The 121,896-nt window shown below is 46.1% G+C and overlaps 5 protein-coding genes across 7 annotated transcripts; 2 read left to right on the plus strand and 3 right to left on the minus strand.

Annotated features, from left to right (window-relative positions):
- Window positions 1-11,782: 11,782 nt before the first annotated feature.
- LOC119440531 (sulfotransferase ssu-1) lies at window positions 11,783-19,211 on the minus strand. Of its 2 annotated transcripts, XM_037705431.2 has the most exons (3): window positions 18,327-18,631; window positions 13,699-13,974; window positions 11,783-12,507 (listed from the first exon to the last, which is right to left on the minus strand). In XM_037705431.2, the coding sequence occupies exons 1-3, from the start codon at window positions 18,342-18,344 to the stop codon at window positions 11,896-11,898; spliced, it is 906 nt and encodes a 301-aa protein (XP_037561359.1). In that variant the 5' UTR covers window positions 18,345-18,631; the 3' UTR covers window positions 11,783-11,895. The 2 variants fall into 2 exon arrangements, 1 of the variants encoding a protein (XP_037561359.1); XR_007465831.1 differs by lacking the exons at window positions 11,783-12,507; window positions 18,327-18,631 and adding an exon at window positions 18,840-19,211 and having other exon boundaries at window positions 13,850-13,974.
- Window positions 19,212-31,295: 12,084 nt separating this feature from the next.
- Window positions 31,296-89,775, plus strand: LOC119442030 (60S ribosomal protein L27). 2 transcript variants are annotated; one of them, XM_049661815.1, is made up of 5 exons: window positions 31,296-31,553; window positions 80,311-80,394; window positions 80,758-80,927; window positions 89,444-89,554; window positions 89,692-89,775. In XM_049661815.1, exons 1-5 carry the CDS (start codon window positions 31,311-31,313, stop codon window positions 89,738-89,740), a joined length of 657 nt encoding a protein of 218 aa, XP_049517772.1. In that variant the 5' UTR covers window positions 31,296-31,310; the 3' UTR covers window positions 89,741-89,775. The 2 variants fall into 2 exon arrangements, with proteins under 2 accessions (XP_049517772.1, XP_037562673.1); XM_037706745.2 differs by lacking the exon at window positions 31,296-31,553 and adding an exon at window positions 79,861-79,959.
- LOC119442028 (ceramide synthase 6-like) lies at window positions 47,051-79,828 on the minus strand. Its single transcript, XM_037706742.2, has 9 exons — window positions 79,620-79,828; window positions 74,078-74,308; window positions 73,437-73,494; window positions 72,855-72,905; window positions 69,019-69,111; window positions 68,219-68,347; window positions 63,009-63,115; window positions 59,738-59,894; window positions 47,051-50,570 (listed from the first exon to the last, which is right to left on the minus strand). Exons 1-9 carry the CDS (start codon window positions 79,802-79,804, stop codon window positions 50,457-50,459), a joined length of 1,125 nt encoding a protein of 374 aa, XP_037562670.1. The 5' UTR covers window positions 79,805-79,828; the 3' UTR covers window positions 47,051-50,456.
- A 43-nt stretch (window positions 89,776-89,818) lies between the features above and the next one.
- LOC119442027 (dynactin subunit 2) lies at window positions 89,819-110,481 on the minus strand. The gene is made up of 13 exons (XM_037706741.2): window positions 110,326-110,481; window positions 110,080-110,154; window positions 109,695-109,785; window positions 106,667-106,734; window positions 105,469-105,561; window positions 104,063-104,223; window positions 103,451-103,565; window positions 100,693-100,758; window positions 99,896-99,934; window positions 99,402-99,551; window positions 98,762-98,864; window positions 93,199-93,290; window positions 89,819-90,007 (listed from the first exon to the last, which is right to left on the minus strand). Exons 1-13 carry the CDS (start codon window positions 110,359-110,361, stop codon window positions 89,921-89,923), a joined length of 1,176 nt encoding a protein of 391 aa, XP_037562669.1. The 5' UTR covers window positions 110,362-110,481; the 3' UTR covers window positions 89,819-89,920.
- A 224-nt stretch (window positions 110,482-110,705) lies between these two features.
- Window positions 110,706-120,935, plus strand: LOC119442029 (serine/threonine-protein kinase 16-like). Its single transcript, XM_037706744.2, has 7 exons — window positions 110,706-111,087; window positions 111,168-111,402; window positions 111,672-111,814; window positions 115,246-115,366; window positions 116,826-116,921; window positions 117,887-118,011; window positions 120,336-120,935. Exons 1-7 carry the CDS (start codon window positions 110,978-110,980, stop codon window positions 120,460-120,462), a joined length of 957 nt encoding a protein of 318 aa, XP_037562672.1. The 5' UTR covers window positions 110,706-110,977; the 3' UTR covers window positions 120,463-120,935.
- Window positions 120,936-121,896: the final 961 nt, after the last annotated feature.

Consider the following 121,896-nt stretch of genomic DNA (forward strand, 5'->3'; position numbering starts at 1 on the left):
TAAGCCTTCCCAGTCTAAGAGCTTGAATACTTCTTCTAAGCATGCAGTGAATAGCATTGGAGAGATTGTGTCTCCTTGCCTGACCCCTTTCTTGATCGGTAACTTTCTACTTTTCTTGTGGAGAACCAAGGTAGCTGTGCAATATTTGTAGATATTTGCCAATATATTCATGTATGCATTCTGTACTCCTTGATTACGCAATGCCTCTATGACTGCTGGTATATCTACTGAATCAAATGCCTTTTCATAATCTATGAAAGCCATGTAGAGAGGTTGATTGTACTCCGCAGATTTCTCGATTACCTGATTTATGACATGGATATGATCCATCGTAGAATATCCCTTCCTGAAGCCAGCCTGTTCTCTTGGTTGGCTGAAGTCAAGTGTTGCCCTGATTCTATTGGATATTATCTTGGTGAATATTTTATACAATACTGAGAGCAAGCTAATGGGTCTATAATTCTTCAGTTCTTTAACGTCTCCCTTCTTATGGATTAGTGCAATGTTGGCGTTCTTCCAGCTCTCAGGTACACATGAAGTTGTGAGGCATTGCGTATACGTATACGTGAGGCATTGCGGCATAGTATATATACGTATAAAGTCTAGGATTTAGCGTCTCGAAATTGCAAAGTGGGCTACGGGGCACGCAGTATTGGAGGGATTCCGGATTAATTTGGACCACCTGGGATTTCTTTTAACGTTCACCTAAATCTAAGTGCGCGAGCACCTTTGCTTCACGCCCCTACCATCATGCGGCCGCTGCGGCCGGAATTCGAACCGGCGACCTCGAGATTTGCAGCAAACTTCCATAGCCAGTGATCCACCACGGCGATTGACACGCATATATAACACAAGCGACACCTGTATGCGCCATAGTCTTTCCTACAGAAATTACTGAAGGTACACACTAAACATCGTAACAACTCTTACGGGTATGAATCAATTTGTTGCCAGACGGGCATCCTCTTAGGGTGTTAAAATACAGGCACCCTTATCTGATTAACACCCTTAAGGAAGGGTGCTTGGCTAAACTTAGAAGCGAAATAAAAGAAAAATGTCGCCCTCAGCTCGTTATACTTTACACTGTTTACGTGTTATTTATTAGCGTTACTACACAAACGGCATCAAAGGAGAAACAATCCATCCTTAAATAGGTTACGAAAGAAACGCATGGAGGTGGATTCGAACCCAGGGACTTCACGTGAAAAACCAGACATCCTAACCACTGCGCCCACAGACGCAACGTTTTAACTCTTAAAATATTAGTATCCATATGTGTAAATTGTCCAGAAATTCCAGCTGCCTCATTTCATGAGAAACATTGTACTAGGTCACATCTTAATTGTATCGAATAAAATGCGTTCGTTACGCCTGAAACCTAACCTTACTACAACTACAAGGACAGTTTTCAACGTTAGTGAACGTGCGAACACCTTTCGTATAGGGCGTTAATTCTTTCCTTACGGTGTTAATGTTTATTGTGTTTTGATTTTTTCAATCACACCCTTAATCTAAGGTGCTTGGAGTAAAATTAACGCTAAATGGACACAATTAAGGGTGTAAATTGAGAAAACACCCTTTTAACGTTCTTAAGGGTGTTAAATTCTTCAGTGTGCATACCCGTATTTACACGAATATAACGCGAGCTTTTCCCCCCGAAATTTCCAGCTTCAGAACACGCCTCGCGGTATATTCGGGTTCGTACGTGACTTGACTATAGCACGTATTTATTTCATTAAATCGCACGTGACATGACTATAGCACGTATTTATTTCATTAAATTTTTTTAGTTTCCTCTATAGGCTTCAAATTGAAGTGAGCTAAACCACTATATACAGGGTGTCCAACTATCACGCACCAATATTTAAAAATATGCCAATGCCACGTATCTCGACAGAACCATGGTAATGTTGTTTGCTATCGCTTGGAAATACTCAGATTATTTCTTGCGTTCCGCCTAATTTCATAATTAGTCGTAATTAATGAACTTACCGCGCAAAATTACCGCGCGACTCCCCGCTCGAAGCACTTTGCGTCTATATTCGCGGGCTTCAAAAGCTCATGAAATAAAGTTTTTCATTCATTCATTCTTTCACGTTCGGATTAACACTTTTATGTAGCACGTACTCAGCAACAGAAAGCTGTATCAGGAGTTTTTCGTGTTGCTGTACAAGTTACTCAATCACACCTTTCATCTAATTATAATATTTGAGACGTTGATTAATTAATTAAGACTAAGTAATTAAGTGGAATATATATATATATATATATATATATATATATATATATATATATATATATATATATATATATATATATATATATATATATATATATATATCTGAGTATCTCCGAGCGACGGCAATACACATTACCTTGATTCTGTCCAGTTATATGACATTTGCATATTTTTAAATCTTGGTGCATTATATAGTTGGGAAACCCTGCATACATGCCGCATGCATCGCGATGGCTACCGCGTACGGAGCCTTAATTCCTGCGCGTGCCCTCCGCAGCGAGCTGGCAGTTGTGCAATGCGCAGCTGCCTTTCTTCTCCCGATCTAGAACGCTGTTATATATTGACGCATCAGTGTGGTTATACGGCGTACGAATCGCAACCTTGAGCAAGACGACCGGCGCGTCGTCTTCGAAGTCTCGCGGTGCATCACCGCACAGATGCGTGAAAGGATTTCACTTGCTCGAATGATGTCGCGGGTATTTCCGAAGCGCTGCCTGTTCAATAATCTTGGTGACATTGAGGACGCGACGCCGTTCTCGCCAACAGCGACAATGACGTCAGCAGTGCGACAACGAGTGTATGCACTCGACCTTTGACTTTCTTTTGCGACGGCAATTCGCAGTGTGTATAACGATGAATAAATTGTCACGCGAGCATCCACTTTCACGCATCGTTTCCTCTTTCTTTGCAGTATCGCTTCGCGTTACAATCTTAATGTTTTTATTGTTTCCTTCTTCCGAGAGATCTCCACTCCCCTCCTCCCGTTATAGTCGTGGTGCGTTTATTTACGTGCAAATACGCTAAATTTGGCGCGAGTGTACACACGCGAGTGGCAAGTGTACGCATGACTGTTCAGCCTGCTATAGCATTGGAGTAATGGGTATATAATACGTGGATTTCACCTATATAAACTCCGTTTTTCTGGCTTAAAATGACCTCGTGACTTTACAATTTAATTAGTTATTTGTATATACAACAACATATCACGTTATTATGCTGCGTGACCGAAAGGTAACTGTGCAGTGAGAAAATGAACACAAATATAATAATAATTGTGAATGACATCGCAGTTTCGCGTGCGATATGATAGCGCAAGACCTGTAGTTGGTCCGATAATGTCTGCCTGCACTCAAGGCGGGTGTATGCGAGAACAATCTTCACAAACTGGAGAAGCTACAGAAAACCGTTGGCGAGCGCATTGCGCAGATACTCCCATGCAACCTCCACCGAGTGTTTAACATTACGCAGTGCCGTGTGCCGACTGCATGTTTTCAAACCGGCGGTGGACATTTTCGGCATCTCCTGTAGTAATTCACTGCACTTCCATAAGAAAAACTCCGAGCTTTAAGAGCACCATTTCCGACGCGCAGTTATTTTTTCGGTCACACAGTCGTGTGCCTCAAATCGCAACTCGCGGAGATTTATCCGATGGCCTTCATGTGATTAAAAAAGGCTGTGTATGGTTGCTTTGAAATTTAGAAAAATGAAGCGTAAGAAATAAAGCAGCAAGAACGTCTGGAGCTACAAGCACCGAGATTAGACAAATCCATGTACTATATAGCCATTAATTGGTATACCCGAGGAATCGCAGCGCCATATTTCCCTCTAGCGATGCTTGTGGGAAACTATGGTGTGCACCTCTTTCCATTCATAGAATCAGAGTCGGAGACAGAAGCGGCTTGCTACAACTGAGGCGGTGGCACTGCGCCGCGTAGAAAAAACTCAAGGCTGATCTAAAAAAATCTCTATTTGGCAGTTGTAAAAAAGAAAGAAAAAAGAAAGAAAAAGCGCACCCAAAGTTAACTGAAGCTATCGGCATACACTGCGCATATGAACACGTGCGTAGTGCCACACACGTTCCTTCTTGAGTATATGGTTTCCTTATAGGGTATACATTCAAAAGCAGCTAGGGCGTGTTATTTCTCAATCCCTCTAAACGTACCTTTCGAACAGCAGTTGTATCATTTTGTTTTTCATATAGTTAATACAATATATAGTTGTCTTTTTTTAAAGTACACTTTCTAACAAAAGCGTGCACGTTACAGAATGCCAGACTGCCTAAATTATACTGGAGCTTTCCGCTTTATTATGCAAACCTCAAGCTTGGCTGTCAAAACTTTAGAGAAATCAATCAATCAATCAATCAATCAATCAATCAATCAATCCATGTGTTAACACAGTGATGCACAGTCTGTTTTCCAGCAATACCGCATAGCAATGATGGTGACGGTTTTTCTGGTTGCTATTCTCTCAGACAGCCATTGTGCACCAAAAATAAAACGCGTAAATTCAGCCCGGCTTTGAAACTTCCCGATGCGAAAGGGCTCGTGGCGGCGAGAATATGCTCAAGCTAAATTCACATCTTATATACGGCTTTAAAAAAAAGCGCGAAACTACAACAGGCTGTCGACTCTCCCCTTCCCTTTTCTCTTGAAAGAAAACATAAACGCGACAAGCAATAATTGTATACAGGCGACTCAGAGCTGGCCAAAACCCCTTCTCCTCACCTTGGTACACGTAATAAAAAAATTAGGCATCTCAATTTGAGACTGGAAACGTTCCGAATTTTTCCCATGGCACTGTGCTTTGTCCAACTTCCGTGCCCGCCGACAAGCCTAAGTGCGGCTTCGCCAGAAGGACGGATCTGCATGCTGCCACGTAGCATATGAAATGACACTAAATTTCGCGAAATGCAGCGCCGAATTCAGCTCCCATTTGTTGCATCTAAATACATTTAGTTCGACAAGCAGTCAACTCTTTTTAAAGTTTTCTGCTGCAGCAGTCATTAAAAACAAAAACGAAACTATAGGCGCCAAGACCACACCAACGGGTCAATTCGCTTCTTGCTATTTCTGCAGTAAGCTCTAACGCTTCTTCTCTCCTCTTGCCTTCTGGCACTGCTACATGTCACCCCACTACTCCTCTCAAATTCTCCCTCCCCCTCCACCGTTGGGTGACTCAAGCCGCCAAGACCCAAGATCAACGATTGCTTGCTGCCTTGGTCGAATCGACATCTGGTGAACGCAGCATGCTACAGGCTCTATACACTCTCACATAATTTCATAAAGCTGCAATAAAGTTTTCTCTCTATCTCTCCTAGCTCCAATTCCTGGTTCCGGAGTTTTCTAAAATCTGCTCACAAAATTGTCCTCTTTGATTCATTTATCCGCAACACCGAGTCGAGAACGACATGGTCGAGGAACGAAAGCTGGCTGCATACGGTTGTCGCTATAGCGTCGCTAGCGTCGCGTCGCCACGAATGCCGGTCCCGATCACGACTTCAGCAACGGTTCAGCCTTCGTTTCGCTCTCGCGTCGTGACATGCGCAGTCTCTGCAGAGCTGCTGCGGCCCCCTTTTCTTCCTTTCTCCGGTCACCGACTTTTCCCCGACAAGGGGGGGGATAAGGCCGTCGCCAAGGTCGCCGCTTTGTGGACGCGGCGGAAGTCGCTGGAGAAGCTTTCGAGGTCGCCGCCCTTGCGATGCATCGCCGTGCGCATGCTGTCGCCGAGCCGGAAAACGTCGGGCGCATTGCCCGACGACGTTGGCAACGCTCGCTCGAACGATCGAGTGACGGACGCCATACGAATTGTGATACTTTCGTACCAGCCTCAACGCGTGAAAAATAGACTTGTACCGTGTAACGTGGGTATTTTGCTTATAGTCAGTGGATATCGGCTGGTTAGGCCAGCATAACCGTTCTCGGTTACAGCACGTCTCGTTTCCCTTCTGTCGTCCCTGTGTAACGTTACGCCGGCCGATCCTAGTCGTGTGTGCGGTTGCAGATCGGTGCAACGACCGGATGGCTGAGCCGCGGTGCGTGGCAGTTGGCCACAGATGTTTGCGGGACGCGGGATTGGTGGAAAAAGCTGAATTCCAGCGAAGCTATGTCAGCTCAGATTCATTTTCAATCTGTAGTATAGATCTGGCGACCTACACATGTACAGTGACCCATTAAGTTAGAAGCGTCATACACCTTCATCGTCATCAGCCAATTTATGTCCACTGCAGAATGGCTGTACGGGATTCTTTCAGTGTACCCAAGAAGGAGAGACGTAAAAGTTGATTGACCGGAGAAAAGCATTAAAAAAAGAAAGGAGAAAAGAAAAGAAAGAAGAAATAGAGAAGGAAAAAGAAAAGGAAAAGACAGTGATGTGGTTTTCATTGACTAAGGTTAATTAACTAAAACTAACCAAAATTCACAGTTTGATTGCCGATCGCTGTAGCACAATTGGTAGGGCATCGTACATGTAATGCGAAAGCTGCGAGTTTGATTCCCACCGGCGACGAGTTATCTTTTCGTCCACGGTCATTTCTCTTTTCTTAATTATTTTTATTGCGATAGCAATTATATGGACACTCAAAAGCAGATTTCTGCCGTCGCCGTCGCCGTTGCCGTCGCCGTCGCCGTGAGGTTCCGTATGACGTCATTTGGAGATGAAATCGTCGCCGCGCGCCGAACGCTGTATGTGCGAGTGAAAGGGCGCGAGGGGCGCGTCTTTCACGGGGAGTGAACGCACGGCGGAGAACAAACGCGCGTTCTGCGCCGTGCTCGCTTAAGGGCTGCAGAATTAGGCGTCTCGTTTCTCCTTTACAATCACCATATATGTAGAGCAAATGCGCCTTCTTCAGACGCGCGAGAGGCCGTGGGGGAGGGGGAAGGAAGGGACGCGACGTTTAGCTGCGGCACCAAGTGCCTATTTATATGAGAGGCTCCAGCAACAGTCACCAACGCCGCACGCATTTAGAGCTAACGCGGGCAAAACGCCGATGGCGTCGACAACAGTTCTGCGTGTTGTTGCTACCAAAGCCGCTCACCTTACTTCGTATGAGATTGCTGTGTTGCTATCGCATTCATTGCTTCGCCCTTAGGGCGAAACTGTGACATTTTTTATATTTCAATTTTAACCACAGCTGATTACCCCTATGCTTTCCTTAGCTTCATTGCCTGTTTGCTTTCATGGTCGTGATTAACAATTAATCGAACCCCTTTGTTTCTCTTCTTCTCGTTCAAAATCAACAAAATTACTGAAGCCGTGTGTAACAATGACGAAGCCTTGTCATCAATAAACTTCTAGAGATATTTTTTTCCCTCGTTTTTTTTTTCCTCCTGCCACTAAACAGCTTATGCTTCGTCCTCTATACGTAAGCATAATCTTCCGGGTGATTTTTTTTTTTTATTATTATTAAGCACAGCCATGCGGAACACATTCGACCCACTTTGTGGCACAGTCATCGCGAGGCGCGTAAGAGGCGAGCCGACGCGGAGCGGCGCCAACACCTAAAACAAGTCCGCTGCACATTCCATGTGGTCACTCTTTGAGCCCTGAATAAAATTACTTCCATTCTCTTTCCTCACCTGCATCCGGTCAGTTTTATGTAAGTCCTCTCTATTTATTTATTTATTTATTTATTTATTTATTTATTTATTTATTTATTTATTTATTTATTTATTTATTTATTTATTTATTTATTTATTTATTTATTTATTTATTTATTTATTTATTTATTAGACGCATCTGCCATGACCAGATAGCCTTTGCATATATCATAGACCATGCATATATGGTCGACTATGGGACCACCTCGCTCACAGCTATACGGCAGTTAGCATGTGTATGGCACCGGGCCTACAGGTTCTGGCTTTGCCGTCAGAGATACCATAGTGTAGGGGTCACAGGCCACGCTAACAACGATCATCATCTTTCCAAACGTGGTTTTCAACGGGAGCGTTGGCCTTCTCACACAATGTGACAGACAGCAGGATACCTATTTTTCATTCAACTAAAGTTTTACCATTCGACTCTCTTTATAAAACGAAAGTTTGCGACTGTATAAAATAGCATACCAAATTGAACAATCTCCTCCCGGCGCTGCAATCGTTCTGGCGTCGAAAGTTTGATTACGTGACATCGCTTTGACGCGGCGAAACAGCGCGTGACGATTTTGTCCCGCGATTTAGGAGGTTTATCTTATTTTGAATACTCACAATACATTGCCTCTTGTTGTTGAACAGTACTGACTGCCGTATTAGGAGACAAAAAAAAAAGTTGCTTCTGTCATCCTGGATGCTCTGTAATACTCTAATAGCTGGAATATATCCAGCCACGTTCGGGATTTGTTCTTGTATTGGTCGGATTGTTCGTGTAGAGTGCAGCGACAAGACCTGGCCCATGCAAAAGTAAACTGGTCAGATATTTCTTTTGACAGCTTGGTATTTTGTTATCACTAAACTTGTTCTCAATGACTGTCAAAAATTGTTGTCAATGAGTGTTAGCTTTCAAGGCCGGATGGGTTACAACTGGCGATAACGTTTGCCGCAGTGAAGGGGGAGGGAGGGGGGGGGGGGGGTGGAATAGAACACAACATTATCTGACTTTTTTGTTGTTGTTGTTGTTAATCAGCAACTCAAATAAGGACTGATTTGACTAATGCATCATATAAATAGGAAATTACGTAAGTGTTGCACATAAAACAAAAAGAAACAAGAGAAGTAGCAGAGCTTGAGTGCCCAAGCCCTAGAGAATAGATCGAATTACGGTTGAATTGTCGAAATGGATCAACAGACGGCAAAATAAGTGGCATACTAAATTAAGACAGTGTAAAGATTGATCAAGTAGTAAACGGTGACTGAGGCGCGATGTCAGAGAGACGGAGACATGATATAGTCCATACTCCGGGCCCATATACTGTACGTCTATAGTCATTTCCTCAGGCACGGCCATCCTACCGGAGAACGGAACGCTCTCGGTCGCCGTGCCAAAAAGTATTGCTCGTACTTCGCAAAAAGTTGTCGCAGTTTCACCTGAAAGGCGAAGCATCAATTGCGATAGCAAATTTGTAGAGAGCTATACGGAGTAATGATAGTAGCTTTATCAGCTGTATAAACTTGGACATGCAGCAGCACCGGCAACACACAGAACTGTTGTCGACGCCGTCGGCGTTTTGCCCGCGTTCGCAGAAAATGCGTGCGGCGTTGGTGACTGTTGCCGGAGCCTCTGATATAAATAGGCACTTGGTGCCGCAGCTAAACGTCGCCTCCCTTCCCTCCCCATCCACCCCACGGCCTTTCGTGCGTCCGAAGAAGGCGCGTTTGCTCTACATATATGGTGATTGTAAAGGAGGAAAGAGACGCCTACTTCTGCAGCCCTTAACGCACGGCGCAGAACGCGCGTTTGTTCTCCGCCATGGGTTCACTCCCCGTAAAAGCGCGCGTCCCTCGCACCCTTTCACTCGCACATACAGCGTTCGGCGGCGCGCGGCGACGATTTCATCTCCATTGACGTCATACAGAACCTCACGGCGACGGCGACGGCGACGGCGACGGCGACGGCAACGGCGACGGCGACGCCGACGGCAGAAATCTGCTTTGGAGTGTCCATATAATTGCTATCGCAATAAAAGTATGGCATTGAAGTGGAAGCACAACGCGTTTTGGGCATAGGGGCCGCACCGCGGCGGAGTCGCTTTCATACTTCGCGCGCGCAGACGGGCCGCCGCTTTTCCCTCTTTCTTTGCTCCGAGGGCCCCGTGCAGCAGCGGCATAGGTACTGCTGTCCGCCCCCAAACGGACCAGGGGCTCATCCGATTGGCCTGTTTGGCCGGGAACGTACGTTCCTTCTGTCCTGGCGGCTCGAGCCGACCTGGGGCGCGAAGAGAAGCTCTCGGACGGCGAAACAGTTCTCCCGGTCACCCCTTTTTGCTGGCCGGCCTGGTCGAAGGTCATCGACCGGAAGCGGGTTCACACCTGCGCTGCCCCATTCAAGAGCGCAATCATTCGAACGCACGTAGTCCGGCGCGACATGTTGATTTGCATTAAAGCATCGTGTGCCCAATCTCGAGCATGCAGTCTCCAGCGTCCACCGCCATAGCACGCCACGTAGCTCCACACTCCAGTGCCTCATCAGTTTGCTGCAGGGTATACAGGCCACTGAAGGTTTCGCTGAACGACCAACGCGACGTGCATGCAGAAAAGAACACGAGCGCGAACGCTTAGGTCAGACTGGCACCGGCTCCCGGGTCCTTCTCCTTTGCACCCGACAGGGCGTTAGCACGCGTGACGACAGCTGGCTTCTGCGACAACTACTTCACGTGCTGCCAGTTCAAGCCCGTGGACCTACAGCTTCTCTTCCAGGAGCGAACCAAGGGTGCCGAGATTGCCCATCTGTGGAGCGAACACAACGTTTTTCCCCTCTATATGTTATCCATGGCGCTGCGCGCGAAAACGTTCAGCCTTGTCAAAATTTACTGTGCTAAGCTTTCTTTTTCAAAATATCAGGTGTGTAAATGTGTGCCCTCCATTCGCCATATTGTGTCGTCACGAACATATTATTAATGACCTTGATGTGCGTCGAGCGGCCCTGCTAGTTCTAATTGTTATAGGTGAACTGATCATAACGAGTCAGGTTCTCACGAACAACACGACAACGACCTGGTAATGACGTCAGGGACAAGACAGCCTTGATGTGCATCGAGCGGCCCTGCTAGTTGTTATAGGTTATAGGCCTTGCTAGTTTTAATTGTTATAGGTGAACTGATCATAACGAGTCAGGTTCTCACGAACAACACGACAACGACCTGGTAATGACGTCAGGGACAAGACAGCCTTGATGTGCATCGAGTGGCCCTGGTAGTTGTTATAGGTTATAGGCCTTGCTAGTTTTAATTGTTATAGGTGAACTGATCATAACGAGTCAGGTTCTCACGAACAACACGACAAAGACCTGGTAATGACGTCAGGGACAAAACAGTCGCCGCTGTCGGAGTTTAGGTGGGTCCCCAGTCGTGGTGTCACCATTTGTTTCGACTCGTTACGTGTTGTGTGTGTGCCGCCAACTGTGGCCATATTGCCAGGAACAACAGTTGTTCATGTGAAAATGAAAACGGTCGGTGAGGCTTGGTTGTGTAAGCCACGTAAGCCACGTAAGCTTGAAAGTTCAAAGCGTTGTAAAGCAGCGATGCCCAGCATCGCAAATGCAATCTGTTTGTGAAACATACTCGATGCATGCAGTGTTTATAATTTACACTAACTCTGCAACGCAGGTGAATCTGGTCACACAGTAGGGAAAACAGATTTAAAAACAGCGCAACGGCGGTGGCCCGGGAAAAACTATCCGAAGAATTATAACATTTGAGAACCCTCTCAAATTACGGGTGCTGATAATTCAAGGTGGAGCAGACGCCCTTTTACACGTAGAAAGGGTAATTCAAGATTACTAATACATTCTACGAAGCTAGTAAGTAGTGCTACAAGTTAGAATAAGCATTGTGATCGCGAATAAGGTGTCATTAGGCGCTGACAACTTGTCGAGCGGTTTTTCTCAATAACCTCCTCCAGCGTATGCGATTAAAGTAGGTTATAAAAAATATATTCCCAGTATCCTCTATTTTCTAAATCATGTGGACACAGCTAGAATATAGTCTCCACGCTGCCTGGACATGTGGTGTCACCTGCAAACATTTTACGCTCTCCACATGCTGCGCATCGCTCACTACAGAATAATCGTGAACAATTTATTGAAACACTAACTCATGAAACACCTATCTAAACTACAAACTACCAGGCCTAAGGCAAGTTAAGCACCCGCCGCCCCTGCTTAAAAAATAAATAATTTATGCGCATCCACGGCAGTCGCCAAAGAAGCACGCGTGAGAGCAGTCAGTCGAAGACGCCCATGCCTTTCCAGAGCAGGTTCATGGGCGTGTCGACGGTTCTCTGGAAGAACTTGTTGTTCATGCGGCGCGACTGCTCGCCCGTGAAGAAGTTCTTCCACTGGCCAATCACGCCCTCCCGGACGAAGAACTTCCTCTTGGGCATGACCGAGGCGTACTCGCGCGCCTTGAGCTTCATGAAGAGGATGTTGGTCAGGCGCAGCAGGGACTGCAGCTTGTTCTGATCCTGGATGAACTCGTTGGCGACACCGCCCAGGAACTTGGCGATGATCTGCACGTGCTCCTTGGGCTCCTTCTTCATCGTCTCGAAGACGAGGAACAGTATGTTGGGCTCGTTCTTGTAGCTCCACCAGGGCAGCAGGTGGTCGAAGTAGTCGTTGTACTCCATCTCGCCCCGGATGAAGCACTCGAAGACGTCCTCGAACGTCCCGTTCTGGAACTGATAGTCGTCGGGGTACGTCTTCATGATGTGGTAGATGGACACGATACAGTCCTTGACGTTGCGGGCGATGTAGATGTACTTGGCCGAAGGATTGTAGGCTATGCCATTGAACGGCAGGTGCGTCTTGATGATGCGCGGAGCCCGGTAAGAGTCGACCTGCAGATCAAGCGGGACCTATATAATGACAGGCTGTGCGGTACACCCTTTTCAATTAATGCATTTTCCATAGTGCACTGGTCAATCTCAACCGACTGAAAAGGAACACCGAAACGAGTACATTGCTAGGGCAATATACTGACCCGCTAACTCGTTCCTTAGTCTCCTGAATCTGTTTGCGTGGTATATGACCCACCAGTCACAACTATGCTCCTTGCAGACATTTCTTTGTTAGCTTCGAGGATGCGCAAATGCTGTTCCTCGTGGTTAAAGACATAATGAACGATGCGAAACAACATTAGCGTAATTGCTATCAGCTACGCACAAACGTGTCATTTGTTTAGAATTGTTGCCTTATCGGTCCTTGCCAAATCGCCAGTCATCATGGTAATACAGTTCGCAAAGGTTTTAACATGACGATTTTCATTACACCCCAAAAAAATGTCATTCACTATCCTTTTGATGGTGGCGGTAATGTTGATGATGATGATTAGTGGGGTTTAATGGCGCAAGGGCCAGATATGGCCAAAGAGCGCCATACACATGGTAATGAGTTTCCGATGAGTTGTTTATGAAATAGAGGAATGTACTGTGAATGGTGTATGTTAAGTGGCTGTAAATAGGCCTAAAATCAGTCGCTGTAACTTGCGTAAAATATATAACTATTAAAATGATGACAGTGACTAGAGATGTGGGAAATGACCATGGATGGCGGTAATGTTATTGGAAGCGGTACCACCAAAGAATCCGGCAGAGTGCTGCTTTGTGCTATTTCGAGACAAGTGCGCCCTCATATCATCATGGCTTTAAACATTATTTTTGGCTTTGAAGCATACGTTGGGGCTTATTGTCTCAGATGATTCCCTTCATCGCGCTCGACCTCTTATGTATGCGCCTTACTCTCAGTGAGCTGACACACACACACACACACACACACACACACACACACACACACACACACACACACACACACACACACACACACACACACACACACACACACACACACACACACACACACACACACACACACACACACACACACACACACACACACACACACACACACACACACACACTCTCACACACACACACACACACACACACACACACACACACACACACACACACACACACACACACGCACGCGCACACGTTCACGCACACGTTCACGCTCACGTACACGTATACCTGGTTCCCTTCAGCCTCGAGGTAGCAGACCTCCCTGGTGAGCGACTCGGCGATCTTTCCGAGGTGGCCGTTGTTAAGCAGCAGGTGGACGATCTGCACGACCCAGGAGCTGCCGCAGCCGGGATACGAGTCGATCACGATGTCCGTGGTTAGCGGGTCGAAGTTGAGCGAGAAGATGATGCTCTCCTGCGTCAGCGCGGGCGACAGCCGGATGCCCTCCACGTAGAGAAACTTGGGCTTCTTGGTCACTTGCGAGAAGCCCAGTCGGTTGCCGGACTGCGACGTACACAAAGACATTGCCGACTTTCGGCGACCAAGTTTCATAACAACGCGACAATTTGGCACAGTAGTTGAGATTCATGCCATAAAGTAGCGATGCTCGTTTTCATAACCATGCTTCGTCTGCGGACAGAGTATCAAAGTGTTTGTTTCTTTCTTTCGATTTCGCTGAACTATTACAGTGGAAATGAAGAAGCGTCGACAGTTTATCATTATGTTTTTTTTTCTATAGCCACCCAAATCGTACCTGCAATTACAATTACCAGCAGAATCCGTAATCTCTAGCGTTACTGCACAAATGACCGCCAAACTAGCAGCTTAATTCACAACACCTTACTTATGACCTTACTTATTTAGAACAGCATGACAATATGCAGTCGGCGTTCGGTATCCGCAGCCCGCAAATAATCCACAGCGCGCTGAAGACATGCGTTTAGGAAAGGGCAGCGTTTCGCTGCAAAGTTAGTAGTACCAGAGTCCTTCCATATTTTCCACAGTCCGTCCACATAGAAGGACTCTGGTTATACGAAGCGAACATTCATCTGCGTGTAGTCTCGACTCGCAAAACGCGCGCAAGAATTTCTCCACTCGGCGTCCTATTGGCAGAAGACAAGAAACTGCTGTTGTGATGTTAGATCTGTCGGTAATTTATTCCAAAGCTGTGATACAGCATATGAAAAGGGAAATGAGCCATAATTAATACGAACGTTCGGCACAACTAGTATTTTCGGGTTGATTGATCGTAGCGGGTATGCAATATTCAGAGAAGCAATTTTTACAGAAAGGCAAAAAATAATAGTGTGCATAATTTTGCAAAGCAAAGCAAGGACATGGTAATTAATGAATGCAAACTTTTACGGGTAGCTTCTTAAGCATGGGGTACACTGTACAATAATTTACACCCCTAAAAATTAAAAAGGGTGTAAATGTGTCTATAACTCACACCCATCGGGTGTTACTTATATAAATTACACCCTAAGGGTGTGACTTATAGACACATTTACACCCTTTTTCCCTTTTAGGGGTGTAAATTATTTTACAGTGTACGCGAATCTAACCGAGTCTATTCTTTTTAAGTAGAGCATAGCTCGAAGCGCAGTATATCGTGCAACATTACCGGGCAATATAAGGTGGTGGGGTACGTGAGTCCATAAATGGTAACTGCGTATGTAATATGCGAGTGTATGAAGCTGAAATAGAGTACGAAGTGTGTGCAACGGAAAAATTATGGCGTAATTTACAAGGTATATTGGGATTTGCTTGTAGACAGCGAGTGTGGTTTCGTGGATGTGTTTATGCCATTGTAGTTGGCTGTCAAGGTAAACTCCTAAAATTTCGTCTCGTTAACATTTTGCAAGGGCCAGCTGTTAGAATTTAGAGATTTAGTGTTCGTTAATCGGGTATTTTTCGCAGCGAGTACTTTCGGGTATTTTTCGCTGCGTTATATAAGTCCAGCCAGCTCAACAGTTTTTGCAGAACATCATTACCTCTTTTGTAAAGTTCTGTTTCCGTTTCGGCTGCTAAGAAAATATTAGTATCGTCTGCATATAAGATTAAGTCCTCTGAGAGATAGTCGGGTAAATCGTTGATATACGCCAGAAAAAAGAAATGGCATAATATGGATCTCATGGGGTATTCCACCGTTAGTTTTTACTCATGAAAACGTCATGTTATTAACCGCCACATAATGCAGACAAGTTTTCGCGAATGTTTGCTAATGACGCTTAAGGGTGCGCCACGAATACCGTATTGTCACGTTCTGGGAGAATAGCCGACTTGAAGCGTTGAGTCCGAGTCTCTGACCGCCAGCTGGTCAAACGGAAAAGCTCAACCACCCGCGCGTGGACCGCGGGGTCTTCAGGCTCATTCACACCGGCGACTAGAGGAGGTCGCGCGACCATTTGCGACTCGCGAACAAAAAGCGACCGAAGGCGACTGATGTTCACACCGGCAAGCCCGGCTGAGCGCGACCTGCAAGTCGCAATCCCGGACATTCTCGTTCTTCAGCGAGAATTCCAGAGATCTACGCAGTTAGCGCGCACTTCGCTGGCACTGTGTAAATTGGTTTCGCGTTTCGGCAACAGCCATGTATTGTGATTCGAGCGATGGCTGGATTTTGATTCGAGCGAACAGGAAGACGTCGTCCCTGTGCTGATGTGCTCCGCCGTGGTGTCAGCTGTGGCAGCGCGGAAGCCTCCGAAGAAACACGACGCTCGTGGGTGCGCCCGTGCCTCCGCTCGCGTGAAGTGGCCGGCCACGCAATCCGCCTCCTGCCCGAACTTTGTGCTCATGACAACGAGTATTATCGAGAGCAACTTGTAATTTCTAGTTCGCATTGCATGAGATTCGGTGCATAATATTAAAGCAAAGCTATTCACCTTTCGGTGGCGTGCTCATCCACCGAACGGCACCTGGAAAAGGGGGCTTGTGTTTGTTGTGCTTTCTTTTGCTGCTGTTTAGCTTCCAGTGAATGCGACCGCGTACATTCGACACGTTGCGTGCAACTGCTGCGTCCCAGCATCACAAGGCAAGACAATAATTACCGGTCTGCAGTCTATGGTGGCGTGGACATTGCATTTGGCGTGGAGGACGCCGGATAAAAACACATAACATCACTTTCGACATGGCGCTGATTGGTTGAGCAGCTTTCCGACCATGGTCGCGCGACTGAAAAATCGAGCAGCGAGTGACTGGCCCATAATAGTCGCTTTTCGAGAAAAGCGACCATTTGCGACTGGTCGCTTTGTGACCAACTTGGTCGTGAAACCACTGTCATTCGCGGGTGTGAATGAGCCTTAATTATGTGGCACCTGTTGCAAGGTGTGACAATATTTCTCAAGTTTTTTCCAGCAATATATTGTGATTAAGAATATATAAAACCTTAGTTATGTCCATAAAACACCCATAGTTAATAAATTTCTTTCAAAGTTTGCTTTTGTTTATTCAATGGTGTTAATTCACGCAGTTTCTTTCGACTTTCCTCTTATATATCCGCACTTCTCTTTCGCGTAAATTGTGTATTACGAACAACGTTTTTAAACCAGTTAGCAGTACTTTCTCAAAAATTTTGGATATTGGACGGTAATTCGACATTTCCATCTTATCTCGTGTTTATACCCTGGTACAACCTTGGAAATCGTAAGTTGCGCCGGAAACGTGCCACATATGCAAATAGAGCAATGTTTCAGCAAGGACACGGAAATGGAGTCTAGACTAGTTGATGAAGTATTTAAAGGAGATATTACGTTATTGACCTCCTGTGGGTCACTAGGTTGAAGAAAGAACTAGGACTGATAGTTAACAATGCGGTGTCCGAATGTGCATTGCTCGTAGTCAGAGTAGATGTCATTGTTGCAAAGTAACTGTTGATGCTTTCAGCAATTACAGAAGGGTCACCTGCTGTTGTGCCATTTACAGAAATACCGCCGACTGATTCTATTACACGTGCTCATGGCAATATTTATAACTTTCAATGTTTCTTTGCAGTTACCATGCGCTTGCTTAATTTTTTGGGTCTAAATAATTTCGTTTAGAAATTCTGATGAGGTTTTCGAGCTTTTTTTTTTTTTTACATGTCTTACACTTGTTCTCTAAACTGACGTTTTGCAACTTTCGCTTTAGTTTATTAAGCATGCTGTCTTTGCGAACTAATGACCTGAGAATGTCGGTTTTTAGACAAGGTTGGCGCCTCACGTTTCTCTTAGTAACTTTTGGAACACTCTCACCGAATTCCCTACATCTACTAAATATTTTGATGAACTCATATTTATTAGCGGTTGTCAGAGATGAGAGTACGCAGGGTGCCAATTATTTTTAAATGTCATATCGGTATATAACACGAATCTGCGAAGGACTTGTGTTACTACTGGATGGGATTGTTGCGAAAGCAGGAAGGTTTTTCGCGCCCACGAACAGTCCAAAAGCAAGTTTGGATTTGTTGTCTGCTATCTGCGTTTCGCTGTCAGCAAAATTTTTCTTCAACGACTTTTAGAAGCTGCTTATCATCCGCATAATTAAACATCTGGCTGGAGTCACATACACACACACACACACAAAAAAAAGGAGTAGTTATAAAAGCCGCAGGAAACGAGTGTATTATATCCAGCGACACGTCTCGCCTAATTATTCGCTGTCTATTCTGGCTAACCTGGCTCGTAATTATAAAAAGAAGTGAACGCGTGCGAGATTATCAATTGCAGAAACCGCTATGCCAGGAGTCGCCCGTAAGAGCAGTGTCAACGTCCGTGCACATAAGAAGAAATTTGTGCCCAATCGACCATTACATCGCCCGCTCCCTCGCGAAACCACTGAGAGGATTGACCGCAAACCAGAACAGTCCATCTACTCACCATCGGCAAGCAACCCATCGTGGTTTCCTCAGCTGCGCTCAACCGTCCGAACAAGATCCCTGGGAGCGGTAGCTCGCGCTTCGCGAGACCTCAAACTTCTTCTTCTGTCCTCGAGAATAAGACAGACGTGCATAAGCCACTTGCTCATCATTTTCATTCACGACGGTGGCTTCTCAATGTAGCTCTGCGTTCTTGAAAACTGGATTAGAGATAATTTTTTTAATTTTATTGTGAGATAAGCAGATAGGCCGGCCGAAGGAACTTTGTCTCTGGCCTGCTGCTGCACACGTAGAGGAGGGAAAGAAACGAAAAAAAAAATAGAGAGAGAGAGAGAGCCCTTGCAGAAGTAATGCATGGTGTTCAGTTACATCTCAACAGGCATTTCTTGAAATAGAAAGCAATAGAAAGTCAATAGACACGCAACACTAGATATATGCTGATTCTTGTAGGGGTACGGTTGACGTCAAAAGTATACAGTGTACAGTGAACGAAGTACCCGTGCGATGTACATACCTGTCCTGCGCACAGCACAGTTCACAACGCACTGGCGCGGGCGAAGTGATGCTATAGAGGCTGGAGGTGAAATCGCTGTCTGTTAAAAATGTCAGGAGCTATCTTGTCTGCAGTGCACTTCGGGGTTTTGTTCATGTCTCCAAGATTTTTCTCTCCAAATAACGTCTGTCGTCCAGACAAGACGATGTAGCAGTAAGTGTGCGACATTCTGTTCTATAATAAGGGTACACGAACGACGTACACACTTCCAACCGTTTATTTATGGACCGTGAAAAGAACATTACCTCGCTCAATTGCGTTCGAATGCCTGCTCAATTACGACGAACACCTGAACCATATAAAAGTTGAACAGGTGGGCGTGTGTGTCCACACTCGTTTTGCTTGCTGTGCAAAATAACTAAACCACACGGAGTATAGAATGCACACATGCCTGTGCTTCTGTCCGGTGTACTTCAGCGCCTATTTTGTGTGCTTCCATCTCGTTCGCTTACGTCCTATTTGCGCTGCAAGCAACAACCTGCACTATGGGTCTCTTCGAGGAGCTTGCTTTCAAGAAGTCAATTATAGTTTGCGTATGCAGCGTCAAGGACAGTCCGGACTTGGGATTCGCAGAGACGGCAGAAGTGGCAGAATTGGCCGTCGGGGTTTCCGAATGGTCTGCCTTTCAAGTGCTCTTCTCTTTCCCTTATTTTCCCCTCCTCTTCAAGCAAGCGGGTGTGGTTTTCCTTTCAGAAGACGATTGCTAGGCTGTTTCTCTTTATCTCTCTGTGGCGCTTGTATGTTTCCTTGATTAATAATAAGTACTGACTGAAGTACTGAAATGCTACTAGCATCGGTGATATGGTTAGAACTGATGTATTCAGCATGATATCGCCGATGGTCAATAAGTTGGTACGCGCCTCATCTTGCTCAGCAACGTGCAACCAAAACAATTGTTCGGAAAGCAAAATATGGACGAAGATTTATGTAAGCGAAAATTATCTTGAGGTTACAGAGGAAAGCAGCAACAGTTCCTCGGCGTCAGGTGGGTTTCCTTTATAAGTTCTCGCTATAATTTGAAGCAGCTGCTGATTTTCTCTTGCAGCAACATGCTGCGCGAACCACTCATCTGAAACTGATCGCGTTCTTATAAGCTCGGTTATTTTTAGCGAGGGCTGTCTTCCTCTTTGCCTATGCTTGCCACCGAATTAAAGCACACGGAGCTCTTGGAAGTTTTCTAGAGACATGGACAGTGGACTTTGACACTAATTTGATTCCAGCGTTTATTATTTAATGCTAATTGTTGTTTTTCAATTCTTGTCATGCTGCTTTTCATAAGAGTTTGCCTCTGCGCTTAGCATATTTATTGGGTTCTTATTTTGCATCGTTTACGGACCCACTCTCGTACGTTAAAGCGTACAAGTTGTATTGCCGTTCGCCGGGAGCTTGTAATGTTCGCAGCACCGAATACTTTAGCACTCTTTTGTGTAGTCTTCCGGACTTTCATGGCGCGCATTTTGGTTACTCGATATCAATCTTGCTGCGTGTCCTTGAGCGAGTCTTGCACACGGCGATTCAATGCATTTATGAGCACTGATTCTGTTTCTCGATTTTTTTTTTTTCATTCCAAATAATTTCTACTATTACTCGTAGGAGTTCAGTCCTTGGACGCTATAACGTAAAGCTATTCCATACTGTTTCTATTTCACTTCTGCAATCAGTCTTCCAATCAGCCTTCCAATCAGCCTTCCGACCAGCCTTCAGCGCACGTGCTCCTCACCACTTTCAGCCAATTATATAAGAAAAACCACTCGATGTATGCAATGCTATTCGCTTCGAAAGCAAACAAAAGTGACCTCCTGTAAACAAGGAGAGCGTTTGATTCGGCTCTTCAAAACAACTCTGCGAGTTGACGCAATATGCTTGCGCGTCGGTGGTTACGTAAGTTTGACTTCAGAAGATTGAAAAAAAAAAAGAAAAGCACATTGGAATAATTTTACGTTATAGGGCCCATCGACCAATGCCTGAAAGCTGGTACGTACGTTTCATTTGTATCGAATAAATAGCTGCAAGGAAATGTTAGGCTTCAGACTTCCGTTTCCTCATTTACGACAATTATGGCATATGAAGGGAGCGCAATAAGGCAGTATAAAGGTGCCTCTTGCAGCAGTTACGATGGCACAACATAAATGACGGCTTCCTTTCCTGCACTCGCACGAGAATTAAGATACTTTTACTCTCCAGCGAGCTATCTCGTTAAACGTGCAAGGAACTAGGCACAGGAAGCTGGTAGCACACAAAGCACAGAGTACGAGTTTTCATTCCGAACAATAGAATACTATATACGGCAGTCGATAACACAATACGCAAAAGTTGCACGAAGACGCTACTTCCACGTACCTCAAGAGGGTCGATGAAGTCAAGCTAATCAATTCCACAGTTTCCTCTTTGTTTTTATGTTATTGCGCCCCCCCCCCCCCCCTACTCCTCCTAAGTACGCCATGCGGTATAATTAAAATGAAGAGATGGAGGCCTGTTTCTGGATAACATTCAGGAGTGGCCGGTACAAAGGACCATGTGTCCATTGGCGACAGGCCCGTGTGTTGGTCCAAGTTTTATAGGTGGCGGGCACGGGCTGTCTGATTACTAATCCCAGTGAGCTGCAGAAAAAAAAAAAAAAAGAACTGGTTACACAAACACAGTGCGCGCGAATACAAGGGCTCGACTGATACTCGCACGCGCACGTTTTAATGCGAATCATTCTTCGGTCCATTCTCAAATATTCTCATTTAAGCAGGCTTGAGATTGGCCAGGATGTTGTAGGTTCAGTATGGCTACACAGCCCTGGACGTAGCTAAAGAAAACTATTGCCGCAAATCCTTCACAAGGAAATCAGCCGTATCGATAGCGAAGTGGCATTAGATAAAATTATTTCGCAAAAGCTCCGACGATAGAGATGTGGAGCAAAGCATATCGGCCACATATCTGTTCAGTGCGTCCGCGATAACGCAGCTCTCGTACGTTGTACGGGGATTCCCTTATATACACAGATGAAACGGCAAGCAAGAGATGGCGAAGCCTCCACGCAATCTTGATAAGCGGCACATCTCAGAACACGTATGGGACGCCCGTCGTCACGTGCTTTCGCTTTCTGCGCCGGCATTTTTGGGAGCCCTTCTTCGAGGTGGCGATGTCAGAGTGCTTCGATCTTCCCATTTTTCCCGGGTCTTGCTCTTTTTCTTCCTTCCCTTCTTGCGCAGTTCTATTTCGCGGATGACTTCAAAAATCATGAGAGATATACTTAAAAGGTGTAAAAAGGCAGTTATAGAACTTATACCACTTCAACCTCCGTCGAGTTTACTGCCCTGCGCTGACGTAAGGGGGAGGAGGAGATATGAGAAAAGGAAATGTTTCTTCAAACGAGCCGCACAGTGTATGAATATAACCACCCGATTAATGGCCAGTCCCCCACAGTGGTTATGCGCCACAACCACTCAGGTCAACAACAACAACAACAATAATGTGTACCATGGAGGAAGGAAAAAAAAGATAGGAGGGAGCGTACCGCAACGCGATTGAAGCCGAGTGTGGTGGCTCAACACATGGCGAAAACGTCAGAGCACGGAGGATACGTGAGAGCGCGCGGTAGATTTTAGTACTCCCGGTAGATTTTTTTTTTTTCAGCGCCCATTCGAAACCATTTGAAGCTCTTCACATCAACAAAAACAAAACCAAGAAAAAGAAAGGAAAAATACATTTTTTCCTTCCTCCATGTGAGCAGCTGCCGGCCGAGCGCGCACCGAATAAAAACTACCGGTAACCAAACGTCTCGGCAAATATCGATTCTCCGTGATCTCGACGCAAGAGGTCACATGTTGGGCCACCACTGCTGGCTTCACGGAGCGTTCGCTTGCCAGGACTGGCTGCGTGACGTAATGTTCCCTCCTATATTTTTCCTTCCTCCATGATGTGCACCACTTGTGCAGAGGAACAACAACAATGACGACGACGATGATGATGATGACAACGAAGTAGTGCAGAACAGGGCTTCTTTTAAAGAAGTAATTACATGTCAGCAGTAAAAATTATATATGAACGAAAGTACGCTGCGGGCGGGTCATAATAAAACCTCGCAAGTTTGTACCAATGCAGTACTTTATCGGTAATTTAGTGTGATTAAAAAAGTTAGCGTAGCTTGCACTAGTGGCGCAAGGCTAAAGAAACAGCGGAGCTGATCGGCACCTAGCTGGCCCTGGCCTTACGGGTTATGCTTTTCCGGAATTTATTAATTATTGATCTATTATCGATTACATATTGATTGGCTGTCGCAAGGTATTGGCCACGTATTTGGGCTAGGCTAAGCACTACCAAGTCATCCCCAGCATTTTTGACAGCGAAGCTGTTTAAGCCAGCCGTAAAAAGTGCGCGTTTCACGAAAAGCCAGCCGCGCCGTAGCCATGGCAACCAGCGACGCCGCAGCTGCTAGAACACCTGGCAAAACCTCGTGACGTCATGCCAAGCCACGCATGCGCAGTAGCGACAAATGAGAGCAACAAATGACAAATGAGAGCGAGAGAATGCGCGCGTTGCGTGCTATGCTCGGGAGAGAGAAGGAGAAAATGAGAGCGAGAGAGAGAAACAAATTGTAGCAGCACCAATGAGGCAACGCACAGAGGTGCTGCCGACGCCATCCGCGCTTCTCCGTTTCCCCGCATTAGCGCTGAACGCTCGCGGTGTCCGTGACTGCAGAAGGCGCCTTTGGCGGCGGCTTGGCCGAGCTTCCACAAGCTTCGCGCCGTGACGTCATGCCGGAATGTCGTCTTCTGCGCGCCGCGCGTACACTGTGCGTAGCTTTCGCCCCACTTTCCCTACGTGTGCTCAGACAGCAAGTGCTTCGCGAGGCGTCCCCCGATGCCACGGAACTCGAAGAAATGATTATACACTTCGTATAACTTAGCATCACTTCGTATAGCCAGGACCAGCTAGGAACCGATCAGCTCCGCTGTCTTTAGCCTTGTGCCACTAGTGCAAGCTACCCCAATTTTTTCCCGGAATTTATTGATTATTGATAGATTTGCTATTGACTATCTATCGATGACTGACTAAGCTTAAGTAGTCCCAAGCATGCTTAGCTATACTTAGCCAGGCTCAGCTTCGCTAGTTCACATGGGTATGTACCATTGCGCTTGGACCCTTTCTGCACGACCGCCAGGATCGGCACACATTTTCTGTTCGCGGTTGACACATTACGCCCGCCTTAAACAGCTCCGCTGTTAAAAAAAGAAGCCAAAGTAAGAGGGAAACACGCGGCCGCTCCTCACTACATCGAGTATGAAGTGGTAGCGACAAACGCCGCAGGATACGGAAAACGAATCTCTACACGGGGTGTGGTGGTACTGAGGAAAAGCAAACTTCCAGAGCGTGTTCATCGTGCCTGCAGCTCACATGGCCACAAACTCCGCTGCACGTTGCGACGCAATTGAGTCATGGTTCACGTTCTGTTCCCGGCGCATGTATATGAGTTCTTCATTAAAGACATGAGAAAAAATATTATTTTCTGAAAATTATTCATCGGAACTTTCATCCTCTATAGCTCCTCAGTAAGTGAAATGCACGAGTCCCAGCGTTTCTACCCCGCCTGGATAACGGAAGTGAAGCCATCCTTTGACGCCTACTTAAAATCGCCACCAATGCGTTTCACGGCTGATTTCATGTCCTGATCCATGTCAAAGCAGTATCTTTTTTTTTCTTTTTTTTTTACCGTTCCCCGAAGCATCGCAACAATTCCATATACCTGTCTTCGCGGCACTCTTGGACTCGTTTATGTACGTACATCAAGGTAAAAAGAGACATTGCTTTGACCTAAAACAAGGTTTTAATGTTGAAAGATGGCTTTAGTCACGTTATCGAAGCTTGGTAAAAAAATCGGGAAGCGTGCATTTCACTTACTGGGGAGCATATCATCATCATCAGCAGCAGCAGCAGCAGCAGCAGCATCATCATCATCAGCCTATATTTTATGTCCACTGCAGGACGAAGGCCTCTCCCTGCGATCTCCAATTACCCCTGTCTTGCGCTAGCGTATTCCAACTTGCGCCTGCAAATTTCCTAACTTCATCATCCCATCTGGTTTTCTGCCGTCCTCGACTGCGCTTCCCTTCTCTTGGTATCCATCCTGTAACCCCAATGGTCCACCGGTTATCCATCCTACGCATTACATGGCCTGCCCAGCTCCATTTATTCCGCTTAATGCCAACTAGAATATCGTCTATCCCCGTTTGTTCTCTGATCCACACCGCTCTCTTCCTGTCTCTTAACGTTACTCCTAAGATTTTTCGTTCCATCACTCTTTGTGCGGTCCTTAACTTGTTCTCGAGCTTCTTTGTTAACGTCCAAGTTTCTGCCCGTATGTTAGCACCAGTAGAATGCAATGATTGTATACTTTTCTTTTCAATGACAGTGGTAAGCTCCCAGTCAGGATTTGGCAATGCCTGCCGTATGCACTCCAACCCAATTTTCTATATGTGACCATATAGAAAGCGATAAATGTGCCGATAAATAATTTCAACAAAAATATTACAGGGGATCAGTCTCAGTCTTTATCGAACAACTCCACGTATAAACATTGCCTGTGCGATGTGCTCGGTGAAGGTATATGCACCTGGCGTTCAAAGGAGTCGCCGTAATTAATTCAGAGTACGTGCGCGAATTTCGGTCTGTCAGAGTTGGTGAATTCTTGAAGTGTGTGTGATTCTCACCTATTTCCAACCACTTCCAAGCGGAGTAGCACAACTTAATCAACGCCTGTTACCCAATAACCAACTACAACGCAGTGATCCACAAAGCCACAATATCTCGGTCTTCGCCTGGTAGATGCATATATGACTGGATTTACTACGCGCTATCTTGCCGTATTGTTACCCGTCTCAGTGATTCAGTCAATACGTCACATACAAAACGTCACATACAAAACGTCACATACAGCACAAGGTCGCGGGTCCGATTCCAGGCGTTTAGATTAGGGTGCAAAAGCGCTCGTGCATGTCGATCTTCGGGCGCACCTACTCCAGGTGCGTGGTCGAAATTAAACCGAAGCCCTCCGCGACGGCGTCTATTAATAGCATCTGTACGTGCTGCTCTGCGAAGTTATAGTTAGCGCCGTAAATCGAATCGTCGTGGTGCTCCCTTACCGAGAATTAATCGGGCAAGCCATATATACGGTCTAAGTCGCAGATATGCACGCGGTTCCACAGTCTGGCCAACGAAAACCCGTCACGGTCACGTGCAGCGGGCGGTGCCCAACACTCGTTCGCGAGCAGCTGCAGTGCGCGCCTCGCACAGTGCGCGTGCCAAGGCGAGGGGCGAGAGTGCGCCGCATGCAAATGACGGCAGCGGTGTGCGAGCATTGTTCGCCGGCGGCCAAGCGGCGACGGCCTTGGATCGCCCTTCCTCGTTCAGCCGCGGCGACCTGCTTCGCCTGGCGGCTACGACGACGCTGCACGCGTACGATCGTCGTCGGGGACCCACCTTGGACACCGAGAGGGGCGCCCGCGCCTAAATTTGGTCGAGTTCCTATCGCACGCGCCGCGGAAGCCACTGCGATCGCCCCAAGAAACGTTCGCGCCCCGTGCCTCTTGCCAGTAGACTTTGCCGAGAAAGAAGAGTGTGTCCGTAAAAATTAAATTCTGGGGTTCTACGGTCTCGTGGACCGTAGAACCCATGGACTCGTGTGCCTCACCTGCAGAACGCCACCGCGGCGGGTCCTCCTCCGCCGTTAAATGTTTGGGTGACTTTCTCCTCCTATGTTATCGAATAAAAGAAGTAAGCTTCAATTGTTTCAAGCACACGTTACGCATAATTGCTCACGCATTTCACGACAAGATCAATCTATAAACATGTGATTAACTGCATGGGATTAGATGTCACGGTCTTACTCGCCCGCTAAACTTGCACGTCATTTCTGTGGGCCAAACATTGCGGAGAAGTCCAGGATACGGGCCCCAGGATGGTGGCTAGCTCGGGTGATCTAGCTGTCACCAAGATATGTGCCCAGATCCCACACTCAGCGCTGTGTGCAGGTCTGCTGGGTTTGTTGTGCGAAGTGTTCGCACGGCACCGGGAATTCGTGAATCGCAGGGCTTCTACAGTGTCTACACAGCTCAATCGACATCTTCGTACGGAGCACGTCAGTCCGTGGTGGCCTCCTGGGGGCGCTTCGACATCTATCAGGAAAGTCTTACCTCGGCACCGTGGCCATACCGATGACTTGTTCCTCGGGGTTTTATAATTCACTTGTGCGTTTCTTGGCACGTGACTGGACCGAACGGGAGGATTTAAGGAGAATCTCACTGCGCACAGCTTGCAGCATCATTAGCTTCTGCTCCGTTGCCATGATCTTCCTACTCTCCTTCTCTCACCTACCCTTGATGGGAGCGAGAAAGAAACACCCTTTAATGGATGCCGGAACTGTTTGCCTAGCCATACACCCGTAGTGTGCATTTATAATATGATCGACCCTTGTCAAGTACAGCTATAGGCCAGAGTTTATGAAGGTGATGAAGGTTTCTGAAGGTGATGGCCTCCGGTGTGTATATTTACGGCGTGTCTGCGAGGCTCTGGACCGACGTTGTTCATGGTTGACTGATGTTGACCATGGTCTTTTCTCATTTATGATTAGCGCAATGTGATACAGGCTGATCATGGAACGAGTGGCGGGAGGGTTCTCGGGTGGCAGTCACCATATTTGTGTCGCTGCTTCGGTCTACATATATTACAGGAACGCATGCTGACGTGTGGTTGGGAAGCTTGGTGTCAGGACGCCCGGGTATCATCTTTCATAAAGCGTTTCACGCGCGATCTTTCATAATGGCTGCACAGATTAGATAACAAGCAAATACGTGTCACTTGCAGAAGCGTTACAATATGGCAATACCCGGATGCGTGCGCTCGCCCCTTTGCGTTATCGCCTGGCGTCTATTGTATCTATTGTCGTGAGGTCCTCGTCCGCGTTTATCGGCATTTTAACGAGAAAGCGGCTTGTATGACTCTCTAGCTCAGTATCCAACTTCCCACCAAAAACTAATGACGGCACTTCCGCCGCCACTAGCTGAATCACTGAGGGACATTTTATCGGAAGAAAAAAAAGTTTTCCAAAACCAGTTTCCCGATCGCCAGCCAATTTCTCTACCAGATTTCACTATTTACAGCAGCTAAGGGAAATCTGGTCGATTGTTCGCCCCCTTGGTATTTCTTGATTGATGGCTGAGGTATACAGGAACACTATAGAGCAACACTGTGAAGCGTTCTTCTCAGTCTCCTGGGCGTGTTCCGATTCTGGCCAGCATTGGAGACAGTCTACCTAGACTGCTAAGAAGATATCTTGGAGCACAACTAATGGAACGCATTCTGAAGACGTCTCTGCGATTTGACGCCACCTCGCGTCGACCTCGCGTCGACGAAAAAAGCTAAGAAAAGTGCATATTATTACTGCATTTTAACACTTTGTGTTTACGTATACCTATAAGAAGCACAACGTAACTTATACATTAAAGCATGATTACATTTTCGTGTGCATATGCCACCTTCCCATCGAGTTTCCAAGCAGGCTGTTCAGCTGCCATCTTGCATGGACAGCCCCAAAGTAGCCTGCGTTGTTCTTGACTTCGATCGGGTATACGCGAAGCCCTCTCCTTTGCTGGCTTCGTCAGAATCTTGCAAGGTGTCTGCTCTCCGTTACGCTGCCTATCACACAACCAGAATTGGAATGCTTCCGCTATTTGCATTTATTTGGAGGAAAATTGTTAGTTAATCAAAGAGGAGATTTAGTCCGAAGTTTGCATTCTCTGAATTTCGTGCCCAAACTGCAGCACATACACGTCAGTGTGACGTCAGAGATTTTAGAATAGTTTGGTGTTGGGGTCGTCATTTCTTGTTCAGAAAATGTTTTGAAGGGAAAAAAAGGCAACTCGCTTCATTGAGTCTTTTCTTCCTCCATAGAATGCAGTGTATCCTTAGAATCCATCGAATGCAATGTAGTTCTGCGAAGGCACTGTCAAAATTCACGGCGTCACGTGCAACTAGTGCGGAAACTTCATCGTGGCGTCGCCACCCGTCTTCAGTTTTTTTTTTTTTTTTTCCTGGCTTACCAAGCCCCCGCTTGAACGGTAATTTACGAATGAAGCTTAGCTAAGCATTTCTCTTAAGTGTCCCTTTGACGACCCAAAGCTGTGGATTAACTTTTATTCGGAGGATCGAATTTAACCTTCCTGTGGATTAACTTTGACCCTTCAGGGTTCTCTAACAAGTGTCTGAAAATGAGCACTTCTGCATTCCGACCATATCGGAAAGCGGCCGCCGCTGGCGGGAATCACACTCGCGATCTCGACTCGCCAGTCTCGTATTCCTTTCAAATTCTTTCCCCTCGCTCAACGTCTGACGTGTACGGTATATGTCATGGCATTCCGTCATGTCATCCTGTCAAGGTTGTACTTAATTTTCCTTTTGATTTCATTGTGTGGCTAGATCTGTCATTTAGAAACAAAAAACTCCGATTTTGACAACCCCCCCCCCCCCCATCTTCTCTTTCTTTCTTCTTCTTTCTTTCTTTCTTTCTTTCTTTTTTTTCCCCTCGTTTATGCGATTCCCCTCTTTCGGAACAGATGATTTCGGGAGCCTGGAATGGCCGGCACCGCGAGTACACAGCGTGAAACAATGAAGGTTCTGTAACGTTTCCTTTTGGCAGGTATGTTGAGAAACGCTAAATATGGTGTGCTCGCGACACTCTAATATAATCACCGGAACTATGAAGGATACGCTAGAAACGTTTGGTCGTCAGACCATTATCGTCTGCACAATGGATGATACAGAAAGAAGCGTCCGGTGCTGGAGTTTAAACAACAGTCAGTCATAAATGAAACGCTATATCGCCGCGCTGACTTTGGGAGCTCGCAGAGTGAGCGGTCGCTATATACTTTGCAAACGAGACGTCAGCGCGCAAACATTTGAGTCACATGCTGTGATGCTTGCTCATAGCTGCGCGTAACGTCACAACCGGTCACAATGTCGACGTTGGAGTTACACCATCGCGCTTCCCAAATGTCGCCTTTATGCATATACACCAGGTGTTGCAGGGAACGTGCATAGGAAACTTTTCTTTTTATCGTCTCGAGTAGCTTAACCCTTTCAGCCCAGTATATTATAGCTTTGGCGCGAGCAACGAAATTGTTTGGTGAAGTCATAGCGCAAACGAAACAAACGGTAGAGTGGGACGGCGCTGCGGACGCCGTGTGGGCCTTCTCAAAGTTTCTAATGGCCGGTATGTAAATATGTGCAGACTTTTTTTTAACGTGATCTCTGTGAAGACGCCTGCTGCTAGCATCAGGTATGGTTGCCATTAGTTTAGTAACATCATCGACTATGTGACATTTCGTTCGTGTACAATTCGATTCGAAAACGTTCATTACTCGAACTCTTGTGAAGATTCCGGCTGAAAATTTATTTCAAGGTTAACATATAGGGTATCCAGTTTGGAATGTCAAGTTGAATACGGAATACAATTATGTGCTCCTAAGTGAAGAAGTAACAAATATGCGTAAAATGGGTGGCCGAAACAAAAATTTTTAGCACGAGTGTGTTTGATGCCGAGCTCCACCGAAAATCTGTCACGCAATCATCATGACGCAATTCCGTGAGGTGGCGCACTTGGTGTATTTGGCTTATTCAACAGATGCCTGAAGCGGCCGGTGGACCATGGGAACGTGGCTTTTGACCCCCCGGGGTTCTTTAAGGTGTCCCGCCATGTACCCCACACAATAACCGCAACAATGCCCAGATTTCAATGCCCCGGCCACGCTCTACCATGCCACTTGGGCGTGCCAGCTCATGAGCGCCAACCCAATTGATAGTCTCAAACCTAACCACACAACAGTGGGAAGCGTCGCTGTCTAGCGTCAACTCCCGGGACCAGCTCAATCTGGTGAAGACAGCGCGCCGGGCGGCCGCGGCTCATGGGTTCCTTGACTGAGGACTCCACCCACACCCAGGGCCCGTCGAAGGACCCTGCATGCGGTTCCCCTTTCTGTTAATAAACGTTTTCCTCCCCCCCCCCCCCCAAAAAAAAAGCACGATACAAGCACATTCTTGCCTTCCTCCTCATCGGAATGCAACCGCCGCGGTAGAGAATCGAACCCGCAACCTCGTGCTCACTCATCAGAACTTCACAGCCATTCAGCCACCTCAACGGGTGTTTCGCGCTTTGTAGCAAACTCGCACCGATTATCTATAGAATTGCTCTTTTGAGACTTGCAACGAGGTCTGGGTTGGTCAGTCGACCGCGGCTCGTCCATCCAACACGCAAGGCTACTGACCGACCAGGCAGCGCATCCGAAAGCGCCCGTCCGCTGTGACTCCACGGCGTCGGGTCTTCCCTGCATTCCGCGCGAGCCGGTCGGCCAGCGTCGACCGACAAACTAGCCGGCCCGGCTGCCACAGTGCATGCGTGGCGTGCCCACACCACGCGGGTGCAGCGACCGGCCCTGCAAAGGCCTTGGCGGCGGCGGCGGCGGCGTCACTCCCGATTCTGGGCCGGCCGCGCGGATGCCCCCCTTCGGAGGCGCTCGGCCGCAGCGGCGTAAATTTAGCGCGCCAGTCCACGTTCGGCCGTCGCCCCCTCTCCCAGCGCCCAGTCGCCGCTCCTCTCAACGTCAAGCAGCGAGCACACGCACCGCGCCGTTTCAGGTAACCGCGCGGCGGTGCGTCTCGCGCGCAGGCCTATTCTCGCGGTGCGAAGGTTTCTTTTAGGCGATCGAAGTTAGCTACCGCGTTCCACCTCGGACGCGCGTCACCACCGCCTACGAAGGCAGCGTCTGGGCTTTGCTTGTGGCATTCTTTCGATCAACTGCTCAGCTTGGAGCGTCGTCTGGCTCGCCGTAGACCCGCTATGGCGGACCGCGGTCGGTGTTGGCAGTCTACAGTCCGAGTCATCCCGTCTCCGCTTGCTTCGGGAAGCACCACAGCTTGCTGAAACTATACAGGCAGACCCGGTGGCTGCCTTCGGATACGACCTTTACAAGCGCGCTGGCAAGCCGAAGAGATAACCGAGTTTCGGAAGAGCGGTGCGGAAGCCGAAGCTGCAGCCGGCCGCGTCCAGGCTCGGGCTTTGGTGAGCTCATGCCGGCGCAGTGTACGCGCGCCTTCCTCGGCAGTTGGTTGCCCGTATAGCTAGGCGGCCGCCCAGCCCACTGACACGCGGGGCGACACGAGCTGAGGAAGCGTCCCGGGAAGAGGCAGTTCGTCCGGTCGCGCCCGCCGCAGGGCCGAGCCGGCGGCCACCGCCGCCGAGATAGCGAGGCAAGTTTCCGCCACGCGTCGCGGATGCGTTCTCAACCCCTGCGGCGCATCTGTACGTGGCTGTTTGGCTTGGCTGGCACCGAAGCACGCCCGGCCTCGGTGGCGACCCTTCTTCGAGCCGTTGCTCGATCGAGTTCGATAGTTCCGTCAGCGTACACGGCTTGCGCGCGAGGCGCGCCTTCACCGGACGCACGCTAGAAAACAACTCCCGTATATGGCAGTTTACTAATGGCGGTCTTGGCAAAGAGCTTTCAGCAACACGCGTAGTATGAGCTGCAATAGCTCCGTGATCGTTAGCTATAAATCGCAGAAGCGCACGCTCATCACCCGGGATCCACGTCCTTGACAAAGATCACCGACCGTGTCGTCGTTCGCGCTTTTTCTGGCCGCTTATTGTGTGTGTATAAAGATGCTTGCAGGGTGCGTTAGGCATGCACATGTATCGTCGCCCGGACGTCATGTTCTTGAGCCACTACGCCGTCTCTTTGCACCCTGGCTCAGCGCGTCGCAATTCGCCCAAGAACCCTGCTCTGCTTCGTCTTCTTGAGTTGTTGTTGTTGTTGCCTCAAAACATGGCTAGTTAGCGGGTTCGCACCCCCCCCCCCCCCCCCGTTTTTTTTTTTTTTTTTTTCAGTGTAGTATAGACCAGGAACGGGTGCAGAGTTTTCGTTTGTTCAAGCGGAGCTGATCTTTTTAGGGATGACGGTAGTGATGAAAGAAGACGTCTTGTTTGTGCACATGACAAACTCGGTTAAAGGCGAAGTTGAGATTTTCGTTCATTTGTTGAAGGAGGCAATGATAGAAATGTGAGAGCCTTCTATGAAAAGTTGCTAAGCGCGCTGCCCACATGATTCATGCATGTAGTCTAATATTTCACTATTTGACGGGGAAGCTTAGACAGATGACCACTTGACAAATGTTCCCTTGATCCTCGCCTGTAGTCTATATAGATAAGCTGCTCTGCTCAGATCGTGTTCCCTCGTGGGAACCAAAGCCCAGCCAATTATGCCTTGTTTAATCCTATGCAACGTTTGTTGTAATTAACTCATGGTTGTTAAAAAATTATGGGGTTTCACGCGCCAAAACCACGACCTGATTATGAGGCACGCCGTAGTGGAGGACTCCGGAAATTTGGACCACCTGGAGGTTAAAGGCGTTTAACGGGTTTAACGTGCACCTAAATCTAAGTACATGGGTGTTTTCTCATTTCGCACCCATCTAAATGCGGCCTCCGTGGCCGGGATTCGATCCCGCGACCTCGTGCTCAGCAGCCCAACACCATAACCACTGAGCAAGCACGGCGGGTCTCATGGTTGTGACTAACAAAAAATCGAGTCGCTCGGATCCCCTTATTCTTCTCGCTCAATAGACAGGCGAGAACCTATTAAATTCGGAGGGGCAAAGATAAGCTGTCGCTCGAAAAAGGCCTCTACAAGCTGATGCAGCCTGTTGGGAACCGATGCTCATGTATGCGGCAAAATGTACACATAAATAGGTGGGAACAGGCTGCAGAAATATCTCGACTCGACAGATCTCGAGTTCGCATGAATCTGACGGGTCGAGATTAATGCGGCGGCCTGCGTCGAGGCGAGCGACAACGCAGTTAATCACTGGTGGCTGCGAACCTACGGCCCGAACCGTCCGCATCTACAGGGTGTCCTAGCTAAATGTAGCCAATGTTTTAAAAACGACGGAGTGTGCTAGGAGGCTCAAACCATCTCAGTGGTGTTGAGGATCGCGTGTCCTAATATGCGGTATTTTTTTTTCATTTTGCAAAGTCAATTAATTAGCATAAACTAATTGCCTAACTTTTTAAAATATTGGCTTCGCCAAGAAAGTGCCACTACGAAAGTTGTAGATCACATTTAAAAATGGCTGACTGAAGTGTTTGCAATTAAGTACCATTGATGGATCGTCTTGTAATTGCACTTACAGAAAGTGTGAAACAGACTGTCTATTTTATAGAGAACATGGGCGCTTCGAATGAGTCGGGCTTATCATAGCTCTCGACGCTCGCTGAGCCGACCGGCTATAGCGTTTACATAAGCACGACAGGAAACCTCAGCCCGACAAGCGGACACGATCCGCTTTCATCCGGTTCATGTAACCGCCCTGATTGTCACGACCTCGCATACACACATATACGTACCGAAGGAAAAGAAAGACACTCGCTCCGCGTACACGAGCAACTCGTCCAATGAAAGCGTCCAATATAAGAAAGCGACGGCTTAGTTCAGCAGTATATAGGCTGCATAATAACACGAACGCCCGCTGCATGCACGGTGCAATGTTGCAAGAAAACTGACAACCTTCATGTCAGCCGCTCCATTCGAAAGCCACAATGTTGCGCGGGGGCGTTACCGCCTCGCACTAAGGCACTTCCTTCGGCAAGCGGTTTCAAAGGGCACACAATCTTCTTCGGATATCTCCCTTTATTTCTACTTTTTCTTTCCCCGTCGGAAAGGAAACACACCGCTCCGTGAACATCCCTCAAAGAAGCGAAAATTGCGACGTGATTTTGGCCGCCACGCCAATCGATCCAAAAAGCGTGTCGGCAATCAATATGTTGCATAGCGTAAAAAGACTAATCAACCGAGAGGTAATCGAAAAAAACGGAGACAAACACTGCAATCCGGCTAATGTATATGCATATAATATCATCTGTACATCGCGGTTCCGGTCAGTCTTGCGTTGCGCACAGCCACGGATTAATTAAAGCTACGCGAAGTGCTCAGCGAGTCTGTATTGGATATATTGACTCTACTCGCCACCGATTAAAGCAGATCTCTATTCCGACCATGCATTCGCTGTTCCTTGTCGCATTCATCCTAAAACGTTGCACCCTGCGCCAGGACCCGCCGCGGCGTATGCCATGCATGAGCGCCCAGTGTATGGTTATGACGTTGCGCTGCTGAGCTCGAGGGTTCGATCCCTGCCGCGGCGGCCGCATTTAGATGGGGGCGATATATGCAAGAACGCTCATGTGCTTAAATATGGATGCACGTTAAAGAACACAAATAAGGTGGTCAAATTTAATCCATAGTCCCCCGTTACTACGTGCCTGAAAATCAGATTGTGATTCCGGCACGTAAAACTCAAAATTTTCGTTTTAATTTTAATCGCTAAGCAGAAAGAATCAGTGCATCTATTCTCTGAGTCCTATATTGTTGTGATACGAGTAAGCTGCAAGCAAATTATTTAGTAGAGAAAAATTGTTCTTTACATGGAGTGCTATGCAGGGTGTTTTTTTTTTTTTTTTTAGCTGCACCAAATTTTTAATATTAGCAAAATATATATCTTGTGCACGTTATCTTTACCATTCGAGTGCAGCGATTGGCGGCCTCTAGATACAGAGCAATTTCCGCACTTAGGTGCATAATTAGCAAAGTTACGCTGATTAACTTTCCAATTATCAACAATACGTGACTACAGCAAATGAGTACTTTGGGGCCCGTCCTTGACACTACCTATCCCAACGATCAAATTTTCAACAGCGGAGTTCATGTGAGAGCTAAGCGACCAATTAGTTCCCCCTGGCAGGCTCCTTGAAACCGAAACTGGCCGCAAAAAGAGCGTCGTTGTCGTCGATGTCGCCGCCCCCCTGCCTATCGTACTTGAGCCATCTTGAGCCATCTGGACACGGCCCTATAACATGGTTTTGCTGAAGAAGACCGCCGAGTCCTCGTGCGTTATAATGCACGACGTACTCGCACCGAATCATGGACGCCGCGATAAAAATAGGGCGCTTAGCCTGGCAGTTACGTGCAAAGATCTGTAAATTAACACACTAAAGGCATGGACTCCGGAGACCGAGAGCTAGTTCCAAAGCCACCCTTTTCCCTTTCACCGATTCAAACACAACGGCGGAACCATGCACGGCACTAGAGAGTTGCATGCTGTCGGCACGGCCGGGAAGCCTCACAAGAGGAACTCTCTCAGATAAGCAGGTTCCGCATGTCGATTGCCTGTCCAGCACGCAATTTTCGCTATATATGAAGAGCGTACGTCTGAATTGTCTGCAGCGCGTACACTTGGTAACAAAAGTTTACAGGACACGCGTGCTCCGCGACAGGTATGAATTTCGGCTGTTTTAATTAGGCATGGTTCTTGTCATTCATGGAACCACTATCCGGTGTCCCGTAAACTTCGGTGGCTGAGAGTGCATTTCTGTTAGAATCTATCCCCATTCGATATGACTGGCTACCTGCAATGCGGCCGTGGCAGCGACACATGCGAGGACCCAGTGGACGCATTTGCGCGTGGATTTCCGTATCAGCTAAAAATGCAATAAGCCGCCCTTACTTTCCGATTCGGGAAGTTGAGGACCGCGTATACGGCCACGGATATAGTTGTCTGCATACAAGTAGCATGCACGTCACTTTCGACATCGCGCGCGAGCGTCCCGCAGTAATTCAGTCCAGGTGAAACACCTGGCAGCGTATACATTGCGACACGCGGAGGAGGTGTGCACCTGCCAGCTTTGTGCTCACGAGCCATCACCGAGAAGCTCCCTCTAACCATACACCACCGCGTACGTGTGGCCTGATCGAGAAAGGAAGAGGCGCTGGAAGAAAAGTTTCACGCTACTGAGGCAGTTTTGACTAACTTCTCTGCGCAAGGCACAACAGTGACCTTCTTTAGTTCAGCGCCCCTCACCAGGCCGTATCATAAATTGGGGTTACACGCTGGTAGTTGTAGCGAGTCGTTTTAGGGGCGTTCAACCGCAAGAACGTTTCAAGTTGTTTCATTTTAGAGGTAGCAGAAATTGAAATGCCGCGTTGCCAGCTGCCAGGAGGCGAGCTTCATTCCTTCCTTCTCCCACACTGGTGCCGAGGGACCGCGTCACGTTTACGTCACGAGCCCCGCCCCCTTCTTTAACGCTGAAGCGGATTTTTTACAGCGAAGCTGTTATAGGCTAGGTTCCAGGAGATCACGTCCGGCAACGGAAGTAGATAGATAGACCGGAAGTAGATCAATTTTCGGCTCCATGGGCGTGGCGGTTGCCTGCCAGTTGTGCCTTAGCACAGGTGTCAAGACGGATGATGGATGGCCCATTGTTATACCCCTCGCCACCGGCGATGCCTCTTCCCCAAGTGTCGCGATGCTCGGCGGCGGCATGTCCCACCACTCTTTGTCTCCTGACGTAGAGATCGCGCTTGCGCTGTTATCAGCAGTTGCCCTTTGGACTCGCTATGGGACGTACGCGCGTTTAACTACATCATCTAGGACCCTGACGCTGCTGTGCAGTGTGCCGCGGCTATGAACGCTGTGGCTCATACGCTAGTCTATGACGATGGTGCTGACTTGGCGCAGCGAACGCACTACTTGGCCATAACGCCTGGCGAAAACAAAACGCCGGTGTACTTGCTCTTTGACGAACATGCCGAAGACGCTCAATATAACCACTAATGATAATATATAAATTCACTATTGACCCTTTTCGCGGCGATCCAATGGACGCGTCACCGTGATCACGCGGTGACGCGTCCATTGCTTGCCTCAACTGCCTCCGTTGCCTCATTGTTTACAGTGGAAGTCTATGACGCCAGCGCGGCTTAGAAAACCTCTGTTTTCGAAGATATCGTAGACGGTGACTAGGTGGACGACACGAAGATTTGATAACAGCTTCAGAGAACATGCAAAAGCGCTTTAGGAGCTTATTAAGCTATGTCCAAACGGCGCAAGCAGCGTATATGGTGCTTGTTCTAAAAGCGAGGCTAAATATGTATTCCAAGCTATCCCAGCTTTCCGGTTACGAATTCAGTCAGGATTAGTGTGTTTTCCTCTTTGTTCTATAGATTTGGCAAATATTTTGAAGCAGTGGCTCGTCAGTTTCTGACTCAGTGAAGTTCCTCGGTGCGGCTACTATCTGATTATTTTCTGCCTAATCGCTCGCGGGTGTGCTCAGTTCCGATAGATTTGTTCTTGCTGCGCACAATGCTTGAAACGCAGCTGTTTTGTACATTGTAATACCTTGTAGCAAATATATATTACGGCTAGTAACTCGCTTACTCTTGTGGACCGTCACGAAATATTCAGCTTCGACCATTCGTGCGCCATAGGTGTAGTCCGTCATTTATTGTGCGTATACAGTGCGCATATATTCAAGTGTGCGCAGATTCACTTATTCTTGATACGTCGGCGATAGAGTGGGCGTAAGTTTTCCTGCCATTTGGGACAGATGTGTATAGATAACGTGCGCGAAACTTACTATGACAGGAAGCGGCGCTACTCCCTTTGTCATTGTTTAACGAGTGGTACTCACTCTTGCCGACGTTCTGGGAATGAAGCCCTTTCTTTTAAGGCTACCGATACAAGGATGGCGGATGAGCAAATTTCTGTATCCTCGAGGAAAGCCGTAGATCACGAAGTGCCGGCAACACGTTCGGACAGCTGCAGCGGCGGTCCGCGAACTTGGCCACACAGATTCATTCTATTCCTTAACATGCCAGTCACTATTTTTGCAGCCAACTACTGCACACGTCTTCAATCCACATGATTCAATCTAGCATGATTAGAGCACACTCAGCACAGCGTGTTAGCGAAAACTCAGTTGCATTTCCGACAGCTGATCGCACAGAATAAGCAAGGTACGTAGAAGCGGTAGTGGTTTCGTATTCGTGCGGGGTCGCTGAGGAGAGGTGTGGCGCGCCGCCGTGAGCGCCATCTCGTTTCTCTAAAACAAACTGCTCCGAGAAAGGGTCAATAGCAATATTCACTATAGCATACCCACCATAGTCACAAATTCGCTGGCTTCCATCTTCACAATAGTGGAAGGGCTTTGGATTTTTGTCTAGTCTCCCGCTGTCTTCCGTTGCACGGACGCAACGGAAATTGCACGGACGCAACGGACGCTCTTTCCTGTCCTGACTTTTTTCCGTCCTTGGTTGCGTCTAAACACTACGAAATCACGTCATCGCACGACATTGAGGCACCTCACCTGCCAGCTTCATGCCAAAAGGGATAGCCGTTATTCTAACTCCGTTTGTGCCCTTCAGGGGAAGTGAATGGTGTTGTAGACTTTCGCCACGCTTTATCTCACCTCGGCTGCAAAGTACGGGCGTTAACTCGAGGGTTTCTTGAAATTGGAAAATCGACATTTCATTCATTTCCAGGGCTTCAAAGAAACACGAAAAACAAGAGAAGAGAAAAGACGCAGGGACAGGTAGAACGCTGGACCTGTCTTGCATGTCCTTGTGTCTTTCCTCTTCTCTCTTATTTTTTCCTATTTACTTTATAAGTGCTGGAAATGCATGAAATGATGAAGGCCTAGCCTACGGTCACACAGAGGCAGCTGACATTGTCACGGTGGCGCCATCTATCACCTCTGCAGCAAAACGCACCGCGTGGCGACAGATGGCGCCACCATTGCATTGCAGAGAAATTGGCATCTTTTGATATGTGAACTTGGTATTGCCTTAGATTGACAATGCTTAAAACTCCGGCGATTCTTTTACCATGTCAAGGTAATCGAATATTTACGTTCCGGAGAATTTCCGAAATTGTACTCCGCAAGAATGCCGCTGACAGTCCGAAGCACCGACCGGTGCATTTGTTCACATCGACAGGTACAGCGACCGCTCGTCCTTCGCTTGAGATATAATGCTAGCCGTTCATCAGTGACATCAATTAATGTCATAACATAGCAAAACACGCAGATTCTGCGTATGTAAGCACCGTTGCATCACTCTGTGAGTCGCGCTGATATGAGCGACCATACACCTTCGAAAACAGCGAGCGGGAGACCATGGCATACGGGAGCGTTGTTATGCTGTCTACTTATCATTCTTTGTATTATATTCACGCACACAATTCATGTGTTCCGTAAAATAGACATAGATTAGGACATTTCGTGTATGATTGTTCATTTAGAGAACGCGCAGTTTTCTCGCGGAAACGCTGATGGCAGTATTGACACTGTTGGCAGCTGAACGAGGCAGTTGTTTACGCTGCTGTATGGAAGGGCCCTCCGCTTGCTGCCCATTTGGGGTACGAGGTAAACAGTGCACCTCTGAAGCTAAATAATGAGTCCGCATAAGAATAAGTAAAAATACACCCATGTACGTAATGAACGAGAAGAAAGAGAACCGAGGGGCCCAATTTTTATTAATCATAAGAAGCCAACAAACAATGACACCAAGGACAGACAACACAGAGGAAATTACTTGTTCTTACTAACTTAATTAAAGAAAATGATAAATTAATGGAAATGAAAATGGATGAGAGAATAACTGGCCGCAGGTGGGGAACGATCATTAAGCGTGCGATGCTCTTAACCATTGAGCTACCACGGCGTCGTTTTCCCATCCACTTTCTGTGGTATTTATGTTTTACAACTAGAACTTACCCTGGGAGTGTTAGCCAGCTCCACCACTCACAAACCTAGGCGGCGGATGTGGAACATCCTTTTTGCCCGAGAAAACGATCGCCAGAAGGCGCTACTGCGCCTCCTGACAGCGCCCCCAATGTGGAAATGTCAAGCAGCGCGGTCGCGCCGTGGTGCAGTCTCCGCTTTGTTTACATTGTTTCGCCCTTGCTTTCCTTCGCTGCTCGTGCTCACGGCTCTCCGTTTTCGACGGCGGCAGATCGCGTGCTTGCTGAACAGCGATGCAAAGACTGCAATGCGGTATCAAGAAGGTTGCCGACGCCGACAGCTTATTTCGTGGCGGCTACCTCAAGAAAAGGGAGCGTCTGCTTCCATACGTGTATGGCGCTGAAGAAATTGCGGGCTGTGATGTGACAGTGAAAGCCAAGTGAGTGTCGGAGTTGTCCAACAAGATTGTATACGACACCGAGTTAGAGGTACACACCGAGTCCAGTAATTCAGTCACTTTTATTTCTCTATGGTGCAGTCACAAAGCGGTCATGCAGGCTTGCAGAGATGTGCAGAGACGGTGACGATTGCAGTTGGTTTCGTTGGTTGCTGAGCGCGCACACACGGCTGATCTCTCATTTTGGCTCCCGGGGAGTGGTATCAGCACTGTCAACACAGAAAGAACACGACATGCATTAGGCACCAATAAGCCAATAAATTTAATTAAAGATGTGAGTACTACATATGCGCATAATGACTTATATCATGCTGTATAAATATTGAATGTATATGCCTTATTTAATGCAGATGTTAGAGTCATGGCAACTAATTGCATTAGTGAGCAAGGTATCTTTTCACTGCTCATGAGAAATTGCTCGTACAAACTGATCCGCGAAATGAACCCAGATCACGGTAACCAGCGATTACCTTGGGGCCAGCAGCACGAGTGCAAGAATTAGCGGTACATGCCTAATCAAAGCAAATCTACTTTCTCGTCGGGCGAATGCCCCGCCGCAGCTGAAGTAAGCTCACACCGATGGCCGGCTACTACACGAAACCAAGATTCTTGGCAGGAAGAGTGAAGCTAGAAGAATGTGCAAGGTTGCAATTACTTTAAAGGGACGCTAAAGAGAAACCGGAAGTTCAGCTTTAATGGTAGATTATCCTATCACGATCGTAATACCATTCTTACTGCGAACGAGGTTTAATACGCGAGAAAATAGCGAAATACTGAAGGATAGGTGCTGACGCCCGTTCGAATTTCCCGCACTACACGTTCGTGACGTCGGAGATTACAAACGCAGCCCAGCCGCGATTGATCGAGAGCGATTTATCGCTGTTAATAAAACGCAAAATGAAATGCACCTTAAACGTACATAAACCGCATTTGCCAACTTTTTAAGCTGTTTCAAACGAGGACGTACAAGTTTAGCACAAAATTAAATAAGTAATAAGAAAAAATGGCGTGGCGCTACATGCGGTCGTGATAGTTTCGTAGTTTCGTTTTTGCTCCATCCATGATCACGCGCGCCTTTTCCACTCTATGTTGCAGTGTTTGATTGCGTGTTGCGTGGCTCGAAAAACGTTGAGAAACGTTGAAGCCAGAAAATGCCTAGTGTGTGTAGTGTTGAGGGCTGTATCAACGTCGCAAGGCGCTTGCTCAGGGGCAGCGGCAGTGTTGACCTGACACCCGACTGTGTCCTATCATGTGGTGCCGCGCGATGAGCCCCGGCGTTCGCAATGGCTGTGCTCTACGATGATAAAACGGCAAAAGAGCCAGAGAAACCGATGGTGTGCTCTCTGCATTTCTCGCCCTCGGATTATGTGTATAATCCTGCCCTTGGCGTGCCCCAGAGGCCAGTCCTTTCTCGAGCAGTTGTCCCATCAATGTCGCCTTCATCAAATCCCCTACTGATGCCCCTGCAGCAGAAAACTGGCGGCTCGGCGAGTGCTGAATGTCAGTAAAAAAGACACGAAAAAACCATACCAAGTACGCGCGGAACTTTGTACGCTTGTTCTGTCGGGAACATGGCGCCGCCTGACGGACCGGCCGCCTCGCCTTCCGTCGACGAAAACGACGCTTCGCTTTCCGTCGGCGCGACCGGCTGCTCACCGCCATCGTACGCGGAAACACCTACCGCGCGAGCACGGAGTATCATTTCATACTCCGTATAACTGAAGTCTCTCAAATCCAGTCCTGCTTCCCTGGCGAGCTCTTCGTTGCAAGGTTCAGCGTCAGCAACGGTATTCATCGCGGCCACAGGACACCTTAGCAAAAGTCACAGCGAACGCAAACGCAGCGGCCATGCAGCCTATGATGGAGCGAGCGCCGCGGCCGTTTACGCAAACGGTGACTTATTATGGCGCCCTCTGATTCGCTGAGAGCAATGAAATACGTGACGACACTGCTTCAGAGCCGATTCTGGGGTGACAGAAATTGAGGAAGATATATTTGGTCTTTGCTTACGAATTTCTCCACTAATAACTCATATTTTTACACCCAACAAAAACTGCATGCATTCCTGAAGGTCCCTCTTTTATTCCAGCTGAACTTCCTGTTTCTCTTTAGTGTCCCTTTAAAGCATGCCTAGATATTGTGAACCTAGAAAGCATAGCCAAGCAAAAACATGACGCGCACGCCTCGGGCAGCTGGTTTCCGATCTGCCGCTTACCGACGCACGCGATGACCATTTATTGCATTAAATACGGATTGTCACCACACAAAAGACAAGAAGCGCGCGGCCCCTTTTGTTGCCTGCACAACTAGCAATTTAAGTTGCAGCGTTTGGAAAAGGGATATAATTCTCTTGAGCTCGTCCTTGCCGATCGCGAGTGAACGAACAGTATACAACCAATTAAACTCGGGGGTTTTACGTGCCAAAACCACGGTATCATTATGAGGCACGCAGTAATGGAGGGTCTCAGGAATAATTTTGACCACCGGGTGTTCTTTCACGTGCACAAAAATCAAAGTACACGGTAATAATTAAGTGTGTTCATGCGTTTCGCCCCCATCGAGATGCGGCCGCTGTGGCCGGGAATCGAGCTTACCGGCGCAACACGTTTATTTACCGCTAAGCTAACACGGCGGATGTCACTGTACGATTCAACTACGCGACACGTCTAAACAAACGGCCATGCGCTAAATACAGGCATATTACTATTGCGTTTTTATCAAGCGGCCGTGATACTGCACGCGAATGCGAAAGTACGTGACTTACTTGACTCGGCGCACTGCAGTTATCCACGATTGTCAGTCTGCCCTTCTCGTACCACCTCCCGAGAATTCTGTGGGACTTCACGGGCGGCTTTTGGCCTTTCGAGCCTGTTGTGCCAATCAACAACACATCAGTATTGCGTGCCACCTTTCCTGGTTGGTGAGGTCGCGCTTGCCGTCGCGAAAAGAACGCGCACGATCGCTCGCGCCGTAGAGAACACGTGCGTGCGCTGGCCCAGCGACGACCTTCGACACTTCCATCCTTCCGCCAGGGGAGCATTTGGCGCCGGTGCCGCGCGGGCAAACTTTAGGTTACCTCGTCTATAAACCCACATATGCTACCTGAAGGCATCAATGTTGCCGGATTCGAGCCATCGTTATGTAATGAACGAGAAGAAAGGGAACCGAGGGGCCCGATTTTCATTAATCATATCATAAGAAGCCAACAAACAATGACACCAACGACAACATAGGAGAAATTACTTGTACTTACAAATTGAATTAAAGAAATAATAAATTAATGGAAATCAAGATGGCTGAACAAAACAACTTGCCGCAGGTGGGGAACGATCCCGCGTCTTCGCATTACATGAGCGATGCTCTTACCATTGAGTTATCGCGGCGTCGTTTTACCCATGTACGTAGTCACATTTTAAGGAAGTGCCGGCGTGTGCGAGTTGCAGCCTTTGAGAACAGCAACTTACCGATGTTGATCACCCGCCGTGTCGTCACCAGTAGCTTTTTGCGTGTGCACTGTACGAAATGAAGAATGGTTTATTGCAAATCCGTATGGTCAAAACTGAACTACAGAAGCTGTTTTCTTCACCATAATTGCTTAATTAGCTTTAGGTCAGTCGCTCAGATCCGCCAGCAGAGACGCTCGAACTCGGCGACTATCTAGGCTGAACGCGATCGACATTGGCTCAAACTGTGTGTGCGGATGGTGAGGGCTGAAGTTCGTGCAGCCAACAACGCAACACCATTTGTCTCACATCTCTTGCCTGTCCACACAGAATGTAACTTTTCGCGACAACTTCTCACGCCAAACGCTAGCTTACGATCACTAGCTCACTCCTCGGCTATCTGCCATTCATTCCCAGCATGCTCTACGTGTACCTCCTTTTACGTTGTACAACGTGGCCTATAGCTGAGGAACAGGCAAGGCAGGTGGTACGAAGGAATGAACGAAATTCATTTTATAAAAAGTCGCAGTTTCGCCTGAAAGGCGAAGCATCGATTACGATAGCAAATTAGTCGACAGCTATACGAACTAAGGATAGCAATTTTATCGGCCCTGTAAACTTGTAAACATAGGCATACTAACAAGCATGTGTCACGCGCGCACAAGCAAACATGAACACATCTCATTCGATGACCGAGGAAACTATCAAAACGCTGGAGTGAGGAAGCGCGGTATGCATGCAGCGAGCGAATTGACTGTTCCCCGGCGCAGATGGCTTTCAAGTAGTACACTCTACTTTCATAATACGGCGGCCTGGGCGTGTCTTTACAATTGCTAGTCGGTACAGCGGGGGCGTGGCACTGCGGGTCACGTGACTTCCGTTTAACACGTGTTGTCATGGCAATCGTGGAGCTCTTAGGTGCCTAGGGACATAATCGCTTAGCGACTTGTAAGGCATTGGTCTGGCACGGAGACGGTCTTTGGAGGGGCCATAGTTTCTCACTACAACACTATATAGTGAGAAACTCCATGGGAGGGACCGCCATTCGTTTGTCCGCAGGCGCGAGGACAAGCGGGTGCGAGAAAGAAAACTGCGTCCGCCCTTGCGCAAGCGGATACTGCTCGCGTTTGTAGCGCGGTGCCGGGCGCCGACGCGAAGCGGCGGTCGTTGAAAAAAAAAAAAAATACTGTTCCAGTCAGGTAGACTGCTCCCTCCCTGATAGATCATATTTGGATCATCAAAACGGCGATGCGTTTATTTAGGAATACCATCGTCTCTCACACCCGCTTGCCATCGCGCCTGCGAGAAACGATGGTATTTAATAATCACATCGCGGTTCTGGCATCGTAAAACCGAATTTTTTTTTTTAACGGACAGCATAGGGGAAATTATCTGCAGTTAAGATCCTTTCAGCCGCAGGCGTCACATCTACGGGAACATTTACAAGCGAAACTCGTCTAGCCTGAATGTCAGTCTCTCGACGCAATGACTATCAGCAATGGCTCGAGCGTCTTCTGTGCACAGCTGGCGTTGTTGCCGCTCATCATTCCAGCGTTGAATTTCACTTCTGTCGTAATAGGGCCATTGCTTAACGGGCTAAGAGCCATTCATTGTCTTATGTGACGGACATATTTAACTTTGAATCAATTTAAATAAAATTAAAGTAAATAAAAGGTCTGGCTCAGTGCTTCGTTACGGCAAACGAAGCAACAGCGAAGTAGGAACGCCTCTTCCCCCCCCCCCCCCCCCCCCCGCCCTCCCTTTTTGTGTGTGCGCGCGCGGTAGAAGACCGTCAAGCTACGCACACAAGGGACGCCGTACTCACGGGCTTTTATTTCCAGTCAGTTCCGAGGGTTCGTTGGGGTCTGTGCCGAACCTAGGACCTTAGCACAGGGGCGGATCCAAGGTAGCCTCCAATTGGGGTCTTATCACAACATTGAGAGAAAGGAGGGGATCTGTACGCTCAATATTGTCAGCCAGTATTTCGGGACGGCCCGGCAGTGGCTTAAATTCGTTGACAGGCAGATTCTTTGAAAGAACCTACTTGCTGTTCACTCCTACCCCCTCAGGTTCGTAGAGAACATCACTTGACTGAGAATTCAAATATTTCAAGGATGCCGAGGCCAAAATTCGAGCTGCAATTTATTGCAGCTATAGTAAGCAGCTGCCCGGTTGGACACACGCTTCAAGCTCTTCAGGTCGCTCCTCCAAGCCGACTTTCCCCACTGTAATCATGTCAATCGCCGCCTGGCATGATGGTAGTAGGGTTTGATATACTTGTGTTAATGGCCAATAATTGTTTGATTTTTTTTTTGGGGGGGGGGGGGGGAACAAATGCGCGCGTTAGAATCGTATCAATACTGTAATAATTCATTGTGAGCTACCGTTAAATGTTCCTTGGGCAGGCTGAAAATAGCCGTTCAAGTAGCTTTAAGGGCCCCCATGAATCGTTTTCACAAATTCAAGGGTTGTCAAGGTGTACGAACACTGCGAGTCTTTGCACCATTAGCTCAGGATCAGAGCGTTCTTACACCCCCCCCGCACACACTGACTCGCTGTAGCTGACAATCGAACCTGCGACAACAAAATAAATCGACGAGAAGGACGCAACCAGTTTCAGCAAGGAGCGATCGTGTCCAACGCATCTCGTTCCACACGCCGTTCACCGTCGTAGGGGGTTAACGCCTTTATTCCACAGACGCCGTCCACAGGCTGGGGGGGCGTGCAGCAACGGCGAACCCGCGGTACAAAAACAAAACGCGGCACTGGCGCGCCGTATGACGCAGGAATGCTTGTCTGGACCACACACACACACGCCATGCGGGCAGGCCTCTCTCGGACCGTTATTTTGACGCTCACGTCCAGTGCAGTTCCGCCCTCGGCTAACGTCGGCCGCACTTCCAAGCTAGACGGTGGCGTCCACGCCGATCGGGACAGCCAAACACGCTGCTTTAAACGAGGGTGTAAAAGATGGTTTTGACTCTCCACCCTGGCTGCCACTTAGAAGTAGGGCGGAGCTGCGCCGTCCGCCAATCACCAACAAGGTCCAGACAGCGCGTCCAGATGACATCGCGTCTGGTAAACGCGGCCACGCGCGGAGGAACGGCTCGCGCAGGCAGGTGCGCACCTGTTAGGTTGCGGCGGACGAGTGTGACCCGACGATGGTCCATCACCACCAACACAAGTGGCACACACCGCACGCAACCGGTAACAGCCACTCTGCTTCGAAACAGAAGGCGCGAGAAAACCGTGGTCCGCAAACAACTTGACCCACAAAGGGCTCCTTTCGCGCCCCTTCTCTGGTCGCGACCGTGGTACACACAGGCAGTAACAGAAAAGGAACTGCACACACGCACCCCCATGGTGCAAAAAAAAAAAAAAAAGAGAGAGAGAGAGAGAGAGAGAGAAAGAAAACACCTCGGGCGCGCGCGCGTCGCCGCAGCCGTCTGGGTTTCAAGCGCGACGCACGGGACGCAGTCTAGCACACTGCAGCTGCTGCCGCCAAATGGTTACACAGGCCGGCGGCAGCGTACAAATCCATATACACACTAATTGACTCCTCTCATATACAACCAACAAACCGCCGTGGACCGCTCGCCACAAGTACTTGTCTGTGCGTGCGCGTATGAGCGCGCACCGCGACGACTGTGCAAGGTACGCGATGCGCCAAAGAAAACACACAGGCAAAAGCAGGTAAGAATAACATACATGTGTTGCAGCAGCAGAAATACAAAAATACTCTTTGGTTCCAATTTCACTATGCTAGACAATGACAAAAGCATCGTTACTGAATGGTAGACAAAAATAAAAGAGGAGGGAGAAACACAGGCACACAACAAAACTGCACACAAATGGGGCACAATCATTCTTGCGAGCTGCTGCCACGATTAAGAAACGACTCTCGCGACAGAGCCACTACTCCCCCTTCTGCTCCTCAAGGACCCGCTTCGGTGAAGTGCCACAGACCAATGCGGCTCGGAGTGTACAGGCTCAGAGAAGAGGTCACGGCACCTTCGAAGAGAGGTTAAAGTAGCCTGACCAAGCCCTGTAGCTTCTATCCTTCCATCCACCCAGGGCAGTGTGCAACTAGCTAAACACAAAACATCCCAGATCTGAAGTAGTGACAAGCTCTGGGGAGTGCCTTGGCAAAAGCTGCAGAACTATTACTGGGACCTCCTGGGTTTCTGAAGATATGTGCTGTCACAGTAACAGAATCTAGAAAAGTCCTGCTGCACTAGGCACATAGAAGCCCGTCTCGAGCAAACCGACGCACCAACAGCAACAGAAAAGGGGCCCCCCACAATGCAAGCAGCACTGCAAGGCATTCAGCGTTCAGCAGACAACTGTGCGGTACAGTCCTTCCTATCTGCATCACAACCACTATCAGTTGCTGATCTCCTAAACAAAACACACTGTCGAGTCTTGCCAACTCACAGTCCTCACATTAGCAACAAAGCACGGACTCCAAAAGGTCCTGTTGATTCACCGCACACCTGGTAAACACTACTGCAAAACCTTATGCTTGAAGTAATCTAAAATCAACAGTCTGAAAGGCTAAAAAACACGAGCTTGCAGCACTGCTTGCATGACAGAAGCCCATAGGTCCGGCCACCCTTGCTGTTCAAGAAAACCTTCCAACCCACGGTGCAGCAGCACAGAGGACAGAGAACGAGGACAGAAGAATCGGAACGGCCCACCTCTCCTGGCAGCAAGAGGGGCCACCCCGTGGGCGTGCACTCAGCTTGTCACATGCTGCCCTCCTGCTCCAGCCACACCGCACCACCCGCGTTGCCTACTTCTTCAGAAGGGGGCACATCTCACTCTGCGACCACCTCCTTGCCGCAGAGGCCTCCCCCAACTGCTTTGCCTTGGGTATCACTTTCATGCTCAGCAAGGAGCTGGCTTGGCACGTGGCAATGTCTTAATACACACACACATCAGAGTTTATGGCACTGAATGCCACCACAAATGGTGACATTCGCAATCAATGCAAGCTGCCCTTTGCCTCGCAAACTTGAGTGGAACCCAGCTTAGACTTGACACCATAGTCAGCCACTTGGGCAAAGCACTCTGCAAGGAAGTGGACACAGAGTAGGATGCCCAGATTGGCGTCACGCGTGCGGTGGTGGGGAGAACAGACTTGCCTGCTGTGCAGCCCAACACAATAGGGAACCCAGACAGGACATCGTAAAACCACGCTGCAAGAGTAAAAGGCTGGCCTGGCATTTAGTCCGGCCTGGCACCTAAGGCCATATAGCACACCCTGCAGGCTTATTGTTTGCAGGAGCTACTTCGTATGCAATGTCATTCCAAACAACTAAACAACAGTGAAATACTTGTCTACTTGAATATGAGTGGCACATTTCACTACTCTGAAAATGAGCATACAGCTGATCATGTTCAGGCTGCCTTCTGTACTCCAATGGTACTCAGTGTCCATAACTGCTTCAAGTCAAGCAGGGGGGAAATATATTAATAAATAAAAATCATACTCCTTAATAGTTTTATGGCCTGAGGCACGCAGGATTATCTGCATCATTTGCACATGAGCAGACCAATCCTTCCAGGAATAAAATGTACAGAATCCTTACAGATGTAACCACCGGATGTACTAAAGCATGGTAAATTCAGAGCCTCGAGGAAAGCCCTCCCGAGGTCATATGCACTACACATATGCCCTAAGCATAGTGATGTAGCAGACATCAATAACCTTGTTATTTTCAACATGGGCCAGCGCTGGTGTGACCTTAAGCTTTTGCAGCGTGGTTGCAAGCCAGGAAAAGGAAATAGCAGAACCCCCTAAACTTCCTTGCACAGGCAAGAAAGAGACACGTACACGGTTCTTATTCAAACACAATGACCCTGAGCCTGCGTTCTTTTCGAGTATCATCTAGACCTACCCCTCCCTACTCAACTTACTGTAACAAACATCTAAAGATGTTTAAAAAAAACTCCTAGCAAGAGGGGAGAACAGAAAAGAGGGGCTGAAAGGGGGTGCAGAGCCGCAAGTGTCAATGCATGCCGGCAGTTGTCACGGGGGATCGTGCATGGCCCTTTTCTTGATGGTTGGCTCGGCTCTAGTCGGCTTTACGGCTCTTGTGCCGTTTGAAGTCGCCAGACTCATGGCTGTTCCGAGGAGTCTTCTCGTCCTCCTGGCTGCTTGACTCATCATCGCTGCGCAAGTCCTTGACCTGCACATGCCACACCAGTTCTCTATCAGTAATGCATTTCCCTTTCAACACCTCAGGCTTATTAGTGCCAATGCCACATGCAGCTACAAAAATTCAACTGCTTCTGTTGTCAAGTACTCAGCCTCCAAAGGCATAGGAGAGAGCGAAGACAAAATTAAGCTGACACACAAACGCTATCTGCAGTGTTGAGCGTGTAAAAGATGATTAATTATGAGAGAAAGTAAGGATGGGGAACAGAGGCTGCACAGCCTTGAATGCAGGCAAATAGAGGATATTCAAATTGACCTGAAGCAAAGCGCCATATGCCATCTTGCTGAAGGCAAGGCAAGAGAAAACTGCTCATTACACATAGCTACACTCACAGCTGCTGCATTCACCCCTGTTATGTGGTGCCCTCCAACTGCTGTTCGCTGCTTGCAAAGCAAGAGTTCATGGTGACAAGCCAAGCTTGTCTTTTTTTTTCCAATAGGCATAAGGAAATCGACAAATAAAATAATATCCACATGCTAAGCAGTGGCCAATGAAGATGACGTTTTCCCGTCTCATTCCCTAGTGTCTATTCGTCTACTGAAATGCCTACAAACCCCGCACCCATTTTAGAAAAGGAATAATTGGGTTGACTGTACCACGAACGCGGCCGCAGTGGAGTACAGTAAAAGCTAGTTAATTCGCACCTCATTAATTAAACTTTTAGATAATTCGAACTGACTGTCGCTGACCAACCACGCAGCATAGCTGTCTATGGGTAAACCAACTTATTTCGCACGCGCATGAACTCCTCTATCATTAATTTGAACTGCACGCCGCCAAACTGAGTGCCGCCACTCGGCAATAAAGAAACAAAGGAACCCACAAAATGCGGTTATGACGATAGTGCTGACCGAAAATAGAAAGAGAACAAGTGCCGTCCCCTGGAGGTTTTGTCAGCCAAGGAAGGGCAGGCATGGCCTCTGAGACGAGTACACAGCGCGCTCGCTCCCAATCTTAAAGGCCATACATAGAGCAGGCCACTGGAAGCCAAGCCTGGCCAAGCCAGTGGAAAATCCAACATGGTAGCCTCTACAATCTGGTAGCGTGGCGGGTAGGGCTCGAAACGAGTGACTTAGTCCGGAAAATCCATCTTTGGTGCCTAAATTCGTCCGAAAAATTGGTCGCGAAATTGCATTAGCTCTATGGGAACCCTGACAGTGCATTTATGAAGCCCGAAATATCCATCAAGTCTGAAAAATCCGTCGGCGACTGTAATGGGCTCGGTGTCGGGCGCCGTTTTTTTTACTTCAAGGAGGGTGAAGATGAAGCTATGCGTCACGTTTACCCTTTGGAAGACTAACTGATGGCCATCGCTTTCAAAGAAGAGAAGCAAAATGTGATCACAGATTATTTTGGTCAAAAAATATTGCGAGTTACAAGTGCTTTCTAGCAAGCTGGTCTCAATTCAGGCTATGTTTCAATGACTTTCGTTAATTCAAATTCGTTTTAAATTTGAACTCGTTAAGAGTACCTGTGAAATTCAAATTAACGAGCTTTTACTGTACTTGAAATTGTCTGTGCATGCTGCAGACGTGTATGAGTACTATCGTTTAGATATGACATAGCCAAATACATGTTACATTTATTCACGCGTTAGAAAAGTTACATGCTTAACTGATGCTACAGCTGCTGGGGGGTCTTACTGTCTAATTTTACAATTGTGCTCGCTCCCTATTCATACTGGGCCCAATTGTATTGCAGTGCGTGTTTGGGCCCTGGAGTAAAGAAATGACCTACCCTATAGGTGGTGCACGCGACAGCCCCAAGCCGCTCGAGCCCACTGCACTCGTAGATGGTTGAGGCTCCTACACTTGCCTCAATCTCGTGCGCTTGCAATGGAGACTGCACGTTCTATCGTGGTCAAAGGAGTTTGATATCCCTGTCTTGTTGCCAGAGTCTATTCATGCCCTGTTTGTGCCGTACGTGTAGAATGTGGGGGACAGGTCACAGCCGAGTAACCGTGAAATTGTTGAAACATACTGCACATCTGTAGGTCTTACAACTTCTGATGAACACCAGTTTCAGCTTAATATACCTATTATGGCACAGTGAGCTCTCTCAAATGCAACCATTTCCGCTCAGGGGGACAAATGTACTGACGAATTACGCTTCTCTGAACGCCGCGTGTGAGGCTAAATTTAGCTCCATTCGTCATCTGCACAAGCGACACATGCATGATCGAGTCTAATTGTTCGGGAACACAAACTCTGTTTAGCCTATGTGAGTGCAACTATGTTTGTTTAATTTTTATGTGAAGGCACGACTGTTCAATATACAACAAACTTGGAGATTTTGATGCGTTACGCAAGTTAGCGGCTAAAAAATAATTTCGCAAACGGAATGAAAAACACCTCGTAGGTTGTTGCAGTAAGCATCTTGCTTCTAAACATTTTCGATACAAAGTAAAAATTGTGCAGCTTGTGCCACCGATACACGTTGGCACAAGCTGGAAAGTCCCCCCCAGATAGCCCAGCAAAGTCTATCAGACCAGGTTTTTTCCAATTAGAGACAAAATGGAAGAGTGGGTACTACATCGGTGCACATTGCTCTACACATCTTCCTTCCCAACAGCTCACCAACAGCATAGAGATGGAAAACAACCTCAAGCTATCACTGCTTCACCAAGTGGCATGCTGTTGAATTTCATGTTTGTTTCGCGTACTTTCTTTTGGCGTATAAAGGGACACTAAAGAGAAAAATAATTTCTTCTGTATCAGTAATTTATCCTTCTACTATATATCAAAAACACCACTCTTACCACCAAGTCACTTGGTAAGACAGGAAAAGCGCAACAACAAAAGACAGGTGGTGACACCTCCTCGAAGTGCCCGCACCAGCTCGCTGTGACATCAGATTTTGACAGCGTCTCCTGGGACCTAGTTTATTCTTTAGCAGTAAAGATAGACTACATTGCACTATAATGGAGCCGAAGATCGAACATGGCAGGTTTCGGGAACTTTTGCCGCGCCAACGCGGCCAAAATGTGAAAAAATACTTCGAAATCCATGATGTCACAGTGATGTACCCAAGTTGGGGATTCGCCGAGAAATTAAAAAGCTGGAACTCTGACTTTCATTTTCTCTTCTAATAATCAAACTATAATTTCGAAATTAACGGCAACAGTTTTCAAGGAATGCTTTATCCGTCTAAACATATTTAGTGTTTTGCTTTAGTGTCCCTTTAATTACAGCGTTTCTTTGTTCTTGTCTCTGGTGTTGAGACGCCACGCTATATAGTGTGCCTCATGTTAGTGTACTGTACTTGAAGCTGGAGCATCTGTGAACAGCAAAGTCCTCAATACTTACGAACAGCTGAAACACAAAAGCAGTGCAAGAATTAGGCAGTGCACAGAACGCCAGTGAGAGAGAACATGCACAATGCCCTATCGTGCGAGAACTTTAGACTCGCGACAGCTAACGGCAGAAAACAGCGCACGGAACAAGTTTACTGACGCTCAACTTGCCGGTCAGGTTCGTCCTCCATTTTCACAGGACATGCATGTGCAACCTGACTTGCTGAATTTCAGATCACACGCTAAGTGAAAATCCTACACGAACGGAGCAACCACAGTGCTCATTAGCTTTGGGCACTGAACTTTACCTGCTTCGACCCATAGCACTAGTACTGGAGCTTCGATTCACGTGAAACGCATTTTCTTGAGGACCAACAGAATTCGGGGGGGTTGTAGTGCCATGCAAGGTTGTTTCAGTGGCTTCACTCGAAGATTCGAGAGCGTATGATTAACTGTTTAGGGTACGTTACTTAAGTTTGAAATACATGTCGCCATGAAGAAAAGGCTTGGCAAAGGTTTCGGTTTGAAAGCAGTACGGCTCTTGAGAATGCTATCCAGACGGTTATCCAAGGATGAAAAAACCAACAGGCATGTCTTTGTTGATTCGTGGAAGACAATGAAGTTCACTTTTCATGGATCGCTGGACAATGAGGATGACTGCTTCATTTTAAAGACCTGAACAGCCACAATGTGACGATTGCCAAGCCGCACAGGCCACACAACATACAAGCGCTTTGCAACTGTGACTTGGGTAAGATGGCGGATGTGGCTAGTGTTGCCAGATCACAATGCATTTTGAATATCCCCTACAGGAGGGGATATTCAATAGGATATGCCGATTGCAGGTTCCAAAATCACTGCGATCAATAGCAACTGTCATTGCGCTGGCACAAGTAAAAGCAAGAAACCATGAAAAGAACCGGTGCGGCAGATTGCAGTGCACAAATGTTCACGCACTTGTTTCCGTGGGAACAACATGAGCGCCACCATGCAACCCTGCTCTGCCAACAGCGAGGTGTGGATAAGCTCCTCACCTGGCCTTGCTTGCCAGCTCGGGCAACTAGATAAAAGCATGCTGCTACCTTTAGTTTCATTCAGGGGGCTTAGATATTCAATATGTCAAGCGCCACCTACGAACTTGCTGCAAAGCACCATCCGCCATCTTGACAAAGGCACAGCATAACGAATCTGCTTGCCCGCCAGCGTAGCTACACGCACAGCTGTTGCTTTCACCTTTGTTCTATTGTTCACTGCCACATGCGAAGCAAAGAGTTCGTGGCAACAAGCTAGGCTTTTGCTTTTCGGCAATAGGCATAACAAAATCAGCGAATGAAACCAAACCCGCATGCTAAGCAGTAGCCAATGCAGATGACGTTTTGCATCTCGTTTCGTCATGTCTGCTTGTTTACTGCACCATCTATAAACCCCCCTTCCCCTCCTTAAAAAAAAGCAAAAATAGATTTTTTCTCTTCACCACATCAGTTTCGTTTGAAGTAGTGCTAAGGGCAACACTTCCTTTCGCACGAAAAATTGTTTGGGAACCCGAACACCTGTTTGCCTATGTGAGCGCAGCTATTTTTGTTGATTGTTATGTGAACATACTGCTGTTTTATATTGTGGGGATGTGGGAGATCCCGCGGTCAGCAGGGCGCCGTCGTTGCTGTGCCTCCGGCTCCGGGTTCATTCGCTAGTGCGAGGAGACCCCTCCGAATACATGTCCCTCGACCCCGCGCTGTTTTCCCGGGCGCCGCGGCAGTGTCCTGGGGCGTCGTGCTACGCGGCCCTCCGATTGGGTCGTGACGTAGGGAAGGAGCCCTTACTGGCAGCGTTGTCGCAGCGCGCGGGAGTGGAGCAACGGGAAGGACAAGCGCCGGTCACGAGAGGCAGGCGGCAAGGTACGTGAGCGACCATCTATTTGTGTCCCCAACGCCACGGCCTTGGGACATTCACGTGCTTTGCCCACTTGCGTGAGTGTGGCTTGCTGAGCGGCTCTGTGTTCCGCCCTTGCGGTAGTCGCAGGCGCTCGGTGCGTCACATTCTGCGTGTCCGAACCGTCACTGACCAGAGTCGGTGGCGGAAAAGTGCTAGGCAGTGTCTTGCGAACGCATCTCGGCACGCATGTGCGAACCATTGTTCGACGCTGCGCGGAACCTGCCTTCCCCCGCCATCGGGGACCGCGGGTGCTGAGTGTGCTCCGTGCTTTAGAGTGCAATTTTGTATTTACTGGTGAAGTGTTTTAAGCAATAAATGCGCTAATTGTCCTGGAAGTCTGGCATTCCTGGGAGGGGGCTTTATACATACGGCAAGAGCCGGCCAGGCCTTTAGGCTCGGTGCTCGAACCTGCGGTGGGTCTATCGCCGCACGCCGTCGCGCCTCGTCGTGAAGCCCGATTTTGGGGCGATTTACCGACGCCGCGCGAAGAGACGTAGAGCGAGCCCACAATATACACCACACTTTAAAGGAAGATGCTCCTGAAATTTCTTGTTTTTTATTTACAGTGGAATCTCGTTGATACGATCTTCACGGGAACCAGAAAATAAAGCGTATAATCTGAAAATCGTATCACCCAACCAAATCATATAATCGAAAGAAAAATAATAAAAAAACCCTGAAAAACATCATGCAGAATTGTATCAACGAGGTTCCACTCTACTTGTACTAGAGGTTTGAAAATTGAGCCAATTAGAGAGTTGTTGAAACAGATTTCGAATATGTCTGTTTTTGTCTAGCAGCTAGATTTCTTGAGTTCCTACACAACAGCAAAATACAGTGATCTTTGCCGGCACTTTCTTGCGTATTAAATTTTCAGAAAAGCACCGTGCTGTAGCTTATTTAACTCTTTAGACTGCAAAGTACCAATATCTATCTAAAGGGCATGTACAATTAGTGGCACTATGCAAAAAAAAAAGATTAGTACACTAGCTAATTTTTTAAAACAATCCCATGAGAATAACATTATGCACTTATAATTGTCCCACACTAATGAAATTTGGCCTACATACTATTCAAGAGATGTACAGTATAGACCACTTATAACGTAACCGCTTATAGTGCAGGACCGGATATAGTGCGGTCTTTTCAGACTCCCGTTAATTTTCCCATAGCACTCCATGTATACACGTATTGCTTATAGTGCAGTTGCGGGAAACTAAATACCGGTTCCACTGCGGCTGCCAGGGAATACGGAAGTCAGCGGAGACGGCGAACACTCCCCTCAAACGGGCACCTCTAGGAGTGCTCGAGGAAGAGAGAGAGACAAAGTGGAGGAGAAGGGCATGTGGTGCGAACGAACAGCCAGTGAGGCTAAAACCAGAATATTGAGTGCGAGTCGTGAAATATCATGGCGCGCATAGCGAGCGAGGGCCACGAAACTTCTGGGAGAAGGGTGCACGCAGAGACCGTGGAATGTGAGAGGAGGGCGGCAGGGAAGCGGATTTCGCCTCGGCAACTCCGCCGCTTCGGTTGCTCCCCTCGCCCTCCCTCGTAGCTCCCTCACTTTCGACTTTCACCGTGCGCGCCCGGCGCCAGCTCCCCGAAGTTTCGTTTTCTACCGTTATCAGGAAGCGGGCGTTTGCCGGCGTGGGCAGTTTCGTTGGCCGGCCTGGGACAGCGCCGCTGCTTCCCTCTGCGCCGTAGCCACAGCGTGCAAGGTCAACACGCGACTAGAAAGTAGAGGAAGCATAAAGGAGAAAGAAGGGTTCACTGCCATTTTCTAAGTGTGGCTACCATAGCATGGCTGAGACGTCGGTACGTACACGCATGTTCCGGCGCAACGCAGAATCCGCCGGCGACCTTGCCATTTGAGAGAGGGTGAAATTTCCACCACATTTTCTTTTCTTTCTTTTTTTTCGCTCGCGTGCGACATTGAGGGGTCTCTCCTAACCTTTTACTCAATGGTGGTGCCGGAGCAATGCCGGTTGGAGGTGCCGCCGCGTGAATTATTTCGAATTAACGAGATTCGACTGTAAATTGAATGCAAACGTTCCAGCCGCATTCCCCGACTGTCGCATATGCGTGGCGGCTCGGTGCACATGTTTTGCATATGTGCGGTCCTTGAAAATTGGTGCTTTGGTTATAGTGCGGATATTCGCGACTCCGGCGACTTACGTTATAAGCGGTCTACACTGTAGAATGCTGCTGGAAATTTCATTATCTTGAGTTATATTTAATGGGATTGTGAAAAAATTAGCTAATTGTCCCAATTTTTTCGTGTTACAGTGCGGTGGATAATTGCATTTTTTTTTAGATCTAAATATTCATATGCAGGGATGCAACAGCCGAAATAGGATGTGGAGCAATTTTTGGAGCAGGAAAATCGTGGTTTGGAGCACCAAATTCAATATTTGGAGCTGTTTAAAACAGAACGAATTATGCAGAAACTATCGACGATGATTGTCAATGTAAGCAAATAGTCCGAACAAACGAGCAAGCAACAGTCCCAATCGCATGAGCGTTCGTTTTGCACAGCTCTACTTGGCGTTTAATTACCATGTTTTCTTTTTCATTTTTTGGCTTTTGTATTGAGACGTGGCGATATATAGAGTGCGCCTAACTGCATATTCACAGGGTTGCTCATGTTATTGCGCTGTGCTTGAAGTTAAAGCGTCTGTAAACAGCACAGTCATCAAATACTTACCATTCCCTGAAGCAGAAAAGCAGTGCAAGAATTAAGCAGTGCACAGAAAGCAAGCGAGAGAGAACACATGCAATGCGCTATCACATGAAAAGTTTGTACTTGCGGTAGAGAAAGACAGAAAACAGTGCACAGGACAGATAAATTCCTGACCGTCAAGGTGCCAATCAAGTTCAACCTGGTTTCACAGAACATGCATTCGCAAACCTCACTTGCACAATTTCGATTCACACGCTCGAAGCGAGAATTGACAAATGGAGCAACCACTGTGCTCATTAGTTGCGCGCATGATGCTTCATCAACGTCTACGAACAGCAAAGTACCAGAGCTTCGATTCAGGTGAGATGCTTTTTCTTGACGACCAGCAATGAATCTGGGGGGTTGTAATACATGCAGTGCAAGGTTGCTTTAGAGGCTTCAGTCGAAAATTTGAGATCGCACAAGCAATATTTTTGGGTACTTGCTCAGGTCTGAAACGCACAATGCAGCAAAAAGAAGCCTGGCAAAGGTTTTGCCTTCAAAGCAGTACGCCTCATAAGAATACTGTCAGGACTGATATCCAAGGGTGAAATAAACGGGCAAGTGTGGCTTCATTGATTCATGAGGGCTCAGTGAAGTTTGCCCAACAATAATCACTGGACTGTTGCATTTTAGAGCCCTGAACAGTCACACGGTGATGACTGCCGAGCCCCACTAGGCCTGCACAGCATACAGGCACTTTGCAACTGTGCCTCGGGGAAGCTGGCAGACGTGGCTAGTGTTGCCAGATCAGCATGCATTCCCAATATACCCTACTGCGAGTGCCAATCTTGCAATGGCAAGGAAACCATGGAGAATGTAGACTACAAATGTTCTGATCTCCCTGGTTTGTCCTATCTCTGCAGCATTATATGTCGAGTGTTTTTATGTGTTCTTTACAGCATGTACATATACCAGTTTGCTCCCTTTGCAATGCCATTTTGCTCCCTTTGCAATGCAAAATGGCATACATATCTCTTTTGAAGCAAGCAACTATATCTTTCACTTCTCCTGCATGGTGTGCTTCAGTGGCAACTGCTTCCCCACGACACAAAAGAAACCATACAGAAATTTATCGTCCAACACTTATTGCAAAGCAGACAACAAACCACACAGCAGAGGTAGCAAACACACAGCTGCCAACTGTATCGCCTGATTTTAAGAGCAGCTTGTTCATACAGGCATGGGACTCACCCCATTGCTTGTAATGGCCTGCAGCGCCATTCGAGCAATCATCCAAGTCCAGACTATGTGCAGGAATTGTAGGGCGACCAGCAGTGAGTTGAAGATGTAGTAGGCAGCAAACATCTCAATCACCTTCACCGCCTCAAACATAGTGTAGTAGATGACCCTGCAAAAGCCATGCATAGTGCATCACATTCTCTACATATGTTAGCAAGAGGTGGAATACATCTCATACACAAATTCTCAGCTACAACGTGAGCCGGTTTTCTTGTATTTCTCTACTCAAGGTAAAACAAACTTCTCAATGTAACCAACTAAGTGTCGTCACATTGCGACTCCATCGGTCAAAGGATGTTCTACATCCGCTGCCATGGCCATGAGTGGCTTTGGCTAACACTCCCTAGGTTAGATCTTGTACACACACACATAAATACTCTTATGATCAAGTCTGCTCAACGTTCCCGCTTGTCTTATGTTGTAAAACCAGGTACGTTCTTCTTGTGATCGGGTACCCGAGCGCCGTGCGAGAAGGACGGAGCAGCAACGCAATGCGGTGGCAGGCCAACCGCGAGTCAGCTGAGCCCGAATTTGTCGCATCTGCAGATCGCTGTCAAGATACGGGGGGCGCCGCTGCGCAAACTACGCAGTTGCTACCAGAGTACAAGCCCCCCCTCCCTCGTGGGCGATTCGGCTCACCGTCGGACACTTTCACTCGCACATACAGCATACGGCGCGCGGGGACGATGTTATTGCCCTTGGACTTTATATGGAACATTGCAGAAACCACGAAGGTAGAAATGCGCCTGGAGTGGAAACATTCACGGAGTGAAACGTCACTAATTTTTTTTAAATCGCTTATCGAACCAACAGGTGCGTCTTATACACCGGAGCGACTTATATATGTCCCCCCCCCCTCCCCCCCCACCCCCCCGGAAGAACTAACGTTTTGAGGGGGCACGGTGCGTCTTATACAAAAGTGAAAGTTATAGACCGGAAAGTACGGTAAACTCAGGGAAACAAAAGAGTAGTTTGGCATTCGCAGTTCACTCGACAACCTGACAAAGCCAAATGAAGCCAAACGCACTCACGGTCATATAACGCCTGGATTGCTAAAAATGCGCGACCCAGCCTGAGACGAGCCAATCCGGCAAATCCAACATGGCAACGTCCTTCGGTTGCTCGCGTTTAGAGTGTACTAGACTAGTACACTCGACTCGTGTTCGTGGTGGTGCCGGCGGCCACTACCGCGATTCAAGGTGTGTGTTGGTGACTAACTGCTCCCTTGCCGCTTAAATTTCTCGCGTAGTTATATTACAGGGCATAAAAAATGGAAAAAAAAAATGCGGTGCTGTGGCGGCTACTTTTCAGCAGATTTGAGGCCGCGTCCATACAATCGGGATGCGAGAACAATTCGGGAGGCTCCCGGACAATTTGGGAGAGTTGGCAGGTATGCATATGTACATCGCCCACAATGCTGTCTTGGTGAATCCAGTTTTATCGACATCGCCGAAGAAGGGGGGGGCTGGCTGAAGATATGACGTGCATGAGTCGTGCATTCGCAAACGGATACCTTTTACAAGGATTTTAGCGTTGCTGTATGCAGTTATTCTTGTGGGTTATACACATGAATTATTTTTTTTTTCAGGCTGTTGTAACTGTGGGTGCAGTTTATACGCAGAGACATCGGTATGTACAGTTGACTCCCCCTAAAACAAACGCCGCTACAACGAAATTTCCGGCACTACGAAGATTTTTGGATTTCCCGTCAGCTGCCCATAGAAAGTAATAAAAAATAAGTATCTTTGTAATGAAGGCATTTTATTCGGTATTTCCACTTCACTGAACTTTTCGAGAACGAAACTGGGACTGAATCGAAATTGGAACTGCCGAGTAGTCAAATTAGAAGGCCCTTCCAAAGCTGTGATGATCGTATGTCCGCTTGAACAAGGTTCTCGCAAACAAAATCAAATTCAAAGTATCAATTTACGACACTGCAATCTATAGCCACACGTGGTCATCACCCGCCTGAAGAGACTGCACGGGATCACCACAATCGCTGCCGTTTTCTGTGGTGTATGTCTGGTAGAAATGGCTACGCCAGCGAAGAAGTGTAAATTTCTCTCTCTCTCGAGGAGAAGGCACATATGATCGCCAAGGCAGAAAGCAGAAATAAAACATTTCGCAGTTTCGCGCGAAAGGTGGAGCATCGACTGCGATAGCAGATTAGTAGACAGCTATACGAACTAGATAGTTTTATCGGCTGTATGAACTCGTAAACATTTGTTTACTAACTATATTACCAAGCACTGTGTCATGCGTTCACAGGTAAACGTGAACTTATCTTGCTCGATGAGCGCAGAAACTCTGTATCAACACGCTGGAGTGAGAAGGCGCGGCAATAGCAGCGAGCGAATTGACCTCCGTGCCATCTCTCGCTTATTCAACGCGAACTAAACGTCGAAAGGACAGTGCACACGACTCTACCGGCACTAGCTGCACTTTGCCCACATCGCAGATCGCTTTGAAGATGAGGCCTGCACGAGCGTGCACTATGCGTAAGGCGCAGATTGCTTTCAAGATACGGCGGCCGTGCCGCAGCCGCTGTTGTCAACATGATACCAGTGTCTCGTCGTCTGGGGAAAATGACAACCCGCTAGACGCACTGACTCTGGCGACTGCTTTGAAAGTAATGGATTTTGTTTGACCTCATCTTAAATGTTATCAGAGCCCACGGCAATGACATTGCGATGGCTTTTAACGGACTGCGAGACTTGCATAACGCCTTTGCTTGCCGTGAAGCGTAAGAAATCCAGGCTGACCGACTTCTGGAAATAAAACTTCCAGTAAAAACAAGCTTGCCAAGTTTGCTGACTATCATAAATATGCAATGAAATTGAGATAATTCAAACCGCTTCATTGCGACGGTGCATGTGCCGCAAAATGAGTGTTTCGCAGTCGGCCGGGCACGCGTGTTGAGTTAGGCGTCAGCCACAGGGTATGAAAAATGCTGTAACAGCAGCGCGAAATGCATTCTCTCCTGAAGTTGACAATCTATTGACCGTCTACGGTATGTCTCATGCTTTGCCCCCAACGCCATCGCAAAGATTTCCGCGACGATGGTTTCGGTTTCGTTCGCGGCTTTGCCGTTTGGCCAATTTCGCGTCAATGAAGTTCCACCACAACGAAATTTTTCGCATGTCCCGTGAATTTCATTGTAGCGGGACTCAACCGTAGTACCAATTTAGTACAAAGAATAGGGGTGTGCTGCATGCACGCTTACCTGTATGGGTAGAGCCCCAGCCTGGACACCAACCAGCAGATGGTGAACACAGCGAAGGCAGCATCTGCAAGGCGCTGACGTTTTACGTACTTGGCCATTTTAGCTGCCTGCATGAGAGGAAGTGACAGAAGGTGTTCAGCTCTTTTCCTGTGCAGACCGATGGCTTTTACCTGCCACAAACAGGGTGTCGAACTGAAAAGTATTTGGGTTCGGTTTGGGTTCAGACTTCTGCATATTTTCCCTCTCAGTTAAAGGGCAACTCCGGTGATTTTTCGATTTCAACGGATGTCGATGAAATTCGCTGGGTATGTTCCTCTGAACACTTCTGCCATGTTCTAAAAAAATAAGGCTTGAGAGTTGCGCAGATTTTTTACAATCGAATTTAATTAATTGCCTCGAACACCCTACCTTACCTCCTCCTCAGTTACAGGCCACATTGTGTATGTCAGGAGTGTAGCACGCAGAGCATGCCGGGATCATGCAGACGACCGCGACGAGAGCACCACCGTGGACGAGAGCGTGCAGGAGTCGACGATCGTGAGCTAGTGCTTGGCGCGAGATGTTCCTGTTGCAAGAAGTTGCGTTCTCTGTAGACGGGCAAGTAGTGGGGGGTGGCAAGCGGTGTTGCGTTGTTGGCTGCATGGATTTCAGCCCTCGCCATCCGCAAACAAAGTTTGAGCCAATGCCAGTCACGTTCAGCCGATATTAAGCCTATCACAGTGGCCGAGTTCATGCGTCTGCTGCTGGCGGACCTGAGCGACTGATATGAAGCTAATTAAGCCATTAGGATGAAGAAAGCTGCTTCTGTAGTTCAGTTTTTGAGCATACGGATTTGAAATAAACCATTCCTCATTTCGTACAGGGCATCACGCAAAAAGCTAGAAGCGACAACACGACGCGCAATCAACATCCGTGTATACATTGCCCTTCCCGAATGCGGCCAGTCGCACTGGCCGGCGCTTCCCTAAATTAAATGTGACTACGAACATCCATGGGTGTATTTTTACCCATTGTTATGCTGACTAATTATTCAGCTTACAAGGTGCACTGTCTGCCTCGTATCCAAAGTGGGCAGCAAGCGGAGGCCCCTTCGATACAGCATGCGTAAACAACCGTCTCGTTCAGCTGCCAATGATGTCATACGTCACAGCATCGGCGTTTCCGCGAGAAAACTATGCGTTCTCTAAATGAACGATCATATGTGCAATGTCCTATTCTATGTCTACTTTATGGAACACTAATTGTGTGCATAACGAGAATACAAAGAATGATAAGCAGGTTGCACAACAACGCTCCCCTATACTACGGTCTCCCGCTCGGTGTTTTCGAAGGTGTGTGGTCGCTCATATCAGCGCGACCCAGAGTGATGCACACATCTGCTTACATGAACAAAATCTGAGTGTTTTGATATGTTCTGACATTAATTGATGTCACCAATGAGCGGCTATCTCAAGCGAACGACGATTGGTCGCTGTACCTGCCGATGTAAACAAATGCACCGGTCGGTGCTTTGGATTGTCAGCGGCGTTCTTGCAGGATACAAATGCGGAAAGTCGTGCTCCACATTGAGAATACAAAGCGGTTCCCTGAGAAGGGGTAAAACGCATAACACAGCAAGCAGCACGTATAACAATCAGTGGTTAGGGCTACCCTTGGTCTTCATGTTGCAGTGCGATATGTTGCGCATGGGCGCTGGCTCTAGTGGTGGCGGGTCGAATGCGGACGGCGATTCGTGGCTATTGAATTTGTCTGAATCATAACTGTCACTGTTTGACAGATCCGAATGGGTGGTGCAGCTTACAATGTCACCCGAAGGTCTCCGAAGGTCCGGCGCGGTCACGAATAAGCTGAGCGTCCACTCTTCACTGGTATCGTTCGCCCCGCGGGCAAGACAGGCATGCGTTGCGTGCCTTCCCCGCCGGTGGTACACTCGTGACGTCACACGCAGAGGTTCGCTCGGCTGCTTGGTCAAGGTTTCAGTTTCATTTTTGCACTTTTTTGCTTATTTAAAATTATTTTCGAATTTGCGGAACAATTCTCCTATCAGGCGCGTCACAGGAGGGTCTCGGGAACCTAAATATTTTATTAGCTTGACATGGTCAAAAAATCGCCGGAGTCGCCCTTCAAGGTTCCGATGATGATATGTGGAGTTTAATGGCGCAAGGGCCAGGTCTGGCCAAAGAGCGCTATACAAGGGATTGTGACTTGAATAGAACAATGTGGTGCAAAGCATAGATGGAACATGGCTGTATATGTACCTAAAATATAGTCGCTGTAGAGTGCGTAAAATATAAATATATTAACATTATGACAATAACTTGTAAAATGTCCTGTGGTCATAAAACATGAAAGGATGGTATATTAAATCATATATGTGCCAGCAGCACTGCTGCCTCATCAAAAACCTTGGATGCAAGGCTTTCGAGGCACGTGCCACACAAATGCTACTATCGCAGCAGTAGCCTCTGTTGAGAGGTCATGCTACAAATTCATTGGGCTGATTACTTGCAATGAATGAACATCGTGTAAATAGTTAAGAAGTGATTTGCTAGTGAAAAAGAGTCCACATGAAGGAACATTGCCGGATGGAGAGGTATATTCTGTCGGTAAGCTAGAGGATAGTGCTTTTTTTTTCTGCTTGTGTTTCGCGGCACTCCACCAGGACATGTAGGATGGTCAACGTTTCTCCACATTTAACGCAGATGGGAGGCTGGCCACCAGACAGCAAGAATGGGTTTTCTAAGTCGACATATAATTACTTCAGTTCCACGTATTTTTGTTGATGGTCGCCAGTTACCCAATCAAGGCTTAAAATGAAGCTTATTTAAAGTTTCAGTGTCCCACATTCACTGCCAGTATGTTCCCTTCGATGCCTTTGTGGCCAGGCACGCAGCATATCACGACGAGCTGGTTAGATATGTATGCAGTGGAAAGAAGTGAATAAAGTTCTTTGACTATGAGATGTTTACGGAACCTTACTACACTCAGAGTCTGTGAATATGATGGCCTTTCGTAGGTTGGTTTTACTGAAAAGATACTTGTTTCAGGGTGCAAAACAACAGATTCTGAGAAAGATGGACCAAGCGCTGCATAAGAAACGCCAGCATGGAACTTTGATAAGTCAGTATAAAATTCCTGGCATGAGTACTTTAATTGAAATTCTCCGAAGTGCATTCGGATGTGTTCCTCTGGAGCGTTTAAGAGCAGTTAAGATTCTGCTCTGGAGCAATAATATAACGGTTCAAACTGGTTTGAATATGTTCATAACAGTTCAGAATTAAGGAGAATGAAAAGTTTTAGAAAATGTTTTTCAGCCACACCTGCTAATTTTTCAGAGTGACTGATGCACATCAGTGACTGACGCACTGATGTGCATTTGGCCCCTTTAATATCACGCACGAAATTGAACTCACCGTGACTCAAGGTGCAGTGTGATGTTTTTGAAGGCCATAGTAGCTAATGTTTTGAAAACACATTTAATTCCATTTAGTTGCACCTATAACCTGCCTTACCACTGCGTGCACATCACCTGTTGATGGTGAGAGACCTGTGAGGGACAGATATGTTAAGATTTGGCAACGACACAGCACTGTGTGACAGGCATTGCCCTTACAAAGGATTTTCTGTTCTGTACTGTCATGTTCTGCTCTGTCAATGCATATGAACTTGGTAGACACCCGTGGTTGTTGCAATGGACTACCTGCAGACCCGAAACGCTGTTTTTACGACTGTCAGTCCAGCCCATTCGCATGCTCTCAGGTCTGATCACCGATGAAGACTACTGGTATGACCATAACGTCACAACCACACGTCCTTAAATGACCTCACTTCAAGCATGTGCTAAAAATGGACTAACTAAATTGTGGGGCCCTGTAACTGGAGAGTGGGTTATGAGGGACACTGCAGTGGAGGGCTCCGGATTAATTCTGACCAGCTGGGGTTTTTTGAAATTTAAAAGTACAGGAGTATTTTTGCATTTCGCCCCATCAAAATATGGCTGCAGCAGCTGGGAATTGAACCGATAGCATTGTGCACCCAAGCTGAATACCACAGTCACTGAGGCACTGCAAAAAGTGAATGTGAAGAAGATTCTGCCTCCGTGGATGCACTCTTCGATGATAATATCATTATATAAGATATAGTAGACTCTCACATGTTTTTAAACAAATGAAACCTTTTTCCTTCTACATGGACATTGCTTGAGAACTGAGCAGCTTTCATTTTATAGTTGTAACTTGCAACATTAGGTTATTAAATGTCAATGGTTAGTTACACTTCACCAGTGACGATTACACGATTTCTGATGTTTTCCTGTATGGATAATACAGGAAAACGCAATAGAATAATGATTCATTGAAAAAAAAAAAAAAACTATCTCAACTACCGCTGCTTACAAAAATAGTCCTCGCTGAAACACCAGGAGTATCAACTGAATGCTGAGGTGCGCGGCACCCTGGGTGCCTGAAGAAAATGATGTGCAGTACATAGGAAAGCAACTTAATTCGTGTGTAGAGCTAAACTGGCTGATCATTATTCATGATGCATTTGGAAGAAACTTTGGCCACACACCTAAGCAGGCCAGTGAATTGCTTCAAGCGCGAGCATGAAACTGCTGAGAAAAATGTGTGGTGCCTTGTATAGGTGTGATACAGCACCTCGGTGTTGAGAAACATCTACCTTAATACAAGTAGTAGTTGACCAGGACATTAAATTCACTGGCCACAGCTGGCAGTTCTTGAGAAACTGGTGAAACGAAGAGTGAAAATAGGCAAGGCATCATAACACACTGAGAACAAATGATTGAGCATTAAACATCAACACTGGCTGTATTTGTGAGAAAATATCTGGCCATGCTAGCCACTGACTGCTGCCAGTGTTATTGACCAGCGTCTATACAGGGGAACATCCTTGCTTCCACAATAACTTGTGTAATGAAAATGTTTTATCATAACTTTTAAATCAATTCTCTTGTCAAAAGTTCTTCATCATATGTAATAACTTCCATTTATATAGTCATTAATGCTCTCTTCAAATTAAAAAAAAATGTGCACTGATAGTAACTGGCTATTCTGGATGGCTGCTGCCTTGGGCAGGGCAAAAGAAACATGGCCACAACAAAATGTAGAACAAAGCCCTGACAGAAAACATTACACAGCAGCAGCCCTGACAGGGCCCTAACCATTTGGAGGGAGCTCATGGTGTGTTCTTACCTCGAGTGGCACGTCAGCAAAGTCGTGCACAATGAGCACCAGACTGCCTATGCGGTGCAGGTTGCAGGCCCATGACAGTGACAAGAGTACTATGGTGAGGATGTGGTGGACAAACATCTGCCAGAAGTCCTGCACAAGAGAGATGCCCCACCCTCTTGATTCATGCCTTGCACTGACTGCCCACATACATAGAAGGCATTGCATAGGCAAGTGGCAGGCTATGCACGTAACACCAAATGAGGGTTCATGCAAGAAAATATTTTTTACAAGTTTCCAAACTGTATGAGCAAAAGCAAAAATCGACCACGTCAAGATTATGCCTGCTTTCAGTCCCAATATTTACAGCACATACCCCTGAACACTAGCTGACAAAGGAACCAACATGGTGCCTGCTATATTGACATAGTGATATATGGCCGCAGAAGTTACTTTCCTGTGTACCCTCAAGCCAACACAGTTGCATGTTAGAACACCAGAAAACAAATGAGAAAGCTAAGTCACAATGAAGAGAAAGCTCCGAGCAAGAACTGTGCATTGGAGTCGGATGTTTCAGCATGACAATTTTTCCAGGTCCACAATGTCACTTGTACTGGCCAACTATACAGTCAGAAGGTGCTGATGCACCACTTCATTCGCTACTGTTCTTTGCGAGAAACTCTGGAAATGGTAATTACCACAAAAAAACAAATATTCAAATTTTTCTACTAAAAAATACTCCATTTATTGAACAATACATCCTCCCAATTTCATGATGAAATGAACACTAGGAATGCTTCAAAGGTGCCGCCAAAGTTACTTACCTTGCGTTTGGTGTCTATAAATTGTGACATGGTCAGTGACACGTAGAACCCCAGCTCGATCATGTAGTACCACCAGAGGTCATTGGTGACAGACTGCAGCATGGCAGGGAAAAAGAATGCTCTAAACAAGACGCGCTGTAATAGCTGATGCAAAAACATTTTCAAACAGTCACCTCCACGAGTGTAGACATTAAATTCTAACAGCACTCACAAGCTAGCCCACCTGTTTGCAGCACGATAAGCTGGCACTCTGATCAGACATTTCGATGTACCAAAGATACCTGGCACAAAATGATGTGCGACAATGCCTGCCTGCCCCACCCCTTAACCCCGATAAAGTGCGTGCCCCTTGCAACAAATTCGCAGCAAGCCAGCATTAAAAGGTTAAAGCATTGTGGTTGTGCACACACTGCCAAATGAAATGCTCAATTCCATGGCAATTTTGGACAGCTTCATTTGACGAGTGTTAAGGATAAGGCTCTCAGCTCAGGCTGAATGATCCCAATCTGTCAAAGCGGGGAGCTGTCTCCACCTCTGGTCGTCTTGCACATCCACATTCAACATTCCACCGAAAATTTGCTTTGTCACACAAAAACTTTATCATGTTCCTACACACAAGCTTGAAATCATAGGAGAATGCCTTGTTTTAACTGGCTGATGTGGAAGAATGACAAAACCAGAAACCATGAAAATGCAGTCGTGTTTGGCTCGATAGATGAGCTGACAACAGAATGTAGAGAGACGTAGTGTTTGACTACTAGTTGTAGCATAGTTGCAATTGCCCCTCAAAGAATGTGCTAGAACATATACAACACAAATGAGCTGGTCCATACACCAGGTTTTCGGAACACAGTCAATCATCCTTATAACAAAATGGGTTGTAACAAAGTAATGGATACAACAAGGTAATCATAATTCCCCTTGACATCCCCCCCCCCCCCCCCCATAATAACCCACACACTCTGTCAATGCCGCCACTTCCTGCACTCTGGTGCACATAGCATGCTGCTGTGCCTATCTCAAAAGAGTGCGTGGCTTGTGATATGCAGGTATATGCAGCACATGCCGCACCGTCTAACCATGGCTGCAATAATCAGCTGCACATACACTGCCAAGCACTGTTTTTTATAATGCTTCATTTAATCGTTAATTGTTATCACTTTTCGTCACTGGCTCTGACAAAATTGCACCGCCTTTACCGGACACACAACAAATAAGAACGAAAAAAAAAAAACCATTAGAAATTATGACCTCTGTTCAAGCTCCCAGAGATAGCTAAACTTATCAGCATTTCTTGTTAACTATCAGCAGAGTGCTACAAGCCTCCGATTCAGTGCAATGCTCATCAATGAATGCCATTGTAAAAAAATGCCTTTTCATTGTTTATAAGTGTCTGCTTGCGTAATGCAACAAGTGCTTTACGAAATTAGAAAACTTTTAGTGCTCCGCCAGCACGCTCACGAAACACTGAGATTTCTTACGGGGCCACACTTGCATACACACAACGACAAAGATGGGATTAGTGTTGAAAGCTGCATTAGAGAAAGCAATCATCTTGCTGTAAAGACACAGCAGAAAATCTGAGGCGGTCCTTGACGGTTGTGTGCAGCAGCTTCTTGCATCGACTTAGCCAGTCATTACTAGAGGCCGGATCTTTAGGCATTAAAAAAGCGCGTTTTAGGCGCCAAAAATAGGCAGGCAAAGCAACGTTTTAGGCCTCCAACGTTGTAAATATAGGCACAGCAAATGTTTACATAAAGGCAAATAATTTAAAATGAAGATGTGCGCGACCTGTATCTACGACAGGAAAACAAGAAATGTTATTGTTTATGATGGCACAAAGGCGCCAACAGTTGAACATAGCCATGCAATTGTCCCATAAAAGTGCACATTACATTTTTTCTTTCTTCTTTTGCTCTTTACTCTCCTTTCCCCTGACGGCCCTCCGCGGTTTCGCATTTGCTAACAGCGGCGCGTCCCATTTCACTGCTGCTAGCGGTTGTTTTCCGGGAGTTGGTTGAACTAAAGGATTAGGTTGCACCCCATAGAGTTCTGAACAGTCAATGTTGCCCGGTAACATGAATAACGGTCTCTAACTGCACTCGAAAGCGAAACTTGAGGCTAAATAGTGTTCATATAGGCGCCGATATTGAAAATAGCCATTTATAGGCATTTAGGCACAAACGCCAAAATAGGCATTTATAGGCACTATAAGAACACTATAAAAGCCCTTCTTAACCTCTAATTCATGCTCATATATCAAAGTGGGGCGATAGGAGCGCAAGGAACAAAAAAGGCATTTGCCTAAAATCCGGTCTCTAGCCATTACTATAGTACACCTTTGCTTTCCCGAAGACCACTATCACTTGTGAGGGCAGACATTGTTTCAGGTTACAACGAAACAATGGATGTAACAAAGTACGATTGGCTCCCCCTTGATCTTCGTTATGGCGAGGCAACTGTATAAAAGGTTGAGATCCCTGCAAAGAATGCCTAAAACTTACAGTAAAACCTCATTAATTCGGATTTCATGGGACTGAAGAAAATATTCACATTAACCGATGTTGAATTATTGAGGGTTTCAAGAGAGCAATAAACAAATGCTTACTACATCAACAGGCTTTTATTTCCTGAATGAATCAGCAGATTCCATTTTTATTTTGCACAAAAGCAGTGCGGAAGCTGCAAATATCATCTCGAGACTGATTAGCACCAACAGCAGCGCAGGGCTTCCAATTTTCTTTGCAGTGTGGCCATGGTGCAAGTTGCACGTCCTCGTAGACACGCTTTTTCTTATTGTGTGTACATCCCGATAATTTTTTCGCCAGTGAGCTAGTCGGCAACAGCATCGCAATGTACCTGGTAGGTTTGGTACAACATGGGGGCCGCGGTAGAATCACTTTATCCTCGACAGCTTCCACTGTGACATTGTGCACACTTTGCACCGAGTAAAAACAAAACTCTTTGCCACAACTGCAGTGGATGAAACCGTGGTCGCTATCGATGCAATCATAGACGGCAACCACACAGATCTGAAGGCACATGGACAATGTGTACACCGAGTCAAAATGAAACTACTGTTTACTGCAACCACCGTGGACAAAACTGTCTTAGCTGTCGACGCAGTCACATATAGTGACTATACAGTTCTGAAGGAATGCAGCCAACGCGGTGTCACGCGCAGTGGCAAATGCATAAAGGCTATAAAGGCACAATTAGGCACAACGTGTTCCATCGTTCCTGCCATACCCATACGGCTCCCACTTATGACTTTGGTGATGCAGATGCCACCACTTTGTTTTGGTTGGACGCTAGTGTCCCTTTCGCTTTTCTGTGTCGCTCTGAGGGTTGTCCGAATTAACCAACGAGCGGCAAAATATGACCTAATTAACGAAAGCTTGACGATATTAAATAGTACATATTCCTGCTGGGACCAGAAGACAAGCACGAATTACCCTATTTTCCAAATTAACAAGGTTTTACTGTACAACATAAGGCAGTGACAACCTCTGCAATTCATAACGAATGTACTTTTAAGAATCTTTCTCAACCCTTTCATGCACAGCTTAGCAACGAAAATTGAAAGCCAATAGGTACTCAAATATAAATTGCCATGCCTTAGTAACTCGTCAGCCTGGGCTGCGAAGCTGATTGGCACACAATCCCCAAATAACATTTTTGGGATCTATAAGATACTTTTTTGACTACCTTGACAACAAAAAGAACTGAAGTTTGTCGCAGAAGCACAGGTGTTTTATATTTCAGGCAGCACTTCAACACATGCAAAAACCAATAAACCACATCACATCATCTCAAAAGCTACTCGAGCTACTCACGTGGTGAGGATAGTCGTACCAGCAGTGCATTGTGTCCCACAACCATGGTTTCTGTTCACAATAAAGACAAAAAGATGCAAAGTCAACATATTTCTTGGTCACAGTAAAAGCACTAAAAAAATTTAAATGAGTAGTCTTGATTCCATAATTAAATTGCTGTGCCTGGATAGTTGCCTAGAACTGTCATATGCAAATTTGTAATCAAAGGAAAGACGCTATGTCACCTCTAGACTGAGCCCCATGACTACGAGAGCAAAAAAAAAGATTTGACCATTGTAGCAGCAAAGCTGTCTTCACATGCATTGACTCTTAAAAACTATGCGAGCTCCAAGAAGATCAGGCAAACTTCGTAAGAGTATAAGCAGCGTTAAGTGGGAGAGGCCAGAGAGGACTTTGGGATCACTGCCACTTCAGGTGTTTAGGCTGGCAGCAGAGTAGTAGGAAGTGACTGCTACTACCTCCTCCCTTAACCCATGAGCACTTTTGATGCCGTATTTATGCAACACAAATCAAAAGTAAGCCAATGGCTAGGCTATCAGAATACACTAACATGCTTGAAATAGCAATGTATATGCGACTTACATCTGAAAGTGTGTACAATCCATAGCAAAATATGCTGAAGTAAAATGTGAACCTCCACCTGCAATAGAAACAAGCAGCATAAAAATTGCATGTGTTTTATAGTCCATGCCCACTATCAAACACAGCTGATTTTCAACAATTAAAACTGCAGCCCATATTAAATGGGCATTGTGCCTCTGCAAGGCACGCTTTTCCCCAACATTAACACATTGCCCTGCCCAAATGACTGCAAGCAGTGGTACTCGTGTGGAGTCACTTCAGGGGTACTAGACAGTTTGTCTATATGGACATTTCAGCCTAATAACGAATAATGACTGAACTTAACAGACAAAATTGCATTACTCAGCCATGGCAGTTTTGCATAGAACAGAAGCTTTCTTCATGCCTATGACATTTTGCTTCTATCTAGATGCCTTTTGTGGAGCTGAGGCCAGAGGCATACATACACAGAAGTGCTGACATGCATTCTGTCCCCATCTCGTAACCACAGAGTAACCATGTGCAGGCAGCTTCGTTGCACAGCTGCTTGTGGCTAATAGTGAATCCTACAAGTTCCAAATCTGCCCTAACTTCACTGTGCTAGCCGCCATAAGCTATCCTGCCCAGATAAGCAATAAGAATGCAGCCAGAAGTCAACATACGTGCTCTCAGTGAACTTGTCCAAGGTGCAGGGCTTCTCCTGAAGAACGCGCTGCCGAATCCAGCGTTGGACGCGGCGCTCGGTCCACTCGAGCTGGCGGGCCAGCCCTTGCACCTGCTTGGTGCCCATCTTGCCATTAGTGAGGTATGCCTTCTCCAGCACATGGTTATCAGGGGCCTTGTGCACCCGCTGTCGCAGGCCCAGCCGCACACCCAACGGGCAGAATACCAGCCTGCAAGAATAAAGGGAAACATTGCCACAACCAGATAACAAATGAAATCAGCGCACACAAGTAGAAAGTGCGCTCATATCAGCCAAGCATCGCCTGTGGAAATGCAGGCTTGACAAGTTTGTGATGTCCATGACGTCTCCTCTGAAAGGACACACCTTGCTGTACTAAAAGTGTTCTAACCATGCTTTAGGAAACAATCTAGGTTGCATTCAAGTGCCCATGCATACACTGAAGTGACAGCCAGGGACTCTAGAGGTAGTCACTGTCAAATAAAAAACCATGAGGTCATTACACCATTGGGCCACACATTGTGCAAGGAGGACTGCATAATGCTGCATTTACTACATTTTGTCTCTACATCTGAATGTTCTTGTGTAGAGCTCATGGTACATGCCTTTCATAGCCTGCAATAAAATGACCTGCGTGTGCATTCTTACAAGCCACTATGTGCACGCACGGTACAATCACATACTGTGTCCCAGTGACCCACATGTACTGTAACGCATGTATTTTTTTTTTTACATTCTTGCCAAATATAAAATGTGCTGTTCATGCCTGGTATAAACATACAAACCCATTACAGTTATATGAATCAGTCACACAAACTGAGATCCCAATTTGAAGAGGTTATAACAAGTTCACTCCCTTGTAAATGTCCAGCAGCAAGTTCTGTTAATCCACATTCACAGCAAAGCTTCAGCAATCGCTGTAGACAGTTACTACTGAAGTGCTAACAAAGGAAAACCCTTTGCCTACCCCACACTATACTTTAAAAAACCCTGGTGTGTGAAAAAATGTCAGCACTGAGGCTTTCGAAATGGCTGGGCTACCGATTATGAATTGCTAATTGTGAATACGAGCAAAGTTGCCAAATTTTCTTTGGACATCTTTTAGGCGTGGTGATCAGTACTCAAAAACAACATGACAGCCCAATTCTCTCCTGCTTTTTTTAGAGGGTAAAAAGCACCTGCTCTCTGGAATGTTGCATGCAAGTACAAAGAGCATGTGGTGTTTCTTCTGAGCACGGCTCATGCATGTTCCAAACAGTCCAGACGGCACTATGAGAACACTCCGAGCTCTCCTGGAAAACTTTCATACTGCACAACTAGGTGACATTCAACCTCCTTCACAGTCCAGACAGCTCTTCATGATATCCAAACAAACAAAACCTCGGCCAAACAGCTGTCACAACAGTCTAAAGTACAGGTAGTGAGAGATATTTTTGTTAGTAACAAAAAAATGCAGTTCAAGGAAAAGAAATGACCTTATCTTTAGACACAAAGACAACAAAATGTGAGTAACACGAGATGCCCAAACAGTAAACAGCCTGAAACAAAATATCACACCAACCGCTGCTGCCCCACATGCCCAAACAATGACAGCATGTCCTGCTCAGTACAGTTGCAACTATACAAGCTGACTACCTCCAGGGCTCTAAATAAACAAGCAAGTGCACCAGACTTGCATTCCTATGCTACTTGGCTGGTTTCTGCCAGTTCATGCGAAAATTTGAGCACCAATCAGATGAAAAAACCAGGTCAAACAGCCACAATGTAAGTACTTCCAAACAGAATCATTTCAAAAAGCAATCTCGCACACACCATGCAGCTTAATTGTCACTCAAGTGTTTTCGGCAGACACGAGAGCAGTAAAAACACTAGATACATGTCAGGACACGGCAGATGTGACGTGCTGCTGCACACCGGGCAAGTTCCTTGGAAATGGCACTTTACCAAACAAACCCTAGCTCATGGGTGCTTTTTCTTTTTGGTTAAAAACATTTCAATTTAAAACAAAATAAAAATGGCGTAAGTCGCAAGTGCTAGTCTGAGTGCTATTCTGCATAAATATGTCACTTCTCATTAACGACAGTTAATGCAAACTTTTGACCAATAGTGTTCAACTAATTTTATCTCTGGTTATGGAAACTTCATTTGGCCATGCAAAATCAAATACCGTCTGAACAACCTAGCTAACAGCACTATAATAAGGGAGAAAATTAACAAGATGGCTGCAATTCAAACTTTGCTGCATGCATATTTAGTAAACAAGCAAGGACCTCAGCATGTTAAAAGCATCAAAACTTGATATTACAGTGAGATGTAAAGGAGAGAGGTTGAGCATGCCGCAAGACACTTGGAAGAGAGAAAGAGGTTGACAGAGGGCAATAGAATTGACGAAATAATGCAATGAGCTGTCCAAAACATAACATGAGCAATGCCTTCATGTTCACAGCCACAGGATGTGTGCACATTAACATAGTAAACACACTATCAAAAAGGGGTAGACATAAAACAATGTACATGAAGCTCGCGTGTTTGAATCAACGTATCACGTATCAGTGCTGTAACAACAAGTTTGACACGAGAGTTCTCACACCCTGACTAATGCATGTGGTGCTCTCAATTCAAAACAAGGAACAGAAAGGTTGCACACCAAAAATTATATACAGGTTGAACCAATTAATGACTACGAAAAAGGTACCTACAGCCCTAGTCACCTTTTTCCTATTGCAAGACATTGTCGTAAAAAAATGTTTCAGCAGTTAACAGCTGCGAGTCGGCTTTTGCAGTCATTCGCTGTTTCCACCCTCCATGTAACGTTCTAGAAAAATTAACACCGAATACATCTGATCACACACGACATAATCCCAAATGCAGTTTCTCTGAAACTGAAATACGTGGTGACAATTTTCTGTTTTGCTTAAGTCTTGGTCCTATATACGTAGGGTTATTTGTTTTTCGGTTTTATATATATTTTTTTAATTTGGGAGGTAAAAATCGGGTGCTATTCTTCAAGCTGATAATCGGGGAGAAATCTGGTTCTTTTGTAAAACCACTCTGAAGTTCGTTTCTTTTTTTCGGGTTAAATTTACAAATGTACTACTTAATACATTGCGTTTTTTTTTCTCATAGGGTATCACAAGCTCCTCAATGCTCACGCGTTAAAACTAGGGATCTGTTTCAAGCTGGTACTCGGAGGGACATCAGGGCAGGGTTTTCTAGCAAATACTCCGAACTTCGGCATTTGTTTCAAAATTAATAAGTGATAATGACAGTAAAGGGCATTGATAACTTCTAGAAAATTAAACATTTTATTCACGAAGAGCTGGTCACCTATTTTTGACACATCCTTGTTAACATACATTATCATCTGCATGTGCAACATGTCGGTCTCCATCTGAGACCTGTCTGATCTTTGAACGTATCTCAGCTGAGAGTTCTCTCGCCATTACAGCTTTCATTAATTAGGTACAACAATGTCAGTGCTATTGAAGAACCCATTGTCGCTTTTCTTCAGCCGGCCTTCGTAGAATGCCACGGTGAGTCAATAACTCAGGGGTAGGCACGTTCGTTGGGCGGTTGGTTGAGAGCTGTGTAGCTTTGCTGATCCTTATGACAAGTTGTGATAACTGGCAAAAAGCCCACACTTGCTTCCCCGCCCCTCCGCGTTATCCCAACGGGGCTTAACCGCTCCACAGGCGCCCTACACCACACACAGGGGTCGTTTAACTGTGGCTCTGCCGCTTTATCACTCCCGCTTTCAGCAGATCACATCGTGCACCGCGTGCGTTCGGCGCTGGACCGATCTGATTACGGCGCGATAAGCAGCGTTAGGGAAGAAGCTAACCGGTTGAAGCCGTCCACGTGCGGTCTCCTCGCTTGCCGCCGCCCACGAAGACGAACCCGATTTCCGCAAACAGCCCAGGCGGGTCGTCAATTGCACACGGGCTTAGCGGAAGGCCGGTGTCAGCGTCGAGACGCCAAGGACACCTCGCCTTACACGACGCACCGTAATTCCTTGAGCAGCTCCACCAACAAAATGCACTGGGCCGCCTAATGTGCCAGCAACAGTCGTGATGCGCATTTGAAGCGCTGCTCAAAACGAACCGTGATGAGCACCGACGTCGGCTTCAGGCGGAAGCCGGAGCAACCACAAGGCTGTAAAGCGCCGTGACACACTGCCCCCCTCCCCCCCCCCCCCTTTTTTTTTTCTATGTTGGTTTGTCTTTCGACTAGGAACTTCACGACAATTTGTCTCTGCGGGGACGCTGCCACTTGCTGCGCGCGCGCTTTTATTATTATTTTTATTATTTATTTTTTATTAAGCGCGTATACTAAGACCAAGCGCGGGACACCTCCGTGATACGCTTCGCAGCACCATTCCTCCCCGAGGGCGCTCTCAAAATGTCAAAACGTCCTCGTCCCCAAATGGAAATCCTGAGTTTATACACACCGTTAGAGACCACGCACGCACATACCTTTCGATATCATATTCATCTATTCCATACCAAACGCGACCATCTCAAATCGGACCTTGTAGTTTATAATAAAGTTCCTTCGCTACTCACCCCAGATATTGTTTCGTCTGCGAATTTCACTCAAAGGCGATGGTGTGTGTGCGCCAGAATCAGGGCATGTTCGCATTAATTTCCAGGGCAACGGCGAGAAAAAAAAAAAAAAAAAGATAGGTTATCTCCGATCGCAAGTAACGCGACACCATCGGCCTTCAGTTGGTGCGGATCAACTTTATACGAGCGAAGGTCTTTGGAAATTGAAACCAACTTCCACAGCGAACGCGCACAGCTGCTTTGCGTTTGAATGAACATCGGCGGCGGTGCGCTAAATCCGCAGTGGAACGGTGCTGATGAACCCTTTCTCGGCCACTCTGGTGATATCCCAATGCCGGAAGACAGACGCTTCCGGGCACTACTTGTTCAGGACCGGTACGAAACGCTAAACGGGTAAAGTCTTCCTGGAAGACTGCGGGAGGCGCGCGAGCTATCGTACGAGTATGGGCGGTAGCCACCCCACTCACGCCGACACGCCCAAGCGACGGCTGCGAGCACGGTCCGCAAGCACCAGCTAGCCGTTCTTCGGCTCCGCTTATCGACACAAGCCGTTCTTGCTTATCGATATTGCGGAATGAATGAGTCAGGCACCGCCTTCCAACTGACGCGGCAGGCTGCAACACGCACCAATACGCGCAACAAACTTCCGTAACCAGATTCAAACGGGTGCAACCCGTTACAATAGTACAAGGTGGAATGAGCAGCCCGTACAGAGAACATTGCCCCACGCAACCGGCGAAACGTGGGTACGCACCTACGAAAAGAACGAACCGATTATTCAACTGCTGCTCGCCCGCGCTGGGCTCCGCACACTTTCCCGGTCAATCAAGCGATGCACCGATCACAGCTGTTCGAGCACAACGTCGGACAAAAACGAAACAAGCGCAATACATCGCGGAACACAGTGCTCAGTGGTACCGAACAAATTCGCCGATTAGAGAAGTCGAGCTTAGGCCTTACCTTTCGAGCGTATAGCGTATAACAAGAAGTACTAGAGCCACCAGGAATCCGTAGTACAGGTCGTCAAACTGGGCGTATTTTACTTTATCCGTCTTCTTAATGTCCGCCCATGTGAAGTTCGGCGGCAACCAAACATCTTCGTTCCAAAACCACTTCCCAAACCGCTGCACAACACCCCCCGCCATTTCCAACTCTGAAATGAAGCGCTGCGCTTACTCTCGAATCGCACGAGACGGCACGGGATTTTGAGCGAGGCGAACGTGACTCCGCGAGATTTGCACGAGAGGTCGCCACTTTCTTTTCGTCCGCCGATCTCCGTGAGGAGGCTCGCGTAAAATCCGTAGGTGACTTTTCAATCTTCAATAATCGGAAATTAAGTTCATAATTTTGCTACGAAACCACTAAAATAGTGGGTACCAACCATCTAAGGAATATTTTGTGCACAAATCCTTTACATTAGGCTGTTAGGATGGGGCACACGAAGTTTTTATGTCGGAGCGTCCATCGCATGCATGAGAATGCACCGCAGCTATCTATGAAATACATTGTTTTCGTGCTTATTTAGCAGTTGTGCAGAGTTTCGTGTTTGATACAGTTTGTTTGCGCTTCTGTGCAGAGTTGAAATAGACTTGCGCTGTTTGTATTAACCTCGTGGAATTGCCATTGACTGAACCTATTCTTTTGGTTGCAGAAAATGGGGAAGATTATGCGACCAAACAAGGTGGTGCTGATCCTCAGCGGCAAGTACGCCGGCAGGAAAGCTGTCATCGTCAAGGTAAGCTTGCTAATGTGTATTCTGATGTGATTGGAAGCACACTAAACACTTAAGTGGGTGATGCGTGACAGTGCGATGACACTTTATAAGTCAGGAGAGATTTCATGCATGCTCGTGAAACTGAACAGCTTGATCAAGAAGGTTTACGTGTCACGTATTTTGTGGCGCATTTGAACACTAAGCCAAGAATTCCACCTAGGTTGCCCGTGTCGTCTCTCTTGAACCAAGCTTAACGTAGCATGTTACGGCATTGACGTGTGCATTACCTGCTTGAGCCTGTAGCACTAAAGGATCACTACGTAAGTTTTGCTGGCAAGTCACATGTAGTGTGAAACCCGTAACTATACTACGCTCTGCTTGCAGAACAACGATGACGGCACGCCAGACAAGCAGTACGGACATGCCCTGGTGGCAGGCATCGACCGCTATCCACGAAAGGTGACGCGGAGAATGGGCAAGAAGAAGCTGACCAAGTACAGCAAGATCAAGCCCTTCCTGAAGGTGTACAACTACAACCACCTGATGCCCACTCGGTGAGTAAAGAGCAAGTTTGGTGTTAGCATTGGCCAATACACACTAGCATGTAAATGAGTTTGGATATGTCGAGTTGTCACTTGTAACGCAATGGACAGGCTTGCTTCAAATTTCAGAGATTCCTCAAGGGGATAACCACACTGCAGTGCACATACTTGCACAGGTATACATGATAGTGGTAAACCACCAATGTTGGTTAATCAACAGAGTCATTAGGCTGCATTCAGTGCTAGTGTACCACATATTTAGGTGGCACACAATACGCTGTGCATGCACAAAACAGCTATGAAACCCACTGTGGTCGTGCAGTGCCCATATCGTTCTAGTAGGCACGAGGTCTTAGGATTTTTTCTGGCCGCAGCGGCTCTATTTTGGTAGAGGCTATGGGTTCTTAGTGTCTCACAGGATGGTGTTTCTCAAAGTCCCGGTATTCGCTGACTGCATAAGCTAGCACTTCGCATTTTTCATTTGCCTCTTGTGTTCTACGAGGTGCACACAATTTTCTTGTGTATGTGTATTTTTGGCTAGTGCACATTGCAGGTGGCTGGACGTAGAAATTTTGTGTAATGACTAAATGTGCACAGTAATGCTTTTTGCTGCATAGGAGCAACAGTTAAGAAGAGGTAACCGATAGTCAGGGTTGCACTGTTAAACATGTGCAGCTCTGAACAAAGTAGACACAAGAATCGTGTCTGGTTCCGTGAGGAAATGTAACAGTGGTGGCCTAGCTGCTCAAAACATGTCTAATAATGCCAAAGTACTATAGCAGATCTATAGTGGTCCACAAGCTCTGCCAGCAGAGCACTGTCCTCCTACCATTACCTCCTGTATTTATAGTGTTTGCCCAGTCACATTGAAATGCACGGCATCCAGCACAGCAGTTCCACATTCCCAGACATGTTAACCCTCTTGTTGTTAGTGCTTGGATGATTGTCCCTTTGTAATGCTGTTTCTGTGTGACATGCAATGAAAGAAAGTTAATAGGACCCAAACTTCTACGAAGTGTGAGCTACTGCTGGGAAATTGACTTTCAATATTGGAGTCACTGGGCAAGCATTGAAAAAGTGCAGGAGGCTATGCTTCTGTGAAGGGTACTTACTCCAAATCTGCGTTTAATACATGGGCACCCTTTACAACTGAAAATAAAAGTGCCCAATGTTGCTCACATCCACACACTGCCTGTTTATCAATTGGTGTGCCACAAACATCACCTGGCGGCATTGTTGCAATATATTGGAACTGCGCACACACCTTTAGTTATGTAGATTTTTGTGTTGGGCAATGACAGTGATAGATTTTAAAGTGGGTGTACACAATTAGTACAGCAAAAGCATTGGTGAAGATATATTTAAAATGTGTCGCATACATATTTAAACACTTCTGATTGGAATTGTGCTTCAAGTTTGAATAATCTGTCTAAAATGTTTTGGTAAAATGAGTAGGAAGGTAGATGGCTGGGTGTTTTTGTTATCTATTTTGCAGCTGTACTTTTTTTTATGATTCTGAAGATGCGAGAAATGAGGTGAAAGTAAGATTTTAATCAACAGAAATGAATTGGCACCTGAAAGGGTTAAATTGTCTTTCAAGTTCCTGATGAGGTTCACACATACTGTAAAGCAGTTTTCAGAAGCGAAAAGATTCGTAGGCTATATGTTCCCTTAAACATGCCATATTTACTATTGTAATGAAGCAGAGGCAGCCCCCACCACTAAATGCGATGAGGTTTATTGTCCTCGATAACGTCGCAAGAACGCTACGTAAAGATAGGCACTGCAAGGGCTGTTCGTAGCACGGGGCTCACTCGCGATCACGGCACGGTACTTCGTCCTCTTCAGTCGGCACATACACAGGGGGGCGAGCTCTGCTTCATTACACTATATTGTAATGTATATTAATGAGAACCCACAAGCAAAAAAAAAATGTGTGCCATAGAGCCAGAGCATTCTACAAATACCAAGAATTGTTACCTAAATCTGCTCAGAATATGCGAAAAACATGTCATGTTGCGTATGACGGTATGTTCACGTGAACACTTAAAATGACCATTGAAATAAACGGCGACTACAGTTAAACCTGGATATAACGAAATTGACAAATTCCCGGACAACTTCGTTATAAAGAGGATTTCGTTATATGCAGGCTCGACACGAAGAATTCGAAAGAAACGCTTACCGTATTTACTCGATTTTAACGTGCCCTCGATTGTACTGCGCACCCGTTTTCCGTTTTCGTCGAAGCACTCATCCTTGGAATGTCACACCAGGTACTGGATGCGTGGACGCGTGTCATTTCGCACAAGCGCGAGGCATCGGAAACCAAGAGCGAGCGTCACGATGGCGTCGTAGAGTCGCATAGTGTCACAGTAGAACCCCGCTGTTACGTTCTCGGGTGCTGCGTTTTGCTGGCTGTTACGTCGTTTTCGGCCGGTCCAGGCACAGCTCCCAAAGAACCCAATGCATTGGTAACCGCGCTGTTGCGTCGCAATGTGGGACCGTTCCCGCATCGTACGTTGCGAACTGCCACCCTGCGTCGGCCCGAGCGGCCATTTTGACTTTTCATGTCGCTTGGCTTGGTGGCTTGACAGTGGCATTGGCCGCCGAAAGTGCCGGGGGGCGACAACTATGACGTATTTTCGGTTTCCGCCAGCAAAAGTATGGCCCTTGAGATGCATATTTGCTATCTAAAGATGGTGTCTATGACGCGTTGTGGCCCTAAAATTGGTTTTGGCTCATAGATGTTCCGTATAAAGTCCAAGGGCGATAACGCAGTCGCCGCGTGCCGTATGCTGTATGTGCGAGTGAAAACGTGCGAGGGGAGCCGACGACCGCGTCTAAGTCTCGCGCGCTCAAATAAAGCAGGGAGGAAGCGCGCGTTCTTCCGTTGCGCTCGAGGCACCGGCGAGGGAGCCAGGGGGGAGGGATAGCGGGGCGGCGTTGTACTGTATACTCTGGCATCAACTGCGTACTGCGCGGCGGAGCGCTGTCGCGCGGGCCGTATCTTGAAAGCGATCTGCGTGGGGGCAGTCTAGCAGTGTAGGTGCGTCGGCGGCTCGTAGCTTTCTGCGTGCTCTGTGTTCTCGGCGCTCAGTTTGCGTTGAAGCGATAGACAACAGCACGAAGGTCACTTTGCTCGCTTCTCCAGCGGCGCTTCCACACGCCGCCAGCGTTTGACAGCGTGTGTCCGAGCTCATCGAGTGTAATGTGTCGCAGCGTGTACCAGCGCGTCATAACATCAACTGGAAAAGGAGAGTACCGGCTTGGGGGCAGGCGAGGCCAGCTGCAGCAAGCGGCAGGGTCAGGTTTGAATGAATGAATGAATGAAGGGAGGGGGAAAGGTCACGCCCGCGGCGGCAAGATCGCCGGGTCGAGGGATGCAGGCCCGCCTCGCACACATGCGCTCGCTTCGCATTCCGTCGCGGCGGAGAAGGTGCTTCCGGTTGCTGCCCACACAAAATTTGGGGCGAAATGTCTAGGTTGTCGGCGGGGAAAATTCGTTATATCGAGGGGGTCTCCCGCTGCCGCTTCGTTACGTAGAGGTCTCAAATACACATACCTGCCAACTCTTCCGAATTTTCCGTAAAATGTACGAATTTAGACCCGTCTTACGATTTTACGAATGTCGGCTCAATTTTTACGGAAAAGTGGTTATATTCGCGAAATAGTTTTTAAAATTTTTAATAAATTCACACCGTTGCTGGTGGGTAGGGGCGCCACTTACGTAGGGGCGCAGAGAGATGGAGGTATGCGCCGTAATCTTTATTGTCTGCAGAGTAAGGAGATTTTTCAATCTGTGACGTTGCCTTCGTCATCGGATTGTTGGAGTACCTGACACGACGGCTGGAAGTCACTGGTTGTCGTTACTCTCAACATAGAGGTCCACCTGTACGTAAGTGGCGCCCCCAGAGACGACGGCGATTTCAGGTCGATGCGGCAGGCACAGTTTCGGTATGGGAGGCTGTGGCTAGTCGTCTTGCCTGTCACCTTCGCTAGGCTTTTTTCGCGACGCTAGGCTTTTTTCGCGAGTACAGTAAAAGCTCGTTAATTCGGACACGTCCTTTGGTCCCGACAGGCGTTTGCATTATTTAATGCAATGAAACTCTCGTTAATTCGGACGTATTTGGCCGCACATCGGTTAATTCGGACAACTCTTGGTGCTCGGCGAGCGCGGAGCGCCGCAAATGTGCGACGCAAACGAGCTATAACCAGACTGTACTCTACCATAACGGCATTAGCGTCCACCGAAACGAAGCGACGGAGTTCAAATCGTACGGGAATGACAGCAACGCCAGGACGCTTCGTGCCTATTTGAGCCTTTAAAGCTTTCATTCTTGCGTTTGCCGGCGCGCATAGCACCGCATTGGCCGCGTGCCTTCAAAACTGCGTAGTCGCCATCCGTGATCGCGTTGATAGCGGCCGCGGTTTCATCCGCAGCGGTTGCGGCAAAAAGTAGTTTCGTTTTCACTAGTACACTCTAGTTTTCACTCAGTGTCCGTGCTGTCAGGGAATGGAATACGAACTCCTTGAAAAGACAAAAAAAAAAAGAAAGAAAGAAAGAAAAGAAATTTGAGCCATTCCACGCCGCCGCGCGTTGTTTTCCATCCTTCTCCGCATCGCCAGCCTCGCGCGCCTCTGTCCCGTTGCCCTTCCGCCCCTCCGAACACGAATGGTCCGCGCCCATAGCTCTAAGCCACGCCACCCTCCGAAACATGAATGGACCGCGCCAAAACAACGTTAGCGTCCACCGAAACGAAGCGACGCAGTACTGGAATGACAACAACGCCGGAAGGCTTCGTACCTATTTGTTCCTATTCGTGCCTAGCTTGCGTTTACCGCCGCACATAGCACCGCGTTGGCCGCGTGCCTTCATGACTGCGTAGTTACCAACCATGATCGTCTTGATAGCTGCCGCGATTCCGTCCGCTGCGGTTGTGGCAAACAGTAGTTTCGTTTTGACTCGGTACGCACGTCGGCCGCGTGCCTTCATAACTCGGTAGTCGCCATGCATGATCGCGTCGATATCGACAGCGGTTTCGTCCGCAGTTGCAGCAAACGGTAGTTTCGGTTTGACTATGCGTGCGTCGGCCGCGCGCCTTCAGAACCGCAAGGTCGCCGTGCATGATCACGTTGACAGCGGTTGCGGTAAGCAATAGTTTCGTTTTTACTCAGTGTAAAGCTGTCGAGGATGAAGAGAGAGAGATTGCGGTTGTGAAGAGGAAGAGGCGCACCGTCTACATCGCGATGGGCGGCGACCCGGCGACGTTGGCGAAAAAATAAACGGGATGTGCGCGCGCTAGTGAAAAGCCCGTCTCAGATGAAGACGCGCGCCGCGGCCGCAGTGTGAAGGAAGTCGCGAAACCTTCGCCGCTGCGAGCTCTAATCAGTCGCGAGATGACGAGAATTGCAGCTTCCGCATTGCGTTTATGCAAAATAGAAACAGAATTTGCTGATTCATACTGCAAATAAGAGCGTGTTGACGTAGTAAGCAGTTGTTTATTGTTTTCTGGATACCCTCGATAATTCGACATTCGGTTAATTCGGACATTTGTTTCGGTCCCGTGAAATCCGAATTAACGAACTTTTACTGTATGACCTGTTTTGTGGGCCTCGCTTTTTTTTTTTTTTTTTTGTGCGACGTGCTGCTGCATCGGGCGCAGTGCGACTCCGGCACTCCGGTGTTTTGTAGCCGTAGAGGCTGCGAAGTGTGATGGCGTGCGCGAAGCCTCGTCAGTACTAGATACTATCAGTACTTCCAAGTGTGTGTGAAGTCGTACTCCTCGGCAGAATTCCCGTGCACGCCCCCCCCCCCCCCCCCCCCCGGTCGCGAGTTTACGAATTTGAAAGTCTTGAGGTTGGCAGGTATGCAAATACATGTGCTTCAATGGAGTAACGGCAGGGAATCGAAAAACTTCGTTATATCCAGGAATTCGTTATATCTAGCTTTGTTATAAGCAGGTTTAACTGTATCTCTTCCTTGACGAAGTATAAGAACAAATAATTGTTAAAGCTATGTTATGTAAAGCATGTTTTACATGCTTTAATAAAGCAAAACTATGTCACAAGTACCAGATGGCAAATTACAACTGAAAGTGTCCAGTCCATTATGCAGTTGTGGAACACTGCTGTTTACATGGAGTCCTTAAAGAGGCCCCTATAATTGTGTGTTAGTCTCCCACACCATATTCAATATGAAATTAGGAACACTTTGTATGTCTTTCACTTTAGCCAAACTAACTTGCGAAATGAAACTAAAGGAACACAGCACATGCATGCTGCTTCATGTCACTGTCCACGATGTTTGCTGATCGAGTCAGTAAGCATGCCTGCCAAGTCTCCTGGATTACCCGGGAGACTCCTGGATTTCAACCATTTTTTACACAAATTGCTTTTGGTCCCCGTTCCCGCGTCCAGCGCTTTGTCAGGCCACATTGGCACAAAAAATCCAACCCAATCTAATCCAGCTAGAAGTTCATCGTGGAAAACATTGTTAAGAAAGTAGTAGAGAAACCCTATACATGCGCTATTTCGTTAACTGCAGCACCGCTCCTTACGCTGACAGGTTTGTTGGGTTCCCTAGTGGTCCTATTCTCATCAAGCTAGCCAGTGAATGCCGCCTTCTGCAACTAGCAACACTAGACTCTCCATCGTTTTCCTCGGCGTCAGCCGCTCTGGCATTGCGTAGGCCTACGGTCAGTCATGGCTCAGCCGAAGTGACGCTGGGTAAAATTGATACCAAATAGCAATGCAGAGTGTGAGCGGCAATTTAACATCATGAAAAATACGAGAACGCATTGCCGCTCATTCAAGGTGCCGGAAAACTTCAACCTCGAAAAATGTGAAAGAAATGGATCAATCATTATCAATCAGAAAAGAAATCAATCATTATCTGAGGACTTTTTGAAACACCAGCCGTGGTTGCTTAGTGGCTTTGGCATTGCGCTGCTAAACACGAGTTCGTGGGATCTAACCTCAGCCGCATTTCATTGGCGGCAAAATGCAAAAAGGCCCCTGTGCCGTGCATTGGGTGCACGTTAAAGAACCCCAGGTGGTCAAAATTAATCCGGAGTTCTCCGCTATGGCGTGCCTCATATCAGATGGTGGTTGTGGGACGTAAGACCCGAGAATGAAATTTTAGAAGGCAAAATTAGCAACAACAAAATGGTTGCAAAAGTGACACCTTGATGTTCATGTGGTCATTTTGTCAATCTGTAAATAAAAGTGTAATGAAGATCTGGGGGTACTTGGAAGATATCGACATTGTGAGGATGGGGGGGAGTGTAACCGACTGACCTCCTCGGGTCTGGAGATCTGGGACAACTTCTTTCCCATTGCAGAAACTGCAACACATGGCAACACAAGGAGGCTAGAAAAGCATCAATTCACTTGAGCCAAGTTTCTTGCATAACTTTTTTTATGTACCAATAGTGTTACATCCTTGTGACACAGAAAAACTCGTGTTACTTGTGTATTAGACCACCAATTTCATTGTTTCTTGCAAGAAGAGAAAAGTGACGTATTTGATAGCAAGATCTGACAATGTGGAGTCTTGTTCATAGAACAGTGTGTAATCACATAGTGAAAGGCAGACAACACAGTTGCAAATTTTATCTTAGCTGCATGTCTGTGGAAATTATTGCTCATGGGGAATAAAGTTTGCCTAGTCCCCTTGCATAGAACCTGTTAGCACTGCCTTTGCACTAGTCGTAGTAAGGGTTTTGCTGTATTTAACATCCACTGTTTATGACAAATTTACTTTTTTGATGTTACAATGTGCTCATCACACAGCTTGTTGCTGTTATGCATTGGAATGCAGTTAGCGTTTAGACATTCCCTCTATCGTTTCCTGATTTGCTTGCTTGCATATTGGTGATCCGTTAAGAGACTGGGAGAGAGTGGTGTGGGTCAGAGAGCAAATGGAGGATAGCCAATATTCTAATTGACATGAAGAGGGAGAAAATGGAACTGGGCAGGCCATGTAATGTGTCGGATGGATAACCGGTGGACCATTAAAGTTACAGAATGGATACCAAGAGAAGGAAAGCACAGTCGAGACGGCAGGAAACTAGGTGGGGTGATGAAGTTAGGAAATTTGCAGGTGCAAGTTGGAATCAGCTAGTGCAAGACAGGGGTAATTGGAGAGCTCAGGGAGAGGCCTTCATCTAGGCTATGACGATGATGATATTGGTCCGTTCAGACTAGGCAGAAAACAGTTGCTGCTTCTGTGCTAGTTATGGGGGACGTTTATTGCTGCATACAGTGTGCTATTGAATATATGCACCTGTTTTGATCTACATGCATGTATGTACACATGCATGTGGATCAAAACAGGTTTTGATCAAGTTTTAGGTTTAAGGCCAGCTTATAGCATTTTAGGAGGATGGTTGGCACGAAATGTGCAGAGGTAACTTTTGCAGACACTGGTCAAGCCCATCTTGGCTGCTTTGTAAGCACATATTTTTATTTCCAATGGGTTAGTTTTGCTGCCCGTTCAACCAAGCTGGTGGTTCTTGTCTGTGCAGGTACACCGTGGAAATTCCATTCGACAAGTCTGTCGTCAACAAGGAGACTTGGAAGGACCCTGCCAAGAGGCGCAAGTCTCGGCGTGAGGTGAAGGCCAAGTTTGAGGAGAGGTGAGGATTAGTATCAGTGTGCTATCGAGCCATCCTTTAAAACCAAAATGTGTGGCAGTTTAGTCAATGGAATTTGTTTAGGCTTTTTTTTTTTTTTTAAGTGTACAACTGCTCATTTTGTCACTCTGCCTTCGCAGGTACAAGTCAAAGAAGAACCCGTGGTTTTTCCAGAAGCTGCGCTTCTAAAATGTTTGCTATATTAAAGCTGTACATTTCTCCAACTTGTTTCCTGATGTGTGTTTTTTATATGGACAGATCCAGATGTATGAGGTGGCATAGTTTAATAAAAGTTCTTCCCACACATAATCACAGTATGTAGCTCCATTCAGACACCAGGAAATTGCATATCAGCCAGCCGCTGGGGTGTTACTTCTTGAGGGCAGCCATCTTCGCTTCCAGCAAAGCCAAGTTCTTTGTTATGGTCTCGGTGTTCTCTGCAAAATTCTTCTGTGCCTGAAAAATTGAGAGATACACCATGCGCCTGTTCACCACTTACGTTTACAATCGACGGGCACACTGTCAATGATACTGGGCCAGCTGGCATAAAATCCTTGCACAAGTATATATGCGCAGTCTGAGGAACAAATGCCAATATGCTATTTTTCTCCTTCACAAGAAGGGAACCTTTGTTAGACTGCTGTTGCAGGGACAGCAATGCACTCTAGTTTATATATACAGGGTGTTTCAGCGAACACTTTCAAAGTTTATTTAAGGTTGCCTGTGGCAGTAGCACAATTCTAGTTAATGAGCTGGTCTACTCGAAGAGGTGGACATGCACAAGAAATTGAAATGCTTAATCGAATAATTAACAAAAATTCACTAATTAAAATTTTACCTGATGGCCCAAATTGTAGCCATGGAGTTCGCAAGGCGGGTCCACTTGGAATTAATTCTGGGGATGATGCAGGTTTCTAGATATTAATTCCCGAACTTAGCAGAGAAATGCGTTGGTGTCCCAGTAAATTTTGTGCTTCAACGCATAAAGCGACGTTTTCTTAAACTAACTGGAACGCCAATGCATTTCTCCGCAACGTTCGGGAATATCTCGAAACTGGTGTCATCCCGAGAATTCGTTCCAGGTGGATCCGCCATGCGAACTCCACGGCTACAATATGGACCATCAGGTAATTAGTTCAAATTTAATTAGTGAATTTTTCTTAATTATTCAATTAAGCATTTCAATTTCTTGTGCAAGTAATGTCCGTCTCTTCAAGTAGACCAGCTCATGAACTAGAATTGTGCTATCTGCCACAGGCAACTTTAAGAATTTTTGAAAGTGTTCGCTGAAACACACTATATATATTCATATAGACTGTTGAATACCTTGTGGGATTATTATTGGCAGTAGACACCATTTTTAGATGGAAAAAGATATATAGTGAGCAAGCACCGTTGCCACTTTGCTGCAGTGCTTAGCCCTTGTAAGGCTGGACTGCAATTGTCCAATTTTATTACATAGTGTCCTGCCCTTTGCCAACACATCAAAGACTCATGCTGATGTGTGGTGCAATATGGATATGACCACTTCAAGTGCTAATACTGTCTAAAATTCAGTGTTCATGAATTTTTTGCATATACTTTAGCATAAGAGAAACAAATCTTAATTCATCTAGAAATACAGAAGCAGTATTGAGTATTTGATGGTGTACTTGGAAAGGTAGTTTATACCAAGGATAAAAAGAACTAGCAAAGTGACAACATACTAGTGCCACCAGCAACCATGTGGACACCTGTCATCCAGCTCATTGCGTCACGTTCACTTGGTGTATACCAAAATTGGCATGGAAGGGTACGAATATATGACTAACATGACTGATAGGCCATGACATCAATAACATCACATGCTTGTCAGTTCCATCACGATTAACGATAATAAAATCACGTAAGGCGCATACCCGCATTGGATATGCGGGTATGAGCCAGGGACAAGAAGGAAGAAAGCGATTGGATGGGAAGGCCACGATTCCAATAATCAATCACATCTGCTGAGTATATTTTCGACTCTTGCCCCAGAAAATTTATCCGAAGTCCGCTTAGTCTGGGGCCCCGGACATAGTGGAATCTTTTTAAATGAATCAGCTGACTCACTCACTTTGACATCACTAAATGGCCCGGTCATAAATGTTCTTCCTGATTTCTCTTTTATAACAGGAGCTAGATTTACACGCCTTTTAGTGCTGAATTGCCATGACTCGTCCATACTTTCCTCAGACGATTTTCAACATTAAAATTTCGGTGGAACACGAGCAAGTGCCTTTCACGCCAATGTGAGGTGATGCTGTCAAATTTCCGCTGCAGAGTTCCCTGCCTAAATTTTTATCTTCATAGATCTGGTTTATCAATCACTGACCTCTGCTCGTTTTGTTATCAACCGGAAACTATTGACCATTTCTTTCTTTATTGCCACCGCTTCTCCTCCCTCCGTAGAATGTTTCTGTTATTTCCAAGTAGTAATCTGGGTTTGGCACTTACAACGCCAAACATTTTGTCTTTTGGGGCCTGTCGATTAGGCACAAGTCAGGGTTCGATGATCACTGCTGTACACAAATTCATTAAAGCATCCGGAAGGGTACCGACCGTGGGACATATTATTTTATGTTTATTTTTGTAGTTAGTTTTTGATGTATGTTTTGATCATGCAGAATGCATGATCAAAATGCATGCATGATGTAGTTAGTTTTCTCTTAATTTTTTATTTAGTTAGTTTATGTATAGGACCTCTCAAAATCTGTGTTAAGGAGTTGCAAAAATCTTAATTTTGATTGTTCGCCTTTACCCCTTTTGTTCGTTGTTGGGTGTATGTTTTATTTTATCCAGTGTGGCCAATCCCCCTCGTGGGTACGTGCCATGTTTTGAGGCAACAACAACAACATGTGGCGAGTTCCACTGAGGGACAGGCTGCGTTTGACAAACGGCGCCGTGAATGTGCTCGGGAAAGGGCTCTTCGTCGACGTGCCGATTCTAGCATGAGGGCTTCCGAAGCCCAGGCAAAATGTAAGCAAAGAGCCGCGGACCCCGAGGTTCGGGAGTGCGATGTTGAGGCCAAATGACGGCGAAGAGCGGCCAACCATAAGTTTAGGGCAAACAAAGCGGAACGCCTGCGACAGCGTCATCTTGCCACAAGCTTCGCTTACCCCATCTTGGCTCACAAGTGCCCATGTCACAAGGTGGGGCACTTGTGAGCCAAGATGGTATGTAATCTCGATCAAAAGCATACCAAACCAAGGTTGCTCCAAGACCTTTATGCACAGAAAATGTTTCATAAATGCATCAGAACACATGTACTAAGATAACCATTTAACATTTTCAGCACTATTAAGATGCATTAACATAATTCTAATACCTCAAGGTAATTAAATTAAACTTGTATTCAACAGCTTCACTTATGTAGTTCGGAAAATTCATCTCCAGAGATGACTGAATACAACTGCATTCGTTCAATTAAGTGCAACAACTGCATATATTCCTACACTATGAAAGCTTGTTTAATTTGGATTTGCTAGAAGTGAAGAGAATATTCCAAACATCAAAATCTAAAAAAGATATTTCAAATATTTAATAAACAGCTTGCAGTAAACATGTTCTTCCCTTATCCTGGATCTGCAATCACTGAAACCGCTGGATCAGAGAGCTCTCAAACTCACCTCTGCCAAGTTCTTCTCATTGCTCTTGAGCGCTAGCGACAAGTGCTGCTGCACAAGGTCCAGTTGAGAGATTGCCTTGGAAAACTGCAACGCTGCAATGAACCACAATCAAGCTGTAGCCAAGATCCTAGAAAACGCACCATCTACGGCAGGGATCTCGATCGTGGTCCATAAAGCTCTTGTGTAGCCACCATGGTCCTACTGAATATCGACCCCTTTCATCTTTCAAGTTATCTAAACCTCGGGCGAACATATTATTTCTGCACAGAGCAGCTAGGTGCTGTATATACAGGCAGATGCTTGACAAAAGACATCTGCCTTTAGTGCTAGCAACTTCACAGCACTAGGCCAAAATTAAACTATATAGACTCTACAGCACAGCATTTTCTGCTTTCAATGTAGCGCCACCGTCAAACTTGACCCAAACAATTGGGACACATATACAGCGGCTTAACCTTAGCAAACACAAGCTGTAAGAAGCAAACATTGAATGCTTTCGAATGAAAATGCATTAAGCTAGTGCCATTCAAGGCACCCCAACCAGAAATCTCCAGCACCCTCCATAGGAAAAGCAAACGGGTGCTTAAGGCATGTTTGGGTTAGGTTCAGTGGCGACTGTACTTAATCGTGCAACACACAGGACAAAATGCAAGGGGAAAAAAAGCTTATTGGTTTATGACTAAGCAGCAACCTTGCGACAAATTGCAGAAAATGCAACTGGCAGGACACAAGCCTATTTCACTCTGTTGTAAAGGAGTTCGCTCATTGTCACATTCATGATTGACGAGGGATACATGGAACACTTTGTGCCATGTGGAGCCGTGCTTTAATATGCAAAGTGAAGCTGTGAACCATGCTACAATCAGCTGCTGGCAGACATAACAGTACTTATCAAAACAGGTTTGCCAGTTGCTTATTGTAGCACAGTTCCACATGGATAGAGTACATTGCTGCATGTGTCCTACATTAGTCGTGCATCATGTCTGGGTGTTCCGTATAAAATATTGTGCAGATCCCATGCACTGTGGGAATTGATGTTATGTGAAGGATTTTGCAGGCAACTGGCTATGCAGCACTGGGTTTCTGCAAAACGTTAACAGGTTGACCAATGTGTTCGTGCAAATTCAGTATGCGTGTGTGTGTGACGACAGCAGCAAGACGACGATGACTGCATAATTTCTGCAAATGATTGAACTCGTGAACAGCGGCATGGAGGTACGAGAGGAGCAAGAAAAACAAACTAAATGCTCGCAGATGGCAACACGTGATATCACTCGGAGGGCACAAATGGGTGACTTCACGGCGATACTGCAGCACAGCCTAAAACCCGCGTCCTTTTACAACCATTCAGACGAGTGGCGTAGTGCAGCTGCTCGCCTTGGCGGAGCCGTGTTGACGCTGTTATCATGGAATTCGATGCAGCATTGTCGTACTCGGACACCATGTGCACGGGGAAGAGCAGGCCTTGTTTGATTAAGTGGCCTGGTAATGACGTGAAGGTCCGTGAAAGTCTTATAGGAGCTTCATGAGGAGCGAGGAGGTGGCGCTTTGGCGCTCGAAAATCAGTGCTCATGGGAAACTTGCTTTTCAATCTCTGTTTGAACAGATGCAACCACCACCCGTTGTTCTGCTGCTGAGATGCCGGGATCTTCTTACGTGTTGCCACCTGGCTCGAGTGCAGGTAGCTCAAAAGAGTTGGATTACGAAGCTGGAATGACGATGCAATGGCCTTTAAGAGCCTATAGCCATCGGCCCAAGTTAGTCGACAACTTGGTCCGCTGGGTCGGCATAAGAATTGTCATGGTAACAATGTCATGCCATGCAAGCAGGTCATAAATGTGTCATTCTTGTCATCTATGTCATGACATTCATGGGAATCATGTCATGGTTTGATATACAGACATATCATAATATGCATTCATGCCACTCATTTTATGACATGCATGACATGTCAATAATGTCACAGGCATGTCATGACATATATCTAGAATATATTCTAGTTAAATAAGTGCATGTCATGTCGTTCAATCTATTATAGTGATATTTTGACATTCATGGCATATCATGACATGATTGTCATTCATGTCAGGTCCATTTTCTAACAAGTTATGTATCAGGATATCCATGACTGACATGAGGTGATGGCGTGGCGTCATGGTCGTTTCTTTAACTGGTTATGTTTCAGGTTATGCTCATGCATGTTTTGTCATAAACCCTTTAACCGCCAATTTAACTTCACCCATAAGTACGCTACCGCATAATTGTTTGTCTCCGTGACGATTAGTTCAATGATGCCCCAGTCAAAAAATACATGAAACCAGCCGAGAATGTCATTCTCGTCAGTGGGCTGCCGCAACATTCCAGGCACTGCAGAGAAGGGAAACCGCGGAGGCGCAGGTGGCGACTTATCGGTGTTCACGCGCTGCCACACACGTGCACTGCTCAGTGCATCATCTGAAGCAATATCCAGAGTAAAGACAACGTCCGAGTCACACGCGAAAGGCACAAAATGCGGTTTTTCATTGACAACTACCGCCATCTAAGGTTGAAAATTGCAAGCAAAGCAACTGACGACGGTGATACGTCTGGCGATGGAAGGAGTGGAAAATCGGGCCGGACGAGTGTGACTCGTCGTCGGCGATATGGGTACAAACTCGTGTGACGAGTACAGCTCGAGGTTGGCGGCTAAAGGGTTAAAGACACCAAATCTTGAGGCTACAAAAAGCTTGCTGTAGGATTCCTCTGTATGCAAAGACACTCAACATGAAGCGTTATACATGGCAAATGTTTAAAATTTAGCTTAATTCGCTTCCAAAGAGTGCCTAAATTGTTCTTGCGATCGAGACCCATTGCTAGTGCGATTAACACCGACGTCACTATGTTGGAAGCATAACAAAAGTTTGAGTGATGTCATGCCACATTAGAGCGACGTACAATGAGCGGTGACCCACAGCACCGGGCAATCCTAGAGAGCCTCGAGTCTAGAGTGCAGTGAGCCGCATTGGATGCAGAGGTAGAGTTTGAATCAGAGCTGCCTCAGCTAGCCACGACAACTGTCAGCATGGTTTTGTTTGCCTGCACTGGTACAGAACGTGTGTGTGAGAGCAGACGATGCAGTAGTGTGAGCGTCGCAGCTTTGTGGGCCCACGTCACCTATCTTCCTAGACAGTGACGCAACTGTCCAACTCGGCGCCCAGAAACTGAAACCGAAAATTGTTCACATAAATAATGCGATACTAAATTGTTTACCGAGAATATATGAATCTTCAAGTGTGTATCTTGCTTCCTGGAGCAATAAGAAACGTTTGAAACAAAGAATGCGCAATCCCCAAATTTGATGTCTCAACCCCTTTAATGCCATGGCATACATTCATATCCAGGTACATATAGTGTTAAAGAAATGACCACAATGGCATTATGTCATTCATACCATTTATATCGTGGCATGTTCTTCTTTCTGGGGTTTTACGTGCCAACACCAGTTCCGATTATGAGGCACGCTGTAGTGGAGGGCTCCGGATTATCGTGACATGACAAGCATTTGATGTCATGATATGGTATGTGCATGTATGTCTTGTCATTCATGTTATGACACACATGACGTGTCATGAAATCCATATCAGGGTCATGCATGCATGTCAATCATATCTTGATATATAGTATTGTGTTAAGGTGGTAGGCCACACAAAAAAACTGTCTCTTTGAGTGTATCTATCTAGTATCTATCTAGCATACTACGTCGTGATGCTGTTGTGGTTGTTTCTTCAACTGCGTATATATCGAGGTTCGACTGCGTCTCACCCCTGTCACCCATACTCTCTGACGGGTGCAAATAAAGTGCTTTCTCTCTCTAAATCGGAAGCCAGGATTTAAATAACTTAATTCCTGAATAAATATGTCTGATTTAACTTACTCAACTATTTCATGTGCAGAAAATAGTTCATTTTATGTTTTTGCAGGTAATTTGGACCAAACTGCTTTGCAAAATGAGTCGTAAATGCAAAAATAATGCATCAATTTTTGTTGTTCTAGTTCGTTGCACACATCTCTAAGTGAGGAATGAGTGTACAAAATTTTATATCAAAATACTCATTCAAAAAAATTTATCAATCCTTGCGTAGCATGAGGTGGAGCAATATCTTGTTTTCAGAAAAATATACTGAACAAATCTTGAAACCATGCGAAAGATGTCAAAAACAACACAGAGGTCTAAAATGCACCAGATTCATAGCTGGAGCCCTCATGAGATGCACTAGTCTCCTTTTGTTCGTGTGGCCGCTTGGCGACAAAATAAAATGACCAAAGCATTTTGAATAATATTTATATTGTCACGGGACTAATAGTAAAAGTAAATAGGAAAGGTAATAGTAATAGGAAAATAAATAGTACTGATTTTCGGTTTCGCAATACGAGGGCATTGGTGGGAAAACTCACTGAAACTCCCAAACTAATGATGATAGGAGGAGGAGGAACAAACTTCTATTTAAACCAGCAGTTTAGTTGGCTGGGCCTAGGCCTCCCACGTGGGGACATCGAGGTCTTGCCTCTTCGCCGCCTCGCAGGTTTGCTGGATAGCCTAGAGTTGGTCATCAAGGTGGGAGCTGCGCAGGGCGGCGTGCCATCTCGATGAGAGGGTCACGGTATTATTTGTTGGATATTGGTCTTTACATTCCCATAGCATGTGGGGAAGTGATGCTGCCTGAGTCTTACAGATCTTGCAAATGTTACTAGGGTAGGTGTCCGGGTAGATCATGTGGTAACGCGTTAGTGAGGGGTATGTGTTTGTCTGTAACAGGCGAAGGGCGGTTGCCTGTGCTCTGTTTAGCTTGTGATGAGGGATGGGGAAGGTTCTTCTGTTGAGATAGAATGATTTCGTAAGGTCTTTGTAGCTGGTGAGGCGATCGCGTTCCGCGGGTGCACCTGCGCTGTCTCCGGCACGGTTGACAAGGCCTCGTGCTACAGAGTGAGCGACCTCGTTGAGGTTGGTGCGGTGCGGATGTACGTCGCCGGCGTGCGCTGGGAACCAGACGAGAGTGATTTGCTTTTCAAGTGAGTGAGGGGCTTGGTGTAGGATGCGTAGTGCTTGTTTTGAAATACGTACGACCTTTGATGTAATAGGAAGACAATTTCTTTTGCAACATGTTGCTAAATGTTTGGGTATACATAACATGTAAAACACAAAAAATCAATCTCGTGCAAAAAAAACTGACTTTTGAATGTTGCCTACCACCTTGAAGAAACGACCATGACGGCATCATGTCATTCATAACATTTGTGTCATGACATGTCATCCCCTCCCCCATGCCTATTCTGATATATACCCAGTTGAAGAAACAACCACAATGGCATCATGACGTAGGATGCTGGATAGATAAATAGATATGTACACACAAAGCGCCTGAAGTTCACAAAGAATGCGCATTAAAATTACTGCAGGAACAGGTGAATGTGCCCACAGCAGGGGTACTGTTTGTAATGGTTCTGCCCTAGCAACTACAGAGCACACGCAGTTCACTGAAACAATCAAATCTGCAAGATAACTTCCAAGTGCACCATCACTGACCATGTTCGTGCACGCCCTGAAGGCAAACCAGCCGCTCAACAACCTGGTTGAGCGAGTTCCCCATGGCATCTGCTTTCTTCAGCAACTCGTACAGTTCATTGACCTGCACATCAGTGAACATTTGCAATAAACTGCAATGTAAAATAAAATATATAGAATAACATGCTTCCACCACAAGGATATAACATAAAACACTGTGAGGAAGTAGGATGCTTGACAAAATACAAACTACAGTCGAACCTCGATATAACAAATTATTGGATATAACAAAGTAAATCTAAAGATACATGTATAAGGCACTGCAGATGTTAACGTTTTGTAACAAAACAAGAAGAGTGGCACATTTCTGCGACCAGAACGCACCGCTTGCGCTCACGGCCAAAACATAGTGCGCCACTTAGAGGAAGCACAAAAGTGCACAAATAATAGGTGATTTGACGTAGCCTTGCATCCACAAATTGTACTATATGAAGTCATTATCTCGTAGAAAGGGCATCAGATCAAAAAAACTGCACAGCAAAATGTGCACCAGTGAGTCTTCTACGACCACACTACCTGTGTAGCTTCATGCAGCATATAAACTATGTGGCTAACAATGGATACTGTCATGGCACATAAACAAGGCCTAGCTGTAGTATACCTTGCCAGTTTTGTCAATCTCTTCCAGGGCAGTCTTTTTGTCGGCACACTGTTGCATCTTCTGCTGGAGCAGTGACAGCCGTGCTTCCACCTGGTCTAGGTGCGACGATTCAAGCAGGTGCAGCCGTGAACAAAGCAGCTGCGCTATCTCCTATACAAGAAAAAAAAAAAAAAAAGATGGGACGGCTCATCAGCAACTCACAATCTATGTGGCACCTGAAAATGCATACATCTCAGCGAGGCAGACTATCACTATCATATTATATCATATCATATAAAAAGAAGAAAAACAAAACAAAGAAGAGAGATAAGTTAGCTGCTTATAAATACCAGCAGCAGTAAGGGCAATTGCATAATAAGTAGAGCAATTCAAAGACATCACACCAAATGTCACACGTCTAGAAGACTTGGTGGGAAGACTCACACTGAACTCTTCAAGCACCGCTAGCAGGTAGTGACAAGCAAAATAAATAATAATTTATGTGCACCACTCACCGTAAGGCAGTTGCCACTTGTGTGACTCGTAAGCATTGACTGAAAAGAAAAAACAGTCGCAACTGAATGACAGCAAAATGCCTAACGCCTCTCCCTGTCAAAGCAAAATGCCATCAACTTCCATCAAGACTCACCAGGTTCCCTCTAGTTCTGATCTCATAACTAGACTTTTTTTTATACATTCTACCAAAGTGCACCTTAATTTGATGAGGGCAAGTGCTGTGTTTGTTGGTTTTTTATGAATGAATTCACAAAATTTTATTTTTCACAAGTGGCCAGGAGAGAGAGGAAACAGGGGGAAAAGTACACTTCACGCAGCCTTCAGGGGCATAACTGTGTCACCAAACATCACAGCCTGACAGCATGCAGTGTTTCAACAGCAGTACAAACATTATAGGAACATAAGAAAGCTCCTCCACATAAATAGAAAACAAGAAAGACTCTGCAACCCCATTTAGTGACTGTGCTATGCAGTGACAAGACTGAATACGTTCACATACAGCTGTTCCATCTGCTGTTTCAGGCATCATAACTGTTGTCTCCGCTACTGCCAATAAGGACAAGCACAGCTGCACACAGCTATTCAACAAGCCCCAGTCTCTTTGGACTCTGTCAAGCAACGTGATGGCCCCAGCTCTTCATAAAGAGACTTCAGCATGAACCAAGCAATAATTGGCACGCTATAGTTGCAGAGTTTTAGCTCCACCACCCAGTCAAATTAATTTGTTTGATGCCCTAAGATAAAAAATGAAAAGTGCTACAATAGGGTTCAAGCAAGTGATAAGCAAAAGAATTACCAGTTTTTGAGAATCAGTCCCAACCAGGTTCTCCAGCTTCTTGATACGTTCCTCCAAGCCAGCTACCTGCATAACAAAGAATGTCCCATCAAACTCGCCATAGATAAAACACTATGCATATTCCAAAAGAGACCACGTCCAGGGTATGCAATTTTTAATGCGTAAGCATTCTAACGCCTACTTCCCTCAGAAATCTGTCCATCCATCTGTAGTGCTTGACACCATGCGCTCCATAGTTATACATGGGGTCCTATGGGGGTATATTTGGGAATTACTATGTATGACTATGTATGACTACTGAGATTTATGATTGCGAATCTATATAGTAAGTTCTTCAGAAGTACTAAAAGTAATTAAGGTTAACAAAAGACTAATAAAAATATCAATTACGATTAAATTAAGCCTAAATGAAACTAATGAAGGATAGGGGAGCCTAATTGAGATTAGGCTAATCAAGAGTAATTAAGGTTCTATTAATTAGGCCTTGTCAAGAGTAATTAAGGGTACTTAAGCTTAATTAAGCCCAATTTCGACTGATTATCATTAAAATGAGGCCAACCAGGTTTAATTAAGGGTAATTAAGATGACTTAACCAAATTACGATTAATTAAATTTAAGCCAAATCAAGATTAATAAGGGCCATGCAACTTCATTCATATTGCATTACTTAACCCTAATACAGAATAATTACAATTAGATTATTTTCGTCCAATAAAATTCATTCTGTGTAATAAGTTCACCAATTAGGTAATTGCGACAGGTGATTGCAATACTTTCAGCAAATTGCATCACCTTGACGCAGTGTGCCGCGGTATGCGTAACTTGGTCACTCGATCATTCGTTGCATGAGTGGGAGGTGACCGAATGGAAATAATGGTCACACATTATCTGACAAGTCCCACAAGGAATTGACTGCAGTTTACTCACAGTGAAGTGCGAAAAATAGGTATGGACAGAGGGCACAACACATGCGCTACCCATTGTCCGTCTCTGTTTTTCGCGCTTCACTTACAGTATGTCATACCAACAAGGCCGAATTTCCACCCTTCTCAAATTTATTACTGCAGTAATCTTTTTTTTTTTTCCAATTCTCGGAAAATGGGGTTTCCAGAATAAAGCAAGACGCACAACAATGGTGTGTATGGCTACGACTGATGCCAAATGTGAAAAGCTAGCTCCAATTTCTTGTAGCATGGAGGATGAGAGGCCCTGACAGGCCCAGCTGCACTGAAGAAAGTGTGATGAATTATGCGTCTTTTTCACCAAGTAGTTACGGTCAGTCAAACAGCTATGTTTTCACAACAACCATGTCCAAGGTCTCTTAGCTGTGCAGGGACTTCCCTTGACGACCACTGTAAAGCTGATCCAGAGAGCGGAGAAGATGGCAAGAGCCAGCGGAGCCCTGTATTAGGGGCCCCGACCATTAGCGATGCCCCTTCGGGGGCAACACAGAACTCTACTTATTATTCTAATAAAGTTTACCCTACCTATCTACCTACAGCAGTTGGCATGTCTGTGCAGCGTATAATTTATTCGACATCGACACGCCGAATTACAGGCGTCAAAGGCGTCGTGGCCACTCGGGGTGCCATCTCGATTCCAGACGCGACACGCCGATTACGGACCCCGAAGTGTGCGTGTAGTACGGCCACGTGGTAGTGCCGAGTTCGACCTTGGCCCTTGACATTGGGAAAGAGCATAATCTGCGGTTCTTCGTCCATGGTGAAAGGGACGCGGCCAAGATTGTTGGGAGCTAAGAGCCCTGAATTCGGAGAACTCTACATACCGGCAGTTTCCCTACATAGGGAACTAGGGAAAGGAGAGGCTATTTAAGCGCAGGTTTTGGGCCCTGCTGATTAGTCTAGAAGCTGAACCTATGCGCTGCTGAGAAGCCGTTGGGGGGCTAGTGCCGTCCAGTATCGCCTGGGCCGCCTGGCCACGTCGGAACTCCGAGGAACTTGTTGACGTACGAGACGTCAAACCAGCGACTGCAACGAAGCTCACGGTAGTTCACCTCAAGTTAGCTCAACCTGCTTGAGGGAAGTCGTCAGATCTAGACTCCCGGGAACCCCAGCTCAGCAATTCGCATCCACCTCGACAAGATCGGACCGCCAGCCTTCTTCGGGAAAGCTTTGTGCACCGACTTCCACGGTTTATGGACTTGCTGATGCTGCCCGGCAATGCGTATGACACCATTTGTTTTCTTTTGAACTTTGATTTCTTTTGAACTTTGCTTTAGTGAAATACTGTTAAGTGTATTCTTGTATATCTGATCCGCGCCATGTTTCATATGTATATGTTCTGTTAATTGCTCGTATTTATTGGTCTTCATCATTGTGTTAGATTAAGTTCAGGTGTGTTAGTCTGTCTTGTGTTTTTTTTATTATTGTATTTTATTAATCTGTGTGTATTTATCAGCCGATAAATATCTTGTTTTTTTGTTTACTCCCAACTCTGACTCTTTTCACTGTGCTCGCTTGCGTACGGAACGACCAACCAGCTTGTCTACCCCGTCGATTGACTTCGCGCCGACGACGAATCGGGGACAGCTGTGACAGCGTTACACACATTTACCAATATGAGTCTCCTTAGTTCCTGTCAAGTAATCATGTTTTCTTTGATTTATACTATTTTCTTTGTTCATCGCGCTATTTTTTCAAAAACTTTCATCTGTCTAGGAACTTTTGCACATGAAATAGCTAAATGCACCCCTTTCTGTAACACCCATGTTAGGGTAAGTAAATGAAAAGTGTGTTACCTTGATGGTGGTCTGCACTGCGTCCTGAGAAGGCTCAGCAGGTGGCTTCTCTTGGACTTGAGGGGCAGCTGGAGGGGGACCGGTGCGAAGTCGCTCTAACTGGCTCACCAGCGTCCTGCACGCATGGCCAGTTATTAAAATCATGAAGTGGTGACATACTTGCGGCCATGGACACGCGTCACAGCATCAGGTGGGCCCTCACGATGCTAGAGGAGAACACAATGCAATACGTTGGGTTGGGCAGCCATTTGCTCCGTTTTGGTCTGAATGAATCTGTTCAAAACTGAGAGGAATTACACAAATCTGGCCCCATAAATGTCTCAAATATGCGGGATCTTTAAGTCATGAAGCAGTGCATCTCTCATCATCTTGTAATGTGCTGAAGACTACTGATAAACCATTAAAAAATGAAAAGACGGGAACGACGAAGCACAACGTAGTTCCACTCTGGTATGTCCTTTTATTTTAAAATGGTTCGTCATTTGTACTATGTGCATTACAAGATGAGAAAACAGCAAATGGCACAATTTCTCGCTTTACTTGCTCCTCTATTGCAACGTGGTATCCATGTGGCCTCAGCCCTGGCACAAGAGAGACCATTACAAGCCTTGCCTGTGCAGCGTGCCCTGAGGGTCAGAGAGTGCCTGCAGGGTCGGTGCCCCGAGCACGCGCTCCAGGTCCAAGTCCAACAGCATCTTCTGTATAAGCTGTGCCTGCTGCAACAGGTAGGCTGACTCTGTCAGGCCACCCTGGTCTCCTTCTTGGGCACTTTCCTGCACAGCCAATTGCCCATTCACTCGCACTTACAACGAGCACAGTCAGGTTGTGACCAACACGAGATGATTTCTTTTAGGTACAAAAAGAAAGCATGACATTCGAGAGGCATGCAGGCCTGGGCTAGCTAACTGGAACGGTGCAGTAATGAGAAGGAAGGAGCAAACGCACGACACAGCGTGCTATGTGTCGTCTGTTCTTTTATCCTGCTTCCATGCAGCTCTTGCTAAGAAAAATAAAAGTACCAGAGTTAAGATCAGCCACCGTAGATGTTCTCAAACAAACCTACGTGTAGCCTTCAAAGTTTGTGAACACCTGAATAAATGCACAAGATGAAAGCTGTCCATATTCGCCTGCTTGAACTGCCAGAACACACTACGCATCAACATCTCACATAAAAGGGATACCTATGAAAAATGGAACCATCAACTAAATCAACAAGATGCACTTTTCAATTACAGCACAGCCAAATCATTGTGTGCAGCACATGTTTGCACTACAGCTGCTACAGCAGTAGGGCAGCTGTTACAGTTTTCAAGATTCCTCCAAAGCCAACACAAACCCTGTTACATCCTTTTTACCGACAGCATCTCTTACCGAATGAGCATCATACTCGGGAGTGGCGCCAGCATTTTTTTCCTGGAGGGTAAAACATGATTCTACATTTTCTGGGGGGTGCAGCAAAGCACTTCATAACTTGGCACTCTATGGTGCTAGGAAGGGGGCGATGGGGGGGAGGGGGGGGGGGGTGCACAGCTGGATAAAGATGAACTTCGGCAATGGCCATGCGTGACCACTAATGCCATCGTCTGAGGCAGTGACTCCATGAATGCACTTTAAGGAGAGAGCTTTAGCTTGGCCCTTGCCATTCAAGTAAATGGGAAACACAGAAATGCATTCATTAAGCAATCAGGGAAGCAATTAGAATGAAGCTTGTCCACGTTGCATCGTTTTTTTTTTTTTTTTTTTTTTAAAGGAAGCAAGGAATGCTAGCGACTGTCAGGAGCAGATTTGTTTACTTAGGCACTTACATTTTTTTCAAATACTGCTGAAAGTTGTACTTATAAATTAAACAATCAAGCTTAGTCTTAACCTATAACAGTCTTAACAGTCTTAACCTATAAAAAAAATCTTAATTCTGTGTTTGTTTTCAACATCCCTTTGGACTTAGAAGCTATGAAAGTCAGCAGGAAAAATTTCCGTCCCCTTAAGGTAATAACAAAGCATCATGCAAAAAGGCTCACCTTGATGGATTGCACTTCATCGAGCAGCTCGCGGACTTCAAACTGGAGCCGCTGGTACTTCTGTTGCAGGTTTTCAGGCTCCTTGTCCCCAGCCTGAGTAGGTGAAACATGGCCTTCCTTTGACAATTGATTCCTAAATGCGATAATTAACCAATTCAAGCCACAATGGCTCACGCACATTTAAATCAAAATACTTAGAGCGTTATAGAGCAGCCACTATTACAGATGCTTTTCTTTTCTTCCCTTACCACATTTACATTGCATGTAACTGCCTCACCACTCCCCGCCTACATCCTATTCCTTGAAAGAGTTGACTTGCACAACTGAAGAACTTAACATCTTGTATTTAATAACAACGTGAGACTAGGAATTTCCAATATTGACAACAATACTCACTCTCACACGCACACAAATAGCACTTGTTCACTTTGAGGAAACCGAAGGATCTTAATCCCAAAAGCAGGCTCTCATACTGTCACATTTTTCTCCTACAATAATTTTAATATGGAATTAAATACAGAACCTTGTAAGCATTAAAGAAAATGAGAACTCAGCATTTCACTCCTAGTTATTTGCAAGGGAGTCCTGAAGACTCTCCTGGCTCTATGCGATTAGGAACAATTCAGTGGTGTGCTATCAATGGCCCATACTTGTAATTGCAGCACAGAAAGCATTGTTCTGCTGTACCTGACCTTCGCCATGACTTTCCACCAACAATCGTGTCTCCCAATTTTGTTCCAGCAAAGTGAGCCCTGTATGCCCTGATTAACTTACACAGGCACATTAGCCTAGGAGCTTTATTTCAGTGGTGTTTATACAATGGTCATAGGCTAGTTATGTGTTCATGAGAGCACATTTTGTGCAGCCACCTGTAGTTTAATGCATTTTCCACACCTGCCACCATGGCCATGGGTAATGCTTGCTAAGAAACTTCAGGCTAGGCTACACATATACGCACAACCGCTGATGTAGCTTAATTGGTAGAGTACCGCACGTGTTATGCAGAGGCTGTGATTCAGGTCCCATCACTGACAAATTGCATTTTATTCCGTTTTCATTTTATTTGCCTTTATGAGAGAAGTACTCTACTTCCTTTGAACAAAACTCTCCACCATAATTCATTGACAGTTCATGTAAAAGCAAAGTTTATTTTCCCTGTGCTTTCCTAGGATTTAGGTGATATACACGCACAACTCACCATCTCCCATTCACCAGAGGTGACATTGTAGCCTTTCCTCGGCTGCCTTGAGATGCCCTCTGTAAAATCTGTGGAAGTCGAATTCAAGAAAGTTCCAAGTTAGGAAATGGCAACAAACTACGGGCACATTTTCCCCCCCTCTAATTTGATCAAACACAGGCTGCACGTCGCTAGCAAGCAAGTACATCTTATCTGGCAGCTAAAAGTAATAAACAAAACTTTTTTTTTATAAATAAACTGTGGCTTTTTGTGTACAAATCAAGAAATAGACAGACAGGCACACTCACAATGACTTCAGAAATATCCACACCAGAAAAGGGGTTTACCAGTGTGCACTACTCTCAGCACATTGGCAATTTTAGGTCCTTTAAATCAATAAAATTTGTTCATTGATGCGCTTTAAAATGTCAACGCGATAATTTGGCTATGAAGGACACCGTACTGTAAGGCTACAGGTTCAGTTTGGCCACTTTGAGCTATTTTGCAGCATCATCTCAGTATGTGAGTGTTTTTGTACTCTGCTTCCACTGAAATGCAGCCATGGCAGCCAAAAACTGAAACCACACTGCTGTGCTCAGCAGCAGAGTGCCATGGCCACTGTGCCTCCATGACAGATAAATCAATCAAGGGACATAACCGTAAGTAGACTACGCCCTTCACCTCAGAGCATTCTGAATCCGTACTTAAGACCCCGATCATCCAGTTGTACCAAATTGTGTGCCACACCTCTCTACCATCTACATACATGAGCCTCCAGCAATACTGACTGTCTTCAATGGTGATCAAGCATAGCATGTTAAAATAAAGCCCCGTTGCAAATTTTGGCTATATACTGAAAGTTGTAGGGCACCGCCTAGGGAGCATTTTACCACAACAATTTCTCAAGATCGTTAGAGAAGGCAGGAGAAATTGAAATATTGTGTCGCCACACTGTCAAGAGGTGAGCTTCACTACCTACGTAGACACTCCCTCGTCCTGCCTCGACTAGCATCCGCAGGTGACATTCCTTCCCTGTCTTCTCCCATACCAGAGCCAAGGAATCGCATCGCATTTACATCACGAGCCCTGCCTCCTCTCTTTTTTTTTCCTTCCCTTCCTCTTTTTCTTGTGAGGTGCACTCCCAAGGTAATGTGCCATAAATGGTGACATTGTAGACAGTGCAATAATTTAGAGGTATATGTGCATGTGACCTTGACTCTCTGTCTGGAAGTGGGGCTCATTCAAGAGGAAGTGCACGCAGGCTTCTGCGTAAATTTCAGCTGTTTGATGCTTTATAGACAAGATTGCCACCGCGTCACCTACATGCTGTGCTTGTCCCATTGCAAAGCCCAAACCTGGTGAGGGACTCTTTAATAACAAATCAGGCTCATTAATTTAACTTTCTCCAAACCCTAAGACAGAAGTCTCTAAACGTGTACGGCTAAGAAGCGCGCTATCCCATATGCCACAGATAGCGGCTACCAACACAAGACCACTGCAAACAATGTGCAAGGCAAGCTCTAGTTCTATCATAAACATAAATATATTAAATATTTTAGACTAATTGTTCCACCTACTTAAATTAACACATTTGCTTATGAAAGAATTGTTACAGTAGGCCTGGAATACCATGTCAAATATTCCTTTCGTTCACCTTATATCTAAAATCTCAAGTATTCAATGTTTTATGTGTTTTATATTTCTCTCATGAGTATGGGTATTGTTTTGGATAAACATGCTGTTTTGCACAGGAACAACATTGAAACGGGGCAGAATACACACCACATAGAATATAAACTTGCAACTGTGTACTTCAGATTATTTGTTCATACATTTTTATACAAACATGTTTACAAAATGATAAGCAGAAAGAAAGATAAAGGAACAAGTTTCACCCTCAACGTAGGAAAGGCGTCTTGATAGTTTTATCGAGTTAACGATGAACGCACCATAAAGCTGATGTCATCAGACGTGTTAAGAACTGCAAAAATACGCAAAACATGTTACACATTCGCCTTCCTATTACGTCCCCCAAGACCAATTGGTAGTATGATCAGAGGCAGTTTTGCTGTGTTACCTTCATCAATCTAATTTCTTTAGAAAAATTGACTATTGAGGGCGTGCTTACGTGTTCTCCTGCACATGCATTTGCCTCTGTGTTGTTGTGCCATAGCACGTGCCAAGCCTATCATCGAGGCGACAGGAACTCCGATTTATCTGCGTCGAATGGATTCGTCGCGGGTAACTGCAAGCAGCACCTGCCATCATCGCCACCCGTCCCTCTGGGTCCTGTCGACGAGTTGCCAAGGGGACGCGACGACACAATACGACGCGGGTGCGTCAGCAGCCGCCCCGTCTGGGCCCTGTCAACGAGGAGTTGCCGCCAAGGGGATTTAAGTAAGAACCAGCCCATTGTTAAGCCAGAGGGTCGCCACCGGCCGCCCCGTCGGTCCGGTGCGCTCTTACTGCTTTTACCAACTATCAGCAGCTAATGGCAGCTATTACCAGTTATTACCTGCTATATCTGTATATATTTGTACATAATGTATAAAGCTTTCATCTCCTCTTCGGCTGCTTCAAGACTCCCGCCTCTCGTCCTCGACCCCGAGTCACAATAGTGTGGTGTGTGTTCCATTCTGTTTCAAAGTTGTTCCTGAGCAAAACAGCACGTTTATCCAAACCAGTATATAAACAAGCTCTACATGCATACGCACATGCATTTATTTTCAATGATTTGCTACAACTATTGAAAGCTCACCATAAGCTGCAGTAAAGTGGCGTTTTCTTTTTCTCTCTCTTTGTTTATTTTAACAAAGCTTAAAACACAAATCATATTCTTACAAGAGCTGTCATAGCAGCCAAATGAATTAGTAGTAGTAGTAAGTGGTTCGTATGGAAAAGGAAAGGTTGGATTAAATGTTCAAATGAATGGCAACTTTTCCTTTCCCGAGTGCTACTGTACCCTATGGACTTCCGCCGAACTCATTTGGTTAAACGTTCACACTGAAGCAAGTGGCAAGTTTTAAGTTAGAATCTAGTACGAACTCACCAACGGTCGAAGCGTCCACCATACAATCCTTGAACTTGTCATAAGCTTCTGTCAAGGTAACCGTCAGCGTGTTAACACTGTCGGATTGGTCCTAAAAGAATAAAAGTAAGCGAATATTGAGGTGCCAACGTCGAAACTGAAGTCCACATTACTGCTCAACACCATAAGTAAAGCTAGTATACTCTTAAAAAAAAAAAAAAAAAAAAAAAGTTAAAGTAGGCCACAATAACTACGGTGTAGTTTTAGCACAGCGATACGCTTAGTCTGTTTGTACCTGAGGGCAATACCTAGTTTAGTTACTTAAGGAAACTAAACACAACACCAAACACAGTATTTGATGAGAAATCGCGGAGGACCCAGTGGCTTCGCCGCAAGTTTAACTCACCACGCCCACGTCCGAAATCAATTGGTCCGACTCCGGCAGGTCTTCTGTCTCGTAAATATCCGGCTGCTCGTACGCCTGATGAACAAAAAACAGTGATCGGCGCGCTGAGTTTTCCAAACTGCAAGGGTGTCCGGCTAAGGCCCCTTAGCATCAAAACAATCCATCGCTTCCAGGCAACATCTGTCGCAGTTTCACGCACACTCACGGAAACAGTGAAAACAACGCAGCTTTAATAGGTCTACTTACTATTCCCGGAAGATCAGCGTACTTCGGATTTGCCATTTCGGGTGAGCCTGTCGAGGGTCTAGAAAAACGCACAGAATGAATTACCTGTCACTTAAATTTACTGTACATGTAATTATTGATAGCAAACCCATACAAATCGAAACGTACTGGCTCCGGTTTGGCTAGCATTGGACTATGTTTGTCTTTTTAATGAGCCGCATCGGCCATGACGTGTAATGAGCGAATATCAAACATTTAGTTCTAAAACTTATAGCGTAATTCAATATTTATGTAAATCTAGTTGTGTAAAATAATTTACACAATTGCAAAATAATAACAAAAAGCTTACAGAAAGTTTAATGAAAGCGAAACTGAAGCTAAGGCTGACTCCACTTGAACGACTCGTGTGTTGTCATGTCGTCGGCTCAGCTGGCTCGCCGCGCAGAGCAGCTGACGACACACCGGCGTCGATATGGGGTGTCTTTGTTGGATGCAATGTGAGTGATAGCTTGGAGAGCGGAGAGTGGATTCAAAGTCACTGCGCCCGAGATGTAAAGCACGTGGTCGCTTTGAAAACTTCCGATCCGAGCCTCCTTAGCACGCCAACCCGACCCGCGCCGACCATGCAAGCACGCCTGCAAGTACGGACCGCCGACGTCGTGACCGCACCAGCATGAATAGTTTGGGCCTCAGCATCCTGTTTAACATGGGTTGTACGTGCACGAAAGAAGCTGTATGCATCAATGGCAAGAGATACGTGGTCAAGAGCAGGTTGGGAGAAGGGTTCGTATTGTGTTTATTCGCACCTGCCGGTTTCGTGAGGTTAGTTTCTGACGGTCAATTTCTCGTCGTGGCCTTCGCAGGGGATTCAGCGTGGTCGACCTGGTTTACGACGCGACCAGCCAGCGGCAGTACGCGCTCAAGCGCATCCCATGCCACACGCGGGAGTCCGAGCGGGACGCGATGCGCGAAGCCGAGCTGTACAAGTCCTTCGATCACCCCAACCTGGTCCGATGCGTGGACGCCGCCCTGGTTCCGTGCCACGACCTGTCCAAACCATTCTCCAGCGAAGTCCTCATCCTGCTGCCTTACTTCCGAGTGAGCCGGCATTGTCGCTTATAGGAAACGCAGCGATCGAGACACTGTCGAGTTTTTTTTTAAACCCGTGTTTGCATGTGGGAGAGCTACACGATCTTCTACTCGCTAAATTTTTTGGGTTGCCTGACGATTTATTTTGCGCGAATCTCGCCTACGTCGATGAGAAGATATACAACCGCACCTCTAGCGATCACGAAAACGACGCGATATCACAGCTGTTGTGTAATCCACGCAGGTGCGCATTTTCTGACCTTGCGCGCTCTTTGCAGAGGGGGACGCTCCAGGACGAGCTGACGATGCGTGCGCGGTCGAGGGAGCACATGCCTGAGGGACGGCTGCTGGAGATCTTCACAGGCATGTGCCACGGTGTTCAGGCGATCCACGGTGCCACGCCCGTCGCCTTGGCGCACAGGTGCGGGGCTCGCTCTTAACCCGCGTTTTATAAGCCGCGCCGTGAGCACTGGCGAAACCATCCGAACAGAATTCGGATCAAGTTTCAGTGCCATATGTCGGCGTACGTTGTGTTACGCCACTCGGACGCAGTCAACCATTCTCGTAACTGCAGGCAGACGAATACAAAAGTAGTCAAGTCTGGAAGGCAAGGCTTTCGTCAGTTTGCTCAGAACAGCTACAATTGCAAGCATGAGTTTTTTGTTCATACAATTCTGAAAATCATTGCTGGCTCTATGCAGACTATTTGGATGAGAGTATTTCTATGAGGAAATCACATAATAACCTTCAGGAAAAGATAGTGCAAAAACCAGCTGTAAAGTTTCAGGTTACAAAGCATTTCTGATAGTTCTTATTGACCGTGTGTGTTTTACACAAAATAAAAAAAAAAGTTTGATTTGTATAGACTGGTATGCACAGAACTTGTACAGCATACTAGATGGTCTTTTGATGGTATTTCACAGACAGAATGCAGCACACAATTCACATGTCATTGATCTGTGACAGTTTGTTAGGCTTCTCTTCATTAACATGTCAAGCAAGCAGCATTACACCTATAAACATCATATTATGGCCCATATAGAACCACAGTGACACAAAAAGTGTTTCTCAATCAAGCTGCTGCCTTTACTGTGTTTTTTTCCAGTTCAAATGAATTAAAAGAGAAAGCCATATGAAGTATATAGCACAATTTGGCCTGTTCAGGTGTGTTACCTGAAGAGGTGGATGCTACTTGTGTGACATATTGGGATGTCTAGGTAGCTAATTTAAAATATTCATTAATTAACATATTTATTTGCTTTAGGACAGATGTTCAAATTGCAAAATTGAAGCCAAGCAGTAGTGAAGTCATGTCAGAAATCCCATTACTAACGTCACTTTCAAGGTATCAGTCTCCAAAATTTACTGTAAAATACATTGGCATTGCAGTTAATATTATTCTGAGCTTAAAGCATGCTTTTGGGAAATGTTCGCTAGAGTGCCAATGCATTTCGCAGCACACTTTAGGGACGGATATCTCTATAGTGGTGCTAGTGTCATGATTTGTGCTAAGCAAATGTGGCTTTACTATTCCTTGGCTTCAATTTCACGATGGGAACAGGTGTCCTAAAATGAATCATTAAAAAGTGCATTGGTGGTTCTTTTTAAATACTAGCTGCCTAGAAATTCGAATTTCTGGAGCAGGTAATTTCCACCTCTCCCAAAAGTGCACTTACCAGGAAAGGCAGAACAACGCTATCTGTCAGACGATTTTTAGAAAAACTTTGAACTAAATGAAATAAACAGATGGTATGGTCCACTCTGTAGAGCTCTAGATACTATGGTGACGAATATTATCATTACAGTGGTCTGTAGTAGTCAAATGTACAACTGATTTAGGTGTTATGTTGCCCTCTTGATTGACCCTTTTCATGGAGCAGTTTGCTCTAGAGGAACGAGATGGCACTTTTGATGGCACGCCACACGTTGCCTCAGCGAAAGTGCACGACTACAAAACCATTGCCTTGCGTCTGCCCTGCTACTGTGCGGTCAGCTGTCGGAAATGCAATTGGGTGTTCGCTACCGCACTGTGCTCCATTCATGCTGCAAAATGTGGAACGCTAGAGCAAAGGCGTGTGCAGTAAGTTGGCTGCAAAAATAGTGGCTGTCATATTAAGGAATGGAATTAATCTGAATGGCCAAGTTCACGGACCACTGCTACAACTGTCCGTGTTACTGGTAGTTCGAGATGTACGGATTTCCTCGAGGATAAAGTAATTTGCTCATCCGCGAACGTTGTATTGCTAACCTTCAAAGAAAGGGTTTCAACCCTTGAACATCGGCAAGAGTGAGTACCGCTCAATTCACAGTGACAAGTTTCTTGAAGTTCTCTACATTCATCCACCCTAACTGACACGCAAATGTACGCCCACTCTAACGTATCAAGAATAAGTGAATGGGCGCACCCTTGAATCAATGCGCTGAAGCATGGGTGACGGCGACTACACAGACAGCACACAGATGTTCAAACCTGAACATTTCGTGACGATCCACAAAGTAAGTGAGTGACTAATGATAATGTGCCTTTGCTACCAGCTCTTACAAAGTACAGAACATCTATGTTCCAGGCGCTTATGCCCAGCAACAACAAATCGATTGCTATTGAGCACACCGCCCGCGATTGAAGCAGAAAATAAACAATCAGATAGCAACCGCACCGAGGAACATTACCGAGTGAGAAACATCACAAGCCGCTGCTTTAAAGTGTTTTCCAAATAAAGTACGAAGAGCAAAACACACTGATCCTGATTTAATTCATAAGCGAAAAGTTTGGACAGCTTGGAATACATTTCTAGCCCTGCATTTAGTACAAGCACTATGTACGCTGCGCGTGCCATTTGGACAAGGCGCAATGAGCTCCAAATACGCTTACATGTCCTCTGAGACTGTGGCCAAAGCTTCGTGTTGTCCACCCAGTCACATCTACAAATCTGCCGAAACAGAGGTTTGCTGCACTGGTGCATCATACACATCCATTGTAAACACAGAGGCAGCTGATCGTGATCAAACATGGTGGTGCCCACGGGATCTCCGTGAAAAGGGGTCAATAATGGGGCAGAATGGAAAAAGCTCATGTACTTCTGTATACATGGTGAAAAATAACCTGGAACATACCACCCGCCTCCTTCTTCAATGTGCCATTTTCCATAGTCCATGTGCTGTTTTGGGCTGTTAAACCCCATCAATCAAGAGACATAAAGTGCTGGAGATGGGTAAAAATAACTTAAACAAAGAGATGCTGTGTGCAACCTATAAGATGTCTGTTCTGTCGGGCGCACTCTGGCCTGTGCATTAGCTGCATGATTGTTTTAGTCTTTTAGAGTAAAGCATCACTTGAAGTCTATGCCTGTCCTTGCCTGGTTCTTTCTCATCCCATATCTTTTCTTTCCACTGTTTTGCATTATGTACTCTGTAAATGATGAACCCCTCAGCGAAACCCAGTTGACAGCAGCAAATGCCCATAGATGGAGCCAGATTGAATGCAACCATCGAACACATCATGCTTGAGTGTGCCCAAGTGAGTCCTCCCGCCACTACTGCAGACAGGACTCTAGCCGTTACATTGGGCTTTGTGGATACAGGTGGGGTGGTTGACTCTCAAGCAGTGATGGAAACTAAACAACACCTGGAGCACTGGAGAAGAGAAACCCTTTACGGGGTGTTTGGATTGCGCTTGACACTATTGCGGTCCATCCCTATTAATTTTCATGCTATGTATTTATTTAGTATCTATTTTATTTTTATTTTTTTTATGGCCTGTGCCATTTGTGACCTTACTCATTATTACTCAGTACTAAATACGTTGAACAGGGGAAGAAGCACTGCAGCCTGAGCTGTTTTTGTTGTATCTAGAGACCTGAAGCCTGCAAATGTGCTGCTCAGCGACGACGATGTGCCCGTTTGGATGGACTTTGGCAGCATGGGAAGAGCTCGGCTTGATATTGGCCGTACCAGCGAGGCCATGGCACTGCAGGTGAGCGATGATGCTGCTTAATTGTGTATACCTGGCAACTCTCCCAAATTTTCTGTAAAGTTTACAAATTTGGGCTTGCTTTAGACTTTACGCATGTTGCATCAAGTTTTATTAAAAATAACTTTTATTTGGGAAATAGTTTATCTCATTGATCATCAAACCTTCTGTTGAGTGAATAAATACCATTATTAAAAATTAAATGAATAAAAAGGGAGAATAAATAATCTGTTAAAATCTTCTGTTAGTGAAAGGGCACAGGAGGGATACTTGTTCTGAGCAAGTTTATATAGACAAGTTCTGGAAGCAAGCAAAATCAGCAATCGCAGTATCACTGATTAAGTCATCGTGATCTAAAGACACTGTGTTGCTTGTCAGTCCTTGTTCCAAGTTTGCTGCTATTTGTGTTCTGCATGTAAAGGTAAATGATCTTTCTTTTTACATGCTGCAAATGCATCAAAGGAGCATTTTGTTCTGCGGCTTTGGGGAATGCTGTTGTACAGACTGTCTGAAACAGGTGCACTTGGTGGGCACAGTATGTGTGCATGAAATGCTGCGATAACATTTTTGTAGAGCACTTGCCTCCCAACCCTTGCGTTCAAGGGCCCTGTTGAGGCAGTAGTACTACTGTCGCCTACATGTTTTACATCATCCCTTCATAATGAAACTTTTTTTGGTCATAGCACACATCTCTCTTCATTATTTTAATACTTAATTTATATATGTATTTTAATACTTATTGTCTACGTATTTTATGCAATTTGCAGCAACTGATTTTCAGGCCTTTTTACAGCCATACTACAACTAGCATTTGCAATTAATTTCTCAATTTCAAGCACAATTCATTGACAACTCATCACCGTGTGGATGGCGCTCCTTGGCCATATCGGACCCTTTCGGCAAAAAACACTAGACATCATCACGTGTGCGTGAACTTCATGGCCAGTTGCAATTGTCAGAACCTGTTGTTGGGCCACTTGGCCAAACATTTTTAAACAGGAAACTTCCCTCAGAAAGAAAAAGATCAAACATGTGCAATAGTGCCTGTGTTTGTCTTCTCTCTTGCATGCTTTTTTTTTTTTTTTTTTTGTCTTGCTCACAGCAATTAGGTGGCACGAATTAAATCAGAATATAGCACCTTAATCTTTCTCTCTACATGCAACTTGCCGTGCATATTGTTAATTTCCTCATAATGATATAATAATATAGTGATATAATGATTTCCTCATTGACCCCATTCTTGGGATTGTGGGTGTACAAAATGGTACTGTCGCACTCAATATGAGTTGCAACACGAGAATCTGTTTCTTTGTGTGTGTGGGGGGGGGGGGGATGCTGCCATACAGAGCCCGTATGGCAGTTCCCATATGACAGTTGGGACACCCTGTATATGCCTTATTATATATGCATGACAAATGTGGTGTCAAGTTGCAGTCACTTTTGTCTCGTGTTACATTCCCAGGACTTAGCTACGGAGAAATGCAGCATGTCGTACAGGGCTCCTGAACTGTTCAACGTGGAAAGCCGTACATCAATAGATGAGCGAGTCGACATATGGGTACGTGCTGCCTTTGGCTATGTTAAGCAGGCATCCCTTTTGCTTCTTTTGTCTCTGCCATGAAGTTTGTTCATGTGTGCATTTCGCTCCCTGTATGGTATAAGGCCGCTGTGCGTTTGGCCAGTTTGGAAGGTGAGCTTCTGTTACAGCCACAAACAGTCATATGTTCCTAAACTTTGGTGCAGTCAGTCAGGTCCATGACAAGTTCAGGTGAGAGGGGCAAGCAGATGCCATGTGCCATGTTTGTTTTGTTTCAGCACAAAATTAAACCAGTAGCCTACTGCAGTGGCTATAGCATTTTGCTCGGCATGAGGTAAGAGGTTAAAATTCCCTGTGCTGAAGGCTGCATTTCGATGGGGGTAGAAAACAAGAATGCTCATGTAGGTAGATTTAGGTGCAACCCAAGGGAATCGAAACTTATTCCGAGAGCCGTCACTATGTTGTCCCTCATGACATGTGCGTTGTTTCAGTGCATTTAAACCTCATAATTTGATTTAAAGAGTAAACTAGTACAAGAGGGGAAGTGCAATGTCGCTGCAGTGCCGTAAAGAAGTCGAGTTCACCTGTTGTCATAGAGTTGCCATGCAGTCAGTGGCCGGAAGGTCAAGAGGTCTGGCAAAGTTCCATCTTGGACTTAGTTTGGTTTGGACAAAAATGGATACTTCTCCAAATAGGCCCCATATCCCTCCATTAGCCAATCGAAACAGAGTCTGCCTTACAAAATGAATGGCTTCCACTTTGCTTTGCCAACAACTCGCTCTTGTGTATCCTTTAAACTCAGTCATGAGAGCAACAAATTTACATATCTTCTCGGTACATCATTTATGCTTTATGTTGAGCACCGCTGAACTTCGAAGTGTAAGCATCACCTGAATGTTGAGGGCCTTATGTTCATTATTGGAGCATATATGCATGCACACTATTTTTGGGTAACATGGTACCAAATTGTGTGGTTTCTGTTGCAGTCCCTGGGCTGCTGCCTGTATGCCATGTGCTTCTTCCGGTCCCCATTTGAGGCGGCCCACGAGCGGGGCGATAGTGTGGCCTTGGCTGTACTTAGCGGCCACGTGGACATTCCTTCAGACAGCCCGTGAGTCGAGGCCCTGCTCAGATGCATGCCCAGTTAGTTTTGCTGGGAATCATGCTGTTATGGTGCTAGTGCTGCCTAGATGTATAATATTATATGTGTTAGCACTTAGTGCTCAAATGTGCTAGCGTTTAGCCTTGGCTTCTTCCGCAGAGTGTCAATGAAAACTGTTGCTATTGAAAAATAGTCCTTCTTATTCATGTCTTCGCATGCTTTTCTGTTTGCGTGGGAGAGCCTTAGCACACTGTTTAAAACTTCAGCACCCTAGTCCAAGAAGAGATCAAGGATGCAGCTCCTGGTGTAAATAAAGGAGGAAAAAAAATAAGACAAACCTGGTGGAAATGTTCCCATGCACCTAATAAAGGTTTTCATATTCATTTCAATTATTTATTCAATTGAATATGGGTTCCACACTGACACATTCAGGTATTCATTCTTTCCGCAGACAATCAGAGATTTGAATTCATTGCCCAAAGATACTAAATTTTGCTCATTTGACAATTTTCTTCCTATGCTTGAAAAATGTGTCTGTCAGTATGTGTCGTGATTTTAAACATTGTCTACAGACATCACATTTTGTTTTGAATTGGTTTCAATGTACTTTTTGTTGTTGTAGCTTCTGCTTCTGCAGTGTTGTTCTTTATTACTCTTCTTCGTTAAGGGCTGCCCCAGGAAGGCCACACCCTCTTGCTGTACTGCTTAGCTATGTTTTGTTGTTAGCTGCAGTATAAATACTGCTGCAGTATAAAATAGTTTGTCATTCATATTTTGATGCAATGTACTTTCCCATGTCCTGCAGTATGTATGAAGTAAATTAATTAATTAATGTTGGAAATGGTGCATGTATAATTATGAAGGTTTACATAACACATAACAGAAGTTGTATTCAGCAAGAGCACTTCTCCTTCTCTTGGGTTCTCGAGGTGTGTGGAGGCTATGTAGTGAGAGCCAAGACTGAAATGATGCAAAGGTCAAATTTATGCTGAATACTGTTTGCAATGGCAATCTGAAAATTTGGACTTCTGAAGATGCCATCTTGCAGCTGTTTTGCCCTGACAGTTTGGTGGAATATATTGCAATGGGACAAGCCAAGCAATTCAGGAATGACTGTCTTTATCAAAGACATGGGATAGAAGACGGTGATAATTCTTTGGGGCCAAAGTTGTAGTATTTGTAGATATAAAAAATTGAGCGATAATCACCAATGAGTTTTTTTTAGCTGCTCATTTCGCTAATGCACTTAATAACCTTACTGCACATGTAGCAAGTGTGAACTTAAAGGCCAACTGCAATGAAATATAGTAAAAAAAAAAAAGAACAGGAAGAAAAAAGTTTAGATTCAGATTGTGCACATACAGAACAGCCTCCATGCAAAGCTATACGTTTGAAAAGCAAGTGGACGTATCATGAAAGGCTCGCAAGAACAGGCGTTTTTGATACCGAGAATGAAGAAAAAAAAAAAAAACGCCATTGGGCTGCTCACTCATAGCTGCTAACTGCAGGTGCAGGCATCGTCTGATTAGGCACTATTTATAGACTACTAATAAGAAAATTAGACTATTGCCAGCCCTGCAGCTTTGCCAAGATTACTTCAGTCTTATATATAGTACTACTAATTTATTACCAATTTAGCCACAGTGATTTTTCCGTTGCACTTGGCCATTAAAGTTCATCAATAGTCAATGCTTGTGTACTTAATCTTGAGGCCACTTTTTATATACCCTTACTGAAAGTTGCAGCAAAATGCGGTAGTATTTCACGTGCCATTTTCTCACCAGGACTTGTCTTTCTAAAGCACCGTGCATCAAGACTACATAGAACGTCTGTTTGTTTGGTTGCAAGGACAGCTATATCAGAATTGGCGATAATCTCAAAATCCTTATAACCTAGCTTTATAAGGCCTTCTGGCCTTAAAATTTTTGCCAGAAAAAGCCATTATTTTGTCCAGAATCCCTTATTTTTTTGTAGTTGGTGACCAGTCAACAATGAAAAACCCTGTACAACTGATTTGCAACACCTCAAACCTGGTGCAGTGTAAGCAGGGTGCAACCAAACAAGCAACTGCAAATGACTGAACAATGAGAGAAAGCAATGTGCTGCTGATTTTATGCTGAACCGTTTGGAACTCAAGCAGCAATGCATCAAAACAGATGGAAACAGTGAAGACAAGACAGACAACAAGCAATAGGATGTGAAGGACATAATGCACACGACGCCATCTTTGGCACTGTTTTCTTGCTGTTCCAGTCATGGACCAGCCAGCTCAAATATAAGTGGACTCCTTGAAACAATAAAGAGTTCACGTGTGTCTTTGCTGTGTGTTTCAGATACTCCGGAGGGCTTCACGGACTTATCCGCACAATGTTGGAAGTGGACTGCTTGCAGAGGCCCTTCATCGAGAGCGTCTTAGAGCAGGTCACAGCTCTCTCTACCACGGCAAACCACAAGGTGTGACCTACCGAATGCACGCCAACAAAGGGATACTTCACACGTGGGCGTGTACCCACCGTTCTTTCTGCCTGAACCAGAATGTTGGTGAGGCGTGACTACCGGCTCCAAGATGCCGACCCAGCGGACAGGCAGAGCTACATTTTATGCAAGTCGGTGTGATTGTGCAATGCCTGGAATAAAAAGGCGATAAGTGGGAGAGCAAATGGAGCCCCACATGAGTGCCAGAGTGAACACACTTGGGATGCTCGGGGTGTTTTTAGCAGCAACGACTGTACCCTTGTGCCCGATGTGAATGCACTTCCCGCTATTGTTGTGGTGTTTTTATTTTTTTAGTATTGGTGTTACAGCGTGTTGAGTTTTTTTTATTTTGCAAAGTGTTGCTGCCTGCTTGCATGCACACTGCAATGCTGTGTCTCCCGTTGCGTGTCTTGTTCTCTTAGGCGAGACTGGAATAAAGGGAGCCTTGTTGTTTTGCACATTCTTGTGTCCATCATGTCTCGTCAAGCTTGCCAAGAGATGACAAAATCTAATGTAACAATGCTATTCTAATACTGTTCTTTCTCACACTTCATTGATGGTCGATGCGGCGCACTGTCTACGTTATCATACATTATCATTCAAGCAGGCCTTGAATAGTCGATAATAGGAAAAGAGTGGAATCGAGCAAAAGCAATACTGGCCATACCAGAACAGTGGCTCGGTAAAGGTGAAATTTGCGGTGCAAAGGCCGGATGAGAACGAACTTGCCAGAGAAAAACTGTTTCTTTGACTGGAATGCAAGTGCATTGAGGAACAAAGTGTGCTTCCCGTTGAGGCGACAGGATCTATTATGCAAGACAAATACTATTCTCCAGAGGCTTGTGAAAGGCCTAAAAATACACTATACAAAGAAAAAGTCAAGCTTAATTGGTAGATTGTACTTGCACCCAAAACACGGTACAACATTGCGCCAATGTCTTTTCATCTCTTAAACAAGTGATCTCTCTTGCCCTTTTTAAGATAGAATTGTCTCAACTGATGTGCATTAACCTCCCAAGACCTGAAATCTGCTCAGGAACACAATCACTTTTCAAGTCGGTTCTTATCGCCGACTGGTATATTACGAACAGGAAAAACCCATCGTTTGTTTAAATACTACGGTTATATGTGTGTGCCAAAAGCTGCATTACCATCTATGTGGAATAAGTAATGGTGTTCTCAAGTTTATTATATTAAAAAACACTTATTTCCCTCAACACACTGATAAAAATGCAGCATTGTGTGTTGTGTTGCCATGCTTATGATGCATCTTGGATTTTCGTGTGGTCTGGCAATATTCAAAATGCATTTCACAGTTGCTTTTCGCAATCTGCGACAAGACAACGGTCTAGATCAAGTTAGTGTCGATTTCTTCGAAAGCTCATGATAAGAATGTAATTAAACTAGGGTTGTACGAAT

Source organism: Dermacentor silvarum, chromosome 2 (assembly GCF_013339745.2).
Source record: "Dermacentor silvarum isolate Dsil-2018 chromosome 2, BIME_Dsil_1.4, whole genome shotgun sequence".
NCBI classification, from domain to species: domain Eukaryota; kingdom Metazoa; phylum Arthropoda; class Arachnida; order Ixodida; family Ixodidae; genus Dermacentor; species Dermacentor silvarum.

Excerpts from the sequence above, each read along its gene's own strand:
- LOC119440531 (XM_037705431.2), bottom strand. Across the intron at positions 12,508-13,698 it reads TCGAGGCTGAAGGGAACCAG|GTCGACTCTTACCGGGCTCC; the intron begins GTATACGTGTAC and ends CTTGATCTGCAG.
- LOC119442030 (XM_049661815.1), top strand. The coding sequence starts at position 31,311 with ATGCGTGGCGTGCCCACACCACGCGGGTGCAGCGACCGGCCCTGCAAA. Across the intron at positions 80,395-80,757 it reads GGAAAGCTGTCATCGTCAAG|AACAACGATGACGGCACGCC; the intron begins GTAAGCTTGCTA and ends CTCTGCTTGCAG. Across the intron at positions 89,555-89,691 it reads AAGGCCAAGTTTGAGGAGAG|GTACAAGTCAAAGAAGAACC; the intron begins GTGAGGATTAGT and ends CTGCCTTCGCAG.
- LOC119442028 (XM_037706742.2), bottom strand. The coding sequence starts at position 79,804 with ATGGCGGGGGGTGTTGTGCAGCGGTTTGGGAAGTGGTTTTGGAACGAA. Across the intron at positions 63,116-68,218 it reads TTGCTGACGTGCCACTCGAG|GCAGCTAAAATGGCCAAGTA; the intron begins GTAAGAACACAC and ends CCTCTCATGCAG. Across the intron at positions 59,895-63,008 it reads CTGGGGCTCTACCCATACAG|GGTCATCTACTACACTATGT; the intron begins GTAAGCGTGCAT and ends TGGCTTTTGCAG.
- LOC119442027 (XM_037706741.2), bottom strand. The coding sequence starts at position 110,361 with ATGGCAAATCCGAAGTACGCTGATCTTCCGGGAATA. Across the intron at positions 105,562-106,666 it reads CCTCTGGTGAATGGGAGATG|GCTGGGGACAAGGAGCCTGA; the intron begins GTGAGTTGTGCG and ends TCACCTACTCAG. Across the intron at positions 90,008-93,198 it reads ATGAGAAGAACTTGGCAGAG|GCACAGAAGAATTTTGCAGA; the intron begins GTGAGTTTGAGA and ends TCAATTTTTCAG.
- LOC119442029 (XM_037706744.2), top strand. The coding sequence starts at position 110,978 with ATGAATAGTTTGGGCCTCAGCATCCTGTTTAACATGGGTTGTACGTGC. Across the intron at positions 116,922-117,886 it reads ATGAGCGAGTCGACATATGG|TCCCTGGGCTGCTGCCTGTA; the intron begins GTACGTGCTGCC and ends TTTCTGTTGCAG. Across the intron at positions 118,012-120,335 it reads GACATTCCTTCAGACAGCCC|ATACTCCGGAGGGCTTCACG; the intron begins GTGAGTCGAGGC and ends TGTGTGTTTCAG.